At 39.0% G+C, this 144,179-nt stretch overlaps 1 protein-coding gene, 1 non-coding gene and 2 pseudogenes across 4 annotated transcripts; 2 read left to right on the top strand and 2 right to left on the bottom strand.

Moving 5' to 3' along the window:
* Positions 1–1,627: 1,627 nt before the first annotated feature.
* Positions 1,628–1,982, bottom strand: LOC100428249 (cytochrome b-c1 complex subunit 9 pseudogene; annotated as a pseudogene).
* A 2,469-nt stretch (positions 1,983–4,451) lies between these two features.
* Positions 4,452–4,965, top strand: LOC100428171 (importin-7 pseudogene; annotated as a pseudogene).
* A 24,906-nt stretch (positions 4,966–29,871) lies between these two features.
* Positions 29,872–136,365, bottom strand: MAGED1 (MAGE family member D1). Of its 3 annotated transcripts, none has more exons than XM_015127427.2 (13): positions 136,324–136,365; positions 37,904–37,984; positions 36,496–37,203; positions 35,184–35,852; positions 34,990–35,053; positions 34,690–34,769; positions 34,432–34,523; positions 34,125–34,204; positions 33,991–34,033; positions 33,675–33,737; positions 31,931–32,045; positions 30,287–30,672; positions 29,872–30,080 (listed from the first exon to the last, which is right to left on the bottom strand). In XM_015127427.2, exons 2-12 carry the CDS (start codon positions 37,946–37,948, stop codon positions 30,295–30,297), a joined length of 2,337 nt encoding a protein of 778 aa, XP_014982913.1. In that variant the 5' UTR covers positions 37,949–37,984; positions 136,324–136,365; the 3' UTR covers positions 29,872–30,080; positions 30,287–30,294. The 3 variants fall into 3 exon arrangements, with proteins under 3 accessions (XP_014982913.1, XP_077844393.1, XP_014982912.1); XM_077988267.1 differs by lacking the exon at positions 136,324–136,365 and adding an exon at positions 95,468–95,523; XM_015127426.3 differs by lacking the exon at positions 136,324–136,365 and adding an exon at positions 38,503–38,630.
* LOC114675200 (U6 spliceosomal RNA) lies at positions 60,283–60,388 on the top strand. Its single transcript, XR_003726292.1, has one exon. It is a non-coding gene; the product is annotated as a U6 spliceosomal RNA (small nuclear RNA).
* Positions 136,366–144,179: the final 7,814 nt, after the last annotated feature.

Raw genomic sequence — 144,179 nt, 5'->3', positions numbered from 1 at the left:
ATAAATCCTCTTTACCAGGCAATTCCCACAATGTCATCTTCCCCATTCTCTTTTCTGCTACTCAGCTAATATAGGATCAAATCAATAAGTACATAGGCTAATCAGACATATAACTGAGGAAAAAATGTGTCTGCCATTCTCCGAGGAAATCTTCATTTTTATAGTAATATTGATTTCCAATTTAATTTTGTTGTGGCCAGAGAATATACTGTTATCAATCTTCTAATATCCATAAAGTCTGTAGTGATGTACACTCTTTTATTCCTGTTACTAGAGAGTTTTCTCTTTCTTTGTTCCTTGGACATTCTCTCTAGGAATTTATAATTTTTATTAATCTTTTCAAATTATCTCTGATAAAATACATTTTTATATTCATCTCATAAAATATATATGTATTCATCTCTGATAAAATACACATATATATATATATATTTTTTTTTTTTTGGAGATGGACTCTTGCTCTGTCACCCAGGCTGGAGTGCAATGGCACGATCTCAGCTCACTGCAACCTCCTTCTCCCGAGTTCAAGCGATTCTCCTGTCTCAGCCTCCCTAGTAGCTGGGATTACAGGTGTACATCACCATGCCTGGCTAATTTTTGTATTTTTAGTAGAAAGGGGATTTCGCCATCTTGGCCAGGCTAATCTCGAACTCCTGACCTCAGATGATCCACCTGCCTTGGCCTCCCAAAGTGCTGGATGATTAATATCTTATTTAGGAATATGTTATTTCATTTATAAATATTTGCAGGCATTTACGGATATTTCTAGATACTTCATGTTTATTTTTAATTAAATTTTGTTGTGATCAGAGAACATACTCTGTAAGATTTCAAACTTTTGATATTTATGGATACATATTTTATGGCACAGAATATAATTTACCTTGATGAGCATTCCATGTGGCCTTGGAAATAATAGGAATTCTTCAGCAATTAGGAGTAGTGTCCCATAAAATGTCAATTACATTAATTTGGATGACAGTATTATAGAAATATTTTAAATTTTTACTGATTTTTTTTAGTTCTTCCATTAATTACCGAGAAAGGAGAGATAAAAATCATCAATTATGATTTTAGATATGTCTCTTTCTCCCTTCAGATCTGTCTGCATTTGTCTCATAAATTTTGAGGCTCTGTTTTTAGACACATACATATTTAACATTACTATTTATTAATGCACTATCTTTATAAAATTTCTCACCCTATCTCATGTGATATTCTTTTTCTTGGTCTACTTTACCTGATATTTATGTAGCCAAAACAGTATTCTTAGGTTTGTATTTTGCTTTTTCTTCACTTTATTTTCAATCTATTTAAGTTTTTACATGTAAGTGCATCTCTTTTTGTTAACAAATAGTTGGGCCTTGCTTTCTTATCGTATCTAATAATCTCTGCCTTTCTATTGAAGTGTTCAGTTTATTTCTATTTAATGTAATTATAGATGCCATTCAGTCTGTCATTTGCTATTTGTTTTCTTTTTGTCTCATTTGTTTATTATTCCTCTATCCCACATTCCTTACTTATTTGGGGATAAACATTTTTAGTATTTTATTTCAGTACTTCTACTGTCTTTTTTTTTCCAAGGGCAATTCACATCCATTTCTTGATGATGCTGACTAAACATACTTCAAACACGGCAGAAGGTAAAGAGTCTATTTTGTAGGTGAAACCGTTTCTTGCCAACAGCGAAGAGTGGTACATGAAAAGCAACTTGAGCGTCGTCTTCAAGCTGAGGCCCCAGCTCTGGGCAAACAGCTGGCGAGTGGACCTGGTCCTTCTGGCCTGGATGGGGGTCTCCAAGGAACTGCTTTTTCTCATGGTTTTTCTTGATGTGTTTCCATAGCTTCCCCTCGCTGATGTGCTGGTAGATCGCGTCCGCGGCCCTGATGGAAGAACAGGCCCACAGCGATGGTGAGGGCGAAGGTGGAAGTCCTGCGGAACAGCAGGGAGTACAATTTCGCAGTCAACGTCGGCATCGCCATGTTTCTTCCTCTATTATCTTTTTAATAAAAAATTTTGGTATTAATTTTAGGGATTGCTCAAGGGTTACCATATGCATCTTTAACTTATCACAGCCTATTAGCGTTAATATTTACAACTTCACATAAAACATAATACATTTACAATAGTAAAAATTCATTCACGTCTCTCAATTGTGTAGTTGTGGACATATATTTTATTTCTACATTAATTATAGACTCCACCATAGAATTTTTTTGCTTTAAATAGTTTTCTTTTTTATAATTAAGAGAAAATAAAGGATAATATTTTATGCTTACCTACATAGTTAACATTTCTGGTGCTCTTTATTCCTCATTGTAGATCAAAATTTCCATTGAATCTCATTTTCCTTCAACCTAAAGAACTTCATTTAGTATTATTTGTAGTACTATTCTGCTGGTAACAACCTCTCTTAGTCTTCACTTCTCACAAAAGATTTGTATTTCACATTGATTTTTCAAGTACATATATAATATATATGTGATATAAAATGTTGGTGTAACAGTTAATTTTTTCATTTTGCACTTTACATATATTGAAGAAAAGTAAGGCAGCAGTATTGTTTTGGGAGTAATGTAAAAATCCTGTTCTAGCTCTTGATTGCTAAATCTAAATCCTCCTTCCTCCTCTTTCATGTTTTTCTGACTTGGTATTAGGACTAAAAACCTAAGCATTAGTGCTTTCCAGATGCACAGCAATAGGCCACCAAAACCAAGGGCCTCTAGTATCCCTGAGGCAACCCTGACCCCCTGTTGTCATCCAATTAGGAGATAAGAAAGTAGCTTAGATTATCCAGGAGGCACTTGCAGAGAGGGAAAGGGATGGGGAAGGGGGCTCACCCCTCAGCTATTACACACATTGTTCTGCAGAGAACTGGTATCACCTGCCTGGCGACTTGACTTAACATTTCTTTGTACCTCCACACCTTTCACAGAGGGTTGAGGAGCCCTAAGGAAATACAAAAAAATGGAAACACAGTGTCAACCCTGCAGGACCAATAGAAATTCACACTAGAACAGACAGACTAGACCAGGAGTCTTTCAACTTGGGAAGTTCCTTGGTAAAGTTCTCCATGATAGGGGTGTTGAGATGCATCTAGTTTTCCCAATTTGAGAATATTTAGAGGCCACAGATATGCTTCTGAAGAGAGACCTCACACCACACAGAGAAATAAGTGAAAGTGCCATTGCTCAGCCTCCAACCCTACCCAGAGCAGCACTGGTTAGTCAGCACGAGCAGCACTGGTCAGCAGTTCTGGAAAGTCAGCCTTTCCTTCCTGACCCAAGCATAACACCATCATGCCTCATGGATTTCAGAGGGAACGAATATTCAAGGAGCACTGACAATTTAGAACAGGCACACACCAAACTGAAACAGCCGCAAGGAAGGCAGAGAAGAATCACCAAAAATAAGGCACTGCCCAGGACCTTTAAAGAATACATCAGAGACTTAGAAAAGGACAGAGAGGCCGGCCACAGTGGCTCACACTTGTAACCTCAACACTTTGGGAGGCCAAGGCGGGCGGATCACTTGAGGGCAGGAGTTTGAGATCAGCTTGGCCAACATGGTCAAACTCGTCTCTACTAAAAAAAAAAAAAAAAAGAAGAAGAAGAAGAAAAAAAAAAAATAGCAGGGCGTGGTGGCGGGCGCCTGTAATCCCAGCTACCCAAGAGACTGAGGCTGGAGAATCGCTTGAACCCGGAAGGCAGAGGATGCAGTGAGCCGAGATCGCGCCATTGCACTCCAGCCTGGGAAACAAGAGAGAAACTGGGTCTCAAAAAAATAATAAAATAAAATAAAGCCTTTGACGCCGGTTTCCGCTGCGGAGCGCTGCGGGTCCATGTGTGCAGTGAGTAACGCTATTCCTGGCCCAAGCCTGGGTTTGACCGAGTCCGCGGTGCAATGGACCCCAACACACAAGTCTCTGAATTTTGTCTCAACACTGCTCCAGATTACTATGTCGGAACAGCTGGATTTACCTGTGAGACAGGCAGGTGTTATCTATTTGAAACATATGATAACACAGTATTGGCCTGATCGAGAAATAGCACTAGGGTATATATCCCCTTATACTATTCCAGAAGAAGATCACCATTGTGTTTGAGAAAATATTGTAGAAGCCATTATCCATTCTCCTGAGTTCATCAGGGTACAGCTTACTACATGCATTCATCACATCATCAAACACTATTATCCAAGCCGCTGGACTGCCATTTTGGACAAAATTGGCTTTTATCTTCAATCTGATAACAGTGCATGTAGGCTAGGAATTCTTCTTTGCCTTTATCAGCTTGTGAAAAATCATGAGTATAAAAAACCAGAGGAGTGGAGTCCATTGGTATCAGCAATGCAGCATTTTCTATCAGTTCTAAAGGATCATTTTATATAGCTTCTTTCTGACCAGTCTGATCAGTCTGTTCTCAACCAGAAACAAATATTCGAGATCTTCTATGCTCTTGTTCAGTATATTTAGTGGATTTCAAAGAGCACATGCCTGATATGAAGAACATGGGAATGACAGTGAGGATGATGATGAAGCTGAAGATGATGATGAAACCGAGGAACTGGGGAGTGATGAAGATGATATTAATGAAGATGAGCAAGAATATTTGAAGATTCTGGCTAAGCACGCAGGTGAAGATGGAGATGAAGATTGGGAGGAAGGTGATGCTGAAGAGACTGCTCTGGAAGGCTATTCCACAATCATTGATGATGAAGATAACCCTGTTGATGAGTATCAGATATTTAAAGTATCTTTCAAACTATTCAAAATTGTAATCCTGTGTGGTATCAGGCTCTGAGTCACACGGTCTTAATGAAGAACAAGAAAATAGTTACAAGACATAGCAACTCTGGCCGATCAAAGAAATCCAAAATGATTAAGAAGCATGGAGGACACAAATTCAGTGCTCCAGTTGTGCCAAGTTTTTGAATTTTGGAGACCCAGCACCACAGATGAATTGAGCTATCTCTTTATTTCCTGCTGTGTGATTGCAGTGAAGAGCTTGTGTTCCTCCTAGTAGTGGTTCCAGAACTGGTTCATGTTATCTATCCTAAACTAATGATCAATAGACGGGAAAAAAAAAAAAAAAAAAAAAAAAAGCACCAACCACCCCAGGAGATGGGACCAGATCATGCAACCTGGCACTGGAAAAGAAACCAGTGGGATTTGGGGGATGGGGGGATGGGGAGGTACCTTAGGGGGCATATTTTCTTTATTTTTTGAAGAAAGTAAGATCCTGACTCTGAAGCTTCAAAGTGACACTGTGGAAATGTGAAACAAGAGGGGATGTCATGAAGGCAGCTTTTCTTTTTCTGAGGAAAAAATAGGCATGGGCTACAGAACCATTTAAAATGTCTCACTTACGGTATAAAGCTCAAAGGTAGATGTAATGTTTACACCTATGGGTATTTGTCCAATTTCTCTCTCTTCCTCACCATTGGGTATCTATTCTTTATATGTAACTAAGATAAGGTAATCTAATAGCCTTATTCAATCTTCATTATTTTCATTCATCATTGTTCCTGTGTAGATCATTGGACACTTATTGTAGCACTACATAACTGATTATACAAATCTGTAAATGAATTAGCACTTTCATATTAAAACAAGGCTGCTAGCCTATATATAAAATAGCAAAATGTTTTTTGTTTATAAAAAGATGTAATGGGGTGGGGAGGCACAGGTAATTTCAAGTTATTAATTTAAAAATGAACTAGCAATTTTATACCTGGTGACTTTGTGTGACACTCTCCTCTGATAGTGACTTGAATTCGGTATGTAAAAAGGGGTTAGTGGTATTTCATTGCTGCTAAAAATGACGACTCCCTCTGTGTCCTGTTTTTCTTAAAGCTGTCAGTGTACAAGTGGGTATTTGAATACCAGACCTTACTATAAAAATAAGAAAGGTGGTATCTAGAGCATGTAAATTGGATAGAAAGTTCTACTCTTAAAAAGTTGATCTAACAGTATGGCTAAACATCTATATAAGCAGTCTATTAAAAGAACCTAATTCGGCTATTATGTCTTGATTTGATTGCAGTTTTTTCCTAATTAAAACATTTTTTTCCTCACTGGCCTGTTTTTAATCCCATACCTGGAAGAGTACAAAATGCACACTTAAAAAAGCTGATATCTACCACTTACCTACTCCCCCTTCCCCATCTCTTCTACTCCTCTTGTTGATTGTGGTATCTGATCTTGACTAGATAGGCTGATGGCACATGGTTCCCTTCAAAAATCACTATCGATACCACTACAAAAACAAGTCAGCCAAGAGACAGTGTAGAGAGGTTGGCTTGCTTCCCTCTCTTCCTAACTGCATGTTGAAAAATAAGCCTTTATTGATCGTAAACATCTGTCAGATGAGTCATACACTGGGTTATTTTTTATATACATGTATACAGAAAATATTTCAACTGAAAGCAACATCTTAATGGATTCAAAACTATTACAAGCTGTTGTCTAAAACAGATGAGAAAATTTATAACTGTAAAAACAAATGCACATATTGATATTTAAAATGCATAATTAAGAAAACCCATTGGTGTTGTGTTTTTCTTGTATACCAATAATTAAGCCACTACTGTCGACACTCTTTGGTTTTCTATTTTAACACTGAAGAAGTGAAAGTATTTTCTATATTTATGAACTTACTACTAAAATCTTGGCAAGAAAAGAAAAAAATTATCTAAAATGTGTGGGTGAAAACTGTTACTCAAGTGTGTTTCTACTCCCCCCTCACCCCTTGAAAGTTGGACCCCAACTGTATACCCTAGGTTGCTTAAGGGGATTTCACTATTATATAAAGTCAATAAAAATAAAGTAGTTGTATATATGCAACATTGTGTACAGAGGGGAGATAATAAATAGTATTAAAGAAACAGTCTCATCTACCTCTACCTTTTGTTCGCTAATACCTAGTCTTCTTTTTAAATGTTCGGACTTCACTGCTTTTTGAATTCATAATTCCAATTATCACATTTTTGTTAATGGAAAATCATATCTAATAAAGATTTTAGTTAATCCCATGCACAGTATGAAAAAAGAAAAAAGAAAAAGAAAAGGACAGAGAGCTCTGCGTTAATGAAGGTGCTGGGTAAGAGTGGGTGGTGACTCTCGGGAGAACAGGGAGAAAAATGGGCCTGCTAAGGAGGAAACTACCATCAGAGTGAACAGGCAACCTACAGAATGGGAGAAAATTTTTGCAATCTACTCATCTGACAAAGGGCTAATACCCAGAACCTATAAAGAACTCAATCAAATTTACAAGAAAAAAACAACCCCATCAAAATGTGGGCAAAGGATATGAACAGACACTTCTCAAAAGAAGATATTCCTACAGCCAACAGACACATGAAAAAATGCTCATCATCACTGGCCATCAGAGAAATGCAAATCAAAATCACAATGAGATACCATCTCACACCACTTAGAATGGCAATCATTATAAAATCAGGAAACAACAGGTGCTGGAGAGGATGTGGAGAAATAGGAACACTTTTACACTGTTGGTGGGATTGTAAACTAGTTCAACCATTGTGAAAAACAGTGTGGCGATTCCTCAAGGATCTAGAGCTAGAAATACCATTTGACCCAGCCATCCCATTACTGGGGATATACCCAAAGGATTATAAGTCATGCTGCTATAAAGACACATGCACACGTATGTTTATTGTGGCACTATTCACAATAGCAAAGACTTAGAATCAACCCAAATGTCCATCAGTGACAGACTGGATTAAGAAAATGTGGCACATATACACCATGGAATACTATGCAGCCTTAAAAAAGGATGAGTTTGTGTCCTTTGTAGGGACATGGATGCAGCTGGAAACCATCATTCTCAGCAAACTATCGCAGGAACAGAAAACCAAATACCTCATGTTCTCACTCGTAGGTGGGAATTGAACAATGAGATCACTTGGACACAGGAAGGGGAACATCACACACCAGGTCCTATTGTGGGGAGGGGGGAGGGGGGAGGGATAGCATTAGGAGATATACCTAATGTAAATGACGAGTTAATGGGTGCAGCACACCAACATGGCTCATGTACACATATGTAACAAACCTGCACATTGTGCACAGGTACCCTAGAACTTAAAGTCTAATAAAAATAAATAAATAAATAAATAAGAAAAATTAATTAATTAATTAATTAATTAAAAGGAAGTTTCGTCAAAACATAGGAAATCTTAAAGACACATGACACGGAGTTCTATGTTTATCCTATAGCTGATAGTTAAAAGAGTTTTAACAGGGGTATGTTTTTACAAAGCAAATACTACCAGCCCTTTAGGGAATGAACAAGAGTGGTGGATGCCTCTTCTTTCACATAGTGAATAGCATAAACTACTGCATTTGTCATTGCTAAAAAGTTTCTCTTGGGGATATTTTGAATATTTTGTGGTGAGGTATCCATACCCTTTTCTGGGATACTAGGGTGTTATCTAATCCTCTCTCTTAGCAAAATACTCGTGCTGGTATTTTAAATTCATTAGATAAAAATAAACCTACTAAATAGAAGACTTAAATTCAGGAGCCATGAAAATGTTATTCCCCTGACGCAAATTAATATTACCAACTATGACCATTAAACAAGGTAATCTTGGTGCAAAGCTACAAGATAGTGTTACAGGTTTCTCATGTTAATTTTTTTTTGGGGGGGGGACAAAGTTTTGTTCTTGTTGTCCAGGGTGAAGTGCAATGGTGCAACCTTGGTTCACTGCAACCTCTGCCTCCCAGGTTCAAGTAATCCTCCTGCCTCAGCTTCCCAAGTAGCTGGGATTACAGGCACCTGCCATCATGCTCGGCTAATTTTTTGTATTTTTAGTAGAGATTGGGTTTCACCGTGTTGGCCAGGCTGGTCTCAAACTCCTGACCTCAGGTGAGCCACCCTCCTCAGCCTCCCAAAGTGCTGGGATTACGGACATGAGCCACTGCGCCCGGCCTCATGTTAAATTTTTTAATTCCTCATGAGCTGGTATTGTTAATACAAACTGATAAAGTCTTTTAGTCAAGACTTTCAGCATTTAGATAAACTGAAATGGAAAAGTGCCTCCCATGCTGAGACCACTTTACTGCACCAATCTTAGCTTTGTCATTAGGTAATTCCAGTCCCCTTTTGTGAGCATGTATTAGGAATACTTACTTTATTACCATTCTGCTAGGGCTCAACTTGTGGGATGGCACCATGTGATATGAGTATGATCTCACAAATGGATTTGTTTTGAGATGGCAGAGGAATGTAACTCTACCAAAGCCTATGGGAACAGAGAATTGATTTCCCAATGGTGGAGAAACTGTTGTGTAACGGACAGTTGAGGATTGATTGTAGAGACTGTAAAGCAGGCTCTACCTGTCATGTGAAGGTGTAATTGGAAACTGACCACCAAAGAGAAACTTATTCACCCCATTTTGACTATGCTTATATAAATATTTGACATGAGCCTGTGTGAGGTTTGTGTGCAAGAGAAAGTGCATATTGGAAAGTGGTAGCAATGTTGCAGGAGAAAATTTCAAATACATAACTTACTGAGAGTTGAAAGTTACTTCTTGGCCGGGCGCGGTGGCTCACGCCTGTAATCCCAGCACTTTGGGAGGCCGAGGCGGGCGGATCACAAGGTCAGGAGATCGAGACCATGGTGAAACCCCGTCTCTACTAAAAATAGAAAAAAAATTAGCCAGGCGCAGTGGCGGGCGCCTGTAGTCCCAGCTACTCGGGAGGCTGAGGCAGGAGAATGGCGTGAACCCGGGAGGCGGAGCTTGCAGTGAGCCGAGATTGTGCCACTGCACTCCAGCCTGGGCGACAGAGCAAGACTCCGTCTCAAAAAAAAAAAAAAAAAAGAAAGTTACTTCTTGAAAACACAAGAGCGATATGTGCTCTCTCTTTCAAGGAAATCAAATAATATGAGGTACATAGAATAACATTATGTGCAAGCAAAGCTAACAATTAGTTAAATATGTGTGTGCAGTTACTAAAGATGAACTTAATTGTCCAATTCTAACTGTAATTAAGACAGCTGAGAAGTGGCAAAAAACAGCAAGCTCATCTAGGATGTGTTTGTCAGTTCGGACAATTTAATGTCAGAGTTAAATTATTGAGAAGTAAAATGGTATCTAAATGAGGACAACCTGCTTACTGTGAGACTAGATTAAAAACCAGGAACTGACTTCACAGCACCTAAGGATGGTGCATGAAACACAAAAAGAAAAGTAGAGTAAGGAGATCAACAGAGTTCAAGAGGCCTCCCATCAATCTTTTTATTCAAGTTGCCTGTATTGCATCACCATGAATTCTAAGAAGGCAGGGTACAGGTGACATCCTGATATGAACTCAGGAAATGAAAGCAGGTGCCAATAAGGCTAAGTAGCATAGAACACCCTAAAGAATAAATGAGGAAGAAACAAAAAGGAGAACAGGGAGGGAATAATGCTGCAAATGATTGAAACCACTAAGAACTACAGAAAGTTACCCTTGTCTTTTCGTACATGAAGTCCACCAATCATATCTGCAAATACCTAGTGCTGACATCTGGATGGGGACATGGCAACACCTGAGGGCATGTCTATTTGAATGGGCATGTGTGACATTTCAATGTGGATTATGACATTTGGGTCACCATCTGCACCACCTGCACTAGTGCGAGAGACATCCAATTATGTGGCATTACTGGTAAGAATCTGACAGTATGGGATTAGTATTTGTTCAGAGGATACAAAAATACCCTACTCCTATGTTACACTGCTTTATTGCCCCCTCTTAGGTCTTTCCTTGAAAAAGACATGCACACAAGGACCTGAAATATCATTCACTGGGCCAGTTCCCATGACCCCTCAATGCAGGGGTCTCAGTTCAAGTTGAATTGAAGCACAGGTTTAGGCACCAGAATGAAGCAGGGTCTCTTTGCCTATTTTATTCTACAGAAATATTATCATCAGCTGACCCCTAGTAGGCAGGAATGACAGAACCCAAAATCTCCAGTGAGAAGAAAGAGAGGCCAATGTGTCTATGCCCAGCTTTCACAGTCAGCACCAGCTTATCTCATCACTTCAGTATCATAAGAAACAGAAGAGCTTAGATGTGTCTTACATGTATGGGTGTCACTTAGCAATGCACAGTGGTACTTCTTACAGTGCTCCAGAATTTGACTTATCACATTGGTCTTCCTTCCTCTAAGGGAGTAGTGAGGAAGAAGCTTGAGAGAAAGAGGCTTTTCTTGATCTGGAGATGAGTTGTAAGAGAAACCTGCCCCCATCCGAGTGACCTAAATCACTAATGGTTGGGTAGAAACTGATATGATCATAGAAAAAATTAGGTCATGTGTAAAAAAGGATTTTGCTGCTTAAATCTCAAGTGCATCAAGTCTAAAAACTATAAATACTGAGGATTTTCAAGTTTTAATAGCAGTATAAATCAGCCACATTTTTTTCATTGACAATATATAGCTACATTTACAAATATAATTGGAGGAAGGATAATGACTTCACAAATTTATTATATATTCATTGCTTTATAAAAATCAAGCACTACAGGAAAATATAAAGGCAAAAGCAATACATTATAGCAAATTGAAACACCAAGAATTAACCAGTGTTAACACAGGATCAAAAACACATCAAAAGTAATGTTTCTACACTTCACTCTAAGTGGAATCCTAACAAATGTTCATATAACCTATAGGAAGCAGAGAGAGACAGAGTAAGAGAGAGAAACAAAAAACAGAGGGATGAACAGAAAACAAAATGGCATACTCAAGCCTTAAAATAGTGACAATTATTGTAAATATAAATGGTATAAATATACCAATTAAAAAGAGATTGGACCACCAAGAATTGGTAGATGTTTAAGGTGATGGATCTGTGAATTACCCAAACATGTATACATGTATACCCAATGTATACATGTTTCAATACATGTATACATTGTACAATGATAAAATCTGTAGTGTTACCATTATACAATGTATACATGTATTGAAACATCACAGTGTACCCCATAAATATGTATAATTATTATGTGTCAATTATAAACAAAATTTTTAAAATATTTGGTAAAAAAAAGAGACTGGCAGTATGAATTTTCAAAAATTCCAATGTATACTATCTACAAGAAATTTACATCATAGTACTTCCCGTACTATATTGAACAGAAGTGGAGAGAGTGAGAATCTTTACCTGGTACTGGATCTTAGATGAAAAGCTTTTCATTTTTCCCCATTGATTATGATGTTAATTGTGGGTTTTTCATAAACGACCTTTATTTTGCTGAGAAACTTTCCTTTTACACTTAAACTCTTCAGCATTTTTATCAAGGAAGGATGTTGAACTTTATCAAATGCTTTTTCTGTGTAAATTGAGATGATTTTTGTGTGCTTTTTATCTTTCATTCTGTTAATGTATCACATTGATTCATATGCATACTTTAAAACAGGTTTGCATGCCAAGGATAAATTCCACTTGGCCATTTTCTTAGTCTTTTTTGTTGCTTATAACAGAATATCCAAAAGAGGGTACTTTATTTTAAAAAGGAATTTATTCTTACAGTTATGGATGCTGAGAAGTCCAAGGCCAAGGGGCTACGTATGGCAAGAACCCTCTTGCTGCTGGGGACTGTGCAGAGTCCCGAGGTGGTTCAGTGCATTACATGGTGAGGTGGCAGAGCATGCTCGAGTCTCTTTCTCTTCTTGTAAAGCCACCAGTTCCATTCCCATGATAACCCATTAACCCATTAACTCATTAATCCATTATCTATAAATGGATTAATCCATTCATGAAGGCAGAGACCTCATTACCTATTCACCTCTTAAAGGCTCTACTTCTCAATACTGTCACACTGGGGATTGAGTTTCAACATAAGTTTTGGAGGAGATATTCAAATCGTAGCAGTCATGATGTATAATCTTTTTGATGTGTTGTTGAACTTGGGTTTGCTAATATTTTATAGAAAATTTTTGTATAAATGTTTATCAGAGATATTGGTCTGAAGTTTTCTTCTTTTATGGTGTCTTTGTCTGGCTTAGGTATCACGGTGATGCTGGCCTCATAAAATATGTTTGGAAATAGTCCCTCTAGCTCTAGTTTTTGGAAGAGTTGAAGAAGTATTTGTATTAATTCTTCTTTGAATGTTTTGCAGAATTCAGCGATAAAGTCATCTATTCCCGGGCTTTTCTTCGTTGGGAACTTTTAAATTATTACACTACTTCAATCTATTTGTTATTGTTCTGTTCAGACTTTCTGTTTCTTCCTGATTCAACGTTGGTAGGTTGTACTTTTTCAGAAATTTATCCATTTTCTCTAAATTATCCAGTCTGCTGGTGTATTGTTCATAATAGTCCCTTATGACCCCTTTCATTTCTGATTTTATTGATTTTACTCTTCTGTCTTTTCTTCTTAGGTAGTCTAGCTTTTTCTTTTGGAAAAAAAAATCACTCAGTTTTATTGATGTTTTCGTATTGTTTTTCTATTCTCTATTTAATTTACTTCTGTTCTAATCGTTATTACTTACTTCTGCTAAAAAAGAAATAAAAGGTGTCCAAGTAGGAAAGAAGAAAAGTAAAATTATCTCCATTTGCAAATGACATAATCCTATATATAGAAAACCTCAAAGATTCCACACACAAAAAAACTGTTAGAACTAATAAATCAATTCAGGAAACTTGCAGGATACAAACCAATCCCATTTATGGTAGCATTAAAAAACATTAAAGAGTAAATTTAACCAAGGAGATGAAAGACCTGCACATGGAAAACTATAAAACATTGAGGAGAGTAATTGAAGAAGATACAAATAAATGGAATGATAGTCCATTCTCATGAAATGGAAGAATTATTAGGTTGGTGCAAAAGTAATTGTGGGTTTTGCCATTAATTTTGGTTCCAGTAAAAACCACAAATAGTTTTGCACTAACCAGATAATGTTGCTAAAATGCCCATACTACCTAAAGCAATATACAAATTCAATGCACTCTCTATCAAAACTCCAATGGCATTCCTCCCAGCAATAGGAAAAATAATCCTAAAATTTGTATGGAATCACAAAGACACTGAATAGCCAAAGGAATTCCAAGGAAGAAAAATAAAGTTGGAGGGATCATACTTCCTTACTTTAAAATATATTACAAAGCTATAGTAATCAAAGCAGTATGGTACTGTCATAAACAAACACATAGAAAACAGTGGAACAAAATAGAGAGCCCAAAAATAAATCCACACATATATGGTCAACTAATTGTAGATAAAGGCACCAAGAGAACACAATGGGGGAAAAGATAGTCTCTTTAGCAAATGGTGCTGGGAAAACTGGGTTTCCACAAGGAAAAAAAAATGAAATTTGACTGTTATCTTACACCATACACAAAACTCAGCTCAAAATGGGTAAAAAGACCTAAATGACAAAGGCAGCAAAATACACATTGCAGAAAGGATAGGCATTTCAATAATTGGTGTTGGGAAAACTTGATATGTCTATCTGTAAGAACAAAACTAGACCCCTATCTTTCACCATATACACAAACCAACTCAAAATGGATTAAATACTTAAATCTATGACCTAAAACTATAAAACTACTAAAAGAAGACATTGGGGGAACATTTTAGACTATTGGTCTAGTTAAAGATTTTTTTAAGACCTCAAAAGCATAGGCAGCAAAAGTAAAAATAGACAAATAAGATTACATCAATATAAAAACCTTTTGCACAGCAAAGGAAACCATCGACAAAGTGAAGATACAACCTGAATAATGGAAAAAATATTTGGAAACTCTTCATCTGACAAGGGATTAATAACCAGAATATATAGGTGATATGGTTTGGCTGTGTCCCCACCCAAATCTCAACTTGAATTGCATCTCCCAGAATTCCCACGTGTTATGAGAGGGACCCAGGAAGAGGTAATTGAATCATGGGAGCCAGTGCTATTCTCATGATAGTGAATAAGTCTCATGAGATCTGATGGGTTTATCAAAGGTTGTTTCTTCCTCATTTTCTCTTGCTGCCACCATGTAAGAAGTGCCTTTCAACTCCCACCATGATTCTGAGGCTTCCCCAGCCATGTGGAACTGTAAATCCAATTAATCCTCTTTTTGCTCCCAGTTTTGGTTATGTCTTTATCAGTAGCATGAAAACGAACTAAAACAATGGGTAACTCAAACAACTCATAGCAAAATAATAATAATCATCATCATCATCCAATTTTAAAATGGATAAAAGATCTGAATAGACATTTCTCAAAAGAAGACAAACGACCAATGGATATAGAAAAAATACCCAATCACTAGGAAAATGCAAATCAAAACACAATAAAATATCATCTCGCTCCAGCTAAAATGCCTACTATACAAAGACAAAAATAACAAATGCTGGTAAGAATGCAGAGGAAGGTGAATACTGGTACAGTGTTGCTGGGAAGGTAAATTTGTACAGCCACTATAGAAAACAGTTTGGAAGTTCCTCAAAAAACTAAAAATAGAACTTCCATATGACTCAGAAATTCTACTGCAGGGTATATATTCAAGAGAAAGGAAATAAGTATATTTAAGAGATATCTGCACTCCCAGGTTTATCGTGGTACAATTCACAATAACCAAGACATGGAATAAACTTCAGTGTCCATCAACAGATAAATGGATAAAGAAAATGTGGTACATGTATACAATGAAATATTATTTAGCCATAAAAAGTATTAAATTCTATCATTTGCAGCAACATAGATGGAACTGGAGGTCATTACCTCAAGTGAAACAAGCCAGGAACAGAAAGACAAATGCTGCATGTTCTCATTCATTAAGAGTGAATACTGCATGTTCCCATTCCCATTTAATAGGAGCTTAAAAAGTGAATCTCGTGGAAGCAGAGAGTAAAACCGTAATTACCAGAGGCCAGAAAAGGTAGGGGGGCAATGACGTGAAATTGTTTTAGGGGTACAAAAATACAGATAGATAGAAGGAATAAGTTACAGTATTCAATAGTTATTGAATTCTCTACTGTAGAGAAACTGTAGTTAACAATAATTCATTGTATAATTCAAAATAGCTAGAAGAATCGCAATGCTCCCAACATAAAGACAACATAGTGTTTGGTGACAGATATCCCAATTACTCTGATTTAATTATCACACATTGTATACAGGTATCAAAATATCATATGTACACCCAAAATATGTACAACTATTATGTATCAATTTAAAAGGAAATAAAAATACAAAGACATAGTAGGATGGAAGTGAAGGATGGAAAGTGATGTATAATGCAAACATTAATAAAATGAAAGCAGGGGCCAGGTGCAATGGCTCATGCCTGTAATCCCAGATCTTTGGGAGGCCAAGGCGAATGGATCACTTGAGATCAGGAGCTCAAGAGCAGTCTGGCCAACATGGAGAAACCCCGTTTCTACTAAAATTAAAAGAAAAAAAAATTAGCCAGGCATCATGGTAATCCCAGCTACTTGGGAGGCTGAGGCTGGAGAATCGCTTGAACCCAAGAGGTAGAGTTTGCAATGAGCTGAGATCGTGCCACTGCACTCCAGCATGGATGACAGAATAAGACTCCGTCTCAAAACAAAAATGAAAACAGGAGTACTGATATTAATATCAAATAAAGAAGAATTGAGAGCAAAGGAAATTACTGGAGACAGAGAGACACTACATGATGATAAAAGGTCAATCACCGAGATTTACAACGATTTACAAGAAACTACAGTCCTAAATTTGTATGCATCAAACAAAAGAGCCTCAAAATATATGACGGAAAAGCTGATAGAGACGAAAGGAGAAACAGACACATTTAAATTTATACTAGGGGATTTCAACAGTGCACTCCCAGCAACTGATAAAGCTACTAAACAGTGTATCCGCAAGGATATAAAAGAAATGAACAATGCAATCAACCAATATGATATAACTGATACATATATAGAAAGAGCACTCCAATTAACAACAGCAGAAAACACATTTTTTTCAAGCACCAGTGGAACATTCAATAGGATACACTATGGGGAAAACTTCAACAATATTAAAACAATTGACGTCATACGGAGTATGTTCTCTACCCATAAAGAAATGAAATGAGTAATCAATAACAGAAAAACAACAGAAAATCTACAGATGCTTGTGAATTAAACAACATATTTCTACATAATTCATGAATCAAAGAAGTTTCTAAGGAAATTTTAAAAATACATAGAACTATTAGACAGATCAACAAGACAGAAAGTTAACAAGGATATCCAGGAATTGAACTCATCTCTGCACTAAGCGGACCTAATAGACATCTACAGAACTCTCCACCCCAATTCAACAGAGTATACATTCTTCTCAGCACCACATCGCACTTATTCCAAAATTGACCACATAATTGGAAGTAAAGCACTCCTCAGCAAATGTACAGGAACAGAAATTATAACAAACTGTCTCTCAGACCACAGTGCAATTAAACTAGAACTCAGGACTAAGAAACTCAATCAAAACCGCTCAACTACATGGAAACTGAACAACCTGCTCCTGAATGACTACTGGGTACATAACGAAATGAAGGCAGAAATAAAGATGTTCTTTGAAACCAATGAGAACAAAGATACAACATACCAGAATTTCTGGGACACATTAAAAGCAGTGTGTAGAGGGAAATTTATAGCACTAAATGTCCACAAGAGAGAGCTGGAAGGATCTAAAATTGACACTCTAACATCACAATTAAAAGAACTAGAGAAGCAAGAGCAAACACATTCAAAAGCTAGCAGAAGACAAGAAATAACTAAGATCAGAGCAGAACTGAAGGAGATAGAGACACAAAAAACCTCCAAAAAATCAATGAATCCAGGAGTTGGTTTTTTGAAAAGATCAACAAAATTGATAGACCGCTAGCAAGACTAATAAAGAAGAAAAGAGAGAAGAATCAAATAGATGCAATAAAAAATGATAAAGAGGATATCACCACCGACCCCACAGAAATACAAACTACCATCAGAGAATACCACCACCGACCCCACAGAAATACAAACTACCATCAGAGAATACTATAAACTCCTCTACGCAAATAAACTAGAAAACCTACAAGAAATTGATAATTTCCTGGACACTTACACTCTCCCAAGACTAAACCAGGAAGAAGTTGAATCCCTGAATAGACCAATAGCAGGCTCTGAAATTGAGGCAATAATTAATAGCCTACCTACCAAAAAAAGTCCAGGACCAGATGGATTCACAGCTGAATTCTACCAGAGGTACAAGGAGGAGCTAGTACCATTCCTTCTGAAACTATTCCAATCAATAGAAAAAGAGGGAATCCTCCCTAACTCATTTTATGAGGCCAACATCATCCTGATACCAAAGCCTGGCAGAGACACAACCAAAAAAAGAGAATTTTAGACCAATATCCCTGATGAACATTGATGCAAAAATCCTCAATAAAATACTGGCAAACCGAATCCAGCAGCACATCAAAATCTTATCCACCATGATCAAGGGGGCTTCATTCCTGGGATGCAAGGCTGGTTCAACATACACAAATCAATCAACGTAATCCAGCATATAAACAGAACCAAAGACAAAAACCACATGATTATCTCAATAGATGCAGAAAAGGCCTTTGATAAAATTCAACAGCCCTTCAGGCTAAAAACTCTCAATAAATTCGGTATTGATGGAACATATCTCAAAATAATAAGAGTTATTTATGACAAACCCACAGCCAATATCATACTGAATGGGCAAAAACTGGAAAAATTCCCTTTGAAAACTGGCACAAGACAGGGATGCCTTCTCTCACCACTCCTATTCAACATAGTGTTGGAAGTTCTGGCTAGGGCAATCAGGCAAGAGAAAGCAATCAAGGGTATACAGTTAGGAAAAGAAGAAGTCAAATTCTCCCTCTTTGCAGATGACATGATTGTATATTTAGAAAACCGCATCGTCTCAGCCCAAAATCTCCTTAAGCTGATAAGCAACTTCAGCAAAGTCTCAGGATACAAAATTAATGTGCAAAAATCACAAGCATTCTTATACACCAGTAACAGACAAACAGAGAGCCAAATCATGAATGAACTCCCATTCACAATGGCTTCAAAGGCAATAAAATACCTAGGAATCCAACTTACAAGGGATGTAAAGGACCTCTTCAAGGAGAACTACAAACCACTGCTCAGTGAAATAAAAGAGGACACAAACAAATGGAAGAACATACCATGCTCATGGATAGGAAGAATCAATATCGTGAAAATGGCCATACTGCCCAAGGTTATTTATAGATTCAATGCCATCCCCATCAAGCTACCAATGAGTTTCTTCACAGAATTGGAAAAAATTGCTTTAAAGTTCATATGGAACCAAAAAAGAGCCCGCATCTCCAAGACAATCCTAAGTCAAAAGAACAAAGCTGGAGGCATCACGCTACCTGACTTCAAACTCTACTACAAGGCTACAGTAACCAAAACAGCATGGTACTGGTACCAAAACAGAGATATAGACCAATGGAACAGAACAGAGTCCTCAGAAATAATACCACACATCTACAGCCATCTGATCTTTGACAAACCTCAGAAAAACAAGAAAGGGGGAAAGGATTCCCTATTTAATAAATGGTGCTGGGAAAATTGGCTAGCCATAAGTAGAAAGCTGAAACTGGATCCTTTCCTTACTCCTTATACGAAAATTAATTCAAGATGGATTAGAGACTTAAATGTTAGTCCTAATACCATAAAAACCCTAGAAGAAAACCTAGGTAATACCATTCAGGACATAGGCATGGGCAAGGACTTCATGTCTAAAACACCAAAAGTAACGGCAACAAAAGCCAAAATTGACAAATGGGATCTAATTAAACTAAAGAGCTTCTGCACAGCAAAAGAAACTACCATCAGAGTGAACAGGCAACCTACACAATGGGAGAAAATTTTTGCAATCTACTCATCTGACAAAGGGCTAATATCCAGAATCTATAAAGAACTCAAACAAATTTACAAGAAAAAAACAACCCCATCAAAAAGTGGGCAAAGGATGTGAACAGATATTTCTCAAAAGAAGACATTTATACAGCCAACAGACGCATGAAAAAATGCTCATCATCACTGGCCATCAGAGAAATGCAAATCAAAACCACAATGAGATACCATCTCACACCAGTTAGAATGGCAATCATTAAAAAGGTCAGGAAGCAACAGGTGCTGGAGAGGATGTGGAGAAATAGGAACACTTTTACACTGTTGGTGGGACTGTAAACTAGTTCAACCATTATGGAAAACAGTGTGGCGATTCCTCAAGGATCTAGAACTAGAAGTACCACATGACCCAGCCATCCCATTACTGGGTATATACCCAAAGGATTATAAATCATGCTGCTATAAAGACACATGCACAAGTATGTTTATTGCAGCACTATTCACAATAGCAAAGACTTGGAATCAACCCAAATGTCCATCAGTGACAGACTGGATTAAGAAAATGTGGCACATATACACCATGGAATATTACGCAGCCATTAAAAAAGGATGAGTTTGTATTCTTTGTAGGGACATGGATGCAGCTGGAAACCATCATTCTCAGCAAACTATCACAAGAACAGAAAACCAAACACCGCATGTTCTCACTCATAGGTGGGAACTGAACAATGAGATCACTTGGACACAGGAAGGGGATCATCACACACCAGATCCTACTGTGGGGACGGGGGAGGGGGGAGGGATGGCACTGGGTGTTATACCTGATTTAAATGACGAGTTGATGGTGCTGTCGAGTTGATGGGTGCAGCACACCAACATGGCACATGTATACATATGTAACAAACCTGCACGTTGTGCACATGTACCCTAGAACTTAAAGTATAATAATAAAAAAAAAACCATAGAACTGAGTGAGAATTTTAGAAATCGATATGTGTGGAATACTATAAAGCAAAGATGAAATGGAAATTTAGAGTACTACATGCTTACATTAGAAAGAGGGAAGATCTAAAATCAATGATCTAAGTTTCTATTCCAGAAACTAGAAAAAGAAGAGCAAAGTGAACACAAAACATGCAGGAGGAAAGAAATAATAAAGATGAGAATAGAAAACAATAATATTGAAAACAGGAAAATTATACAGAACGTCAATGCAACAAAAGCTGGTTCTTTGAAAATATCAATAAAATTGATCAAACTTCAGTAAAGCTGACAAAAATAAAAACAGAAAATATATAAATGACCAATATCAAGAATGAAATAAGATTGTCACTACCGACTCTGCAAGCATTAAAAGGATAATAGGGAACATGACAAATAACTTAATGCTTATAAAAGCTACAACTTAGAAGAAATGAACCAATTTCTTAAATACTACAAGATACCAAAATTCAATTGAGATGAAATAAGTATATATCTATTAAATAAAATAATGTGTAATTTCAATGCTCCATAAAAAGAAACCTACAGGTCTAGGCGGCTTCACATGAGAATATAACCAAGTATTTAAACAATTAGTATTGATTTCACACAATATAAGATACAGATAATATAAGAATAGAAAATACTTCCAAACTAATTTAATGAACCAAGTATTTTCCTTTAAATTAAGGAATAAGACAAAGATGACCACTACAGCCATGTCTATTCAACATGGTATTAAAGTCCTATCCAGAATACTCAGGAAAAGGAAAAGAAAAAAGTAAAAAGCATCCATACTGCAAATGAAGAAGTAAAATTATCTCTGTTTACAGATGACATGATCTTTCTTACATGCTGAAAACTCTAAAGATTCCACACAGAAAAACTGTTGGCACTAATAAACAAATCCAGGAAACTTGTAGGATACAAAACTTAAAACACACACAAAAAAATTGCATTTTATACAGTAACAATGAACAATTCAAAAAGAAAATTAAGAAAACAATTCCATTTTCAATACAATTAAAAAGAATAAAATACTTAGGAATAAACCTAACCAAGGTAGCAAAGAGACTTATATACCGAAAACCATAATATGTATATTATAATATATTGTATATAATGTATTGTATTATAACATATATATAATATAATATAATACAATATTATAATATATTATATATATATGGTACTGGCATAAACATAGACATATAGACCAATGAAATAGAATAGTGAGTCAAGAAATTAACCTTCATATATGTAGTTAAATGATCTTTGACAAGGGTGCCAAGATTATTCAATGGGGAAATGACAATCTTCGACACATGGTGCTGGGAAAACTGGACATCCATCTGCAAAAAAGTAAAATAGACCTTTTATATGATAAAAATTAACAAAAATAGTTTAAAGATTTAAATGTAAGACCTAAAATTTAAAAACTCCTAGAAGTAAAGATAGGAGAAAATCTTCGTAACACTGGATTTGGCAAATAATTTCTGGTAATGACACCAAAAGCAAAAAATAGACAAATGTGACTACATGAAACAAATATGTTTGTGTATCAAAGGACAAAGTCAACACAGTGAAAAGGCAACATACAGAATGGGAGAAGATATTTGCAAAGTATATACCTAATAAGGGATTAATAAGCAGAATATATATAAAAATTATACTGCTCCACAACAAAAAATTAAATAACTGACTGGGCACAGCGGTTCATGCCTCTTATCTCAGCTCAGCAGAGGCAGGAGGATTACTTGAGGTGAGGAGTTCGAGACCAGTCTGGGCAAAATAGTGAGAACCTGTTTCTAAAAAAAAAAAAAATCAATTAGCCAGGCCTGGTGGCGTTCACCTGTAGTCCCCACTGCTCAGGAGGCTGAGGTGGGAGTATCACTGGAGCCCAGGAGGTTGAGGCTGCAGTGAGCTACGATTGCACTACTGCACTCCAGCCTCTGTGACAGAGCAAGACCCTATTTCTTAAAAGAAAAACACAAGTAACCCAATTATAAAATGGATAAAAGACAGACATTTCCCCAAAGATTATATGCAAATGGCCAGCAAGCATATTGAAAGATGCTAAACATTGCTGATCATCAGACAAATGTAAATCAAAACCACAACTAGATATCACCTCATACCGATTAGGATGGCTGCTATCAAAAGAGAGAAAATAAGTGTCACTGGGAATGCGAAGAAATTGGAACCCTTGTGCACTGCTAGCGGGACTGTAAATGGTGCAACTACTATGGAAAATAGTATGGTTGTTCCTCAAAAACTTAAAAATAGAACTACCATGTGTTTCAGTATTTCCACTTCTGGGTATACATCCAAAAGAATTGAAATCAGGGTCTCAAAGACATGTTTGCACACCCATGTTCATCGCAATACTACTGACAATAGCTAACAGGTGGGAGAATTCAAAATATCTATTGACAGATGAATGGATAAACAAAATGTTTTATTATTCAGATTTGAAAAATAATGGACTTTTATTAGCCACATGCTGCAACATGAGTGAACCTTGAAAACATTATGCTAAGTAAAATAAACAAGTTACAGAAAGACAAATACTGTATAATTCTGTTTATGAGATATATCATGTAATTCTGTTTATATGAGGTATATCGCTTGAGCTTGGGAGGTTGAGGCTGTGATCGTGCCACTATACTCTGCTTGGATGACAGAGCAAAACACTATCTCAAAAACAAAACAAAACATCATGCTGTACTCTGTATATATATACAATTTTTGTCAACTGTACCTCAATAAACCTGAAAAAGAAAGAATGACGGAAATAGAAAGTTATTTTTGCACAATAAACACGGTATTAATTAAACGAGGGAAGAATAATTAATGGATACTAAAACCAGTCGATGAAAAAAAAAATGGCATTATGTATGTGTCTAATGCTCCAGGAGAAAGTGTAACCTGCCCAAGCTTGTCTTTAAGGCTTTTCTTCAATCCGGCCTCAGCCTACACTTGTTATTTTGGTCCCCTCTGGGCCTGCTAGTCCAGTCTGTCTACATCATTCACCTGCCACTCTCCACACCAAATCAAACTTATTAAAATCAGCTCCCACATGTGAGCCTTTTTGCATCTTACTGCTCTATCAGAGACAGGGAAGGTTGATGCCAGGCTCCAGATTCAGAGGCCATCCCAGTCCTTCCCTATCATCCTACTGCACCAGTCTCACCTCCACCAGGATATCCAACCAACCATTCAGGGTACCTACCCCAGGACTCTGCTGGGCACACATTAATTTGAAGATATTTGGGCTTTTAGGTGTCTTATCCTGGAAGTGCAGATATCACTTCTGTACACTGGCCAGAAATAGTCATACAACCCCAACACAACAAGAAAGTTGGCTGGGAAATGTAGGGGAGTGCATGAAAATTCAGTTTTTGCCAAATAGTGTATTTTCTCACCTACTTTCATAGATGAGTAAGCTAAGACTCAGAGAGGCGAAGATACTTGCTCAAAGTCACATCACTGGAGAAACGTAGGATTAGAATCTAGGATTCTCTGATGGTGAAATCCAAGTTCTTTCTACAATACCCTGCTGCCTTTGCCCTTCTAGAGCTCACAGTGTCCAGCCCCTTTGTAATCCATACATATTCCATTACTTAAGATTTTGTTTGCAAGCAATGATGTGCTAGTAAATGGTTAATAACTGGTTCTCTGATTTTAAAAATTCCAAGTTGGTAGTCTGCCATTTTTCACAAAGTTAATAATCCCACCGTGGCCAATTTCACTGAAGGCAAAGGTGGGATGAGCTATATACAATACACTGTCTCAAGCTGGTACAAACTGGCTTCACCACATGATTGGTCACAATCAATAAGAATTTTTTCTTGCCAATGTAAATAAAATGGATTTTGTTAGACAGATGTTAGAGGCTCACAGAACTGGAGGGAGACTGGAGAAAGCAACTTGAGAAATGGATAGGAGCATGAAACACAGACAGGAATGGTCTGATAAGGATGCTACTCTGGGGATAAAAATCACATAAGCCTTTTTTTTTTTTTTTTTTTTCACTCTTGTGTCAATCACTTAAGTTTCAAAGTCCAAGGAGAGGGCATGTGATTGACTAAGAATAGGTTGCATTCCTGTCCCTTGGCAATATTGGAACCAGAGAGAAATAATCTGATTTACTCCTTGTCAATAGGGGGAGGAAAACATCTAGACGTGTCATTCCACAAAGACTACATATTGGTTTTCTATTAATGCATAGCAAACAACCACAGACTGAGTTGCTAAAAAACACCCATTTATTATCTCCAAGTTATTATAGGACAGAAGATGTGGCATGCCTTGGCTAGGTTCTCTGTTCAGGCAAAATGGAAATCAAGATGTCAGCAGGGCTGCCTTTCTTTCTGATGCCTTACATTCTCATTCAGATTATTGGCAGAACTCTTGTACTTGCAGCTATAGTTCTGAGATCCTCATTTCTTTACTGGGTATCAGCTGGAGGCCTCATCAAGCTCATAGAGGCCACCCATATTCTTTGTACGAATGTAGCATCTCCATCTTCAAATCTAGGAATGGAGAATGTCCATCCCTCTCAAACTTCAAATCTCTCTTCCCAAGATGAGTGCAGTACCCTCGAAAGTCTTACTTGAGTAGGTCAGGCCCACATGATTTTAAGGTCAACCGATTTTGGATGTTAATTACATGCACAAAATCCTTTCACAACAGCATCTAGATTAGTGTTTTACTGAATAACTGCCAAAAAGTCTATGTACACCAGAGGGTGGGGATCTTGTGGGCCATCCTAAAATCCTATTTACTACAATTGGAAACTGTATTATCCTAAAAGGAAAATGGGTGCAATCAGGATACCAACAAGACAAATATTCACCACAGTTCATTTGGCTAACATATACATATTTTTTTATGTCATCCCACACTGAAATTTCACAACAGTGAGTGAAGCATTCTGTAGGATCACAGGTGGTGATAAGACAGAAATATTATGTGTAGGGAAGGCAAATCCATACCTAGAATATTCACTTATTGCTGACAAATCATTAAGTCAACAAACCCCTCCATGATGTAATGGGCCCAATGTAATAAATTTACTGCCAGGTACTGGGCTGGTCCTGTTTGGATTGGTACATATCAGAAACTCAGGAGAGTGTTGGAAAGTTGCGCACTCAGCAGTAGGGGTAGTCATATCAGCCTTTGTGAGAGCCTTTTGTTGAGGCCATACATAGCCTCTGTTCACGCCACCATATCACTTTGTATAGGTGCCCATCTAACAAGTGCAGGAATAGCTGAGAAAAGAGTCTTCCTGACCTCCAATGAGTAGGTAATACTGCTCACCTGATTACTAAGAGCTTATTGGTGAGAATTCACATTTAACACTAAGTCTCATGCTTTGGATCAATCCCAAGAAGTCCACATACCACTTCCCTAGACCTCTTTTTCGGATATTTTCCCACATGTCCTTATTCAAAATCCCTGCTAAACTAGGATGAACCATTATCCCTGGATTTGGATCTGCGTGCAACAACTTATGAGACTTTTGGTTTTCTTTCTTTGGAAAGGAGTGAATGCACTTTTGTCTGTATGAAGAATAACTGCATCATGTTACACAGTGACCTTTTCCCAAAGAGTGCAAAGTCAAGAAGTGTGTGTAGTACCATGGAATACTATGCAGCCATAAAAAAGGATGAGTTCATGTCCTTCACAGGGACATGGATGAAGCTGGAAACCATCATTCTCAGCTAACTATCACAGGGACAGAAAACCAAATGTTGCATGTTCTCACTCACAGGTAGGAGTTAAACAACGAGAACACATGGACACAGGGCAGGGAACATCACACATTGGGGCCTGTCGGGGATTGGGGAGCTGGGGGAGTGAGAGCATTAGGAGAAATACCTAATGTAAATGACGAGTTGATGGGTGCAGCAAACCAACATGGCACATGTGTACCTATGTAAGAAACCTGCACATTGTGCACATGTACCCTAGAACTTAAAGTGTAATTTTAAAAAATTCTTATAGAAATTAATTAAAAATAATAATAATTAAAAGGAAGTGAGTATTTGGTGATAAAAAAAAAGAAGTGTGTGTAGTACATGCTAGTCAGATGAACTTCAGTGAATATTTGTAAAAATAAAAATGCTTTTTAAATTTAAACTTTCATTCTGATATAAGTGAAGACTTACCAAAAAAAGTTGCAAAACTAGTTTAAAAAATTCCTGTTTACACTTAACCTAGACTCTTCAATGTTAACATTTTATCACATTTGGGGGGCACACAAGGGGAAAAAACGTGGTAGACAAGGAACAGCAAATAAATTTATCTTGCATGCCACTTTCAGTCAATAGGATGTTGTTCTCTAGACAGTGTGTTTCGAGGGAATCTGAGGCTTCAGCCTCACACAGGGGAAAGACTATAGAGATTGATAGCAATATCTGTGAACATAAGAAAGAAAAAGTAAAAAAATCAATGATATATATCAAATAATAAGGAATATACATACCAAAGAGTGCTGCCCCATACTTTCCTCACCTCCTTACAGTGAGTTTCCTAAGACTCCTAGCTCATGCACATAAATACAACCCCATGAACCCTATATCCCCCAGAGACCCTAACTGCCCAATGTCTTTTGTTTCTCCATCCTTCTCTCTCTCTGTGTATGTGAACACACACACACACTTTCATAAATATTTGGAGACTAAATTACAAAGACACTGTCTTACAGAAAAAAATAATAAAATCAAAATAAGGCCACTAACATTAATATAATATTGCTGTCTAATCTAAATCTAAATACTTTGTTCTGATTTTTCCAATTGTGCAAATTACACAAGAATTTCATGAGCAGGGAAGGGACAGAATCAAACCTATTCTGGGGTGTACACAGAGCAGAATGGCCTACTGAAGCCTGGAGTAAGGTGCAGTCCATAGGGATAAAGCTAAGGGAGCTTCCACAGGCATTAGGCATCCTCTGTCAGTCCCAGACCCCAAAGATGCAGCCCCAAACCCCAAAGATGCACCCTCCTCCTTCTTCAGGTTCCCTAAAACTCCCACGTGACCTTCCACACTCCTGGTGTTGCCACAACCACACTGTCCTCCAGATAAACTTTGCCCGGCACTGATCGCCCAAGGCAGTGGCCCCAGGACTCTTCCACCTCTTCACCACCTAACACGGCTTGGAGGATCCGCAGAGCTACATCAATATTACACAGATGAGACTGCTGTCCTGCGGACCTCAAGAGCTGTGGGCAGCCATAGAGTTCATCTCTCATCTCCATCCCCATTTACAAATGAGCAACTGAAGCTCACAGAACTAAGACTGTTAGGGGCAGAGGTGATAGGATGCCCTGTTGGCTGCCTCTTAGGCCTGGTGTCTTCCCCACACATCACACTGCTGTCTAAATTCCCCAGGCAAGTCATGATCTGTACATAGTATGAAGCTAGGGGTGTGGGTGGTGATTGGGCGGAGGTGATACCTCATGGAAGACCTGTGCCTACCTTGGGGGCTTATGGACAGATGGATTGTTCTTTTCCAAGGCTGCAAGGTGGAGTCCATCCACCTGAATGTGGAGGCTGTAAACACACACCAGGAGAAGGCTGAGGTAGGTGGGGGACTCTGTTGCCCAAGCTGGCTGTGGACACAGCACATGGTGGAAGCACCTTCACAGAAAGGCTGCACCAACCCCACCGAGTCTGGCTGTTTTGCATCAAAAGGTGGAAAAACCACCACCCAGAAATGCAGGAACTACAGCCCAGATCTCATCATGGAGATGCAGGGCTGGCGCAATCCCTGCCAAAAAGGCCTCAGGCTAAGATTTCCCCCAGGCCTATCTGAGGGTCAGGATCCAGGCCTGGCTGAAAGAGGGGAGCCTGGCAATGAGGACAAGAGGCAGGGGAGGCACTGGGGCCCTTCACTGCTGTCTCCTTCCTATTTATCCTGGGCTCTCTCCTCAGAATGTGGACATCACTCAGGAACTTAAGGAAGCAGTGGACACCATCCCTGCCCACTACCAAACCCTTCCCAGGAGGCCAAATTGCCTTTGCTCCTTTTTCTGCCCCAGGAGCTCCTGTCTCTGCCCTTGTTCACATGTCCGGATACCACCAAGCACCTAAGGAAGTTATGGCCTAGGCCTAATTTTGTCCTCAGTGGGAGAGCCTAGCTTCCAGCATGGAACTCAGCAGCTCAAGCCAAGTTCCTGCTCACAGTCACAGTCAAAGGCTGAACATGGAGCTTTGTCTTACTTTGTAATTCTTGTTCTTGAGGTAACAAAGGCTTCTCTTTCTCCCTGCAGGAGAGAAGAGGGCATTGTGAAGCCTCCTTCACTGTCCATATGATCCTGTCTTGATGAGGCAGCCCCGGTCCTGTGCAAGCGGGAAGATTGTGAGAGTCTCCTAGAGGGACAGGCTCCAGGGCAGCATTTCCAGAGATGGGGAGGAATGCCCGTGAGCCCATCCCTTTATGAGCAATGTGACTAGGGGTATATCTTCCTTCTCACAGAGGAGACTCTGGCATCTAACTCATAGTGTTCTCTGCTCCTACTCCTGCTGCCCTCCTGGAGTTATTTCACTTTCCACATGGGTTGTATAACCAACACCCTAGAATCACAGGCCATGGACCCCTTATCTCCAGAATAGTCACCTTCTGTCCCTTTCAACTACCTACTCTGTGGACTTTATCATCACCTGGAGTTCCACCTCCGCTGTGTTCTTAAGTGCAACTGTCTGAGCACCTATACCCTCTCTCACTATGCAATTCTCGCAATGTCACTCCAGGACACCTAGCAGCATATCTGTCACATGAGAATCACTTAAGTGATATTTATTGAATAAACTATACAAGTTCTTGGGTCTCGTGTTCATTGATACTGCCTTTGTATCCCAATCCAGTAGCTGGATCTTCCCATATTTCCACCTGCTGAAAGCTGATCTACCCCCTTCAAACTAGAGCCGAGGTCCTGTCTCTCCCACATAAACATGTTGCTCGCTCCCCAAATATAGGGAAAAAAAGAAGCAGAGAGCACATCTAATTCACTTTGCAATTTCAATGTTTATTTCTGATACCAAAACTTGACAGCACACAAGGGGAAAAAAAGCAGTAGACAAGGAACAGCAAATAAATTTATCTTGCATGCCACTTTCAGTCAACACGATGTGGCTCTCTAGATAGCTGTGTTTAGAAGGAATCTGAGGCTTCAGCCTCACACAGGGGAAAGACTATTGCGATTGATAGCAATATCTGTGAACATAAGAAAAAAAAGTAAAAAAATCAATGATATATGTCAAATAATAAGGAATATACACACCAAAGAGTGCTGCCCCATACTTTCCTCACCTCCCTACAATGAGTTTCCTAAGACTCCTAGCTCATGCACATAAATACAATCCCATGGACCCTATATCCCCCAGAGACCCTAACTGCCCAATCCAAAGTGATGTACCTACCCAACATCTCACTCAACCCAGAAGAAACCAATGGCACCAAAGTTGGCAGCAAAGTTGGCACCGGCTGTACCACCAGGACCAATAATGGGACCAGCAAAGGTCTGAGGAAATCTGGAGCGGGCGTTCTGATGGTATCTGGCCCAGAAGGTAAATGGAATTCTGGACCAGGGATCTCCAAAATCTCCTTCCTCATCCCAGGTCAGCAGCTCAAACTCAATATCATCCCAGCTCCAGGGCCCAGACACAGCCTCATCTCCAATTCCCATGCGGGTTCTTGCTTCAGCCCGGGCTTCGGCCTCAGCTGCAGCAGCATCCAGAGCATCCAAGGCCTCATCTGCAGCCTCCATGAACTGTGCAGTCCAGTCACGAGGGTCTCTTTTCTGAACCTGAGATGAGGAATAGAAAACAAAACAAAATCTATTTACAATAGCCAAGATACGGAATCAACCTACGTGTCCATCAATGGATGAATGGATAAGGAAAATGTGATACACACACACACAGTGGAATACTATTCAGCCTTTAAAAAGAAGGAAATTCTGCCATTTGCAACAACATGGATGATGCTGGATGACATTATGCTAAGTGAAGTAAGTCAGACACAGAAAGACAAATACTGCATGACTTCACTTATACATGGAATCTAAAAAGGTCTAACTCATAGAAACAGAGAGTAGAATGATAGTTTCCAGGGCCTGGGGTCAGGAGGGATGGGGAAATATTGGTTAAAAGGTACAAAATTTCAGTTAGATAGGAAGAGTATGTTCTGGAGATTGACCATATAGCATGATGACTATAGTTAATAATAATATGTTGTTTATTTAAAATTGCTAAAAGAGTACATTTTAAATGTTCTCATCACAAAAAAAAAATGTCAAGTATATGAAGCTACGGAGAGTTAACTAGCTTGATGTAATCATTCCGCAATGTACATGACATGTATTATCAAAACATCATACTGTGCCCCATAAATATATATACTTTTTATTAGTCAATTAAAAATAAATGAATGTGCTGGGTACAGTGGTTCACGCCTGTAATCCCAACACTTCGGGAGGCTGAGGCAGGCAGATCACTTGAGGTCAGGAGATCGAGACCAGCCTGGCTAACATGGCGAAACCCTGTCTCTAATAGAAAAATAAAAATTTAGCCAGGCATGGTGGTGGCACGTGCCTGTAATCCCAGATACTTGGGAGGCTGAGGCACAAGAATCGCTTGAACCCGGGAGGCAGAGGTTTCAGTGAGCCAAAATCGCGCCACTGCACTCTAGCCTGGGCAACACAGCAAAACTCCATCTCAGGAGAAAATAAATAAATAAAACAAAACAAAATACTTAAAAATTACATTGTACACCATAAATATATACAATTTTTGTCAATTATACTTTAGTAAAGTTGGGAAAAAATAAAAATACTTTAAAAACCTAAAAAAAAAAAAACCAAAACAAACTCATAATTGTATTAGCTAATATATTAACATATGTTAGCACCTAATGCATGTTAAGTTTACCTAACAACAACAACAAATACCACCAGCAATGCAGCACCTACCACGTGCCATACCTAGGATCTCATTCCTACCCTGGACCTTTCCCAGCCAGCGATACTTCATCCCTTGACCTATCAATGCTGGTTGGCACATTACCTCTGCAATGAATCTCAGCACTTTCATCTTGCTAGTCTCATGGTAGGAACGGAGGCCCCAGAGGAACTCATACTCTGGGGGGTTGCTGTTGGGCACTCGTCTGTAGTCCAGGTATCTGAAAGAGCAAAACAGTCTTTGTGTCTACCTACCCGGGCAGAATGGTAGTCCAGTAATGAAAAATAATCCTACATTTTTTAACATCAGATTTCAAATAGCAACTCCCCCTCGGGCTCATTCCTGAACACCATCAGGGTATTTACCCCTTAATCATCAAGCCTTGAATTCCTGCACCAGAACACTAAGCACTCACTTAGAGCTGCAGGCGACGCTTGTATAGGGTCACAGAAAGGACAACATTTCATTTCACTCCTTCTGCCTCAGCTCTAGCTCCAGATTTTTGTAATCTTGTCAGTGAGCCACAGAGGTCCATTGAAATGATTACAATGTAGTGCAAAAGTGTCAGCCTGGCCCAGCCTTGGGAATGTCTACTGTGGGGATGGTGGATGGGCTTCACTTGCAAGACAACTACTTAGAAAAGTAGAAAAATTAGAAGAATTCTGGCTGGACATGGTGGCTCACACCTGTAATCCCAGCACTTTGGGAGGCAGAGATGGGTGAATTGCTTGAGGTCAGGAGTTTGAGACCAGCCTGGCCAACATGGTGAAGTCCCATCTCTACTAAAAATACAAAAATAGCCGGGCATGGTGGCAGGCACCTGAAGTCCCAGTTACTCAGGAGGCTGAGGCACAAGAATTGCTTGAACCTAGGAGGTGGAAGTTCAAGCGAGCCAAGATTGCGCCACTGCACTCCAGCATGGGCAATAGAGTGAGACTCAGTCTCGAAAAAAGCAAACAAAAGAATTCGCCGGGTACGGTGGCCCACGCCTTAATCCCAGCACTTTTGGAGGCCGAGGCAGGAGCATCACCTGAGGTCGGGAGTTCGAGACCGGTCTAACATGCAGAAACTCCATCTCTACTAAGAAGACAAAATTAGCTGGGCGTGGTGGTGCATGCCTGTAATCCCAGCTACTCAGGAGGCTGAAGCAGGAGAATCGCTTGAACCCAGGAGGCAGAGGCTGCAGTGAGCCAAGATCATGCCATTGAACTCCAGCCTGGGCAACAAGAGTGAAACTCCATCTCGAAGAAAAGAAGAAAAGAAAAGAAGAGAAGAGAAAAGAGAAGAGAAGAGAAGAGAAGAGAAGAGAAGAGAAGAGAAAAGAAAAGAAAAGAAAAGGAAAGAAAAGAAAAGAAAGAATCTAACCACGAGGAGTATATGCAATAAATACTCCTGAGGACACACGTTTCTGTACGCACAGAAACACATATGCACAGGTACAGTGTAAGAAATGAGCTTGAGAAGGGCTTTCTTTTATTTTTTTTTTGGAGACAGGGTCTCGCTCTGCTGCCCAGGTTGGAGTGCAGTTGGCATGATCACAACTCACTGCAGCCTCAACTTCCTGGGCTCAGATGATTCTCCCCTACCTCAGCCTCCCAAGTAGCTGGGACTACAGGTGCATGTCACCACGCCTGGCTAATTTTTGTATTTTTTGTAGAGATGGGGTTTCGTCATGTTTCCCAGGCTGGTCTTGAATTCCTGGGCTCAAGGGATCTGCCCACCTGAGCCTCCCAAAGTGCTGGGATTACAGGCGTGAGCCATTGTACCTGTCCAGGAAGGGCTTTCTAAAGCTGACCAGCACACAGGCAGAATCATAGGGAGCAGGAAAAGCCCCTTAGGCATCACTTACTTTTGCTTTACAAACTCGTAGGTGAGAAGTTTCCTTAGATCTCCAAGGAGGGGATGTCTCACCCTGAAGGTAAAAAAAGGAAATCCACAATCAGAGGCTATTACTATGCCCAAAGAGCTTTCCAGAACAGAGGTCAGAGATGAGAAAAGAGGCAGAGAGTTCAGAACTGTTCCCCCATCCACCCAGGTTACATCTTTGGGCTCTGAACATCCCCAAACCAAACCCTCCAGACCCCCAGGTTAATGCAATCCTGGGACCATCCACTGTTGCCAAAGGATGGTACAAACGGGTAAGAGATGAGAGAGCCCAATCATACCCAGGACGCAGTCCCATCTTGCGTAGTGCCTCCCAGAGGACAGCTGCAATGGGAGGCAAGGGGAGACAAGGGACGGAAAATAAGCATGGAAATCAGGCTGTGGCCAACCCCCAGCTGCAGGTCCAGTCACTCACCCTCACTGGCACGGTTGCCATTCATGAAGATGACACCCAGAATCACCAAGAGGAGACCGAGCTTGGGTGTGTCTTTGGTCCTAAGGGAATATAGAAAGAATGTATTTTCAGCAGCCATTTGCATGAGAGACCCCAACCAGCTTACCCATCTAGCCTCCCCAGTATTCCTCAGCTAGGGGAGAATTATACCCCAGCTCTGCCCATGACCTGCTATGTGACCCTGAACCCTGGACCCTGATCTATGTGAAACTCCTAGAAAAAAAGCACCACTGAGAAAGGCCATGCTCCACCTTCTTTCCCATCTTACGTTCCCAGTATGCCAGCCAGGGACTCGGGGGTACTGATGAGAATATACAGGTGTTCTTCTTTGTCAATTTCTTTCAGCTGAATCCCAAATTTCTACAGGGACAAGAAAACAGACCATGAAATTACAACATCTAGCATAAGCTACCCATAGGCAGACACTCACCTCCCTGAGACTTGCCCTAAACTCCCAATAGGAACCCCATGAATCTTTGAAATCAACTTTCCCCATTATTCCTGTCCCCCAGGGCTGCCTTCTCACCTTCTCTAGTACAAAGCATGCACGTTCAATGATTTCTGGATAAACATCAGTGTATTCACGGATGATATCTCTCAGCATTTCTGTAAGAGAGAGGAGGGAGCCATCTGAGCCGAGTGGAGGCCACAGAGCAGCAGTCCCTTTGCCAGCCTGTGGGTAGCACAGTCAAGGTCCTCAAGGGTGAAAAGAGCCAACCATGGAAAGGAGGGGACAGAAGGGGAAGGGTCATACAAGCAGAAGAACACCAACAGAGCATGGAGTGAAGGGAAGGGTAGAGCTTGGGGAGGGGACACGGATGCCTACCTGAGCGCTTGATGGGCACCTTTGTGTAGTCCTTAAGCATCAAATACTTGACCAACTTATTTGCCTGGGAGGGAAAAAGGAAATCATTAAACTTATAAGATATTTACAAAAAATCTTGGTTGAATTATAGATGAGAGGGTGACAAAGAAAAGAGCAAGAGAGGGGAAAAGTGACTGGGGAGTTACAGCTCTTACTCTTTCCTGAAGAAGGGCCACATCTCGGGGCTGTGCAGCACCCGGGTTCTGTGAGGCACGCGAATTGGGGGAAGGGCGCAGGTTAGGCGAGGGGCGCAGGTTCTGCCAATCAGGTGGAATTGGCCAATCAGCGGGGATCCAGTCAGGTGGTAGTGGCCAGTCAGTGGGAAGTGGCCAATCGGGTGGCAGTGGCCAGTCGGGTGGTAGCGGCCAGTCAGGAGGACCTTGCCAGTCTGGAGGACCCTGCCAGCCTGGTGGGGTCTGCCATCCAGGTGGGGTCTGCCATCCAGGTGGATTCTGCCAGGCCAGTGGATTCGGCCAGACAACAGGGCCAGGCCAGACAATGGGGTTTGGCCAGATCACTGGGTTCTGCCAGATTACTGGGTTTGGCCAGATCACTGGGTTCTGCCAAGCAACTGGGTTCTGCCAGGCTGGTGGGGTCTGCCTAGCTGGAGGGCTCTGACGTGCTGGTGGGGTCTGCCTGGCTGTCTGGTTTTGCCAGCCTGAGGGGTTCTGCCAAGCCAACGGCGTCTGCCAGAGCACGTTGGGGGGTGCGCCAGGTGGGTTCTGAGTGGTCACTGGAACTGGTGCAGACCTCCAGGTCCCTGCAGCCAGTGGGGCCCGCCTCTGATCCCCACTGCTGTTCTCTTCAACATTCAAGTTATTAATCTGTATCATCAGAGAGAAGAAAAGTTCAGAATCACCAGTGGGTTCTGTGTCCTTACCTTATCTATTCCAGGAATGCCCTCTAAACCCTCACCTGTAGTGACAGCCTGACCCACTAGCCATTGGTCACCCTGAGTCCTGGGTTTGTCTTTCACTGTCTTCCAGGCAGGAGTTTCATCTCCGAACCAGGTCAGGAACAAACCAAAGATGGGGACTGAGGCTTCTCCTCTTCCTATGTCCACCACTGGCTCTGTCTGTACCACCCTGAACAAATCACTCAAGTCACTTCACTTCTCTGCCACTTAATTTCCTTCTCTGTAAAATTGGGACTATGATCCCTACCTGGTAGGAGGTGCCTTTAAGATTTTATGAGACAACCCGTGTGAATGTGCCTAGCTCAAGGCTTAACACACGGTAGTTACTAACACAATGTAAACTGAATTACATACAGGTTGTATATATTATTTGTGCCCATGTATTATCTCCCCATCAGTTTGTGAACACCCGGAGGACAGGAATAAACATTCTCTTCAAATGGCCTATAGCCTAGCTGAATACAGTTACATACATTGTTTTGAACAAACGAACACCCTCAGAGAAGAAAGGAGAGAGCCCCAAAGCAAAGTGAAGCTAGCAGGGATCTCACCTTGCGGGTCCTCTTGCCCCGAATTATTGTCCGGGACTCCAGATTCTGAGCCTGGGAACCATCTGCTGATGTCTGTGCAGTTGCACCGTCAGATTCAGAGATACCTGGGTCGGTCTCTATGTCAGCCTGGGAAGTGGCCATTTTGGCCTGATTTACATTCTGGGTCTGGGTATCAGCTGTTGGGGACTTAGTGGTATCATTCCAAGCCTTGAAGGGGGTCTTAGGCCTGCTGTTGGCCAGGTCATTGGCATTGAGAGACTGAGAGAAATTGTAGGTGGCATTTGGGCCCACTTTAGTAGTGGCATTCTGGGCCTTAAAGGCCATCTCAGACTTGTTAGCAGCTAACTCACCAGTGGTTGCTGCCTGGGAAAAATCATAGGCAGCATTTGGACCCTTTGGGGTGGCATTTTGGGACTTAAGGGCTGCCTTGGGCTGCGTGTTGGGCACGTCCTTGGCATTATGAGCCTGAGAGAAATCATAGACACCATTTGGGCCTTTTGTGGTGGCATTCTGGACTTTAAAGGCTGACTTAGGCCTAGCGGCAGCTGCTGAAACCTGAATGTCAGCCATCTCATTGGCAGTTGGGGGCTGTGAACTCTGGGGACTAGCAGCTGCAGTGGCCTGGTTAGTAGGTGGAGCCTCTGAGATCTGGATGGCCTCCATCAAGGTCTGCATAAGCAAGGCGCTGTCTTCTACAGAGGCCTCAGCCTGCAAACACAGGAGGGGAAAAATTAAATCTCTGGGCCTCTGAGGCAGGAGGTGGGGTGGGAATAGGGAGCCCGGGTGGCAGCGCAACAGGGGAGCTGCAGGCGGGTGGTGGGTGCAAAAACAGGGGGGCTGAGGCAGAGATCTATGGGACCCGCAAGGGGCGATAGGGGGCGGGGCGGGTACTAAACATGTGGCAGGGATGGAGTAGGGCAGGGGCAAAATGAGGGGTGGGGAGGTGTGCAGAGAGTGGGCAGGAACAGGAGCCAGGGACGCTCTGAGAGGCGTGCAGTAGCAGCTCAGGACGGGAGGCGGATCGCGGAGTTGAGAATAAGGGGGGTCGCACAGAGTGGGGAATGCAGAGAGAGGGAGGGTGGAGGCAGGAGGCTGGGGGAGGGGGTGACAGACTGCTCTACAAGCGTCAGGACTCTGGAAAAAAAAAATGGTTCCTTACCCACCCCGCATTCTCTGGGCAGATTGCCCTGACTACTAACAGGGTCTCCCCTCTCTCTGAGCAGGGACTGATGGCTGAAAAGAGACGCCCCTCCCCCCCTTCGATAAACGATGAGAATTCGAAAGGCCCACGGAGTCTAGTCACTAAAGAGGGCCAAACCGGATCCCGGCGTTTGGGAAACCAAAGAGGCCCGCGGGGAGGGGTGACTGTCGGCTGGGGAAATGCTGGGGTGGGGAGTGGAGATCTCACCTGGAAGCCGAGGAGGCCCGCACCACAGTCCATTTTCTGAGCCATGGCTCCTGTCCCTCTGGCAAGAGCGGAGCCTGGGGGCTGTGGGAGAGGGGCAGGGCGTTATACTACAGAGGGCAAATACGAAGGACCGAATTGGGAGGGGGATGACTGTGGTCTGATTGTGCGGGCGGATAAGGTGAATGTGAGGAGGAACGGATCGGAGCAGGAAAAGTGAATGGGCGTCCAGATGCAGGTTCTGAACCCCGAGAAGCTACTGACAGGGAGATGCTTCAAATCGGGGTTTGGGAAGCAGATGAGTTCTAAATTCGCGGAGGAGGGGTGCGGTTGGGTTGGGATTCGCATTTGGGAAGTTGCATGGAGGTTTTGAGTCAGGAGGAATCATCTAACAGTACAGATCGAGGTCAAGGAATCTGAGGATTTCGAACGATGGGAGGGATCGGACAGGGGTTTTGAATCAGGAAGGATCGGGAGGGGCACGTGAATTGGGGCTTGGGGGGTGGAAAGGGATTCAGAATCCAGGGTGAAGGGATCGGGATAAAACAAAAATGGGGGCCCGCACCAGGGGGCAGATGCCCTGTCTGGGGGCTAATTCTCACCTTGCCTCAGGCCCCAACCCCAACCCCCTCGCTGCCTCCCTTCTTCACGACTCAGAGGATCGGGATTGCTGGGCTCGGCTCTCAGCAGCCGCACTCTCTCCTTGTCCAGGAGAAAATGCCAGCGCGGCAGCTTGGGCGACCCCGCCTCTTCGCCTAATATACCACCCACCGCCTCAGGACGTTACGCGCATGCGCAAACACTGAAAAGCCAAAGTCAGTCCCGCCTGCTTTCCCAACAAAAGCTTCGTCCTGGAGACCATGATGCGCATGTGCGCTTGAAGGCGGTCCCGCCCCCTTTGCCAACACACCACCCCACCACCAACCAGGTCGACACTATACAACAGCACCTCCCCTTCCTCTACGCCCCCTCCCCCAACAGATGCGCTGTGCCTCTTGGTCACACCCCTTGCCCCACACACCGGCCCCCTACCTTTTCCGCAATGCGTCTCTATTCCGTCCCTCCCCTACTCAAGGCCCCTCCTGTCAGGTCGGCTTGCATCTCCACCCCCTTGCCCAGCACGCTTAGGTCTCTGTGTGGGGTCTCTAATTGCAACAAGTGTTAGACCTCCGCTGAGGAAACGGAATGGCCTGAGAGGATACACTATTGGAGCTAACAAAGTAGTAGTAGTAAGTCTGTGGCTGCCACGTGACTCCATGATTTCTCCCCCACTCCCTGCCCGCCCCCACAAGCTCCCAGACGCAGAAAGAACGTTAGTTTCTTCCCTGTTCTTTATGCAGCTCCGGTGATGGACTCATTTGTGTGTGTTGGGGGAGGAAAGGAGGGAAGGGCACAGCTTGTACATCACAGCAGGATTTGTGCTGGGGCTTGTCTTCCTGTCACAGCAGCCCTGGGAGGTGAATGTCAGCACCCTCATTTTACAGATCAGGAAGATGAGGCACATATACATTGCATAAACTAGACAAGGCCACAGAGCCAGAAAACAAAATGCAAAATTTGGGTCTGGGTCTTCCTGACTCCAAAACCCACGTTCTGCTCATGCTGCCCTGGGGACTAAGGGTACCCCTCCCTCCTCCATTTGAGCAACAGACCACGGCACCCCATTTGTCCTAAACAAGCAAAGTTTGTGTTCTAGGAGGCCCAAGCTCATGCTCTGCATTCAGGAGGACACAAGCAGAGGCCCCCACCCTCCCCCCTGCCCTATGTGGGTCCATCCAGGTGTGGAAATTGCTCCTTGGGGTCCACTCTGTGCTCAGAACGTCAGGCCTCTTCCTTATCAGGGATACAATCACACTGTCCCTGAGGCCTTCTGGTGCCCACTGGAGCAGCCAGGACAATCAGACCTGTGTGTCTGAGCCATGGCAAGCCCTGGTTCCTTTCAGGGCTGGGGTCTGGGGCAGCTGTGGTCTTACGGAGAGAAACTGGGCTGGGCTTCAGAATTCCAGCGATGGAGTGCCCAGCCTGTCTGTCTCCAGCTGTGTGAGCCCGCTCAGGTCACTCAATTCTCTGAGCCCGGTTTCTCAATGTGCAAAGTGGAATGCACAGCAAGTGGGTCCTACCCAAGAACACACACGCTGCTATGCTTCCAGGATAACTGGAGAAACTCAAAAAGGCAGAAAATTAAATACAGATGTGAGGTGACTCAAATTAAACTGGTACATTTCCAAAATTCAAGACAGATCTTTGTGCAGTTCACATTTGTTCTGGCATCAACTCATGCCAGAAGCCTGCACATGAAAGGAAGCTAATGCTAGGAAGGACTGCAGCATTTGGTCCCCAAGGGCCAACATCAGTTCTGCCTGGCTGGATGACTTTCCTAATCTGTTGCATAGCAACCTCCTCTGTCAGCTGCCTGTTTTTCCTCAGCACTTCCTCTGTAAAGTGTCTGCAGTGAGACGTGATCAGACTCAGGAAAGGAGGTCGGAAACACAATTTTCTATGCTGTTTCCATATCTGTATCTTCAGTTATGACTTGCCCTGTGAATTCTAGATCCATAGTAACTACCTACCTCACTTCTCCAAATGGATATCTCTCAGTATTCTCTAAATTAACAGGTCCCAAATCAATTCCTTCATACACCTCCTCCTTCCCACCAACACAGTGTTTCTCCTCTAGTTATGCTTTTCTCTCCCATTTAGAGTGTAAACCTCTTAGGGAGATAGATTTTTGTTTTATTCATTGTTGTTTCCCCAGCACCTAGAACCATGCCTGGCACATTTTTATATCCTCAATAAATATTTGTTAAATGAATGAATCACTCTCCATCCCATTGCTAAAGCAAGAAACCTGAGAGGCAATTTTTCCTGTGATCAATTCACTTATTTTTCCTCATTATACAAATAATGCATATTAATCACTATACATTCAAACACTGCCTAAATATTTTAGAAATTAAATAAACATCACTCTAAATCTCATCACCTTGGACAATTGCTTAGATTTGGTGCTACCTTTTCATACTTTACACACATATATATTGTTACATAAATGATGTGTTATATATGCCAGACCTTAAACTTCATTCTTTTCCTTACTGCTTCCCACTTTCTTTCAATTCTACCTTCTCCTGTCAAACACTTGTTTTTAACACCATTTGATATCCCTCCATACTCAAAAATGTTTTATTTTTACAAATTTAAGATTACATGAACTTTTATGTGTCTGAATTATCTTATTTGACAACAGTCTACCTCTGATTTGTTCTTTTAAATGACTGCATAATATTTCATGGTAAGAATGTACCACAATGTATTCAACCATTCCCCCATGGATAGAATCCATTTTAGTTTCACGATTTTTGTGGGGAGCATGGCACATACAACAACATTGCAATAAAAATACTTGTACATATATTCTTATACTTTAATAATGAATGTTTGTCTTTATTTCCGTGACACCAGAAGCCCAGGAGTAAGACAGACATATGCTACAAGACTTTATCATTTTTTTTTTTGCCAATCTTATGTGTATTTATTGGTATCTCCTTATGGTTTTAATTTATATTTCTGATAAGCAATGTGGTAGAACACATTTTTATACATAAATGAACATATTAGATTTATTTTATAACATGCTTATGTCTTTTACCTGTTTTTCATCTGGGTTTCATCTGGGTTGTCTGTCTTACTGACTTTTAGGAGTTCTTTATATAGCTTTATAGATCCTTACTGAAAACCCTTGGGGCCAGACGTATTTCGATTTTTAACGTTTTAGTAAGGTCATATATATTCTTGCGTAACAGTTCCAACTGTAAAAGCCACAAAGGCCAGATATTCACTTCTTCACATGCCGTTGGCAGCTAAGAGAATGTGATCTAGGATTTACCAGTGTAGCAAGCTCCTGAAGGCCATCCTCAGATTCAATGATTTGCTAGAAGGACTCGGATAACTCAGAAAAAGTGTTATGGCTATTGTTTATTACAGTGAAAGGATACAGATTCAAATCAGCAAAAGTAAAAAGTGCATAGGGAAAAATTCAGGAGAGACCAGGCACAACTTTCCAGTTGTACTCTCCCAATGGAGTTGTATGACCAGTGCTTAATTCCCCCAACAATGATGCGTTTAATATGTATGACATACTGTCAACCAAGGAAGTTTACCCAAGCCTTGGTGCCCAGAGTTGTTTTTGGGGTTCAGTCAGATAGGCCGGGAGCACCTGTGTGGCTGACCTTATTCAGTCTCTCTAGCCCATGCAGAGGTTAAACTAGTATCTCTCAGCCCAAGGCTCACACCACAAATCACACTGTTAGCATAAACTATCCAGTGTGGGCCAAGGTCACAGTAAACAAAGACACTCTGATCAGGCAAGATACTCCAAGGGCTTACAGATTATCTCCCAAGAGCTGGTCAAGAGCCAAAGCATTCTTTGCAAAAGACCTTTTTTTTGGAAAGCACAGGGTTTAAACATTGCAGACATGCTGAGTCAACCCTTTCACTGCACAGTTATGACTTAGACCTAACACTTTGTCTCAAAGGAGTGATTCAAATATGCAGTGATGGAATTCATCGCCATAGCTGTGGTGGTGGGAGCAGCAGCCACAAGAAAATCCAGTTTCTAGGGGCAGCATTAGCAGCGGGGCTAACATCCAGGGTCCATGTTCAGTAGCAGCAGCAATGGTATCCAACCAGCTAATACATATGGCATGATTTTTTTTTTTTTTTTTTTTTTTAAAGACAGAGTCTCAATCTTTCACTCAGGCTGGAGTGCAATGGCGTGATCTTGGCTCACTGCAACCTCCGCCTCCCAGGTTCAAGTGATTCTCCTGCTAGAGCCTCCCGAGTAGCTGGGATTACAGGCACCTGGATAATTTTTCTATTTTTAGTAGAGATGGGGTTTCACCATGTTGGCCAGGCTGGTGTCGAACTCCTGACCTCAGGTGATCCACCCACCTCGGCCTCCCAAAGTGTTAGGATTATAGGTGTGAGCCACCACACCCGGCCCTATGGCATGATTTTTGAAATATAACTGGTGCCCTACTGCTTTTCGGTAATATTTTATTAATTCTGTTTTTAAAAAACTTTTAAAACTTTTTATTTTGAAATAATTACAGATACACGGGGAATTGCGAGGATAGTACAGTGAGGTTCTATGTACTCTTTATCTGCTTCCCCAATGATTACATCTATGTAACTGCAGTACAAAATCAAAACCAAGACACTGACATTGGTACAATGTGTATATAGTTCTCTATCACCTTATCACATGTGGAAGTCTCTACAAACACCACAGCAATCAAGACACAGAACTATTTCATCACCACAAACATTTCCCTCATACTACCCCATTATAGTCACAACCAACCCTCCTCCACAACCCCCATCCCTAACCATCTCTATAATTTTATCATTTCAAGAAGTCATGAAAATGTAATCATATGATGTGTCACATTTTGAGATTGGCTTTTTTCACACTCAGCATAATGCCTGTGAGATCCATCCCAGTTGTCTTGTGTATCAGAGTTTCTCATTTTACTGTTGAGTACTATTACATGGTATAGAGGTGCTACAACAGTTGGTTTAACCATTCACCCACTGAAAGACATCTGGGTCATTTCCAGTTTGGGGCTACTGTGAATGAAGCTGCTATACACATTTGTGTACAAGTATCTGTGTAGTTCCCATTTCTCTGGGATAAGTACCCAAGAGTGCAATTGTTGGGTCATATAGTAAGTGCATGTTAGTTTTACAAGAAATTACCAAACTTTCCTAGAGTGATCATACCATTTGACATTCCCACCAGCAATGTGTGAAGGATACAGTTTCTCCAAATCCTTGCCAGCATCTGCTGGTGACAGTATATTTTGGCCACAGGTGTTTAGTAATATCTTACTGTGGTTTTAATTTGCATTTCCCTAATGGCTAATGATGTTGAACATCTTTACATGTGCTTATTTGCCATCCATATATCCTCTTTGATTAAATGCCTCTTCATGCCTTTTACCTATTTTTTAATTTAAAAAAGCCTGTGGGTACATAGTAGGTATATATATTCATGGGGTACATGAGATGTTTTGACACAGGAATGCAACGTAAAATAAGCACATCATTGAGAATCCATCCCCTCAAGCATTTATCCTTTGAGTTACAAACAACCCAATTACACTATAAGTTACTTTAAAATGTGCAATTAACTATAGTTATCCTATTGTGCTATCAAGTAGTAGGTCTTATCCATTCTAAGTACTTTTGTACCCACTAACCATCCCCACCTCCTTTCCAGCCCCCCATTACCCTTAATTGCATTGTTTTCTTTCTTTTCTCTTTTACTGTTGAATATTGAAAGTTCGTATATTTTATGTACGAATCTTTTGTCATATATATGGTTTGCAAGTACTTTCTCCCAGTTTGCAGAGACTTTTGCAGGGGAAATTTTGAAGAAATTCAATTTATTGGGTTTTTTTTTTCCTTTTATGGATTGTGGGTTTTATGCCATTTCTAAGAACTCTTCAACAAGCCCTAGTATACCTCACGATTTTCTCCTACAATATCTTCTAAAAGTTTTATGGTTTTAATTTTTACGTTGATGTCTGTCATCCATTTGAGTTTAACTTTTAATTAGGTGTGAGGTTTAGGCTGAAGTTCATTTGGCAGCAGGGAGGGGGCGGGGGGAGCGGGTGTCAGAGCTATGGATATCCAGTCAGGCCAGTGCAGGGTAATTAAAGGGTGATCCTCCTTCCTTTGAATTGTTTTTGCACCTTTGTCGAAAATCAGCTGGCATATTTGTGAGGCAGTTTCTGAGTTCTCTGTTCTAGTCTATTGTTCTGTGTCTGTTCATCTACCAAATCCCACAGTCTTGATTACAATAGTCAGTAGTCTTAAAATTGAATAGAATGATTTCTCCCACTTTATCTTTCTTTCTCAAAATTATTTTATGTATTATTCTGGTTCTTTTGTCTTTCCATATATTTTGGAATAATCTTATTTATATCTAGAAAACATCCTGCGGGGATTTTGATAGGAACTGCACTTAAACTGTGTATCAATTTAGGGAAAATTAATCTTTTCTTACATTGATTCTTACAATCCATGAATGTGACGATATGTGCTTCTCCATTTATTTTGCTCTTCTTTAATTTCTTCACTAACATGTTCTAGTTTTTAGTATAGAAATATTGTATATGTTTTGTTAATTTACACGTATTTCACCTTGTGGGTTTTTTGTTTGTTTGTTTGTTTGTTTTTGAGTCATTGTATTCTTTTCTTTTTCTCTTCTTCTTTGTTTTTCTGGCAGGGCCTTGTTCTGTTGCCGAGGCTGAAGTGCAATGGTGCGATCATGGCTCACTGCAGCCTTCAACTTTTGGGCTCAAGCAATCCTCCCACTTCAGCCTCCCAAGTAGCTGGGACCATAGGTGCGTGACACCATGCCCAGTTAATTATTTGAATTTTTGTAGAGATGTGGTCTCCTTATGTTGCCTAGGCTGGTTTCGAACTCCTGAGCTGAAGTGATTGCTCCTGCCTCAGCCTCCCAAAGTGCTGGGATTACAAGTGTGAGCCACTGTGCCCAGCCCAGTATTCTATTTTTAATTTCCACATGCTCATTGCTAGGATATAGAAATAAAATTGATATTGGTAAGTTGATCTTGTACCCTGTGACCTGCTAAACTCACTTATTAGTTCTAGGACATTTTATTTTTTTGTAGATTTTTGGGAATTTCTACATACACTATCGTGACATCTGGAAATAGTGAGTTTTATTTCTTCCTTTCTGATCTGTATTGCTTTTCTTTCTTTACTGAGCTGGTTAGAATTTCCATTATTATTTTGCTTTTTGTTGTGTTTTGTTTTTTAAGAAGCATGCTTAGATTTACCTTTAATTTTTAATTTTTATGGATACATATTTGTTGTATATATTCATGGGTTACATGTGATATTTTGATACATGTATATGATATATAATGATCTCATCAGGGTATGATCTTGTATAATCTCATCAGGGTAACTGAGATATCCATCACCTCAAACGTTTATCATTTCTTTGTATTGGGAACATTCCAAATCTACTCCCCTAGTTATTTTGAAATGTACGATAAATGATTGTTAACTATAGTTGCTGTATTGTGCTACTGACTACTAGGTGTTATTCCTACTATCTAACTGTATTTTTGTACCCCTTAAAAAACCCCTCTTTAGGCTCCCCACCTCCCACACTTCTCAGTCTCTGGTAATCATCACTCTACTCTCTACTTCCATGAAATCAAATTTTCTTTAGCTCCCACATATAAGTGAGAATACGTATATTTGTCTTTCTGTGTCTAGCTTATTTCACCTAATATAATGTCCTCCAGTTCCATCCATGTTGCTGCAAATGACAGAATCTCCTTATTTTTATGGCTGAATAATATTTCATTGTGCATACATACCATATTTTCTTTATCCATTCATCCACTGATGGACACTTAGGTTGATTCCACATCTTGGCATTGTGAATAGTGCTACAATAAACACGAGAATCCAGCTATCTCTTTGATATACTGATTTTTCTTTCTTTTGGACCTATCTCTCACCATATACAAAAATCAAATCAGAATGGGTTAAAGACTTAAATATAAGACCTGTAACTATTAAAGTACTGGAAGAAAACATTAGGGAAGTGCCCCAGGATTGGTTTAGGCAAATATTTTTTTAGTAAGACTTCAAAAGCACCCCAAACAAAGAAAAAATGATCAAATGGGATCACATCAAGCTAAAAAGCTTCTGCACAGCAGAGGAAATAATCAACAAAGTGAAAAGAAAACCTACAGGATGGGAGAAAATAATTTGCAAACTATTCAACTGACAAGGGATTTAATAACCAGAATATATAAGGAACTCCAATAACCCAATAGAAAAACACAAACAAACATACACACACACCTCCCAAAAATCCAATTTAAAAATGGGCAAATGACCTGAATAGATAATTCTCAAGAGGCATACAAATGAACAAGGGAATATATTTTCAAAATGCTCTCCATCACTAGTCATTAGAGAAATACAAATCAAAACCACAAAGAGATATAATCTCACTCCAGTTAATAATGGCTATTACCAAAAAGACAAAAATAATGGATGTTGGCAAGGATGTGGAGAAAGAGGTACACTCATACATTTTTTATGGGAATGTAAATTAATACAGCCACTTTAGAAACAGTATAGAGAGGTTCCTCAAAAAACTAAAAACAGAACTGTCATATGATCCAGCAACCCAATACTATTTTGATAGCACTGGTGAGTGCAGATATACTTACCTGGTTCCTGATGGCAAGGAGAAATCATTCAGTCTCTCACCATTAAGTCTGATGCTAGGTGAAAGTTTAGCGCATATCCTAAAAAATCAACCTTGAGGAAGTTACTCTCTATTAGTGAATTGCTAACAATTTTTAGGAAAAATGAATTGTTGGATTTTCTAAAATGCTTTTTTCTTTGTCAATTAGTATGATATGACTTTTATTCTTTAGCCTGTTGATACAGTGGATTACACTGCTGGATTTGTGAACGCTGAACCTACATGGAATAAATTCCCCTTGGTCATGGTGTATAACATTTTCTACAACACTGGATTTGATTTACTAACGTTCTGTTGAAGACTTTTACGTCTATGTTCATGAGACATATTAATATGTAAGTTTCTTTCGTGTACTTTGGTTTCGGGATGAGGGTAAGACTGACTTCACAGAATTAATGGAAGTTGTTTCCTCTTATTTTCTGGATGAGATTGTGTAGAAATGTTCATCCTTCTTTGAACAATTGTTAGAATTCTTAATTTCTTTTATAAGAACTTCCTTTGGCCATTATTTTAGGATAGGTAGGCTAGAAACAAATTCTTAGTTTTCTTTCTTCTGGAAATGTCTTGATTTACTCTTCAAGACTAAAGGGTATTTTATTTTCATTGGGTATTTAATTCCAGGTTGATGAGTCTTTTCTTGCAGCACTTGAAATATATTGTGGCCTCTATGATATCTAATGGGAGAGCTTCTGTCTGTCATTGCTTCGGTATTCTCTATAGGTAAGGTGTCATTTTGCTCTGGTGGGATTCAAGATTTTTTGTTCTGTCTTAAGCTTTCAGAAGTTTGAAAATGGTTGCTTTGACTATATCTTCTCGGGGGGTTGCTCAGCTTCTTGAATCACTGAATCTGTGGGATTGTCTCCCCCACCCCCAAATTTGGGACATTTTCAGCCATTGTATCTCTCAACACTTTTTCAGTCCCTCTTCTCTCTCTTCTGTGATTACAATGACACATATTTAAATCTTTTGTAATAGTCCAACAAGTGCCTAAGACTGTTTTTTGTTGTTGTTTTGTTTTTCAGTATATTTTTCTCTGTCATTCAGACTGAATAATTTCTATTGTTCTATCTTCAAGTTCCCTGATTCATTCTTCTGTTATCTTTATTTTGCTGTTGAGTTCATCTACTGAGGTTTGTCTTTTTTAAAGTCCATGTACTAAAATTTTCAGTTTTAAAATTTCCTATTAATTTTTCTTTGTATCTCTGATTTCTTTTAGAGATTTCCAATTTCTTTGCTAAGGCATCCTTTTTTTCACTTGTTCTAAGCATGTTCACAATTGCTCACTGAAACATTTTTAGGATGGCTGTTTAAAAATCTTCGTCAGATGATTCTAATAGCTGTGCCATCTTGATATGTGTTGTCTTTTGTCACTCAGGTTGTGATTATTACAGTTCTCACTATGACAAGTGATTTTCAGTTGAATCCTGGATATTTTGCATATTATGTTATGAAGATCTGGGTCTTATTTAAATCTTCTGTTTTACCACATGTAGGTGGAAGTCCAGGTTCCACACTCAGATTCCACTGATACCTGGGGTTGAGGAGTTTGCTGCCACCATGGGCTAAGTGACAGTTCTAGCTCCACATTAAGCTTTTACCAGTACCACTCTGGGAGAGATTGGGTGCCCAATTACTTCTCTCCAAATGTCCTCCATTGAGACCACTGATAGATAGGTATCATTGTTACTGTTGGGTGGTGATAAAAACCTGACTCTTCATTAGGCTTCCTCTTGATACCACACCATTTGTTAGGGGAGAGGCACCTCATTATCACTCATTAGGGGTGGAAATCTAGGCTCCCCACATGGTCTCTACTGACTGAGGGTAGGTACTAGGATGTTCCCACTCCCCGTTCATCTTACCATTCTGTCAGGGAACTAGAGGTCTTATTACAGGCTGGCAAGGGTGGAAGTCTCTCTAGTTGGCCTTTGCTAGTAGGGGTAGAGCTGTAGTCTCATCTGGTATTTAGCTACAGTAGAGTGGTTATTGTTTAAAAAATTTTGTCAGCCAGGCGTGGTGGCTCACACCTGTAATCCCAGCACTTTGGGAGGCTGAGGCTGTCAGATCACCTGAGGTCACGAGTTCAAGACCAGCCTGGACAACATGGCAAAACCCTGTCTCTACTAAAAATACAAAAATTAGCCGGGCGTGGTGGCGCACACCTGTAATTCCAGCTACTCAGGAGGCTGAGGCAGGAGAATCGCTTGAACCTGGGAGGCGGAGGTTGCAGTGAGCCAAGATCGTGCCACTGCACTCCAGCCTAGATGACAAGAGTAAAAAAAAAAAAAATCCTTACTAGGCTGTCTGTTCTTCAGGTGAAGAAAGAGTGGATTTATATTGAGGCTTTTTTTTTTTTGGTCTGTGCCCTTTGATGTTTCCAGTTTGCCAGTTTCTCTAGCATCTGGTCTAGGATGTACGCAGCAAAAAGAAAACACAGGGAACTTACCTCCATGTTGATTCCTTGGTTCCATGTTCCCTAGAGAATATATCATCTTCGTTTCAACTTTGTGGGTCTTGTTATGTTTTGTTTGTATATTTTTTCCAGAGTTGGATAGGAAAAATACATCTACCCTGTCTACTACTTCTTTCTGGAAGTTCTCAATTCTCGTATTTTTTTTTAATCTATTGTGATTTCTTAATGTACAATCGCATTATAAGAAAAAGAAATAATTTGATCACCTCTTTTACAATATGAATAGCACTTATTTGGTGGTGGTCTCTTATATGAGTTGCTAAAACATCAAGAGCAATATTGAGTAATAATCTAAATAAGTAACATCCCTTTCTTTTTCCTGAAGTGACTTTACCATTTTGCCTATCAGAATAATTATGGCTTTTGATAAGTAGTTTTTTAAAAATCATATTTAATAGCTTCTTTCTCTCCCTATTTTACTTTGGATTATTCATAATGCCTCTCCCTGCCTTATTCCCCAGTGAAATCCATTACCTATTCTTGTTACCATTTTAAGTACATTTTTATTCCATTCTATTATCTTTTTCTCTGTTTTCCACCATCTTGTTAGATGGGAGCATGAAGAGTGGGAGAAATTAGAAAGAAGGTCAAGTAAGAAAGAAAGGGACTGAAGAGGAAGAGAGGGAGGAAGAAAAGAAGAAAGAATATAACAGGAATAAGAAAAGATTAATAAAAATAGCAGCTGGAAGTAAATGGAATTAGGAAGATAAGGAAAAATAAGATAATGGAGAAATAACAGATACTAAGTTGGAGCAGAAAAAGCAAGAGGAGGCCGGGTGCGGTGGTTCATGCCTATAATCCCAGCACTTTGGGAGGCTGAGGCAGGTAGATCACCTGAGGTCAGGAGTTCGAGACCAGCCTGGCCAACATGGTGAAACCCAGTCTCTACTGAAAATACAAAAAATTAGCTGGGCGTGGTGGCAAGTGCCTGTAATCCCAGCTACTCGGGAGGCTGAGGTAGGAAAATCGCGTCTACTCAGGAGGCGGAGGTTACAGTGAGCCAAGATCTCACCATTGCACTCCAGCCTGGGCAACGAGAGTGAAACTCCGTCTCAAAAAAAAAAAAAAAAAAAGAAAAAGAAAAAGAAAAAGAAAAAAGCAAGAGGAAAGAGAAGAGGATGTAAGGTAGAAGAGCATGAGAGGGAGTGGGGAGTATATAGAGGGGTGGTATGGACAGAATGTTTGTGGCCTCACCAAATTCAGATGTTGAAACCTAAATTCTCAGTGTGACTGTACTGGAGATGGGACCTTTGGGAGGTAATTAGGTCATATGGGTAGAGCCCTCATAATGAGATTAATGACCTTATAAGAAGGAAAAGGAGAAAGCTTGCTTCCTCGGTCTGCTCTCCACCTTGTGAGGACACAAGAAGAAGATGGCTATCTGCAAACCAGGAAAAAGAGGGCCCTCAACAGACAGCAGATCTGCCAGCCTCCAGAATGGTGGGAAGTAGATTTCTATTGTTTAAGCCACCCAGTCTATGGTAGTCAGTTATAGCAGCCCAAACTGACTAAGACAAGAGGTTAAGGAGTAGATAAGGAGGGATGAAAAATAAACAAGGAGAGGAGTAAAAAAGAGGAAGGAGGGAGTAGAGGAAATAACCAGGGAGAAAAGAGAAGTATTTGAAATAAGAGGGCCAGGGACAGGAAGAAGAAGAAATGAAGTAGAATCACACTTCACCAATGACAGTGATTTCGTTATGCAGAGAAGTTGTCCTCTCTTCTTCTCAGATTCTCAGTTCCCTTTATGTTGGTACCCACCAACATGCCAGAGGTCATTTCTCACATCTCACTCTGGCCTTGAGGTAAGACCACTGTGGTTTTTTACTATAAGAGACATACACCCCAAGTTTTGAGTAGATAAATTTGTTTGAGATACTCAGTGTTTATCACACACGTTCTGTTGATGATTGTTCTGCAGGTATGGGTATTATCTGACAAACTCTGGTATGCAGGATATGTAAGTTATTCTCTCTGCAACTCAACATAAATTCTATGTCAAGTTTCCATTCCAGTGAGTGGTGGAAACTTAATCTCCAGCAGTATGGAGTCCCCCTCTCACTCTCTGCTTTGGGGTTGTATTTAAGTTCTACGATGTTAAATAGTGTCAAAACATCAGGATGGGGAACATATGTTGGGTGTCATGTATCCATGTTGGCATACATGTCATATTTGTTCACCAATGTCTGTTCAAGCAGGTAGTTGTTGAGTGAGCTTCATTCTTTACTGTAAAGCTGCTTTGGGTCCAACTCTCTCTTTGGGTATCATATATCACTCATATATGTGGAAAACATTCTGCTGTTCCTATGATATGCTGAGGTCTGTTAATCTCTGTGAGGCTGTCTTTGCCTCACATATACTCCCATAATACCCTCAGCTGAGGGAAACCACATGAAGAGGCTACAAATAATTATAGACACCACACAGACAATTCTGTTTTGTAATCTTGTCCTCTCTGGCCTTAGCCAGAAGGTGAGACACAAGAACACATTGCTTAAGGATCTTACAAACCTATCTGGCATTTCTTCCCATCCCTAGAATATGGGGCTTACAGTTCCTCCTTTTTAAGGAACCCACAATATCTACTGACTCTATGCTTCCCCATGCCTTTCTTCCACCACAGAATCAATGTGAGGCTGGAGGCACCAACAACCAGAAAAAAAAAACTGGACAAACTAAAAATCAACCACTTTTTTGGACCTGTCATAGAAATGAAATTTCAGGGCAAATCATCTCCCTAAAATCTTGATGGATAGGCAAATCTGGAGTCACATATGCATAACTGGAACATCAGATGGAGAAGAGAAAGAGAATAGAGCAGAAGAAATATCAAATAATGGCTAAGAATTTTCCAAAATTAATGACAGACACCAAATTACAGATCCAGGAAGCTCAGAGAACACCAAATATCTTACTTATAATAGAACAAGAATAAAAATTACAGCAGCTTTCATCAGAAACCATGCAAGCAATAAGAGTAAAGTGAAATATTTAAAGTGTTAAAAGAAAAATGACTACCACCCTAGATTTCTACATATAGAAAAAGATCTTTCAAAAGTAAAGGAGAAGGAAAAAAAAAGTAAAGGAGAAGTAAAGACATTCTCAGATGAACAAAAATGGAATGAATTGATCACCAATAGTCCTGCTCTGCAAGAAATATTAGAAGATTTTCTTCAGGCAGAAAGAAAATGATATAGGGCAGAACTTGGAAGTACATAAAGAAAGGGAGAGCACTGGAGAAGGAATAAATGAAGCTTTCCTTCAAAGAGGAAATCAAATCTCCAATTACAGAATATTTGAGGATGCTGTAATTAAAGGAAATTTATGTATCTTTCCATTATAAAGACAGCTATATGCAATTAACAAGAGAAATATCTTAAACATAAAGATACAGCAAACATGAAAATAAAAGGATGGAATAAGCTATTACATGCAAATAATAAAAAGATGATGTATTAATATCATAGTACTTTAAAGCAAAATATAATAAAAACAAAATCATAGCATGAGATTATAACACCCCTAAGTAAAGGGTAGAATAACCATATGAAATAATGGGTCCTTCTTGAAGCCTCTACATTGATAATATACACTGAGGCCCAAACATAAAGCTATATGGTGCCTCAGAATAAACACTTCAGAATTCTTAAATCCCTCATCCATGTTTTCTAGACTTGAGTCAACTTGATTTTATCTTCTTTATTTATACATGTATAAGAATTTTAAAACATTTTAAAAGTATACCTAGTAAAGTACTACACATTGTGATAAGTTCTGGAGAAATAATGACAGCAAAAATACATGTATTACCTGCTTTCAAGGATTAATGGATCTGAGTCCAGTCAGATTTCCACAACTTTAAGAAAGTTGGCTGAATTTCTAATGCCAATTTGCATCATAAGAGCAGGCAAAGTGACATCTTAGGATTATATCAAATGCATTCCTATGGCTTCAGTATGTATTTAACAATAATGAATGACATTCGAACTCTGCTGGAACGACCATCCATGATTACTACATTCATAGAGTTCATCGCTGCTAACAAATTGTGATGTTAATAAGATCTGAAGCTTGGCTAAAGGCTCTTCAATGTTCTTCACATGGTTTCTCACCATCGGAGGCTTTCTTGGTGACTTGTAATCTCTTACAGACTTAAATAGGTTACACCTTCCTTCATATTGCACAATTCCCTTCCAGTTAATTCCTCACCCCCATCACCACAGCAACTCACATTCCATTAATAAGCAGAAGGTTATCAGAAGAGACAAGGGAAGGAAGCCTGCAAGTAGAACCCCAATGCACAGTTTGGGAATGTTTGTTTGGTACTGCATCAGATGACCTTACCATGTGAGCTTTTGGTATCTTGTGACATAGAGTCCCTCTTTCATTTGCACTGGAAAATTTCAAGACATATCTGAATGCTCTCAGACACCTGGGATATGATTTAGTGCCATATGTATCCTCAATGTTCAGCATCAATATAAACCTCATAAACCACTTAATTTGGAAATCATGGAACATTAACAACAATTAAAACAGATATGTAGCTGGACTCAGAAAAGTCATGAGTTCAGCTACACAGTATGACATTTCCTAATTTCATTTTATAAAAGAAAAATCACCTGAAAAACGTTGGGAAAATGGTCCAAACCAAGTCTAACATCACAAACACACATGCACAGTTGTAATTAATATACTACATCTGAGACTCTTTTTTGTATATAATGTTTTATCACAATTATCTTAGCATAACATTTTCTATGACATTGAAAAGTCTTTGCAAAATTCTTTATGATAACGTGTAATATCCCATCATATAAACTTACCTACTTGACCAAGTAACAAAAATCTTGTTTCCATTTATTTTTGTTCACTAGATTATCATTGTGGTGATTTTCCCCCAACAAACCTCTGTGCATACCTCCAATTATTTCCCTATGGTATATTATTAGAAATGGAATTACTAGTTCAAAGGGGTATGAACTATTTTAAGGCTGTTATTCAATAATACCAAAATGCTTTCCAGAAAGGTTTTTGTCAACACTAGTAATGCAGAAGAGTTCTCACATACCTTTAATAGTGCTGAACATTTGCTTTAAAAATCTTTGCCCTTTTGATAGACAAAATGATGTTTAATTGATTCAAACTGTATTTATTATTATTATTAATGATGGGAAGATACTCTCAGTGTTTCTTAATCATTTGTATTTTGCTGTGAGAGTTCTTTGTACATCAAGGTTATTAACCTTGTATCTGTCACACTTGTTGCAAATGCTTGGTGCCTTGCCTCTTAGTCTTATTTATGAATTCCTGATCTAGGAAAAAATGCAATCTATGACTTTCTTTTCCACTATCATTTTCTCCTTTTAAAAAAATGCTAGGGATGTCCTTTGCTATTGAAAAGCCAAATAAGTATTCCTTTTACTAGAAAACAATTCAGAAATGTATATTTAGAGCCTAAAATATATCTATACTTTCTTAGTAATTTACCTTTAAAGACTATGCTTTAAATTGGGAGTGATAAAAAATCTGATTTAGATGTTTTTAATGACAGAAGCATGCTTCTATTGTAATATTAAATGAGAAAAGATAATACAAATTTAGCAGGTTATTGAATTGAACTTTCACCCTTTCCTCACAATTTTGGTTAAAGCCATATAGCCTTTAAAAAAAAAAACAATAAAGTAAAGAAAAGAAAAAGTTACCCAGTACCTCCACATTCTAAAGAGAACATCCCAGGAGATCTGAGCACAATCCTACAGGCCTTACATGGGGAGAGCACACTAGTCATGCTACTGGTATTCATTCCATTCCTTTTCAGCCCATATGTACTCAGAAAGCTAGAAAGAATTAGATAAGAATTTACAGTGTTGTGAGTCCTTGGCTTGGGAAAGAGTGTTTTCCTCTCTCTTGAGGAAGGAGAGGGGCATGCAACTCCCTCACCAAAGTCGTGTGAGGAGGAATCCAAAGGAATCACTTACACAGATTGGGGGAGTCTGCATGGGATAAGAACAGAGTGGAGTATCACATTTTTTATATTCAACAGTTTCTCTCCAGGTTGAAATTTCTCATGATTACTCAGGTTTGATTTGTTCCTAAAGGCTTTTTTCCACTGACTGCATTCCTATGGCTTCAGTATATATTTAACAATAATGAATGACATTTGAACTCTAGTTGAAAGACCATCCACAAAGTCAAGTGAATGTGAAAAGAAAAAAAAAGAAAGACCATCCATGAAAACTACATTCATAGAGTTTATCTCTGCTAATGAATTATCTGACGTTAATAAGATCTGAAGCTTGGCCAAAGGCTCTTCAATGCTCTTCACACATTTTCTCACCATCATGGCCTTTTCTTGCTGATTTATAGTCTCTGAAATTAGTCTGAAGCTATGGTCATGTGACCCACACTATGGGTGTGAGTGTGGGCTTGTCCTATGTATGCTTTCATCCTCCCGTAGGATGTCTGAGATTAGAGCACAATTACTCTAACACTTAGTATGTCTTGGAAGCCCCCTGGCTGGGAACCAATCCTGTGAATATCTACCCCAAGCCTTAAACATCTATCCTTTAAAAGAAGGTTAATCTCCTTTTCTAACTTGTCTTTATGCTCAGAAGTTTCTTGTGATTAGAGTAATGAGGAGTTATCCTTGTAATACATGGCCACATTCCTCTGTGACCCAAATTGTTCCTCAGATCCCTGATTTTGAATACATTTCTTATTCTCAGGCTCTTCTCATTTGATAAAAAAAAAATTATAACTGTCACTCATTTGTGATACTTGGCAGTAATGAGAAGGTCAAACAACTGTAAAAGAAAAGAAAATAATTATCTAACAGGTCTCTGCCATATAACTTCCTAAGAGGCAAGCTGGGGACAGGATTTTGCCCTCCAACCTGACAAAAAACACTTAAGAATGGACAGAAAATATGAAATAATGGTCTTTCAAGACACTGAACATTAGGCAATGAAGAACAGTAATCCCTGAGAGATGAGGAAAAAAGAAGTGAGCACTTACTGCTTGAGAGGTTCCAGTTTGTGGAGCAGCAAGGGAGAATGTAGTCAGAATCCAGGGGATTCCCTGAATTCTGGGGTGACAGAGATGAGAGACCAGAAAGACCAAGGTAGCTAGAGTTCACAGAGCAGAGTACCCAAAAAGAGAGAGGTACACAGGGAGAACACTGGAGATCTTTGAAGGATTGCCATTAAGTATTAGGCAGAGTACTGATCAGTGAATTCATAAAAGGAAATTGCCTGAGGCCGGGGAAAGAGTCACCTGAAAGGATTAAAGGGAACAAGTGCCAGAAGCTCGAACAGGTTTGGGGACCATGCTGTTCTCACCAGCTAAAGTGGAAAACTTCCTAATTCATGTGGCATGGGATACTCAGATGGGTCTTGCCTCATCAGTCAGGGATAATTAGCTTTATGCAAAAAAAACTGCTGTGGTCCTGCCTAACAAATCATAAAAGCAAGACTAAAAAAGATCTAACTGTTTCCAAAGAACTGCATTTCAGAACAAAGCACAGGTAGCTTTGTAGGAATATAAAAATATCTAGCACCAAAAGACAAAACTTCAACAAAATTTTACCAAAAGGTAAAATTCCCATTGCCTGGCATCAAATTAAACAAACAAACAAACAAAAAACACAGGCATACGAAGAAGCAGAAAAATAGGATCCATCTTGAGGAGAAAAATCAATCAATCCAAATTTACCCAGAACTTACATATTTAATAGATGTTATAATTAGCAGGTAAGCACATTAAAAGCCATCATAACTATATTCCATGTGTCCAAAAACTTAGAGGAAAGAATGGTCATGTTAAGTAAAAACATGAGATCTATTTATTAAGGCCCAAGTCATACATCTAGATATAAAAACTATATTTGAGAAGAAAAAAATACTAGAAGATATTTATTACTAAATATTAGTGAACTTGAAGACATAATAGAAAAGATTCTAAATGAAATAAAATACATTTTAAAAGATAACAGAGCATAAGTCCCTTTGTTCATGCTGTTTCCTCTTCTGGAAACACTTTTACCCCATCCCACCCACAGATCCTTCAACCAATGAATTCTGAATCTGTCTTCTGGTTTCATCTCCATCATTACTTCCTCCCTGCTTTTACTTCCCTGATTAGGTAAAGACCTCTTTTAACCTATCCACAGAACCATGTACTTCCCCTCCATAGCACTTACCAGAGTGACAACTTCACAAATATTTGTGTCTGCGATTACTGTCTATCTTCCTCACAAGACAGTAGCTTTATGAGGGCAGAGACAATATGTCTATTTTTGCTTACCATGATATCCTCCAGCATCTCAAACTCTGCCAGTCATATCCCATCTGTATCTAGCACCTTTGTGATTTTCATCTATTAATTATACTCTCTCTCCCAAATCTTCAACCTCTCCTTCTCTACTGGTTATATCCTACCAACATCCCCTTTTCCTTACTAGGAAATTGTTTTTTCTTACCATGTTCTCTCAGCTACAGATAGTGGTGGCTATGTGTCACAGTTCTTTCCCATGGGATGTATTTGGCAGTCATTGGATAGGATTTTTGGGAAAGCTCTGTAAAAGGAGACTACTAATTCCACTGACAAGGTATTTTTGCCCTCTCCTCTTCCTCATTCTTTCTACCTGAAACATAAAAATGATGGCCAGAGTTGCAGCAGGCATCCTTCAACCAGAAGGCACCTGGAAGATGACAGCTATACACCAAGGACCATGGAACAAAAAAAATACATAAGGGGACTGAGACACTGATAAAATTCTGAAGGTCCTGGGCTTGTTTCAGGTGAAGAAAAGATATCCCTTAATTATTTTAAGCAACTCATTTTTAGGTCTTTGTTACTCACATCCAAAGGATATTCCAAATACCCATCCTAAAACATGAGATGCCCCTACCCCAACTTCTCTCTCTCTCTCTCTCTCTCTCTCACACACACACACACACACACACACAGTCTGACACACTAACTCATTCACACGACTCTCTCTGACTCATGATTATGACTATGACTTATGAAGTATGATCTCCACATATTGTCCCAGTTCTCCAAACTATCATATTCACACTTTACCCTTCAATCCTGCTGATATGGTTTGGCTCTGTGTCCCCACCCATATCCCATCTCAAATTGTAATGCTCATAATCCCCACATGTCAAGGGAGGGACCAGGTGGGAGGTGATTGGATCATGGAGTCGCTTTCCCTTATGCTGTTCTCCTGATAGTGAGTGAGTTCTCATGAGATCTGATGGTTTTATAAGGCAGTTTTCCCTACTCTTGCTCCCTCTCTCTCACCTGCTGCCATGCAAGACGTGCCTCTTCCCCTTCCACCATGATTGTAAGTTTCCTGAGCCCTCCCAAGCCATGCAGAACTGAGTCAACTAAACCCTCTTTCTTTTTATGTATTTTTATTTTTTGACAATGAAAGAAAGCAAGTTTATTTGAGCAACAGTGTACAGCCAAGTGACTGTTCCATAGACAGAGCAGGGCCACCCCATAGGCAGATTGGTCCAGAGTAGCACTTGTGGATTGCTGGCTACCTATATTTATACCCATTCTTAATTATGTGCTAAATAAGGGGTGGGTTATTCACAAACGGGAGTATGGAAAAAGGGAAGAGAGTTCCCAGAATTATATAAGATAACTTCCAGGTCATTGCCATGGCATTTGTAAAATGTCATGGTACTGGTAGAAGTGTCTTATGCAAGTGCATTATAATTGCTGGTCCTACCCAGCTTTGGCCAGTTTCTTTGCTACATACCATTTAGATAGACAGGGTCCTGACCAGTGCTCAGAAAACAAGACCTGCTGATCACCTACCTCAAAACAAACCAAAACATTAATTGTGAGAATATTCTAGAAAGACAAGTTGTTAAGAAAGAAGATACTGTAAAGACTCAAACAGAAATGTAACATAACATGTAAAGAATGAAATAAGAAAATAGCAAGGAAATATAGCAAAGATGCTAAATCGGTGTAAGTTAAGAGTTAAATGAACCCAGAGAACAAACGATAAAGTCCTTTAGAAAGCACTATGATGGAAAGAATGGGATGTTCCTGGTGGAAGGCCTGGCATAGGTAATGTTTTGTTAGCTTTCCAAAAAGATTAAAAGATTATGCCCAAAATATTCCCTTGAGAAGTGGCAGGTGTAAGAGGACTCTGGAAATCAGTGTAGTAATCCAGCTTCCAAAAAATAATTTTTAAAAAGGAGTCTCTTCTTGAGGAGAAATGGAGATCCAAAACAGATGTTCGAGCACATCAGAGGCCCCTACTGTTCTGCATCTCCAGAGGCAGAATCTTATGCAGTCTGGGCTCCCGTTGTCACCGAGGCCATTAAGCCATCTCTGAGCACCTGCTGGGGGGCCACACACAGCCTGAACCCTCTCCAGGAGTGTGCTGCCAAGCACTGGAGAGATTTAGTTTTGTTTTATTCTTATCATGATCATGTTTTATTAATTTATATCTTTCATTCCTCTATAACAAGAGGTCCATTTGTCATCTGTGAAATACCTTAAGCCAGACCTATACTGTTTTCACATACCATGTAATATTTGATATGATTAAGAAAAGTCGTGCTTGCTTTGACAGCACAAACGCTAAAATTGGAACGGTGCAGAGATTAGCACATGGCCCCTGTACAAAGACGACACACAAATTCATGAAGCATAAAAAAGAAAGAAAAGCAAAGCAGTAAACTGGTGAGTTAACAGTTAACTGGAAAGGTATCACTTTGAAGGCAATCCAGTGTATTACCCTTCTACATATCAACCTTACCACCTGATTCTAAATTTAAATATTTGTGCTGTTTACCAACAGGAAATTACAACTCCATTTACATGTGCCTCTGGGGAAAGAGCATGCAAAGAATGGTCACATCTTTATATATGCAAGGCAAATATCTGGAACAAAACAAAACAATTCTGGAATCCCACATGACATTAATATTTTAGGAATAGAGCACAAGATCCCCAAAGAACACACACACACACACACACACACCCCACATTATAGAAAAAGAAATCACATACACATCAATTTTGAGTAAGATACAGCAATATATCTCAAACTACTTGTGCAAAACCAGTTGTTTTTTTGTTCGTTTTAATTCATTTCAATCAATACTTTCGTGAAATAAGAGTTTGTTTCTAGAAAAACTGATATTACAGTAAATTATAATACGAAATACAAGCCTCGCTCTTTAAATTATTGATTCAGCATAAATAAAATCACTCTAAAATTGCAGTAAAAGTTCCCAAACACTTAGGCTAAGTTCTGTATTTAGTTCATGGTAGACTAGATCACCAACCCACACTTGTCCAAGGACGATATTTTTAATACACTGAGACAAAGCGTCTAAAAATGGATATCTTAGCCCAGCACGGTGGCTCACCCTCCTAGTCTCAGCTAATCAGGAGGCTGAGGCAGGAGGATCCCCCGACCCCAGGAGTTTAGGCTGCAGTGAACTATGATAGCGCCACTGCACCCCAGCCTGGGCACCAGAGAAAGACTCCATCTCTTTTTTTGTTTTGTTTTGTTTTGAGACAGGGTGTTGCTCTGTCACCCAGGCTGGAGTTCAGTGGCGCAATCTTGGCTCATTGCAACCTCCGTCTCCTGGGTTCAAGCGATTCTCCCACCTCAGCCTCCCAAGCACTGGGACCACAGGTGCCCACCACCACACCGGTCTAATTTTTGGTTTTTTTTTGTGTGTGTGTGTGTGTAGAGACAGGGTTTCGCCATGTTGCCCAGGCCGATCTCGAACTCCTGAGCTCAAGCGATCCGCCCGCCTCGGCCTCCCAAACTGCTGGAATCACAGGCATGAGCCACCGCGCCTGGCACATACCCTGTCTCTTAAAAAAAAAATTAAAAATTAAAAAATCATAAAAATGGAGATCTTCCAGGCCAGGAGCAGTGGCTCACGCCTGCAATCCCAGCACCCTAAACCCTCTTTCTTTTTAATAAATTATCCAGTCTCAGATAACTCTTTATAGCAGTGTGAAAATGGATTAATATGCCCACTAACATGTCTCTATCGCTACCATTTCCACACATACTCTGTCCTATCCTGTACTATCATAAATAAAATGTCTTTAGACCAGAACAGATACAGTACCCATGATACCCACTGTCAAATACAACTAACTTAAATCAATCCCCATTATCATACACACCATCCCCATCACTCACATAGTCACACCCCAATTAATCCCTACACTACACCCTTACGCAGTAACTAGCCACACCCACTATCATACACACAGTCCATGTCTCCATTATCAAACTTGTATCATCCTCCAAATCTCCTTCCACACATTCTCATACCACCTCCATTTCATACATACTCACAACCAATAACCACATCAGCTCTGCTCTCACACACATATATTCCCCATTCCTCACTGACACTCAGAAACTCTGTGCATTTTCCCATCATATACTTTATCAACAACCCTATTCAGACCCTCATGATTTCCCCACTCCAATCACATTTTCATCGACTGTGATTACCCGTGCTCACTGTATCCACCTGTCCTCACAGAGACACACTTCTCATTTTCCCCAGCACACACAGACACACAGACATACACTAACCTTCTCACCTCCATCATGTACCCATCTTCCATAATGACATTACACTTGCCCCATTCCATCCTCCCTCTACTTCAACATGTCCCATCCACATTTTCACACAATGATCCCAGTGTCCCATCATCCCGTCCTCTCCCTCCCCATTCTTTCGAACAACCATATGCACACACATGCACAATTCTTGTCTTTCACATACACTGTGACCGTAACTACCACTGTCACATACATTCTGATCTCTTTCTGTCACTGTCACTCACATTGCCTCTGTCTTCATGATCACAATTTCATACCATCCTCACACTGTCCCCATTGACACCATTATCACACATACTTTGGCCACGTACCTCCACTACCTCACTATCACACAATACTCTCCCTATCTCTCCATCAAACATATGACCCACATCACTTAGGATTTTATACCTGTGGTGCCCATTCCCTGCTATCTCATTTTCCTTCTCTCTTTTCTTTCCTCTCCTCTCCTTTCTTCTCCCCCACTCCTATCTTACTGTCTCATACACACACACACACACACACACACACACACACACACACACTTTCCTGATATGTGGATCTTACATCAATCCAGATATAATAGAGAAGTTTCTCACTTGAAGCCTCATTGCAGAGTTCTAGTAGGTGTTAAGTGGAGAAACATATCATGCTCTAAATGTACAATGTTTGGTGTTCCCATTGGTAGAGAGTGGTGAATGGATTCCTTTTGGTACATCTGCCTTTAAGAAGCATTTCTTCATGTTTTGTTATAGCATTTAGATGGGGTTTTAAAATATTCTATTGATATGTCATTAATATGATATTCTGTAGTTGAGCTATTTGTACTACAGTCTTCCTAAAATATCCTAATACCTTTCGTGTCACAGCAAAATTATGATATTTTTGGTCCCGAAGAGATAGACAAGTTCAAGCACATGGCGATACTGAATATATCACTGAGCTGTGTTAGAGGGAACACTTAATCTTTACTTCTCATGTTTCCAAGTGGAAGAACTTCAAACAGACTAACACTTCTGCTTTTCTGTCCACAGAAGGAGGAATGAGTTATATGACTAGTATGTTTGGAAGAAACATCTAAGTATGCTTGTGTGATGGTTAATACTGAGTATCAACTTGATTGAAGGATACAAAGTATTGATCCTGGGTGTGTCTGTGAGGGTGTTGCCAAAAGAGATTAACATTTGAGTCAGTGGGCTGGGGAAGGCAAATATACCCTTCATCTGGTGGGCACAATCTAATCAGCTGCCAGCAAATATAAAGCAGGCAGAAAAACGTCAGAAGGAGAGACAGGCCTAGCCTCCCAGCCTATATCTTTCTCTCATGCTGGATGCTTCCTGCCCTTGAACATTGAACTACACGTTCTTCAGTTTTGGGACTCGGATTGACTCTTCTTGCTCCTCAGCTTGCAGATAGCCTATTGTGAGACCTTATGATCATGTAAGTTAATACTTAATAAGCTCCCCTTTATTTTTATGTGTATATATAGTTCTGTCCCTCTAGAGAACCCTGACTAATACAGCTTGGCTGGGGCTCTTGCTCTCTGCCCTTCGTCTACATGCTTACAGATAACATATAATGCATCAAGTGGCCCACTTTTGGCCCAGAGCCTTGTGGTTTTTTAGCATTGCTTATGGTGGTCTAGGTAATCTGCTTAATTCTGGGCCCAATATTAAGAAGTCCACATTAAAGCCATATTCTCTGAAGTGTTATCAGTAATAAAGATGATGTTTTGAGTTCCATTTACCTGATTTCTACATCTTTCAATTTCAATTGTTTCTGAAGCTAGTCAGGGAAGATGAGTGCTATTTATTAATCCCTCACAACTCCCACACAATGGATCAATGAAATCATATAAATTCTCTTTACTCATGTTATCCATGTTTTACCACAAACAGGTTTCTAGGTGGAGTTTGTTTTTGATTAGCATTACCAGCAAACACTGATACAAATTAACATCAAGTCTAAACAAGGATATTGCATTGCCACTACCCCAGATTCCTCTTTTCCCTGAACTAGGAATTCAAATTCTGAATGGGTAGAGTTACCATGGTACAGTAGGTGAAAATTAATCAGGAGTAGAAAACACTCTTCGATTAAAAACTTTATAATTTAGTCTTATAGAATGCTCTTGTTAAAAACAGATTATGTAGAATTACATCTAACAGTCATTTTTGCTCTTTCTTTTTTCTTTTTGCCAGCTAGCTTTGTATTAGCTTTTGAGCCCTTGCATATAAACTTAAATACTGTGCTTGTCTGCTCTCAGTGAAAGAACAATATTTCAGAGTGCAATTTGTGTCCAAGGCGACTAGGCCTAAATATTGAAATTTTCACAGTTTTATCCGGGGACAATCAGTGTTGTAAAGAAATGGCAACTTTTCGCTGGAAATAAAGCAGTGTGAAGATCAGAATTCACATGTGACCTCTTTTGCATAGTAACACCATTCATATCTGCACATAGTTGATATTCTAGCAGTACTGACTCAAATACATTCCAATCTACATCAAGGCCCACAAAGTGATCACTAATTAATAAAAACAAACATTAAAAAGTTTCAGCAGTCAGAGAGAAAGAAAACAAAGCTATTAGACAAGATATGTAAAAACTGACTAAAAAGTAATAAGAACACCTGAGGAAAATGCAGCACATACACACAAAAACTTTCTAGAGCTCAAAGCTTTAAAAACAAACTCTATATTAGTCCATTCTCACACTGCTATAAAGAAATTCCTGAGACTGCATAATTTACAAAGAAAAGAGGTTTAATTAGTTCATGTCTCCACAGGCTGTACAGGAAGCTTGGCTGGGGAGGCCTCGGGAAACTCACAATCATGGCAGAAGGTGAAGGGGAAGCAGGCACATCTTACATGGCTAGAGCAGGAGGAAGACAGAGAAGGGTGGAGGTGCTACACACTTTTAAATAACCAGATCTCGTGAGAACTCACTATCATGAGAATAGCAAAGGGGAAATCTGCCCTCTTGAACCAATTACCTCCCACCAGGCCTCTCTTCCAACATTAGGGACCACAATTCAACATGAGATTTGGGTGTGGACACCAATCCAAACTGTATCAAATTCCAATTAAACAATAAAATGAAAAATGATGTCAATGATGAGCCCTGAATTACTTGACTAGAAAATCAAGTGCAAGATTTATATCAAGGTACTCAGCAAAAAAATTCATAAAGCAATAGATTCAATGAGATACAAGACAAGATATTTAGAGGATAGTGTCAATGAATCTAAAATGTGAATATGGGAGATGGATGGGGAGTTAAAGGAGAAAAGAAATAGAAGGAAGAGAGGCAATACTTAACTAAATGATAAAAGAAAATTTCTCTAACCTAAAGAAAGGGCTACCTGAATTCCAGACTGAGTGCCTGTTCATCCATCCATTCACTAATTTATGTATTCATACATTAATTTAATCAACTCATCTAATGAGGACTTATTACACAGCCAGCACTATTCCAAGCACTTGGGGTATATCAGTGAACAAAACAGACAAAAATCCCTGTCTTTGTGGAGCTTACATTCTAAGATATACTCAGCACACCCTGATTAAATTCTTGAATTCAAGGAAACAGGAAAAAAATTACAATCTTAAAGAGAAAGAGAAACAAAATTCAGAAATTTTCAATGATAAAAACTCTCAACAAATTAGGTATAAGAGGAATGTACCCAAAAGCAGTAAAGGCTGTATATCACATGCCCATGGCTAACAACATACTCAATGGTGAAAAGTTGTAAGCTTTTCCTCTAAGATTATGAACAACACAAGGATGCCTACTCTCACCATTCCTATTCATCATAGTATTGGAAGCCCTAACCAGAGCAATTAGTCAAGAAAAGGAAATAAAATGCATCCAAATTGGAAAGGAAGAAATGAAATTATATCTGTTTGCAGATGACATGATTGTATATACAGAAAAACCTAAGGACTCCATAAAACAAACTGTTAGAACTAATAACTGAATTAAGTTACATAATATACTATCAGCATAGAAAAATCAATAGCATTTCTATGTAATAACAGTAAATAATCCAAAAGGGATATTAAGAAAATAATCCTATTTATAATAACATCAAAACCAATAAAACACTTAGGAATAAATTTAACCAAGGAGGTAAAAGATCTGTACACTGAAAACTACAAAACAATAATAGAAGAAATTGAAAAAGACACAAATAAATTCAAAAGTTTTCTGTGTTCATGGACTGGAAGAATTAATATTGTCAAAATGTCCATGCTAACTAAAGCAATCTGCAGATTCAATAAAACCCCTATTAATAACTAAAAGCAATCTTGAATAAGAACAAAGTCAGAGGCATCGTACTTCCTGATTTCAAATTATGTTACAAAGCTATAGTAATCAAAACAACATAGTACTGGCATAAAAACAGACACATAGACAAATAAATAAAATAGCCCAGAAACAAATCCATGCGTATACAGTCAATTAATCTTTGACAAAGGTATCAAGAATACATAACAGGGAAAGGATAGTTTCTTCAACAAATGGTGTTGCAAAACTGAATGTCCATTGCAGAAAAAAATGAAATTGGATCCTTATCTTACACACACACACACACACACATCCCTCAACTCAAATTGGAAATTGGATTAGAGATTTAAATGTAAGTTCTAAAACATACAACTTCTAGAAGAAAACATGGGAAAAGGTCCTTTACATTGAACATGACAATGACTTTTTTTGTTATTACACCAAAAAGGCAGGCCACAAAAGCAAACATAAAAAGGTGGGACTACATCAAACTACAAAGTTTCTGCACAGCAAGGGAAACAATCAACAAAATGAAAAGGCAACCCACAGATTAGGAGAAAATATACACAAACCATATATCTGATAAGGGGTTAATACACAAAATATATAAGGAACTCATATAGTTAACTCAGTAGTTCTAAAAAAAACCACACAAATAACCCAATTTAAAAATGGGCAAAGGACCTGAATAGGTATTTTTTTCCAAGGAAGACATACAAATGCCCAACAGGTATATGGAAAGTGTTAAACATTTCTAATCTTCAAGGAAATGCACATTAAAACCACAATGAGATGCCATCTCACACTTTTTATGATAGTTATTATCAAAAAGTCAAATGATAACAAGTGTTGGCAAAGTTGGCAAAAAGTGGCAAAAGTGAACCTTTATACATTGTTGGTGAGAGTGTAAAGTGGTACAGTCACTAGCAGAAACAGTATGGAGGTTCCCCCGCAAAATTAAGAATTGAACTACCATAAGATCCAGCAATTCCACTTCTGGGTGTATATCCAAAGGAGATAAAATCACTATCTTAAAGAAGCATCTGAACTCCCCTGTTCATTGCTGCATTTTTAGCAATAGTTACGATAAGAAAACAATCTAAGTGTCTGCAACAGATGCATGAAGAAATTGTGTGTATACACACACACACACACACACACAATGGAATATTGTTCACCCTTGATAAAGGAAATCCTGCCATTTGCAACAACACAGATGAACCTGGAGGACACTATGCTAAGTGATATAAGCCAAACACAGAAAGACAAATACTGCATGATCTCACTTATATGTTGAATCTTTAAAAAGTTGAACTCATAGAAACAGAGAGTGGATGGGTGGTTACCCAAGGTCAGCCAGTGTGTGGGGGAAATGGAGAGATGGTCAAAGGATACAAACTTGTGGTTGTAAGATGCATAAGTTCTGGAGATCTAATGTACAGCATGGTGAATATAGCTAGTAATAATGTATTACAACTTGAAATTCATTAAGAGAGTAGATCTTAAGTATTCCCACAAAAAAGGTAACTATAAGTTGATGGATATGTTAATTAGCTTGACTGTAGAAATCATTTCCCAATGTATATTTGTATCAAAATATCATGTTGTACACCTTGGATATGTATAATTTTTGTCAACTATAACCCTAATAGAGCTGAAAAGAGAGAAAGTGTCACCTGCAGTAGAAAAATTTAAGTGTCACCTGCAGTAGAAAAATTAAATTAGACAGACAGGACTTTCATCAGTAACACTAAATTTCATGACCTCATTCACTAATTATCCCAGAAATGGCTTTACAGTTCTCAGAGAAGCTAAAGTCAGTTTTTTGACTCAGAATCTGTTTTCCTGGGAGACTACTTAACAGGAGCAACATACCCTTTTCTCATACAACTAGATTTGTGTTTGCTTTTCCATTTTTTCAAAACTAAACAATATGTTAAAAACATATAAACAAGTGATAAAAATATACGAAAACCAAAGAAACTGTTAATACAAAAATCAGGGTAGTATTTTCTCTAAGTGGAGGTGGACAGGAAGGTGTGATTGGAAAGGGCACTAAAGTACTGCTAATGTTCTATTTCTTGTCCTGGTCGATGGGTCTGGAGGCATTATTTCATTTTTATTATTTTAAATGTAAATATTAATTAATTCAACAAATAAATGTCTATCATGTATCAGGCACTATTCTAGGCACTGGAAAAACAGAAATAAATAAAATAGATAAAAATGTGTCCTTATGGAGCTCACAAAGTAGCCAAGAAATAATAAAACTTTCCAGAGTCCAAGTACAAAAACATACAAGCTGAAAGAGTCTACCTACCAGGTATCTAGGACAACGGATATACAAATATCCACACATCATCATGAAATTTTAGAATATCAGGGATAAAGTGGAAATCCCAAAAGCTTTCAGGATTGAAAACAGCCCAGACTGGATCAAGAGAGAAGGCTCTACAAAGGGGACTTCTAGAAATAAATATTCTGAATATTCTGATGTTTTTTAGCAGTTACACAAAAATAGACATGATAGGGCTAACAGAAAAAATAAGGATTGGATATTTTGGGAGGCCAAGGCAAGCGGATCACTTGAGGTCAGGAGTTCAAAACTAGCCTGGCCAACATGGTGAAACCCCGTCTCTAATAAAAATACAAAAAAATTAGCCAGGTACAGTAGGTGCCTGTAATCCCAGCTACCTGGGAGGCTGAGGCAGGAGAATTGCTTGAACCCGGAAGGCAGAGGTTGCAGTGAGCCAAGACTGCACTATTGCACTATAGCCTGGGCAACAGGGCAAGACTCTGCCTCAAATATAAATATATAAAAATACACAGATAAAAGGGAATTATAACTCTAGAAATGATACAAATGTGTTCAAAACAGAAACGTAGACACAATTCACTACCTGTCTCTTTAGTGAACAATGTTTGCACAATCACAATAGTATAAACATCATCATTAACCAAAAAGTATGTTATAACTATACTAAAAGAACAGAGAAGGGAATTGATGGAGAAAAAAGTGAGAGTTAAATCTTCATCTACCATAATGGGAAGTCAACAGCTAATATCTGAAATAAGTAACTCATGAAATAATGGTATTTAGATAAAAACCAAAAGAAGTAGATTTCAAAGTTGGCTAATTTGCATTCTAGCCTTCAAGTGTTCAAGTCTGGTGGTGAAAAAAAGTGAAGCTAATACTGGTATTTTTTGTTCTTTTTTAAGCCACACATAGGTCTGGCTATAATATATAGTATATTTACTATAATTTAAAAATTCAAACTAAAATGTCTTTTAATTATAAAGGGAGCTAAGGGATATGATGAGAGCTGAGACGTACTAAAATTAATGAGGCCAACAGAATAGATCAAAAGATGGTGGCGCATATAAATGTGGAAACTGAAGCCCTGACCCACTGTTTGCTTTTTATTCTTTTGCAACATGGGAGTGGGGTCCAAATTGCTCTTCAGTTGTAGAAATAATCAAAGAGGAGCTTTACATTTGAGAAATGACCATGAGAGGAGCTGGCAGCTCCATTCTCCCAGGTAGAGTGGGAATGGAATTATGAGTCAGAGACCTGGAAGGAGAAATTTATTCTGGGACACGCTCAGCCTGCCACAAGAGGGCAGAACAAGAATGCAGTATCTCCTCTGGTCCCCCTCCTACCCTTCTTCTGCTGATTCTAAGCTTTGTCCTCCCTTAAAATGCCTAGGTTTCTGAAATGCCTTGGGTTTTGTTTTTTTGTTTGATTTTTTCTCACTCCACACCACCCTCTCCCGGGGCAATCTCACTGATACTTCAATTAAAACCACCACTTCTATACTTGATGACTACCAAATTTCTATCTGATTTCTATCTGTAACCCTACTTGCTTCACAGCAGCAGAATGAATTCTGGACTACCTACTGAATAATTCCTCTTGCACACTGCAAAGGTCATTCTTTCCCCACAAACCTGCTCCTTATTCTGAGTTCTCCATGAATGGTTTTTACATATTGTTAACCATCCAAGGCAGAAAGAAAACTGGGCATCATCCTTGATTCCTTCTTCTCCATCAGTCCCCCATATCTAGTCAGTGACCAAGTTCCAAATTTCTTGCATTCCCATTTCATTCTTGTATTCTCGTTTTATTTCCACTGCCTTAACCCAGATTTCAGTATCTGTTTTATAAATAGCTTTCTAACTGGTCTCCCTGCACCCAGTTCTCTTTTCCAATCTATCCATCACACTCCTTTTTTTCTTTTCTTTTTGAGACGGAGTCTCACTCTGTTGCTCAGGAAGGAGTGTAGTGGCATGATCTCAGCTCACTGCAACCTCCCCCTCCCAGGTTCAAGCGATTCTCCTGCCTCAGCCTCCCAAGTAGCTGGGACTACAGAAGCACACCACCATGCCTAGCTAATTTTTGTATTTGTAGTAGAGACAGGGTTTCACAGTGTTGGCCAGGATGGTCTCGAACTCCTGACCTCAAATGATCTGCCCACCTCGGCCTCAAAGTGCTGTGATTACAGACGTGAGCCAATGCACCCGGCTATCCATCACACTCCTACCCACAGGATCTTTCCTTCTTTCTTTCTTTTTTGAGACAGAATCTCACTCTGTTGCCCAGGTTGGAGTGCAGTGGCATGATCTCAGCTCACTGCAACCTCTGCCTCCCAGGCAGTTCTTTGTTCATGGCTCCTTTCTCCAAATTCAAACCCAGCAGCATAGCATCTTCTTTCCTCTCTGACCTCTCCTTTAGTCCTCACATTCTCCCTCTGTAAGTCTGGCCCTCTTGCCTGTCTCTTATAAGGATCCTTGTGATTACATTGGGCCCACCCTAACAATCCAGTATTATCCCTGCATCTCAAAATCCTTAATTTGATCACATCTGCAGAAGTCCCTTTTACCATTTCAGGTAACATATATTCACAGGTTCTGGAGATTAAAGTGCAGACAAGTTTTGGGGGGCCATTATTCAGCCTACCAACTGCAGGTTGTGCAAATTGTGGACCTTGTGATTCTGCAGAACAGCATTCACATTAGGACCATCAAAGACATCTGTGTTTATTATGACAATTTTCTAGCAAATGGTAAGAAAGTCTTTTGAGGAAGAGGTATTATTTTACAATTCACACAAAGGTACCGTATGAGCCAGCAGAAGCCCCATAATCTAAAGTGATTAATACTATCACAACACAAGTGTAACACATTCATTCCCCAACTGGGATGGGAGAGATCTATTATAGAGTGTTAAGATCCTTGCAGAACCAACAATAATATATTTCAATAACGTATTTATTAGGTATGTACTACATGCCAGGTGCCATACGAGACACTTTATACTCTTTATCTAGAATCCCTACAACTTGGTACAGTATTACATCCTGACCTAAAAAAAAAATGAGCAAGGTGAGACTCAAAGAGATTTATTAATATAACTAAAGTCACACAGCTAGAAGGCGGTTAAGCTGGCAAATAAACCCAGTTATACCTGGAGGTAGATCCTGAATACTTTCTGCTATAGCACACTGCCTCCTTGAAGTGAGAAGGTAGAAAATCAATGTCTTAATATTTCTTATATCTTGAGTTTCTGAAAGTCACACTTATTTTTGACTCAGTTCTAGAGTACTGCATATTCCTGAAGCAATTTCAAATTCAAGTTCCTCTGAATACTGGATGATACACAAGCAACTTATAGCTAAACACATCTGGGGAGAAAATCATGCCACATACCCTAGCTTCTCCACTTCCTTATAGGCTGAATTCTACTTTATTTTGGTTTATTTGATTGTAATTCCTAGAATGACCTGGCTGTGTTCCTGAAGCTCTCACCACATCTGTCCTCTCCATTCCTACTCAATCATTTTAAGAACTGGATAACTCTACCTTGTTACCGATGGTGAAGCTATCCTGGCCAATCCCAGAGCCTGTGCTTTCCATCCCACTCCACGTTGTCTACACCACAAAAAGTGGTTAGGGCGAGCATATGAGAATAGAATTTTGTTATTAATGAAATCTTTCAAGATTGGAAGTAATTCCTATTCAAAGGGATAATATAAATATGATAAAGTCTTTATAGTCCTTACTGAATTTCAATGTAGAGTCTCTAATTCCAAAACTGACTGAAGGCTCCCAATACTCACTGAAGAGTGAATCCTGATTTCTGAAGGAATTTCTTAATGATGAATAAAGACTAACACATCCTTGAAGATTTACATATTGCCACTATAAACCCAGAACAATTAAACTCTCTAGGACTCAAATCCTGGTTCTTCCAGTGACAAGTATGTGATCTTGGGGAAATTTTTCCACCTTGTTTCTTTGGTTTCTTCATGTGTGTGTAAACAACAATGAAGGTTTCTACATTGTATGATTATTGTAAAAAAAAAATGATTAAACAAACTATGTAAAGTTCTTGTAGTGCTTGGCACACTGGTAGGCGTGTAATTATGTGGTAACTATTTTAATTAACTTTTACAAAGAATCTTTTTTCATTTTTACCAAGACCTGATTTTCTCATAAAGACTTTCCCACACACATTACATTAATAAGATTCCTGCCACTCTGTATTTTCTGATGCTGAGTAAGATTAAACTTCAGATTGAAGGCCTTTCCACATTCACTGAATTTAAGCGAACTCACTATGAACTTGCTGATATCAAATAAGGCTGATATCCTGCTGAAAGCATACCCATAATTTTTTACATACGTAGAAGGTGATGCCTTTATGAATCCTCTGATGATGAATAAGACTTAACCTCCAATTGAAGGCTTATTCATTACAGGTACAGAGCGTCTCTCCACTATGAATCTGCAGATGATGAACAAGGATTGATTTCTGTTTGGAGATTTTTGTACATTCATTGTAAAAGATTCTCTTTGATGACAAATAAAATTTGAGCTCTAGATTAAAAACATTTCCATATTCGTTACACTGAAAGGATCTCTTTCCATCTCCGCTATAAATTTTCTAATGTTTTTGAAGGTCTGATATCTCCAGATGCCCTTTCCCACATTAATCATTGCATAAGGTTACTTTCCACTGTGAATTCTCTCATGTTTAGTAAAGTCTGAGCTGGATCTGAAAGTCTTTCCACATGCATTATGAGCATAGGGTTGCTCTCCACTATGAATTCTCTCATGTTAAAAAAAAGTCTGAGTTTGTCCTGAAGCCTTTCCCACAGTCAGTACACTCAAAGGTTTCTGTCCAGTATAAACTTTTGCATGATTCAAAAAGCTTCATCACCCACTGCAATTTGTCCAGCATTGGGAAAGTTTTTCTACTCTATGAAATTTCTGGTGTTGAAAGAGAATCATGTACTGCCTAAAGACCTTTCCACATTCTTATGGCCATAACAAATCAATGAATTCTCAGGTGTGAGCCCTCAGATGGCAAGTAAGACTGGCATCATGATTAAAAATTTCTTTATATTCACTACATTCACAGCATTCATAGGGTTTCTCTTTACCATGAGTACTCTGAGGTACCTCCCTTGAACACTGACAAAGGGCTTTTTGACATTAATCACATACATAAGACGTTTCCCCATCAGAACCTCCCCACTGTCTCACAAATTCTAAAACCTTTGCAAGAGTTATGGTCATGTGAATCATATCTCTGTGCTTTTTTTCCTAGAAGATTCCTATATGTAATACACATCTAGCTTGCTTTTCCTCAGTTAATTCACTCACAGCCTCTCTCTTCAGTAGGATTATTCTTATAAGTGGCAGTACTGTGCCTGTGACAAATTTCCCTGCATAAGGAATATGTTCAACTCTTCCCTGCCAAGCTTTCCTGCAGCCATTCCTTTACCTAGATGTCATCACATGCCAAGTCTTCTCCATAGAAGAGACTCAGACCAATAGTCCTTGGATTCTGGATCCATAACATTCTTTGGAATTTGACTTTTTCTGAAATTTCCCTCTCTGGAGTAGAACTCACTCTAAATCATAATCTTATCATCTAAAACGATAGACTCACACACATAAATGGGCAAAGAACATGAGTAACAGTTCACAAAAAAGGAAATGCAAACGGATAATAAATACATGAAATATTCCATTTTGTTAACCATCAATTAATGTAAATTGAAACAACCATGAGAGTTTATTTTTCCTTTCTCATTCCCACCAGCAGCTTATATGAATGCCTGACTGACTATTCTCCTTCCTGGTAGGAATGTAAATTAGTACAACTTTCTGGAAAACAATTTTGCAGTATGTAATTAAAAACCAGAGAACGGTCATACCTTTTGACCCAATAATCACTCTTCAAGCAATCTATCCCAAGAAAATAGTCAGATATGCAAACATCCGGAAGCATTTATATTAGTGAAAAAAATGAAAACACCCAAAATGTCCAAGAATATGAAATTGATTAAATAAATTGTGGTATATTTTAATGATGGGATATTATGTAGTCATCAGAACTAATGTCAAAGAATTGTTATTGGCAAGTGGGAATTCTTAAAAGATAACTTTTAGAGAAGAAAGCAGGTGTTATGGGCTAAATTGTGTCCCCTCAAAATTCATACGGTGAAGTCCCAACCCCCAGTACCTCAGAACATGACTGCATTGGAGACGAGATCTTTAAAAAGGTAGTTAAATTAAAAATGACATCATTAGCATCTAGTTAGGTAGTTAAATTAAAATGGCATCATTAGAGCTCTAATCCAACATGCCTGGTGTCTTTATAAGAAGAGATAAGCCTGGTGCGGTGGCTCACGCCTGTAATCCCAACACTTTGGGAGGCTGAGGTGGGCAGATCATTTGAAGTCAGGAGTTCGAGACCAGACTGGCCAACATAGTGAAAACCCATCTCTACTAAAAATACAAAAATTAGCTGGGCATGGTGGTGGGCGCCTGTAATCCCAGCTACTCAGGAGACTGAGACAAGAGAATTGCAAAAATAAAAAGAAGAGGAGATAAAGACAGAGACACACAGAGAAGGAAAACCATGTGAGGACACAGGAAGGAGAAGATGGCCATCTACACACCAAGGAGCGAGGCCTGAGAAGAAACCAACCCTGCCAGCACCTTGATCTCAGACGTCTAGCCTCCAGAATTGTGAAAAAATAAATTTCTGTTGTTTAAGCCACCCAGACTGTGGTATACAGTCCTAGCAAATGATACAAAATTGTATATACTGAAAAGAAATATATCAATTACTGAATAATATTTATCTCTAGTTAATAAAACAGTGGGTCACTTTTATTTCCTTCGTGATAAAGTTTTGTTGTTCTCTAAAATCTTCAAATTGAGCATGTCTCTACTTTTATAATGTAAAATATGTAAAAAGAAGGAAGATATCCATAAGCAAACAGCTTAGAAAATAATCCACAGAAAAACATAACTTCTACTTGATGAAAAGAAGCTGACAAAATAAGACAGAGAATCAGTTGAGAAATTAAGGCCTGCTGAGACTCACTTTGTCTCACTTTGGGGTGGCCTCCCAAATCAGGGAGAGAGGGACATGGAGAAACAAAGTAATATGAAGATGACTGGTTTATCTGGAGGGCAATGCAGAGGCAATGAAAGAGATTAAATTGAGTAGGGAAATGGGAAGATTATCTGAACAAAGGAGGTATTGACTGTGTAGAACTAGGAGAGGAAAGCAAGGATTGGGAAGAATGTAGTTGGTAAGAGATCTTCAGGAGACTGAAAAAGGTGATGCAACAGAGGAGACAGGAGAAACTGGGCATACACACAAAGGAAAAACGAACTCTCTCCTGCTTGGTCTTAGGGCACCCACCAGATGAAAAGTTTGAGGGGCACAACAATAATAACTACCACAATCATTTAGTAAGCATGCACCAAACACAAACACTTCACTGAAATACATTATTGGTATTTCACATGGAAACCTTGAAAGTTTGCTATTATTATTCCAAGTTTGTAGATGAAGAAACTGATGGTCAAGGGAGGGAAACTGACTTGCCCAACATTTTAGAGTTAATATGTAGGTGAACTGATATTCAGCTGAAGTGGGTCTGACTCCAAAGCTCCTGTATTTGTCACCATGACAAGGTGCCTTGTGGGCATTCACCAATCTAAAATCTTCAACTATCCCACCGCTATACAACTAAACTGTAAGTTCTCTAACCCCTACTTGTATCATTCTCCCTCCTCCTTTCTCCTAAAAGGATTGCTTCCTGGGTCCCTTTGTCCTTAGCTCTTTCCAAATTCAGCAGGGAATTCACCTAGGTCTTTTGAGGAAAATACTGTAGTTGAAAAGGAAATGAAACTTTATGGTTACAGTTGGATACTGAATGTCCCTGAATTCAGTTCTGAAAGGTACAGGGTGGGTGGCAGAAAGGGATACTTATTTATCAAGATGTCTTAGAAACAGGATAAGGACCTTGTGAAAAAAGCATAGAACTATGTGTGCTTCCAAGAGACAGGGAGATGGTCTTGACCTTGAGAGATAAAACTCAACGAAGAAAATCACGAGTCATTTACTTGCTTCCTAAAAGAAAGAAGTCCCAGAACGAAGGAACAAAAACTGACACAGTGTAGGTTTCAGGGTTGGACAGAGCTAGGTTCAAAGCTCAACATTACCACTTACTTGCTATGTGACCTTGAGCAAGTATTTGCACTTTTCTGAGCATCACATGTGTCCTCTATAAAACAGAAGAAACAAAACCCAAAAGATAATGAAGTTCTGAGCCTAAATCTAATCTTAAAGAAAAATGTAGCAAGGAGTTACAACAAATGTTTCTAGTTCTGATGCTTGCCTGCCACATTATTTGGACCAATCCTCAGGTTGAAAACAAATTTTAAAAATCTTGATGAAAGAAAAGTAGTAACACCGACTTAAAAACAATAAAATGGCAGTATGGAAACACTAGGGCAACATTCCTGGGAAATGAGGAACCTCGAGAAGTAAATAGAGCAGCGAAGCAATTTCTGCCCCAAGGGCATTTGTATATCCCAAAAATTTCAACTTTCATTTTGCCTGCTTTGAAAGGCAAAAGTGATAAGAAATTAAAACCCAGACCTACACTACATGGGAAAACTAAGAGGAGACACTCCCAACAATAAGCTGGGACCTCAAAGGGCTACCCCCTGGGTGAATGGGAAGCAGGCCAGTTTTGCAGCTCAGATTTGGATCACATGACTTGCCCTGGGAACCTTGAGCCTTGAATTAGATAAAGAAGCAAATCAGCAGGATCAGCTGACAACAGAAATGTTCACAAAAAGACTTTAAACAATAGGATTATCAAACACAAACTATAAGACAACTGTTTACTAAGCATAAAGAGATAAATAATAAACTTGAAGATCTTACCAAGCAACAGGAAACCATAACAAATGGCAGACCATAATTGAACCTAATCAAACATTTAGAAAAAAAAATACAGTGCTCAAAATTAAAAACTCAAAGGATAGCTTTAATCAGCAGATTAAGTAGAGAATTTCAATTTAAAGACAGGTAAGACAAAATTATCTGAGCTCAGCAGGAAGATACAAAAGGGTGGAAAGTACAGAAAAGAAGGTAAGAGACTCAAACTGCTCTCATTCATCAAGCAGTAGTCGGGGCTTGTAAGTGGTCACATTAAATCTTCACAACTACTTTACAAGGCACAAAATAAAGAATTTCATTGGTAATAAAATCCTTTCAGCTTTTTCTCCATTTCTGCCAGCATAACTAGGCCCCAGACACGCTTTTTATTTAAAACTAGCTAAGAAATTCCAGAGCCTAGCTTTACAAATGCAGATCTTCAGAATTAAAAAAAGGAAACTCAGAAACATATGAAGGCTCTGCGCCCGCTCCCCTGCTGCCGTGGAGGAGTGGAAACCATTTTGCTGCACAATAATTTCAAATAATCTGAATTTTAAAAGGTGTTAAATTGAGAACTTTTTTTTTTTTGAGACGGAGTCTCGCTCTGTCGCCGGGGCTGGAGTGCAGCGACCGGATTTCAGCTCACTGCAAGCTCCGCCTCCCGGGTTGACGCCATTCTCCTGCCTCAGCCTCCCTAGTAGCTGGGAATACAGGCGCCCGCCACCTCGCCCGGCTAGTTTTTTGTATTTTTTTTAGTAGAGACAGGGTTTCACCGTGTTAGCCAGGATAGTCTCGATCTCCTGACCTCGTGATCCGCCCGTCTCGGCCGCCCCAAGTGCTGGGATTACAGGCTTGAAACAAAATTGAGAACTTTAACAAGAATGTAAATCTTGTTCCCCTTTGCAATATGGTGATTTGAGAATATTTGTAACTGTTACCAACTAGTTCTATTCTCTGTTAATACAAATCTTTCCTTTGAAGTATTGTCTAAATAAAGCCATTTTATAAGACTCCTACAACTTTATAAATTAATGCCTGTTTCAGTGAAAATAACCTACAAAAGAAATGTGTAATTCTAATTAGGTATTTTACTTGGTAATTTATTAACCTGGTGTGGTAGGCAGAATAATGGTCCTCCCAAAATGTTCAAATCCCAATCCTTGTTAAGATGTTACCTTACTGGCCGGGCGCGGTGACTCAAGCCTGTAATCCCAGCACTTTGGGAGGCCGAGACGGGCGGATCACGAGGTCAGGAGATCGAGACCATCCTGGGTAACACAGTGAAACCCCGTCTCTACTAAAAATACAAAAACTTAGCCGGGCGAGGTGGCGGGCGCCTGTAGTCCCAGCTACTCGGGAGGCTGAGACAGGAGAATGGCGTGAACCCGGGAGGCGGAGCTTGCAGTGAGCTGAGATCCGGCCACTGCACTCCAGCCTGGGTGACAGAGCGAGACTCCGTCTCAAAAAAAAAAAAAAAAAAAAAAAAAAAAAAAAAAAAAAAGATGTTACCTTACATGGCAAATGGGCTTTGCAGATGTGACTGAGTTAAGATTCTGAGATGAAGAGATTATCCTGGATTATCCTGGTGAACCCAGTGTAATTACTGGGATCCTTATAAGGAGGCAGGAGGATCAGAGTCAGAGGAGAGATGGCAACAGGAGCAGGTCAGAGTCAGAGAGCTGAAGACGCTTTGCTGTTAGATCTGAAGATGGAGAAAGGGAGCAGGAGCCAGGGAAGGTAGGTGGCCTTTAGAAACTGGAAAAAGCAAGAAGACAGATTCTTTTCTAGGGGTCCCTAGGGGAAGGGTAGCCCTGCCAACACCTTGATTTTAGGACCACTAACCTCCAGAATTGTAACATTAAAAGTGTGTGGTTTAAACTACTATGTTTGTCATAATTTACTACAGCAGTAATAGGAAACTAATACATCTGGTGGTAAAGTTGTAGTTGCCATCTCTATACAGCAGTACCCCCTTACCTGTGGTTACACTTTCTGCAGTTTCAGTTACCTGCAGTAAACTACAGTCCAAAAATATTAAATGGAAAATTCCAGAAATAAACAATTCATACATTTTACATTGCACACTGTCCTGAATAGCATGATGAAATCTCTGACTGTACCACCTGGGTCATGAAACCTCCCTTTGTCTAGCGTATCTTGTGCTATAGATGCTCCCCGTCTATGAGTCATCTAGTAGCTGGCTGGGTTATCATCTCTCATCATCACAAGAAGAAGATGAGTATGGTGCAATAAGATATTTTGAGAGAAAAGAGAGAAAGAGACCACATTCACTTAACTGTTATTACAGTCTATTGTTATAAACTTTCTATTTCATTATTAGTTATTGTTGTTAACTGTGCCTAATTTACAGGTACATTATGTATAGGAAAAAAACAGTGTGTGTATAGGGTTCAGTACTGTCAACAGTTTCAGGCATCAACTGAAGGTCTCAGAATGTATCCCTGAAGGATAAGCGGGGACTACTTGTACTTGGAAACAGATTGGTACTATGATTTATTCCAGCAAATTAGAAATAATCATCTACTGGCACTTCCTTCTTTACTCACAGGCCTGGATAAGCAAATGCAAGCCTGTGATTCTGCTGGATTTACTCTATAATAATTACTTTGAGACGCTGTATTTCTTTTAAATTACCAATGTCATGACTTCTATTTCACCAGTGAGAAAACAGAAACTCTGAGAAGTTAAGTGCTAAGGTCCATCCACAAACAGCTAGGATTCAAATCCCTGTCATTCAGTTATCAAACCCAGTACTTTTCCACTGCATCTTGCTGCCTCTCAAACTGCTTGGGGTGTGACAAAGAGAAGGCAGAGTAACTGAACATATTCCTTAATACAAAGGATTCCATGTTTACAAGATTCCTTACTTTCCTTTGCTTTAGTGCTAGGTCACGGTAAACAGAATTTTGCTTTCTCTTTTTTTTGTTTGTTTTTGAGATGGAGTGTCACTCTTGTCGCCCAAGCTAGAGTGCAATGGCACCATCTCAGCTCACTGCAACCTCCACCTCCCCAGTTCAAGCAACTCTCCTACCTCAGCCTCCCGAGTAGCTGGGATTACAGGCACCTGCCACCATGCCTGGCTAATTTTTTGTATTTTTAGTAGGGACTGGGTTTCACCATGTTGGCCAGGCTGGTCTCAAACTCCTGACCTCAGGTGATGTGCGTGCCTCGGCCTCCCAAAAAGGTGGTATTAAAGGTGTGAACCACTGCGCCCAGCCAACATTTTGTTTTCTTAGTTTGACTTCCCATGTACCTCAGTACTGAAACTGACATGCCCTGGATACAAGGCCTGAGTGTACTGATCGGTGAAAATAATACATTAGTATAGATGTGTGTGTTTTTCTCTCTGTACCTGTATCTACATTAGTCTCAGTAAATTAATTTGTATTTGTTTACCACCAAGTCTTTTTTCAACATTTCACAAATGCTCAGAATCAAATCCTGGACTGTGGTCAACTAACTGAAATCACCACTCTATAGGCCTTTTTGTTAAGTTCTGTTGGAATTTCCAAATAGTGTTTATTTCCTTTTTTTGATAAGTTCAAAAGCATTGACACATCCAACACAGCTCACTAGAGCATGAGCCCCCTTAGGTGCTTAATTAAAATTGTTTCTGACCAGGCGCAGTGCCTCACTTCTGTAACCCCAGCACATTGGGAGATCAAGGTGGGCGGATCACTTGAGGCCAGGAGTTTGAGACCAGCCTGGCCAACATGGCAAAACCCCATCTCTACTAAAAATACAAAAAATTAACCAGACGTGGTGTTGCGCGCCTGCAGTCCCAGCTAGGCAGGGAAATTGCTTGAACCTGGGAGGCAGAGAGGTTGCAGTGAGCCAAGATTGCGCCACTGCACTACAGCCTGGGCGACAGAAAAAGACTCTGTCTCAAAAAAAAAAAAAGAAAAGAAAAGAAATTGTTTCAGAATAGAAAACCTATTTTATTTTACATAGAAAGACATCAAATTCTGGAGGTATAAGGAGTAAAAGGGAAAAAAAGTTATTCACAAATTACATAAATAAACCAAAAACACTTTGTGACATTTCATTTAGCTCTATAGTTATGGTTCATGTACTTTCAAGTATGTTTTATATAATATTTATATAAAACCCTAGCAAAAGATATAAACAAATAATTGGACATAGAGAGAGAGGTCAGCAAGGTGGATGGATTTAACAACAATACACCAGAATCAAGCATTTCTATACACCTGACACAACCAATAACAAAATGTAATTTAAAAATATTCATGAGAGCAATAGGCACACAAAAATATATCCAGCAAACTATGAATTAGATACTTATAAAAAAACTTATAAAACTTTTCTCAAAATAATTAAAAATACCTATATAAAGGGAGAGATGAACCACCTTCATTTTTGTAAAGATGCCAGTTCTGTTTCTAATCTATAAATAAAATGCAGCTCTAATCAAATCTCAATGTTTCTTACAGACCTTAAGATTTAAAGTAAACCGACCTTAAACTCATATGAAAAGAACATATTTTTGAGGGAGAGGAATGAGAAAGAGGCCTTTCCCTACCAAATATTAAGATGCATTATAAAGCTACAGAAATAGACAAATGAACCAATGGAACAGAATAGAAGGCCTAGAAGCAGACACACATGTATATAGGAAACTGGTATATGACTGAGATAACATTATAAATCTGTGGAGAAAGAACAGAATAATTAACAGTCCTGGAACCACTCATTAATCATTCAGAAAGAAATTAAGTAAGATCCTTACATCCCTACATTCTTCTAATAGAATTTCTTTTCTACCAAAAGAAATTCCAAGTGGACCACAGAGCTAAATTGTGAAAAGGAAACTATAAAAGTTTTACATGAGAATTTATAGTGGAATGTCTTTATGACATCAAGGTAAAGAAGAATTCCTTAAACGAGATGAAAAAAAAAAAAACAGAAAAGATCTTAATCCCACTGGAAGCAAGGAAAAAAAAAGAGAAAAAAAAAAGAAATAAAAACAGAAAAAGTACAACATGAAGGAAAAGGAAGATAAATGTGACTATTAAAATACATGCCTCCTGTGCAGGAAAGGGTTAACTCAAAAAACCCCAAACCCTGCAAATTCTCAGGAAAGTTCTATCTCCAGGAGTGGCTGGCCCTTGCCCAATTCTTGGGAGATGAGTTCTCAGCCACTGGCATATTCTGCCTGACATTGTTTTCATATGCCTGAGGCCTTGGGCCATACCGTACCATTATGATCAGATAGTTTGTGCAAATGCTGTGATTCGTGGTAAGTGCCTGTTTTTGTGCTTGATGGGTGAGGGGGAGGCTGTAGTCTGAGTAACTAAGGTTAGTCATGCAAGTGCTGCATTCTTGCATGACTGATTCCCAATTTTAAAAGCCCGGGACACCAAGGTTCAGGTATGCTTCCCTGGCTGACAACACTTTACATGCACCGTCACATAATAAATTGTAACTGTGAGTATAACAGCTTTTGTAAGTTCTGTGAATCCTTCTAGCAAATCATCAAGCCTGAGGGTGGTCTTGCTTAAAATACACAATAAGCAGATTGAAAAGACAGGCCGCACACTAGAGGATATTATAAACTGTAAAATCAACATAAATATCCATTGTATATAAATATGTAACAACAAGTCTTGCAGGTATATTAAAAAGACCCAACACAACAATAGGAAGAGGATGTAAAGTGGCAAATCATAGAATAGGAAAAAAGAATGGCCAGTCAATATATGAAAAGATGTCAAATCCCCCTAGTTTATCTGAGACATTAAAGTTAGATACCATTTCACACCCATAATACTGACAAAAATTTAAAAGTCCAACAATAAAAAGTGCTGAAAATATAGGGAGACAAATTGAAATAAAGGGTCACAGCCACAATTTTTCAACATCTAGCTAACTGAAGACGTACATAACTTACTATACAATAATTCCTCTTCTAGATACCTATTCTAGAGAAAATCTTGCACACGTACACAGGAAATTTGTACAAGAATGCTCATTTCAGCATTGTAATATTAAAAAAACTGGCAACAAGTAAATGTCCATATTTGGTATATGACATATTAAGAATGGAAAGATAAACACCACAAAATGTAATACTGATAAATGCAGGAGAAAGAGATAAGGGGGAGGGTCACTCAGAGAATCTCCGACTAGTTTAACCACTAGGAGAATGGGGTGGAGCCATGGGAAGTTCACGCTTTGCAGTGGGGAGGAGCCTGGCCTCTTCATCTTCAGTTCCTGTGCGGTGGCCTGGCATTCAGTCTGTGAGATGGGAGCCTGCTGTTGGCAGGAGCCCCTTGCTGATTTTTTTTTTCCTTTTCACCCAATACATTCCATTCCCCTCACCCTTCAATGTATCCATGTTCCTAATCCTGGTCTTGTGACAAGAACCGAGTTCTAGTGGAACTAAGGAGCAAAATTCTGCAACAATATTATATAGCAGTTAAAAATGAACTCAATAAATCTAAAGACATGTTGATGAATAAGTAAAGAGTTAAATAATAGGTACGGTATAATAGCATTTATACAATATTTTAGAATGTAGAAAACAATACTGTATGTATTTTAGGGGCATATGTCCAAAAAAGTGACCCAAAAGGATACATACCAATCTCAGAATAATGGTTACTTTTACAGACGAAACAAGGGAAATCGGATGAGAGTGAGCTGAAGTTGTATTTGTACACTTTATTTCTTTTTAACAAGATATTGAAATGAAGTGTGGTAAAATGTTAACTTTATTTTAATCTGGATAGTGAATCCCTGACTGTTATTTTCTGATTCTTTTCTACAGGTTTGATGTATTTGATAATTAACATTTTAAACAGATACATATTTGTTTAAGAAGTTGTAATCATTCTGTTGCCGCTATAACAAATTATGACAAACGTAGTTGCTTAAAACAATACAAATGTAATTTCTTATAGTTGTGAAGGTCACTGATACGGTTTGCATCTCTGTTCCCACCCAAATCTCATGTTCAATTATAATCCCCAATGTTGGAGGTGGAGCCTGATGGGAGGTGGTTGGGTCATAGAGTGGAGTTCTCATGAATGGTTTAGCACCATCTACTTGGTGCTGTTCTTGTGATAATGAGTGCATGAGTTATCACAAGATCTGATTGTTTTAAAAGTGTATAGTACCTTCCCCCTCTCTCCCTTCCACCTGCTCCAGCCATGTAAGGCATGCCTTCTGCCATGATTGTAAGTTTTCTGAGGCCTCCCCAGAAGCAGAAGCTGCTATGTTTCCTGTACAGCCTGCAGAACTGTGAGCCAATTAAACCTCTTTTCTTTGTAAATTTCCCAGTCTCAGGCATTTCTCTATACCAGTGCGAGAACAAACTAATATAGTCAGAAATGCAAAATCTGTTTCACTAGGCTAAAATTAAGGTGTCAACATGGATCATTACTTCTGGAGGCTTTTGGGGAAAATCCAGTTCCCTGCAGTTTCTAGCTTCTACAGTCTACCTACATTCATTGGCTCATGGCTCAATCTTCCATCTTCAAAGCAGGCACTGCAGCATCTTCTCTCTGATCTCTGCTTCCAACCTTGTACCTTCCCTTTCTGACTCCAAATCTCCTGCCTCCCTTATAAGGAACTTTGTGACTACATTGGGTAATACAGGATAATCTCCCCACCTTAATATCTATCCTTAATCATATCTGCAAAGTCTCTTTTCATCGTATAAGGTCATATATTCACAAGTTTCAGGGATTAGAATGTGGACATCTTTGCGGGCCATTATTCAGCATACGACAGTCCACTCTCTGGCTCCCAAAGATTCACATCAGGCCGGGCACGGTGGCTCGTGCCTGTAATCCCAGCACTTTGGGAGGCCGAGGTGTGTGGAACACTTGAGCTCAGGAATTCAAGACCAGCCTGGGCAACATGACAAAAACCCATCTCTACAAAAAGTACAAAAATTACCTGGGCGTGGTGGTATGCACCTGTAGTCCCAGCTACTTGGGAGGCTGAGATGGGAGGATCACCTGAACTTGGGAGATAGAGGCTGCAGTGAGCCATGATCATGCCACTGCACTCCAGCCTGGGTGACAGAGTGAGACCCTGTCTCCAAAACAAAACAAAACAAAACATTCACATCGGATCCACACAGAAAATACATTCATTTCATACCAAGATCTGAAAAGTCTCAACCCATTACAGGATCAAGTCCAAAATCTCATGTAAGTCTCATCAGCTCAAAAGTCTCAAATCTCATCATATAGGTCATCTCATTTAGGTATATGGGTGAGGCTCTAGATATAAAGGATCCTGGGGCAAAATTCATCTCCATCTGTGGACCTGTTAAACTGCAAAACTAATTATCTGTTCCCAAAATACAAAGGTGAAACAGGCATAGTTTGATAGTCCAGGCATTCGCATCCAAAAAGGGAGAAAAACGAAAGGGAAAAAAGAGCTACCAGTCCCAAGCAATTTTAAAATCTAACCAGTCATACTCCATTAGACTTGAAGGCCTGAGAATATCCTCTGTGGCTCAAGGGTCTACCCTCTGGACCCAGGCTCATTCCACCTTCGGAGTCATTCTTTTTCATAAAAGGTAGCATGTATTTACAGCTAAATTTTTTGTTCGTTTGCTTTGTTTTGTTGTTTGTTTGTTTTTGAGACAGAGTCTCACTTTGTCGTCAGGCTGGAGTGCAGTGGCGAGATCTTGGCTCACTGCAACCTCCGCCTCCTGGGTTCAAGCAATTCTCCTGCATTCAAGCGATTCTCCTGCCTCAGCCTCCTGAGTAGCTGGGAGTACAGGCATGCGCCACCATGCCCAGCTAATTTTTGTATTTTTAGTAGAACAGTGTTTCATCATGTTGGCCAGGATGGTCTCGATCTCTCGACCTCGTGATCCGCCCGCCTCAACCGCCCAAAGTGCTGGGATTACAGGCATGTGCCACCGCGACCAGCCTACTGCTAAATATTTTTATCAGCCTGTCTTCTGCCTGTAGAATTTTAGAAGTCCAACAGCCTTCTTTCATTCCATTCTCTCTCTGTCCCTTTCAGTTCAAGCTGGTAGTGTTTCTGCTGCTATAACCTTCTAAAATGCCTTGTGGGTCTCCTGTGTATGTCTCAGTATTCACTCCATGAGACAAGGACTTCCTCCAGAGATCTATCCTGGATAATCCCATCTCTATTCCTGGCTTAGAGGATTTATGAGATGCATGCCTAATCTCTTCACAAAGCCCTCTGTGTGATTGAGTACTCTGACCCTTTTGATCCTTCCAAGGCAGTAGCAAAAGGCTGTCCAGTCACACCTTTGTGTGTGACTGAGATCAGAGAGAAAGGAAGATGCTGCAGAGATCAGAGAGAAGAGAAGATACCACACTGCCTGCTTTGGTTTTCTCTCCATAGTGAATGAATTTCTCTCCATAGTGAGTGAATTTCTCTCCAAGCTTTCCTGACCGTGAATCTCCAAATTTTAACATCATTTGCAGTCTGGATAGGCTGAGAATTTCCCAAACTATCAAGTCCTAATTCATCTTTGCTTAATAGTTCTTCCTTCAATTTCTCTCATTCTTGTCACATTTTAACAAGCATCGAGAAGAAATTAGCCATACTTTTAACACTTTGCTTGGAAATCTCAGCTAAATATCCAAGCTTATTGCCTACAATGTCTGTTTACTACAAAACTGTAAGCCACATTCAGCTAAGCTTTCTGCCACTATATAGTAAGGATCTTCTTTTCTTCAGTTCTGGGGATTAGAATGTGAACATCTTTAGGGGGCCATTATTCAACTTACCACAGAAACAATTTGGGAACCTGGAAAGGGGCAGAGGGAGAAGTCACATGCTGGCTCACATCTAAGAGAGGAACAATAAAATGTTCCTCATTTCCTTCTGTGCTGTCACCAGCAAAACCTTTAAAGTCTACATATCTGCCTTCACATGAAGCTTTTTTAATATCCATATTTTTAACAAGCTGATACAGATTTTCTTTAGGATAATATAGGTTTTCTCTGATATGTGCCTCACTTCCTTCTGGGCCCTCACTATTAGAATGTTTAAGATCTATGTTTCTACTAACAATTCAAAGAATTCAAAGAAATCTAGGCTTTTTCTATCACACGTCTCAAAATTCTCCATCCTCAATCATTCTCAAAATTCTTCCATGTATTCTCAAAATTTTTCCATTCTCAACCATTACCCAATTCCAAAGCCACTTCCACATTTTTAGGTACTTGGTGCAGCAGCACTCTACTTCCACGTACCAAAATCTGTATTGGTTTCTTACTGCTGCTATAAAAAAATTACCACAAACTTAGTAGCTAAAACAATATGAATTTATTATCTTATAATTCTGGAGGTAAAAAGTCTAAAAATTTACTTCCCTGGTTTAAAATTAAGGTGTTAGTGAGGTTCGTTTATTCTGGAGGCTCTAGGTGAGATGCTATTTACTGGTCCTTTCCATTTTCTAAAGACTGTTTACATGCCTGGGATCACAGTCGCTTCCTCCATCTTCAAAGTCAGCAGGATAGCGTCTTCTCTCCTCTCTGACCACTTGTCAGTCTCACATCTTCTTTTTATAACTCTAATTCCTGTCTCCATCTTATAAGGACCCTTGTATCACATTGGGCCCATCCTAATAATCCAGGATAATCCCCTCATTTCAAAGTCTTAATCATATCTGCAAGTCTCTTGTAACATGTAAATTAACATACTAACAAATTCTGGGGTTCAAAATGTGAACATCTTTAGGGGACTATTATCGAGCTTACCACAGAAAAAATTTGGGAACCTGGAAAGGGGCAGAATGAGAAGTCACATCCTGGTTTGTGCCTAAGAGAGGAGAAGCAACAGTTAATGGGTTCAACTGACAACAAACATTGGCAACAAAGCCTTCTCCAAGAAAATAAAGCCCTCAAAAGGAGACTTATAAAAACTCTTCATAAGGCCAGAAGTTATTACTTCAAGCATGTTTAATAATGTGGCATCTAGCTGGGTGTAGTGGCTTACGCCTATAATCCCAGCACTCTGGGAGGCTGAGGCGGGTGGATCACTTGAGCTCAGGAGTTAGAGACCAGCCTGGGCAACATGGTGAAACCCCATTCCTACCAAACATACAAAAAAAAAAAAAAAATTGGCCAACCATGGTGGTGCGCACTTGTGGTCCCAGCTACTCAGGGACTTGAGGTGGGAGGATCGCTTGAGCCTGGGAGGCGGAGGATGCAGTGAGCCAAGACCACTCCACTGCACTCCAGCCTGGGTGTCAGAGTGAGACTCCATCTTATAAATAATTAGTTAATAAAGTGGCATCTAATATTGTTGGCACGTTAAAAGAACCTCAAATCATACTCAAAATATAAATTCCACTAAGAATAAAGAGAAGTGATATATTTAAAGTGTCTACAACTGTGTGACCTTCTGATAGCCTGACCTCATCTCATAGGAACACCATTAACATTTTGGGGCCTCTGCTCATTGTCTTCTCTCCCTTGGCCCACCTAACTCAGCAGTACTCAAGATTATATCATTTTACATAAAGAAGATACACAATTGGAACTTAAAGCTATAGCAAGTATACTACACATAGAAGGTGAGAAAGAAGACATGAGAAAGTGGAGCAAACCAAAGCATTCAAACAACAAGGTCCCCAAATCACAATGTTGAAAATAAAGCTTTTCCTACTATTAAAAACTGACTATCTCACCAACAAACCGGAAACTCTTCTATTAATATAGCACACAGTACAGTATTAAACTAAATAAACAAAGACTCTTCAAATATATTACAAAACTAACAGGCTTGTAAGTTTTTATTTGCTCCTCCATGAATGAGGTAGAGAAGAAAACACCAGAAGTATCTGCACTGTTTGAGAATACATCTAAGTTCATTACAACATTATTACTAGGGTAACAAATCATCAATCAAGACAACCAATGAGAACTATAGGTTTTCTTCTGAAGCTTTTTTCAGAGGACATGGCAACAGTTTCTAAAGTCTTTGGAATCTTGAGCAGTGGTTCTTAAGCTTTTTGTTTTCCAGAGCCTTTTATACTCAAAAAAAATTTTTGAGGGACCCAAAAGGCTTTGGTTTATGTGGGTTCTATCTATCCATATTTAGTGTATTAGAAATTTAAATATTTATTCACTTATTTTAAATAACAACAAAACCTATTACATGTTAATATAAATAACTTGTGAAGAATAATTGTGTTTTCCAAGATAAAACAAATAGTGGGAAGAGTGGCACTGATTTACAATTCTGTAAATCTCTTTAATGTCTGACTTAATAGCTGACAACTGAATTCTCATATCTGATTCCTCACCCAATCTGTTATATCTCACATCATACAGTCTCTTTTTTAAATCCACTGTATCACTGCAAGATAATGAAATTTAGAAAGCAAATATATTAGCATGACTGAAAATAGTTTCAATCTTGAAAAGGCCTTGAAAGGGTCACATGGACACCCAGGGCTCCCTGGACCACATTTTGAGAACCACTGTCTTACAGAACTCCATTTGTTGACATGAAAAATTTGAAGGACAGATTTCTATTAACCAAGAAGGCTACAGGTTGGTAACAGTTCTGTATATTCACACAAATCTCCATGTAGCAAAAGAAAACCAGATAAAAATATTTGCAGACATATTGATTTTTATATCAAATAAGATTCTTTGAATTGGTTTTATAATACAAGATGACATGTATCCCTTTGCAGCTATAGGCATGAAGACTCATTTTGTCAATTATGAGCCTTGAATTTTTAAGGCTAAGTTCTAGAATTTTATTAAGATTATAGAAAAAAATGCAAGTTTAAAGAACATATTTTTTTCTGGCAGAAATGGAGGAAGCCTGAATTTTATGTAATAATAGAGAAAGCAGCATACACATTTTCTTATAAAACAGTTTTCTCTTAGAACAAAAGAGCAGGTATGGAACAGGAAGGGAAGGATTTGTCATGGATCTGAAGCTGCTCATGCAGTTGACTACTCAAAGGTTTCTGCCTGGATCCATTTCTGTACACATAGGACAGGAGAATATTGCTTTTTAGTACACAGAGGACACATCTTCCTGGATACAGGGAATTCTGCTAATGTGGACACACTAGTAACTTTAAATATGTGGAGAATAAAAAGAAAAGGAGAAGCAGTGAGACTTGATAGATTGAGATAAATTTAAGTATTGAGAGTATCAATATTTGGGATAAATGTTCGAATAGCAGTGAATCTGATTGGAATAAAATTAAGAAACACTCTACTCTCCAAGAGAGCTCTGGCAGAGGAATGGCCATATGAAATCTTCACATAAACAATCTCCAAAGTGGAAGAGATTTGATTTTTTTAAGTTTTAAAATATCCACATTAGGTTCTTAAGCCACCTATACTCCATAGAAATAGATCTCTCCCTGAGTGTTGCTCTGTGATACTATTTGTCTTTTAAAATGTATATCTAGTGTATTGTTGTGCAGACTTTTGCTGAAACATGCTAAACACTATTCCATAGTCAGAAAAAAAAAATTTGAAAGTGGTTTTACTCTGAAGTGATTTCTCCAAGTGTCTGCAAGCCAATTTCCTCCACTTTGTCAGCTTTATCGTCTGTGTCAGTTTTGTATCCTGACCATGAGGTCAGTGTATGCCACTGAAAAACATCACCCAGATCTTAGGAAGAAATTCCTATTTTCATAGACGTGATTTTTAGTTTACATTCTTCTCATCAGTCCTAAGTCTGCTTCAGCTCTTTATTAGTAAAGCAGAAAGTTATGTTCATAAATTATTTTTAAAAAGCAGCTACTAATAAATTAAGAGATTCATTATTGTGCAGGATCTGGATTTTATGAAAAAATTTTTAAAAACAAAACAAGAGATGTATTAATTTGCCCAAATATTCCCTGGTACCTGAGTTAGTTAAATCAGAAATACTTTATTCCTATAATCTGCCAATAGGAAAGAAGAGAAATTTTTGTGATGGAATCACTGCATTCTTGGTATAGATGCCTAAAGATTCTAATGCAGCATCTACATTTCTTTAAATATCAGCTTCACAAATGGCTATTGAATGGCTTGGGCCTGTTTCTTAAACTTCTCCAGAAAAAAAGTTAATTACCGACACTAAGAGTAAATGGGGTTTCCTAGGCAACAGTTTGTATTTTATTGATTCTTAACTATACAGAACCTTTGCATCTTTCTGGAACAAATATATGGAGTTAATTAGAGTCATTAGGCCGGGGTATTACAGCACTGAGACAGCAGAAAGTAGTAAACAGCCAATCCCTGGCCTGCAGCCAACAAAACTCACGGGATAGCAGGAATCACGTAACTTTAATCTAGTAAATTAAATTCCTCAAAACCAACCTGCTAAGAGGGCTACAATTTTAATCCCATCTTTTCCTATAGTGAAATATCTACTGTTTGTAACTTTTGTTGATAATGGTTACTTAGCTAGCATAAATAATTGAAATGTGAACACTAAGTGCTAGAAATGTCTTTGTGGTCATTTAAATGAACCGACTGACAATTGCATTTAATACTCTCATATTAGTTACGAGCAGAGAAGTACAGTGCAGAAGAAGCCTGGGCTCTAAGTGCCAGGTTTCTTAGACTCGAATCTCAGCCTCACCATATATTATGTGCAACCTTAGGAAATGTATTTAACCTCATTGTCTCTCATATGTAAAGTGGGGATAATAACAGTACCTACCTCTTATGTTTGTTTTGGGCCTCTCATGCATTAATACAGGTAAGTACTTTGAAAGATGGCATACGATAAATGTTGCTTGACAGTTTTTAAGCACTAAACTGTTACTCAATATCTTAAGGGCTTACAGGAAATTCTTGTCAAACAGCACTTGTAAACTGATGTGAAAGAAGAGCACAAAGTCTTCATTGTAAAAAACAAATAATGACATTAGAAATGTGTTCCCCCTTTAATAATGGGAGTCAGGAATCACTGCTATCATCCCTTTCATTCATTATACTGAAGACCCTATCCAGAGGTGCGGGAGGAAGTAGGAGGAAGGAGGAAAAGGAGAAGGCAGAAGAGAGTAAGGATTAGAAATGAATAAAGGAAACTATTAATATTTAGAGTTGATAAGATTCCCTACATAAAAAACTTATGAGAATCTTAACCCTTTCTAAACTCTCAGCTGAACTTGTACTTCTGGGCAAGATGGAATGACAGAGACCATTTACCCAACTAGTTGAAAAATTAAAAAGTAAATTGTTTTCAGAACAATAGATATCAGGTAGTGAGGGCCAATAATCCTTGAGAAATGGTAAAGAAACAAGGTGACCCTATAAATGCCCCAGCATACTTCCCTGAGAGAATTTTCAGATTATGCCACAGGCAAGGGTAATAACTGAGACAGAACCTGGCAGATCCCCTGAGGTAAGAAGACAACACTCAGAGTCCAGTGAGAAGGCAGCTAAAATCTGCAGGTAATAGTTAGCAGAATGGGGAAACAGTGCAGAAAAAGAACTCCTGAGATTTGTAAAGGGTCCATTGAGTATTCAACAGAGTATACATTAGTGTATATAGAGGAAACTACCCAAGGCAGGGGAGAGAACCATTTGAAATCACTAGAAAGAACACTTTTCATCACTTACACTGGGACAGGAACAGCACCTGTTACCAACAGCCAGCAAGGAATAATTTTCCATAGACTGAGCACCACCCTGGTTCCACCTAATCAATCTTAAAAGCAAGACATAAAAGGATCAAACTGTTTCCATGTAGTTTCATCATATTCCAGAATAAAGCTCAAGAAATTTTTAGTTATATAAAAATATCTAGCATCCAACAAGGTAAAATCCACAAGGCTTGAATGTAAACAAACATCACCAGCAATGCAAAGAAGCTTGAAATTATTTTTTTAAAAAAATCAATAAATTGAAACCAACCAACAATTGATGCAGATGTTAGAGTTACCAGACACGGACATTTAAAAAGTTATGACATAATCTATTCATTTACAAAGTTAAGTAGAGGCATGGAAAACTATAACAAAGACGCCCAAATTAAAATTTTAGAGATGTAAATAATAATATCTGAGCTTAAAAATACGCCAAATTGGATAAATGACATATTAAACTATGGAAAAGGAAAGATTAAAGAATTTGAAAACAATGGAAATAAGAATCATCCAAAATGAAACCGACAGAAAAGAATTTTTTTGAAGTATGAAGAATATCAGTGGACTGTTGAACAATGGCAAGCAACTTAATACACAGGTAATTAAAGTCCCCAAAGAAGATGAGAGGAGTATTAATACTTTTCACCCGGCAGATCCCCTGAGGTAAGGAGATGATTCTCGGGAGAGGAAGGCAGCTAAAATTCTTAGCCACTGTTTCTTCATATGTTACTATTAATTGTGGGTTTTGCCATTATTTTAGTGATAATTTTAACCCCCAAATCAAAAAATATCAACATATTTGGTGCAAAAGAAACATGAAGGAAACTACAAGGCTCATCACAATCAATCTGATTAAGAGATTTTTTTAAAAACTCTGGAAACAATGCAGGAAAAACAAAAAGACACATTAATAACAAAGAAACAAATAAACTAAATTAGTACAATCCCCAACTTATGATGGTTCAACTTATGCTCTTTCAACTTTACAATGGCGCAAAAGCGATATACATTCCATAAAAAATAAACTTTGAGCACCAATACAGCCATTCTGCTTTTCACTTTCAGCACAGTATTCAATAAGTTATATGAGCTATTCAACATTTTATTATAAAAGAAGCTCCGTGTTAGATGATTTTGCCCAACTGTAGGCTGATATTAAGTGTTCTGAGCATGTTTAAGGTAGGCTAAGCTAAGCTACAATGTTTGCTAGGATAAGTGTATTAAATGCATTTTCAACTTACAGTATTTTCAACTTAAACAGGTTTATCGGGATTTAATCCCATTGTAAATCAAGGAGCATCTGTATAACCTTCCCACAAGGAAATTTTAAAGAGTCAGATGACTTCGCTAGCAAATTCTACCAACATTTTAAAAAGAAATAATACCAGTACTACACAAACTTTTCCAGAAAATTAAAGAATAGCAAATACTTCCTAACTCATTCTATGAGGCCAGTATGGTCCTGATACAAAAACCAGACAAAGACATTACAAGAAAAGAAGTAACTTATACAACAAAAAATAAATAGATCAAAGTCCTAAATGGGAAAAATCAACTTTAAAGGTTTTAGAACATTTAGAAGAGCATTTTTATAACCTCCAAATCAGAGAAATATTTCTTAAAGATACAAAGATCAATCATAAATAAAAAGACTGGTAGATTTGATCAAAATTTATATCAAAATTCATCACCTCTGTACTACAAAAGAAACCGTTAAGGTAAAAAGACTAACTACGGACTGAGAGCAGATATTTGCAACACTAACAAGGAATCCATATCCAGAATATAAATGTAACTTCTACAAATCAATAAGAAAAAACAAAAAGTATCCATAGAACCATTGTTTTCAACTATAAAAAAAAAGGAAACAACCTAATATCCATTAACAAAAGAACACTGAAATAATTTTTTGAATACTCCACAAAGACGGGATGGACACCAGTTCAAAATTTGGTTTGAATGTCAACACCAATGATACCAAACAAACACACACCAACATTCATAAAAAAGCTGATTACTCACATAATGAGGTTTTCTGCAGAGAGCAGGGGTGGCTCTCAGACACATCCAAACATGGCTTTATAAAGCAAGGAGAGAACACTGGCTTGGGTTTTTATGGTGGTTGGGGGTGGGGCTGGGGTGAGGATTCTCACCTGTGGTTTGAACTTTACACTGGTGGTAAAGAACACTGCATCATGGCTTTCTTATCTTGCTCAGATGTGGGACAGAGGGAGAACAGGGAGAGATAAGACTTCAAAGCTGTCAGCAGTCAAACATTAAAAATGGAGTGAGACTTTTAATTATGATTTTATACGAGATTATAAATAGATGCATGAGTTTTATATTCATTAATGAGCCTGACAAATACCATGATGAACAATAAAAAAGCAGGTTTGTAGAAGAATGCATACATTTCTGCCATATAAATAATGTTCAAAAAAGCAAAATAATTTCATATATTTCAAGTGATATTTATATAAGTAGGAAAATCAAAAGAAATGCAAAGGAATGATAAATACTGAATTGAAGATAATGGCAACATGTAGAGAAAAAGGAGTAGGATGTGATTGGGGGTTCATAGAGGGGACTTCAATTGCATTGCGATTTTCTAAATGTATTGAGTTAGGCAATAAATGCAAAAGTGTTCATTGTTTTATTATTATTTACACTTTTCTGCATGTTTTAATATTTTGTAATTTTATAAAGTGGAAGTCAGCTTTTAATACATATAGTGCCCCTAGTTAAATATCTTTAAATATCCTGACTATGGTAAAGTCTCAAATCAAATAAATCTTAAATTACTTGGTGTTCTCCAGCTTCTGACAACCACAGAGAAAAAGTAGACACTTTACTAATATGAATAACACTAATAAATGAAATTTAATAAAACAAGTTTTCTCCTATATAGATTAAGAATCTTCAAACATAATTTAGTTACAAGTATTTAATTATTCAGATAAAAGTTACAAAATGGTTAGCATAAAAAGTAATGACAGATGAAACCCTGTAGTACTTAATGTAAAAAAACTGATTCAGCAACAGCACACTTACTGAGATTTTTTAAGAAATTAAAGGTACCTCACATTCGAGGAATATAGAAAAAAATTAAATGTATGTGTGTGGGGTGGGAGAGATTGGTTGACTGACTTATGGTATCAGAGAACAATTCCACTATTTTATTCCTGTAGAAAAAAAAAAAAAAAAAAACGACAAAAAACTAGCCGGGCGATGCGGCGGGCGCCTGTAGTCCCAGCTACTCGGGAGGCTGAGGCAGGAGAATGGTGTGAACCCGGGAGGCGGAGCTTGCAGTGAGCTGAGATCCGGCCACTGCACTCCAGCCTGGGCGACAGAGTGAGACTCCGTTTCAAAAAGAAAAAAAGAAAAAAAGAAAAACGAAATAAAGTAATTTCTACCACTTTTTACCTCCTGAAATCTAACCACAATATAACACCTTAGTTTAATAAACATCTCAAAGGATTCACATATGGGATTTGTCAACTCAAACTTTTATTCTTCTTCTACTTTCTTACTAACTTTCACGAATTAAATGTAGCCCCAAACTACCATTTATAAGAAAATTACATTCCAAAACAGTTTTCCATTTAAAAAAAGAAAATGTCGTAAATGGTAATTAGGTACTTACGTTGGACTACATAAGATTGTTTGACCTATGTTGGTGCTGAAATTTTCCAATACTGTTATAAAGACCACTAATAAAACAATGTGCTTTTATGAGAAATTAACAAAAGAGGGCTAACACTGAGACGCTAAGAACCTATCTTCCAGTGCTATATCCCTAGTAGTACTGCTGATTCTCCTACCCATCTCCCTGATATCCCATTTGGCTCCCAGTATGAGTAGAACTTCCTAGTAATTCCTGAAGAGTGAAGGCTTGCAGAAGTAGGGCTGCAGAGGTTTTAGCAGGTGAGGAAAAGAAAAGATAAGAAGACACGTTAAGGCTCGTGAGTAGCAGGGTCAAGACCAAGTTACCAATCTTTCTTGTCTACCTTTTCCCTTTTCTTTCCCCTCCATGGAGCCTGGATGAGAAAAGAGAAGTAGAGTCAAAAAGACAAATATCACATGCTCCCACTCATATGTGGAAGCTAAAAAAAAAAAAAAAAAAAAACTGAACTCACGGAGAGAGTAGAATGATGGTTACCAGAGGCTAAGAGTAGCAGAGAGGGAGAGATAAAATGGGAGTGGTTAATGGGTACAAAAATACAGTTAGACAGAACGAATAAGATCTAGTATTCAATAGCACAATAGGGTGACTATAGTTAACAATAATTTATAGCATATTTAAAAATAACTAAAGGAGATTGAGCACAGTGGCTCACGCCTGTAATCTCAGGACTTTGGGAGGCCAAGGTGGGTGGATCCCTTGAGCGTAGGAGTTCAAGACCAGCTTGGGCAACATGGTGAAATCCCATCCCTACTAAAAATACAAAAATTAGCCAGGTGTGGTGGTGTGCGCCTATAGTCCCAGCTACTCAGGAGGCTGAGGTGGAAGAATCACCTGAGCCCGAAAGGTGGAGCTGCAGTGAACCGAGATGACACCACTGCACTCCAGCCTGGGTGACAGAGTGAGATCTTCTTTCCAAAAAATAATAATAATAAAATAAAAATAAAATAACCAACAGAGTGGAATTGGAATGTTCCTAACACAAATGATAAACGCTTAAGGTGATGGAAACACCAATTATCCTAACTTCATCATTACATATTATATGCTTGTATCAAAACATCCCATGTATGCCGTAAATATACACAACTATTATATAGCCATAATAATTAAAAATAAAAATAATTTCTTTAAAAAGGAAAGAAGTGCAGAGTGCCTGTTTACCTTGTAAAGTGGGAGAAGATGAAAAGGAAGTTACCCATAGAGCCCAGTGAGGATGTCCATTTATCTATTGGATACTCTGTATTTGGAAAATTTAAAGATTCACAGTACATTGCTTCCAATGCCCAAACAACATTGGGAACTTACTAAATTCTGAAATTTCCTTCATCATTAAAATTATTTTATTTATTTATTTTTAATTTAATTTAATTTAATTTTTGAGGCAGGAACTCACTCTGTTGCCCAGGCTGGAGTCCAGTGGTGAGATCACAGCTCACTGCAGCCTTGACTTCCTAGGATCAAGCGATCCTTCCATCTCAGCCTCCTGACTAGCTGGGACCACAGGTGCACACCACCATGCCTGGCTAATTCTTTTATTTTTTTTGTAGAGATGGGTTCTCCCTGTGTTGCCCAAGCTGGTGTTGAACTCCTGGGCTCAGGTAATCCACCCACCTTGGCCTCCCAAAGTGCTGGGATTATAGGCTTAAACCACTGCCCCCAGCCTAAAATTATTTTTAAATACATTTATTGCCAATATTTTTTTCAAGAGCTATGTCAGAAAACACTGTACTTGCATGTCAGTGTAACTTTGTTAGGAATATTTTGTTACTTTTCCAAGTCAAGATTGGGAATAACAGTTGTTTGATATGTAGTTATCAAATATAAAACACAAAGGAGGCCGGGCGCAGTGACTCACACCTGTAATCCCAGCACTTTGGGAGGCCGAGGTGGGCGGATCTTGAGGTCAAGAGATCGAAGACCATCCTGGCCAACATGGTGAAACCTCGTCTCTACTAAAAATACAAAAATTAGCTGGGCGCGGTGGCACGCGCCTCTAGTCCCAGCTACTCGGGAAGCTAAGGCAGGAGAATCGCTTGAACCAGGGAGGCGGAGGTTGTAGTGAGCCGAGATCCTGCCACTGCACTCTAGCCTGGTAACAGAGTGAGACTCTGTCTCAAAAAATAAATAAATAAATAAAACACAAAGGAGACAGCATACGAAATATTATTACAAATAGCTGTATCACGGCCAACAGACACATGAAAAAATGCTCACCATCACTCACCATCAGAGAAATGCAAATCAAAACCACAATGAGATACCATCTCACACCAGTTAGAATGGCAATCGTTAAAAAATCAGGAAACAACAGGTGCTGGAGAGGATGTGGAGAAATAGGAACACCTTTACACTGTTGGTGGGACTGTAAAGTAGTTCAACCATTGTGGAAGACAAGACACTGTGGCAATTCCTCAAGGATCTAGAACTAGAAATACCATATGACCCAGCCATCCCATTACTGGGGATATACCCAAAGGATTATAAATCATGCTGCTATAAAGACACATGCACACGTATGTTTATTGCGGCACTATTCACAATAGCAAAGACTTAGAATCAACCCAAATGTCCATCCGTGACAGACTGGATTAAGAAAATGTGGCACATATACACCATGGAATACTATGCAGCCTAAAAAAGGATGAGTTCGTGTCCTTTGTAGGGACATGGATGCAGCTGGAAACCATCACTCTCAGCAAACTATCGCAAGAACAGAAAACCAAACACCGCATGTTCTCACTCATAGGTGAGAACTGAACAATGAGATCACTTGGACACAGGAAGGGGAACATCACACACCGGGGCCTATTGTGGGGAGGGGGAAGGCTGGAGGGATAGCATTAGGCGATATACCTAATGTAAACGACAAGTTAATGGGTACAGCACACCAACATGGCACATGTATACATATGTAACAAACCTGCACGTTGTGCACATGTACCCTAGAACTTAAAGTATAATAATAAAAAAATTTAAAAAAAAACATATAGCTGTATCAGTTAAGAAATACATTTTTTGCCTTAGGTGACAGATACGTGATAGATCAGTTGGGAAAAATGGCTTTGCTTCACCCCTCACAAGCTGGGTACTGGTACTATAATCAGAGTATAAATAGGTCAAGATGATGTCACCACTTTGGGCCCTTACCTCTTTAGTCATCTCTCCTCACACCTGTACTTTGAACCACTCCGTCTCCCCAGGCTCCTTCCCACCAGTAGTTAAATCTATTTGAATTTTTACCACCTTGAAAGTAATTTTTCCTCCAAATTTCTGCATCTTTCTCCAGGCACTACCTTTTTTTTTTTTTTCCTCCTCTTTCCTTATCTCCTATAAACTTTAATTGGTATTGGTGTTATTTTGGAAATATCTCAAAAATATAGAATATCCACCCAGAATTAACAATTGCTAACATTTTTTAAAATGTAGTCACATTTGCTTCATCTATTTTATGAAACAAACTAATCATTCTAGATAAGGATGAAGTACTCTGTAAAGCCACCCCTAGTCATTATCCTTTCCCCTCCCCAGAGGCAACCAAATTTGATATGGTGTGCATCATTTCAATTCCTTCTTTATACATACATTTTCAAACATATCTGTATCTATAAGCAATATATTGTATTTGTGTATGTTTTAAATTTAAATAAATGGTATCATATTATGTGATTGTTCTGTAACTCACTTTTCTCCATCAGCCTTATGTTTTTAAGATCACACTGACACATACTGATGTGATTTCTTCATTTTCACTGCCATATTAAATTGCACTGTATGAATAGATGATGAGTTATTGATCATTCCCCTATTAATTTGGAACAGTTGGGGAATTTAGTTTATTTCCAGTTTTTCACAATATCAAGTAATACTGCAATGTTGTCTTACATGTCTCCTAGAATTGGAAATGTTGCGACAGAGGGAAGTGCCCATCTACAATTTTACTAGATCCTTCACAATTAATTTCATTCGAATGTGACTGTATTTCTTTCCACCCACATCAGCCATATATGAAGACTACTGTTTCCCTACAACCATGCCAATACCAGGTATTGTCAAACAATAAAATTTTTATCTGATATGTTAAAAGTGACATTTCATTATTTTGATTTTCAGTCCCTTGATTATTAGTGCAGTTGACCACATTTTAATGTATTTATTGGACTTCTGTATTTCCTTTTTTATAAATTACCTCTTCATAACTTTGCCCATTTTTCGGGTTGGATGGCTTATCATTTAATTGATTTATAGACTTTCTTTATACATTCTGTTTCAACAACCCTTCCCTTCCCTGAGATAATAAAAATAGTCCCCTAATTTTTTTTATTAAAAAAATTAAAGTTTTGCTTTTCACAATTGGGTGTATAATCTATAAAAAATTAATGTTTTGTTTTTGGTGTTGGTATTTTATTTTATTTTTTTCTATATGGATAATCAATTGTCCCATCACCATTTATTGAATGATACATTCTGCTCTATTAATTTATGTTGACACCTCTTTCACTTACTAATTTCACATATATATACATATACGCGTGCGCGCGTGCGCGCACACACACACACACACACACACACACCGGTCTATTTCCGTATTCTCTATTCTTTTCCATTTGTCAATTCCCGTATCTAGTCCATATCTACCCTGAGCTCCTTGACACATTTGACACTATTTGAATACTTATTTTTCCTTGAAACATATTCTTCCCTTTGTTTCAGTTATTCTTTTGCTCTCTTCGATTTTTCTCTGACTTTTCTTTCTGTCTTTAGGTCTCTCTTCCTCTGCTTAACACCTAACTGTCTGTATCCCCAAAAGTTCATCCTCAACTCTCCTTCCTTCTCTTTCTACATATTCTCTTTGGACCTGTGCTGCCTAATGCAATAGCCACAAACCACATTGGGTTACTGATTACGTGAAATGCGATAGTTCAAAGTGAGATGTGATACAAGTAGAAAAATCCATATGATATTTAGAAGAGTATTGTTTTAATGTAGAACAGCTCTTAAGTATTTTTATACAGATTACATGTTAAAATGTTATTTTTGATGTTTGGGTTAAATAAAATACTTTATTAAAATTAATTTCACCTGTTTCTTTTTACTGTTTTGGTAACACATCCACAAGAAAAATTTAAAAATACATACATAAGCACCTCTAATTGTAGCTCCAAATTGTAAAGAACTGGGAAGATGTCCCTCCTGCCCTTACAAAAGCTAGACAAAATGAAAATCAATAACTTTTAAAAACTCATCAGAGAACTCAGGCCACAAGGGAAATCACCACTTGAACATTTGGAGAGACAGGAAGATCTAGCACTTATGATTTGTTTACATGGTAGAGAAACTGCTGGATACCATAAGCTGACATGTCCTGCAAGAAATGTCAAAAGAAGTTCTCCAGGCACAAAATAAAAATAACATGTTAGAAACCTGAATCTTCATAAAGAAAGAAAGTCAGAGAAAAACAAATATAGGTAATATAAAACTTTTTATTTTTCTTATTCTTAATCAATCTAGGAGGTAACTGTGTATAAAGTAAAAACACTACAATGTATGAAATGACTGTAGCATGTAAGTAAGTGAAAGGGGTGACAGCAATGTCAAAAAGAAAGCAAGGCAGAAACGGGGAATAACTCTTATAAGGTACCCACACTATACAGGAAGCAATACAATAGTATTTGAAAGACTTAGATTAAAAATGTGTATTGTAAAAACTAGGGTAACTACTAAAAAGTTAAGAAAAAGAAATATAAATGATATGCAAAGAGAGGAGATAAAATGCTCAATTAAGGTCATATAAACACAATTCCAATCAAAATTTTAGCAAGCATTTTGTAGACATGAAAAGGCAAATGACCTAACAGCTATCACAACTCTGAAAAAGAAAAACCAAGTTAGAGGACTCATATTATCTGATTTCAAGACATGACATAAGTCTATAGTAATCAAGGTGCCATAGTATTAGCAAAAGAAATGACACATAGATCAACAGAACAGAACACAGAGCCCATAAATAGATCCGCACAAATACAATCACAGATTTTTTTTAATACTGCAAAACCATTTATTATTGCCAGAGGATTGGGGCAAGGTGTGGGAGAGAGAAGCATTTTTTTTTCAGTTGACTTTTTAAAAATTGACTTTATTTTTTAAATAAGCTTTAGGTTCACATAAAAACTGAGTACAAGGTAGAGATTCTTCACATACTCTCTGCTCCCGTATACACACAACCATCCCCACTATGAAAATCTCCCACCAGAAGGGTATGTATATTTGTTATAATTGATGAACCTATATTGACATATCATTCTCACCTAAAGTTCATAGTTTACACTGGGGTTTACTCTCAGTGTTGTACATTCTATAGGTTTTCACAAATGTATAAACACATGTATCCACCATTATAGTACCATACAGAGTAGTTTCACTGCCCTAAAAATCCCATGTGCTCCGTCTGTTCATCCCTTCTCAAACCCCAAACCCTGGAAGCTACTGATCTTTTTACCATCTCCATAGTTTTGCCTTTTCCAGAACGTCAAATACTTGGAATCATATAGTATGTAGCTTTTTCTTTCCCTCCCTCCCTTCCTTCCTTCCTTCCTTCCTTCCTTCCTTCCTTCTTTCCTTCCTTCCCTCCTTCCCTCCTTCCCTCCCTCCCTTCTTTCTTACTTGCTTGCTTGCTTTCTGGGACTCGCTCTGTTGTCCAGGCTGGGGTGCTGTGCAATCTCAGCTCACTGCAACCTCTGCCTCCCAGGCTAAAACCATCCTCCCACCTCAGCCTCCGAGTAGCTGAGACATGCAGCCTTTTCAGATTGGCTTATTTTAAAACTCAGTAATATGCACGTATGATTCCACCATATCTTTTCATGGCTCGAAAAGGTTTTTCATAGCCCTTTTTTGGCACTAAACTCCATTGTCTGGACGCACTACAATTTATCCATTCACCTACTAAAGGACATCTTGATTGTTTCTAAATTTTGGCAATTATGAATAAAGCTACTATAAACATTTATGTGCAGAGTTTTGTGTAGACGTAACTTTTCAACCCATTTGAGTAAATACCAAGGAACGCAATTGCTGGATCATATGGTAAGAGTACATTTAGCTTTGTAAGAAACTGTCAAACTGTTTTCCAAAGTGGCTATACCATTTTGTATTCCCACCAAGAAAGAATGAGAGAGAGCTCCTGTTGCTTCATCTTTCCACCAGTTTTTGATGTTGTTAGTGTTTTGGATTTGGAACATTCTAATAAATGTGTAGTGGTATCTTTTTTAACTTACAATTTGCTAATAACATATGTTGTTGAGCATCTTTGCACATGCTTATATATCATCTGTATATTTTCTTTGGTGAGGTGTCTTTGTTCAGGACTTTTGCCTATTTTTTGATCAGGTTATTTCATTTTAGTCAACTGATTTTTTTTACATAGGCATAAAGGTAATTCAATGGAAAAGGACAATCTTCGCCAAAAACAAAAAAAAATGGTGCTGAAACAACTGGAATCCATGTGCAAAATAAAATTATGACACAAACCTCACACTTCACATGAAAATTAATTCAAAATGGATCACAAATCTAAATGTAAAACAGAAAATTATAAAACTTCTAGAAGAAAACAGAAAACTTGCATGACCTTAGGCTTCAGCAATGAGGTTTTATATAAAACACCAAAAGTATGGGAATTCTGGAATGGCTATGTGAGGAGCTCAGTGAAATCTCCTCCCCAAAGAGACATCTAATAAAACTGGTCAAAACAAGCAAAGTCAATCACCTAAATTCTCTGGGAACTGATCAACAGCAACAAAATCTACAGAACTAAGTAAGAACAAGGAGAGTCGGCGGCATTTCAGTCAGGGGCTGCTCATTTCTCCCTACATTTCTATGCTGTCAAAGAACTACATTAGCTGGCTCAGCTGTTTAGCAGTGGCATCAACTCCCAAAGCTTCAGTTCTAAAGAACTGTCATTATTTGTCCTGTCCGTTGGTTCCCCGGAAGACACTACTTAAAAGGTTTATGTTTGATTCAGTGCAAAACCCATACTAAAAGCCCCTCCACAAATGCTAACACTTGCAGCAAACAATAGACTAAATAAAAAGAATGAAAGGAAAAGCTGAGGAATAAGCTATCAATAGGGGATTTGAAGAGTTCTGATATTTTCTAGGGAATATAGAAGGCCATCTGCATGTATAGGGCTTTGTGCATGCTCAGGAAACACCTAAGAAGGCCATAAACTCTCACTTCTAACTGACTTTTAGGCTCTCTGCAATCAGGAAGTGAAGGCTAATGTACGGTTGTAAACTGCCTGGCTAAGTGTTGCATGCCCCAAGATGTATACAGATCCCTTTATTAAAGACTATGCAATTTACTGGTCCCAGGCATTTAAGGAAATCTTTATCCAATGATGGCTAAGCTACTGAGTAGATACTTTAGTGGTTACACACACAATAAACTAATACACTTTGTTCTTTGCTTCTTCAGCCCTTCTCCTCTATGAAGTCAATCTCTTCTGCTCTCAGCTCATTTGAACAAGTATTCTATTTTGTGGAATAGTGTTGCCTGATTCTAGAATCACAAATACGGCCAAGTGAGATCTTTAAACTAAATTTGTTGTAATTTTGTCTTTTGACATATTGTTGCCCTTTAGAGCTCTCTCGGACCCAGAGACTCCCCACTGTGCTGCTGAGTAGCCATCACCTAAACATGTAAGTCAAGTCCCCTCTACAGTCTCCCTCTCTGGAAATTCCATGGCCTCTTCCCCTTCAGAGTAGCAACTCCAAAGCCAGGGCCTCTGGACAAGCTCCTACTGTGAAAGACTTCCCCAACATGCAAGCCTGTCAACACATCTCCCAATAAAACTTGTGTGTGATATTGCCACCTCACAGTCATATGTCTTTCTTCAACAAGCCCCTAAATCCCTCAAGCCCCCTAGAAATATAAAGTAACTGATATGAAAAATTCATTAGAGGGGCTCAAGAGCAGATTTACACTGATAGAAAAAAATAATCAGCAAGGTTGAAGATAGTCCAATTCCGATTATCCAGTCTGAGGAACAGAAATTTTACACACATACACACATAGGTTTCTGAGACTGTGTGTGTGTATATATACATATACATATATATATACATACACATGTATATATACACACACAGACACAGGGAGACAGAATATAAACACACCCTCAGAAACTTGTAAGAAACCATCTAGCAACCAAAATACATATAATGGGAATCAGAGAAGAAAACAGAAAAGAGGAAGAAGATATTTGAACAAATTACAGCTGAAAGTATCACAAATTTGATGAAAAAAATGTTTACATACACATTCTAAAAAGCAAACAAACACTAAGTAGGAAAAATGAGAAGTATATACACACAGGCACATCATAATAAATATATTGAAAGCCAAAACAAGGAGAAAATCCCAAAGAGCAACAAGAGAAAAACAACTCTCACAAACAAGAAAACAGAAGTTTAACAGTTGACGTCTCCTCAGAAGCCATGGCCAAAAAGCAGTGGGAAGACATACTCAAGTTACAGAAAGAAAAAAAACTGCGATAAACAATTCTGTATCTAATAAAGGAAGTAAAACTATCCTTCAAAAGTGAAGGAGCAAATGGGACATTATCAGATAAACAAAACTGAAAGAGATATCAAGTAGCTGGCAGCTGCCCTATGAGCAATACTAAAAGAAGTCCTTCAGTCTGAAAGGAAAGGACACTAGAAAGTAACATGAAATCATAAGATGAAATAAAGTTTAATGGTAAAAGTAACTACATAGGTAAATATTAAAAACAGTATAAATATAGTTGTTGCTTTTTAAAAATTTGCAATTCCTGTGTTTTCCAGTCTGACTTAAAACATGACTACCACAATAATTATAAATCTATGTTGATGGACACACAGTGCAAAAAGATATAATTTGTAACACTAACAACATAAAGGTTATAGTGCTATTAAGGAAGCAAAGCTTTTGTATTCTATCGACAGTAATAAGTTCATATAAATCTGAACTAGATTCTCATCAATTAAGATGTTAATGGTAATCTCCATAGAATGAACTAAAAAAAAAAACACCAAAATATATAGCAAAAGAAACGACAGGGAATTGAAATGGCACAGTGGAAAATATTGACTTAAAACAAATGAAAGCAGTAATGTAAAAACAGAAAAACAAAAGAACATAAGACATAGGGAAGACAGATAACAAAATACACATGTAAATTCTACCTGAAGAGTAACTGCACTAAATGTGAATGGATTGAACTCTCCAATAAAGACAGAGACTAGTTAAATTGACCAAAAAAAAAGGTATGGCCCAACTACACATTATCTTCAAGAGAATGATTTTAGATTCAAAGGCACAAATAAGTTTAAAGTAAAAGAATGGAAAAAGAGATACCATATAAACAGTACCCAAAAAACAGTAGGAGTGGTTATACTAATAGCAGACAAAATATACTTTAAAACAAATATTGGTAAAACAGACAAAGAATAACATTTTGCAATCTTTAAGCTGCCAATCCATCACAAAAATATCACTATGATAAACTTACATTCATCTACCAACAGATTCCAAAAACTGACAGAACTGAACAGAGAAACGAACAATTCAATAACATATTCTGGCTGCCTCAATATCCCACTTTCAATAATAGATTAAAAACAATCAGATAGGAGATCAACAAGGAAAAAGAAGACTGCACCTAATAGACACTAGAGTAACACTTAACCCAGTAACAGATGAACACACATTCTTCTCAAGTGCATATGAAATATTCTCATGGAAGATAGACCATATGTTAGATCATAAAACAAGTCTCCATAAAACGGACTGAAACAATAAAAAGTATCTTCACCAACCACAATAGAATTAAATTAGAAATCAGTAACAGGAAGATATTTTGTAAAGTAATTCAAAAGTAGAAATTAAACAGCGCATCTCTAAAAAAGTCAAAGGTCAAATAAGAAACTACACAGGAAATGAGAGAGTTCTTTGAGATTAATGAAAACTTAAACACAACCTACCAAAACATATGACATGCAGTGAAAGCAGTATTCTTTATTGATGAAAATTTATAGTTGTAATAACTATATTACAATATCTCTTATGAATATAAACACAATAATCCTCAACAAAATACTAGCAAACCAAATTCAGACACGTATAAAAAACTCCACACCATGACTGAGATCTATTCTAGAAATAAAAAGTTGGATAAATATATGAAAAACAAGAAAGATCTAAAACAATGACCTAGCTTTTCATCTTAATTAACTATAAAAAGAAAACTAAACCCAAAGCAAACAGAAGGAAGGAAGGAAATAATACAAAGACTAAGGAGTAAATAAATGACATAGAGAATCAAAAAATAATAGAGAGCCATCAATGAAAATAAAAATTGGTACTTCCAAAAGATCAACAAAATTGACAAACCCTTAACCAGAATGACCAAGAAAAAGGACAGAAGACTCAAATTACTAGAATAAGAAATGAAAGAGGGAATATTACTTCCAATCTTATAAAAAAATGCTATAAATAAGTGTATGACAAAAAATCAGATTAACTTAAATAAAACAAACTCCTAGAAAAACAAAAACTACTGAATCTGACTTGGGAAGACATAGATAAGATAAAGAGACCTATAACAAGTGAAGAGATTGTATTAGTAATCAAAACACTACCCACAAATAAAAGCCAAGGCCAAGACAGCTTCGCTGCTAAATGCTACACAAACTCCTTGAAAGGAGGGAAGACAAGGGAACACTTCCTAACTTATTCTGTGAGGCCAGTATTATTCTGATAGCAAAACCAGACAGAGGCATTACAAGAAAAGAAACCTGCAGACCAATATCCCTTATGAATATAAACACAATAATCCTCAACAAAATACTAGCAAACCAAATTCAGACACATATAAAAAGAACTCCACACCATGACTGAGATCTATTCCAGAAATAAAAAGCTGGATAAATACATGAAAAGCAGTGTAATACACTATATTAACAGCATAAAAGGTGAAAACCACATGACCATCTCGATGGATATAGAAAGAGGCTTTGAATAAGCCCAACAACTTTTCATTTAAAAACTCTTAAACTAGGAACAGAAGGAAATTTCTTCAACCCAATAATGGCATCTATGAAAAATTCACAGAAACACCATACTTAATAATTAAAGATCAGGCCCTGGCACAGTGGCTCACGCCTGTAATCCCAGCACTTTGGGAGGCTGAGGTGGGCGGGTTGCTTGAGTCCAGGTGTTCGAGACCAGCCTAGGCAATATGGCGAAACCCAGTCTCTACAAAAAATACAAAAACTATCCAGCAAGGTGTCATGTGCCTGTAGTCTCAGTTACTTGGGGGGCTGAGGCAGGAGGATCACTTGAACCCAGGAGGTCCAGGCTGCAGTTAGCAGAGATTGTGCCACTGTACTCCAGCCTGGGTGACAGAGGGAGACCTTGTCTCTAATAATAATAATAATATCAATAAATAATTAATGATCAAAAGCTTTCCCCCTAAAATCAGGAGAAAGACAAGGATGTCTACTCTCTCCACTTCAACAATGTACTGAAGATTCTAACAAGGGCACTTTTAAAAGAAAACATGATGAAAGGCACTGAAGTTATAAAGGAAGCAGTACAACTATCTCTATTTGTGGATGGCATGACCTTGAATGTAAAAATTTTAAGGAATCCACTAAAAACTACTAGAACTTATAAATGAGTTCAGCACAGTTGCAGGTTATAAGATCATAAACAAAAATCAACTGTAGTTCTACCTTGCAATGAACAATACAAAAATAAAATTAAGAAAACAAGTTTAAGTGAAATAAGCCAGGCACAAAAAGACAAATAGCACATGATCTCATTCATTTGTGGAATCTTAAAAAAGCTGATCTCATACAAGTACAGATTAGAATAGTGGTTACCAGAGGCTGAGGAGGGTAGAGGGAAAAGAGTGGGGTGGAAGAGAGGCAGAAAGACTAGTTAAAGGGTACAAAATCACAGTTAAATAGGAGAAATAAGTTCTGTTGTTCTATTGAACAGTAGAATGACTATAATTAACAATATTGTGTTATACATTTCAAAATAACTAGATGAAGGATTCTGAGTGTTCTTACCACAAGGAAATGATAAATGTTTGAGGTGATTAATATGCTAAATACCCTGATTTGATCACTGCACAATGTATATGTCTATTGAAACATCACACTGTACCCCATAAATAAATAGAATTATTGTGTGTCAATTAAACATAAAACTTAAAAAAGAAAACAAGTCCATTTACAGTAGCATAAAAAAAAATTCAACACTTAGGAATAAATTTAGCCAAGAAGGTGAAAGGTGAATAAATTTAGCCAAGGAGATGAAAGACTTGTCAACAATATTGTGTATGGGGACCTTAATGTGTGGGACCACAACCTGTACACTGAAAACTACAAAACATTGCTGAAAGAAATTTAAGACCTTTAAAAATGGGAAAACACTTGGTTTCATTGATTGTAAGATTTAATATTGTTAAGATGGCAATACTCTCCAAACTGATCTATAGATTCAGTGAAATTCCTATTAAAATTCTAAATACCTTCTGTGCAGAAACAGACAAGCTGACCCTAAAATTAATACTAAAACGGAAGTAACTCAAAATGGTCAAAACAATTTTGAAAATGTGGAACAAAGTTGGAGGAGTCGTATTTCCCAATATCAAAACTTACTACAAGGCTTCAGTTACTAAGATTCTATGGTACTAGAATAATTGTAGACATACAGACTGATGAACAGAATTGAGAGTGTAGATATAAACCCTTATATTTATGGTCAATTGATTTTTGACAAGAGTGCCAAGCATAGTCTCTTAAACAATGGTGCCAGGACTACTGGATATCTACATACAAATGAAATTGGACCCCTATCTCACACTACATACAAAAATAAACTCAGGCGGGGCGCGGTGGCTCACGCCTGTAATCCCAGCACTCTGGGAGGCCGAAGCGGGCGGATCACAAGGTCAGGAGATCGAGACCATCCTGGCTAACAGGGTGAAACCCCGTCTCTACTAAAAATACAAAAAAAAAAGCCAGGCGTGGTGGCGGGAGCCTGTAGTCCCAGCTACTCGGCAGGCTGAGGCAGGAGAATGGCGTGAACCCGGGAGGCGGAGCTTGCAGTGAGCCGAGATCGCGCCACCGCACTCCAGTCTGGGCGACACAGCGAGACTCCGTCTCAAAAAAAATAAAAATAAAAATAAAAAATAAACTCAAAAGAGATCAAAGACTTACATGTAGAAGCTAAAATTATAAAACTCACAGAAGAAAGCATAGGTGCAAATCATTGTGAACTTGATTAGGTAACAATTTTTAAATAAGACACAAAAGCACAAGCTATAAAAGAAAAACTAGATAGCTTGGACTTCATTAAAATGAAAAACTTTTGTACTCAAAAGACACCATCAATAAAGTGAAAAGACAACCCATAAAATGGAAGACAACAGGTCGGGCGCAGTGGCTCAAGCCTGTAATCCCAGCACTTTGGAAGGCCGAGATGGGCGGATCACGAGGTCAGGAGATCGACACCATCCTAGCTAACACGGTGAAACCCCGTCTCTACTAAAAAACACAAAAAACTAGCTGGGCAAGGTGGCGGGCGCCTGTAGTCCCAGCTACTCGGGAGGCTGAGGCAGGAGAATGGCGTAAACCTGGGAGGCGGAGCTTGCAGTGAGCTGAGATCGCGCCACTGCACCCCAGCCTGGGCCACAGAGCCAGACTCCATCTCAAAAAAAAAAAAAATGGAAGACAACAATTGAAAATCATGTATCTGTTAGGGACCTAATACCCACAATACATTAAAAGACATATAACTAAACAATTAAAAATATAAATAATGTAATTTAAAAAGAAGAAGGGACTTGAATAGATATTTCTCTAAAGAAGATATACAAATGGCCAATAAGGACATGGAAATACGTTCGACATCATTAGTCATTAGGGAAATGCAAAGAAGAACTTCGATCAGGTACTACTTGACACTGTGAAGAGGAAGAAGGGACCCCCATCCCAAACTTAGGTTAGATGTTGAGACTGGTTACACACACCAAGAGGGTACAAGAAAGTTTAATACTTACCTAAATGAAGATTTTCTGGTAGAGAAGGTCAGGCTTCCCAAGCAGGTGAGAAACGGCTTGACAGAACAAGGAAAGGAGACAAGCTTGGGTTTTCATTGTGGTTAGGGCCCAGTGTAAGGCTTCCTACACACATGAAGGAGCTTCCATAGTTTGAATCTTTTCCTGATCCCCAAGGAGGGAGCAACCAGAGCTTCTTACCAGTTTGCCCCGATGTGGGGCAGAGGGGAAGAAGGTGAAGCTTAAAAAAATGTCAGCGAACTTCAAAAAATAGACTCAGAATCTTACAATTCACCCCTGATGCTTGTCTAATGACTGAACTGTGCCATGTTCATTTAATTAAATATACATCTGTTTAATGAAGTCAGTATGGTGCTAAGTCCTACAGAATGAAGTCTGTAAGCAAAGTAAATGTTTTGTTGAATTCCTTCCTTAAGCCCAGCACTGTATATTCTAAGAAACAAAATGGGTGCCTTCGTCACTATCAATGATGCCTCAAATTCTGAAGGAAAATAAGGAGTCTCTTGGTGAGACCTTATGTTTGACCTTTACTATGTGAAAATAAATGTGTTACCTTCATTTACATTTTGGGTATCTGTGAGGTTAGAGATTCTCAGAGTTCTTTCCCCAAATGGGGCAACTCTTAAGCAGTGGCTCAAGAGTCTGTAAAAATGTGCAGATGGGGCCAACTGTTGGCTAGGGCATACAGTGCTAAGGTGAATGCCTGAAGTTTGGCCAACTGTACTGAATAAACCCTGTGTTCCTGTCCTTATCAGAAGCATCTTGGTTAAAGGATGAAAAGCATAAGCTCTCCAGCAAACTCCATTGTATACAATGCTTGTGGTGTCATCCATAAATTGTACAAACCATTGTTTTTCACACCATTTGATCTCAAGGGGCTCTGCAGGTAGCCCCAGGGTCTGGGAGGGGGTGACGGGTCCCCCAAAACCATGGTATTTAGCAAGGAACTAAAGACGGGAGGCTACCCCTTCCTCCAAGTGGTATATGACAGAAGACCCAGGTTTTTCTCCATCTTGTGGCAAAGAGGCCTCAGTAGCCATGCCCAGCTTGCAGTGCCACGGCTTCCATGACCCAAGGCACAATAGGCAGCTGGATATCGAGGGTCACAGGCTGAGGGATTGTGATAGTCTCTATTTCTAAGACAGCCCACTATGCAGCTAGCAATTGTACACTCTAATGGTGTACAGAACAAGTCCAAGGATGAGTTTCTTGCATCAGAAACCCTTGGCAACTTATGGGAATGATGGATGATCCAGAGAATCTAGGAGAAATGAGGAAGTTGCTAAAACCTCTATGGTGAAGCGCATCTGGGGTCTCTAATGATATTGTCGTTAGTGACTTAATTGGCGTTAGTGTCATATTGCAATTTTGACAGGTTCTAGAGTCTTTTGTTGGAGGGGATCCCCATTCAAGATGAACTGATACGTAAGAAATAGCGTAAATGGGCTTCAATAAAATTTATAAAACAGGAATGTTTTGTCTCCAGAACACAAATGAGCCTAAAAGAAGTTGTGGGAACTGACAGGGCCAATAGCTGCTTTTCTGACAGTGTCAGAGACAAAATGGTCTTCAGTTTAGCAAATAATGTGTAGGTATTGAAAAGTGGTAGGACCTTGCACTACGTGTGGCACAATGGCCATCCCATTTTATGAGCAATTTTGTGAGTATCTGCATTTCCGGAATGAGTGTGTCAAATGAATCTCCTCAGGGAAGGACGTCATCAATGTAATGTCACACCTGTACACCTAGAAAAAGCTCGGTACAGTTAAGATCTTGCCAGCAAAGATAGTGTACAATGGCAAAGCTGTGGAGGTATCCCATGAGTAGTCAGGTAAATGTTTATTGTGTCCCTTCAGAGATGAACGCAAACTGAGACTGAAAGGCTGTTGAAACAGGCAGTGAACAGAACATATTAGCCAAATCTATAATAGCAAAATATTTACCAGTCACAGACTGGATGGAATCAGTAATGTCAACAATATTGGCTATGGGGACCTTAATGTGCGGGGCCACAACATTAGCATTATGGTAATCCATTGGGTTCTATTCATTTGAAGTTTAAGAACAGGCCAAATTGGGTTGTTAATGGAGAAGACACGGGGATAATCACCCTTTTACCAAATAGGCTTTGTATCATGGGTTTCCGTATTTATAGACTTATTCTAATTTATAGTGGGCTGTATTAACCTATTTGAACTGGAGTATAGTCCTAGGGATCTCACGTTGTCAAATGGATTCACATGTGCCAAATACTTAATGTTATCATTAAATTTTATCTCTAACTTAAATTTTATCATTGGATCAGAGTGCTCATACCCACTATGGGATATTTTAAGGCAATGAATGGTACAAATGTGAGGAATTCAGGCAAGGCAATATTTCTGATAGTTAATGTGAGGTATACTTGCTTATCTCTTTCCTGTTCAGGAACTCCCCTTAGATTACAGGAGGCACCTTGATAAAATATACTGGGATCCTGACATACAACCAAGTTAAGCCCCAGTATTAATTAAGGTCATGAAGTTTTGCCACCCACTGCATTTCAACACCAATCGGCACCCTTTTATCTTTTTGCTCTTTTAGTAAAATTTTTCCATAAATTCTGGATTCTAATTGCGTCAAATTGTGGATCTCCGTTTCTGTTTCCTCATCCTCTCATAGCTGTTTTTTTTTCTTTCTTTCTTTTACAATCATGTGTCACTTAGCAATGGAGATACATTCTGAGAAATGCCATGTGTCATTAGCTGATTTCATCACCGTTGTGTGAACATCACAGAATATACTTACACAAACCTAGATGGTATACGCTACTACACACCTGTGTTATATGGTATGGACTATTGCTCCTAGACTACACACCAGTACAGCATGTTACTGTACTGAATACTATAGACAATTTTAACACAATTTGTGTATCTGTGTATTTCTGTATCTGTGTATCTAAACCTACCTAAACATAGAAAAGGTACAGTAAAAATATGGTATAGAATACAAAAATACGGCCAGGCGCGGTGGCTCACGCTTGTAATCCCAGCACTTTGGGAGGCCCAGGCGGGCAGATCACTTGAGGGCAAGTGTTCGAGACCAGCCTGGCCAACATGGCGAAACCTCACTCTATTAAAAATACAAAAATTAGCCGGGCATGGTAGCAGGCATCTGTAATCCCAGCTACTCGGGAGGGTGAGGCAGGAGAAATCACTTGAACCCAGGAGGAGGAGGTTGCAGTGAGCAAAGATCGCACCATTGCATTCCAGCCTGGGCAACAAGAGTGAAACTCCATCTCAAAAAAAAAAAGATGAAATACAGTACACTTGTTATTAGGCACTTACCATGAATAAAGCTTGCAGGACTGGAAGTTGTTCTGGGTGGGTCAGTGAATGAGTGGTGAGTGAATGTGAAGGCTTAGGACATTACTGTACACTAATGTACACTTTAGTACACTTAGGCTACACTAAAATCATTTTTTAAACATTTCTTTCAATAATAAATTAAACTTAGCTTACTACAACTTTTTACTTTATAAACTTTTTAAAATTTTGTAAAGCTTTTTGACTCTTTTGTAGTAAAGCTTAGTTTTTAAAATACAAACACAGGGCCGGGCACAGTGGCTCACATCTGTAATCCCAGCACTTTGGGAGGCCAAGATGCGTGGATCACCTGAGGTCAGGAATTCGAGACCAGCCTGACCAACATGGAGAAACCCCATCACTACTAAAAGTACAAAATTAGCCAAGCGTGGTGGCGCACGCCTGTAATCCCAGAACTCCGGAGGCTGAGGCAGGAGAATCGCTTGAACCCGGGAGGTGGAGGTTGCAGTGAGCCGAGATTGCACCATTTCACTCCAACTTGGGCAACAAAAGCGAAACTCCATCTAAAAAAATAAAATAAAATAAAAAACTGTACAGCTATACAGAAATATTTTCTTTCTTTATATTATTATTCTATAAGCTTGTTTTAAAACTTTTCTTTTCATTAAACTTTTTTCTTAAAAACTAAGATACATACAAATTAGCCTAGCCCTATACAGAGTCAGGATCGCCAATATCACTGTCTTCCACCTCCACATCTTGTCCCACCAGAAGTTCTTCAGGGGCAATAACACACATGGACCCGTCATCTCCATAACAATGCCTTCTTCTGGAATACCTCCTGAAGGACCTGCCTGTGGCTCTTTTACAGTTAACTTTTTTTTTTAATAAGTAGAAAGACTACATTCTAAAATACCGATAAAAATTATGGTATAGTAAATACATAAACATGGTTGTTTTTCATCTTTTTTTTGAGACAGGGTCTCGCTCTGTCACCCAGGCTGGGGTGCGGTGGCACAATCTTGGCTCACTGCAAGCTCTGCCCCCCAGATGCAAGCGATTCTCATGCCTCAGCCTCCAGAGTACCTGGGACTATAGCCGTGTGTCACCACACCCAGCTAATTTTTTTTTTTTTTTTTTTTAAGAGAGAAGTTTTAACTCTGTTGGCCAGACTGGTCTCAAACTCCTGACCTCAAGTGATCTGCTCACCTTGGCCTCTCAAAGTGCTGGGATTACAGGTGTGAGCCACCACGCCTAGCTGTTTTTTTATCATTATCAAGTGTTATGTACCATATATAATGGTACTTGTTCTAGTTTTACACAACTGGTACTACAGGCTTCTTTACAGCAACATCACCATAAATACGTGAGTAATGCGTTGCACTATAATGTTACAACAGCTATGATATCACTAGGTGATAGGAATTTTTCGGCTCCGTTATAGTCTTATGAGACCACCATCCTCATATGTGATCTGTTATTGACCAAAACATCATAATGCTGTAGATGACTGTACTTCCTTTTTTTGTTGCTGTTGTTACTGGATATATTTCTGGGGGGTCCCTACCCTGCTCATATTTATAAATATCTTCCTGCAGAAAGTCTCAAATCAGCACTGTCATTGTAAGGGGCCTCCCCAAAGGCAACGGTGGTCACGTAAGACTAAAGGACTAGGAGCTTTATGGGTTTGAATTACCCCTTTCTCCGTGCTACAGGGGTGCCACTGATGTTTTTCCCTATAATCCTGAAAATCAGGATCTTTGTTGCAACAGAAGCACAGGTGGTGGTGGCGGCAGTGGCAGCGGCGGCGGCGGCGGCAGCTGCAGCAACAGCAATAACAACGGAGGTATTTAAGGGTCCTAGTGAGTCATTTGTGCTTAGGAGTCCAGACCCCAGCAAGCCACATAATAGCTGTTTCTTTTCTCTTTTCTCTCTCTTTTTTTCACTTCCTGATGACTGCTCTCAAGAGCGACCACCCAATGGGCAGTCAGCTGTCAGGGTCAGAGCCTAACTGAGACACAAAACCAACTAGTCATAGACAAGGTTGTCCTCCTGAGCCTAGCGTCAGTCACAGCTTTACGTTAAGACACACAAATAGGTCTAGGCTGAATCAGACACATGATCCAGGGCTACTTTAAGGATCCCATACTGTTCCTAAATGTCAATTAAATTATCTAAACTTCCAAGTTAGCTAAATCTATAAGGAGTCAACAATACAACACAGCACAGCACAACTGAAAAACCTAGCTAGCCTTGCAGGCTCAATGTTTATGCTTGCCATCAGAACCAGTTAGTGAGCCAAAGTAATCAAGGAAAGATATTCCCATGCCCCCATGATGGCTGTCATTATCTGAGCACCAAGCTCACTGTGCCACCAATTGTTCTTGCCATGCTGCAGAAGAAGGAGGGACCCCACCCTAATTTTGATTCCAATATTCAGATTGATAACACCTCACACACAAAGAGGGTATGAAAATGTTTACTACTTACTTACATAAATGATGCATTTCTGGGGACAGCAAGGCAAGTCTCCTAAGCAGGTTAGAAAAAGCAAGGAAAGGAAACTAACTTGAGTTTTTACTGTGGTTAAAGGATGAGGCAGGAGTGAGGGTTCTTTCATTCAGGAAGACACTTAATGATTTGAATCTCTTGCTAGCTCCAAAGGAGGAAGCACTCATACTTTCTAATCAACTTGCCCAGTTGTGGAGCAGAAAATGAAGAGGGAGAGGTAAGGCTTAAAAGATGTCAGCAGTTGGCAGAACGTGGTGGCTCACACCTGTAATCCCAGCACTTTGGGAGGCAGAGGCAGGTGGATCACCTGAGGTCGGGAGTTCAAGACCAGCCTGACCAACATGGAGAAACCCCGTCTCTACTAAAAATACAAAATTTGCCAGGCGTGGTGGCACATGCCTGTAATCCCAGCTACTCAGGAGGCTAAGGCAGGCGAATCGCTTGAACCCGGGAGGTGGAGGCTGTGGTGAGCCGAGATGGCACCATTGCACTCCAGCCTGGGCAACAAGAGCAAAAGTCCGTCTCAAAAAAAAAAAAAAAAAAGATGTCAGCAGTTAAATATTTTAAAAATTAAGTGAGATTCTTTATTATATATACTCACTGAGAAGGTTGTAATTAAAAAGAGGAAAAGAGCAAGTGTTAGCAAGGATGTGGAGAAACTGGAACCCTTATACATTCCTGGTGGGAATTTAAGTGGTAGAGCCATTTTGGAAAACAGTTTGGCAGTTCTTCAAAGAGTTAAATATAGAGTTACTATCAATTTCACTCCTAGGCATATACCCCAGAGAAATGAGAACGTATGTTTCCACAAAAATGTATACCAAAATTCATAGCAGCATTATTCATAATAGCCAAAAAGTAGAAACAACTCATCTGTCCATCTACAATCTGATGAATGAATACATAAAAGGTGGTATAGTCATACAATGGAATATCTTTCAGCCATAAAAAGGAATGGAAATACTGAGACATGCTACAATACGGATAAACTTTGAAAACACCATGCTAAGTGGAAGAAGCAAGACACAAAAGGCCACGTATTGCAAGGCTCTAATTATATGAAATGTTCAGAATAGGGAAATTCAGAGAGACAGAGAGTATATTAGTGGTTGCCATGGGCTGGGAGAATGGGGACTGGGGGTGACTACTAATGGGTATGGGATTTCCTTTAGGGGTGATGAAAATGTTCAGGAATTAGATAGTGGTGATGGATGCACAACCTTGTAAATATACTTTTAAAATCACTCAATTTTATACCTTAAAATGTCCATTTTTATTTTTTGTGCATTATATATTAATTAAAAAGTAGAATTACTAACAGAAAAGAAGAAAGCATGGCAGAATAAAAAAATATTACCAGATAGGCCAGGTGCAGTGGCTCACACCTGTAATCCCAGCACTTTGGGAGGCTGAGGTGGGCAGATCATTTGAGGTCAGGAGTTCGAGACCAGCCTGGCCAACATGGTGAAATCCCATCTCTACTAAAAATACAAAAATTAGTCGGGCATGGTGGTGGGTGTCTGTAATCCCAGCTACTCGGGAGGCTGAGGCATGAGAATTGGTTGAACCTGGGAAGCAGAGATTGCAGTGAGCTGAGATTGCGCCACTGCATTCCAGCCTGGGCAACAGAGCGAGACTCGGTCTCAAAAAAAACAAAAACAAAAAAAAAAACATATTACCAGGTAAACAAAAATGGGAGGAATTTGTTGTTACCAGACCCGCCTTGCAAGAAATACTAAAAGAAGTTATTTAGACTGAAAAGAAATGAGTCCAGAATGTGCTATGAATCCACACAAAAAACAAGTAGCAATGGTAAGGGCAACTATGAAGATAAATATAATAACAGAATAACAAATATTTCTCCTCTTAACATGTTTAAAAGTCAATGGCATAAAACAATATCTATAAAATTATTCGTTGGGCATAAACATATAGAAATTTAATACAACACAAAAGAGTGTTAAAATGTAATGAGCTGTTAACCCATGTAGCAACACGAGTGAATCTTTTTTTTTTTTTCTTTTGAGACAGAGTCTTGCTCTGTCGCCCAGGCTGGAGTGCAGTGGCACCATCTCGGCTCACTGCAAGCTCCGCCTCCCAGGTTCACGCCATTCACCTGCCTCAGCCTCCCAAATAGCTGGGACTACAGGTGCCCGGCACCACGCCCGGCTAATTTGTTTTTGTATTTTTTAGTAGAGACGGGATTTCACCGTGTTAGCCAAGATGGTCTCGATCTCCTGACCTCGTGATCCGCCCGCCTTGGCCTCCCAAAGTGCTGGGATCACAGGCATGAGCCACCACACCCGGCCACCAGTGAATCTTAAATGTATATTTTAAGTAAAAAAGATAGTCTGAAAAGAAGACATACTGCATGATTCCATTTATGTAACATTGCTCAAAAACAAAATCATACAGCAAAAGGATCACTAGTTGCCAAAGATTTCATGAGGGAAGTAGGGTTGTCCAGATGAAGTACAGAGTATACTTTTTAGGTTGGTGAAATTATTCTGTATGACACTGTAGTGGTACGTGATGTTATCCGTTTGTCAAAACCCACAGAACCTTACAGCACAAGGAGTGAACCTTAATATATGTAAATTTTTCAAACATCAAATAGCAGGGCATGGGATAATGGGCTGGAATGCATATGGTGACAAAAATTTTAACTGAATTACAGATGTATGATAGAACCTCCCTAAAGATGGTAGAAAGGAAAGATGCCACACTAGGTAACTTTGGAAATGAGTAGAGACTGTAAGAATAAAGACAAAAGAAACTACACAAGTGCTACACTATAGTTGGTAATGTTGTTTTTCATGGAGTATTAATTAATAATTCTGAAACTGCTATACATGCATACTGGGATTGAACAAATAAGTAAATGGATGGTGAGTGGTGGGAGTAAGGTTTCTCACTGGAATGAGGGGTTACAGATAAGAAAGTGGGGAAGGCTAGAATAAACTATGTTCATGGTACTGGATTAGAATCAGAGTCTCAGCTTAAGATAAAGATGGAATATACATATACATTTATAAATATATGTGTATACATGATTAGTACACATATTTCCTAACTCTGTCTGCTGAGAGGCCTAGAAGCACTGGCACACTGATAGCAATGAGTACACCCAACACCTGAATCTTTGTGTGTAACACCATACTCTAATAAAAGAAATCAGGGCTCTTGGAGAAATGGCTAATTCTAGGGCTGGGCATGGAATATACAATAGGAGCGTGGTGTATCTTGTGTTCCAGAAAATAAGGAAGTACTCAAAAAACAAAACGATGGGGGTACGTCAAGAGACACAAGAGTGAATCTAAAATTGCCGCAATAACCAAAGCTGGAGCAATTTTTTTTTCTTTCTTTGAGACAGAGTCTTGCTCTGTAGCCCAGGCTGGAGTGCAGTGGTGTGATCTTGGCTCATTGACGCCTTCGCCTCCTGGGTTCAAGCAATTCTCCTGCCTCAGACACCTGGGTAGCTGGGATTACAGGCATGAGCCACCACACCCGGCTACTTTTTGTATTTTTAGTAGAGACGGGGTTTTGCCATGTTGGCCAGGCTAGTCTCAAACTCCTGACCTCAAGTGATCCACCTGCCTTGGCCTCCCAAAATGTTGGGACTACAGGCATGAGCCACCGTGACCTGCCCAAAGCTGGAACAATTTGAGCAACAAAATAAATAATGTAGTACTGGACTATAACCCAAAGTACAAAATAAATATTCATGGGTCAATATTGATATGGATAAATGACTGGATATGTAAATGGAGGACAGAAGTCAAATCCCATGTAGAGAAAAATTCCAAACAATTTATCTAGCTACTGCCCTCCTCCCCCAAAAGGAGATGCATCATACCCATCCCTTAAGTTTGGACTGCACATAGTGGCTCCCCTGCAAAGAGTACAGAATGGGAAGGTGAAAAAAAAGTGATTTTACAGTGGAATCACCTGGCAAACACTACCACAGCCCAGTGCTCAAGATTCATCTCATCATGGATAAGTCATGTTCACAGGATGTCCTCAGTGTTATGTAATAAGAATAGTACTTTATATCTGTGCCCTTTAAAAAACAAAACAAAAACCCATATGCTAGTCTAATCATGATAAAAATATCAGACAAACTCAAACTGAGGGACATTCTACAATCTGACCAATACTCCTCAGAACTGTGAAGGTCATCAAAAACAAGGAAAGCCTGAGAACTTGGCATAACCAAGGGTATCCTAGGGAAATATGATGACTAAATGTAAATATACTGTAATATCCTGGAAATTTTTTTATTTTCTTTTCAATTTTTTTATATTGTATTTAGTTTTATCTACATCTCTTTTTATTCATTTAATTTGAAACTATCTTTAAGCAACTGCTAAACTAGACAAATTATTTAATAAACACACATTTTTATGCCTTTCTTTCCTCACCAAAAACATATCTTGCTTTTCTTTTTCTATTTTTTTTTTTTTTTTTTTTTTTTTTTTGGTGGGGGATAGGGTCTTGCTCTTGCCCAGGCTGGAGGGCAGTGTCACAATTACGGCTCACTGCAGCCTTGACCTCCTAGGCTCAAGCGATTCTCACAACTCAGCCTTCTGAGTAGCTGAGACCACAGGTGTGTGCCACCATACCCAGCTAATTCTTTTTCTTTTTTGTAGAGACAGGGTCTCTCTATGTTGCACAAGCTGGGCTCAAACTCCTGGCTCAAGTAATCCTTTTGCCTTGGCCTCCCAAAGTGCTGGGATTACAGGTATGAGCCACTGCTCCCGGCCTCAAATTTTTGTTCATTAACAAATCTAAATACATTTAGCTTTTCTACACCATTTAAAAATAAGGTGCCAAAGTATATCAACTTATAAATATATGCTTAATAATTAATGTTTAGTATTTTATCTTAAATGACTCGGGCATTTTATGATTACTTAATTAAATATTAACATGACTTTAAGATTTTAAATTACTGAAAAAGAATTTTGAAACTTTGACACAGGTACCCTCCCTCATGTCTTCTCCAGTCATCCTGAGTCTTAAGTAGCCATGTGGCACCCAGGATGGCTAAGGAGGGCAGGGCCCCAAATTTTTTAAATAAGGAAATCTGAATAAAGTATGGACTTTTGTTGATAACAACATATAAATATTGGTTCATTAGTTGTGACAAATGTACATTAGTAATTTAATATGTCAATAACAGCAGAAACTGAATATGGAGTATAGAGGAACTATCTGCACTATCTTAATAATATTATTGTAAATCTAAAATAAAGTTTATTTTAAAAATTACGTATGTGGGCTGGGCGCGGTAGCTCACGCCTGTAATCCCAGCATTTTGGGAGGCCGAGGCGGTTGGATCACGAGGTCCGGAGTTCAAGACCAGACTGGCCAAGATGGTGAAACCCCATATCTACTAAAAATACAAAAATTAGCCAGGCATGGTGGCGGGTGCCTGTAATCGCAGCTACTCAGGAGGATGAGGCAGAGAATTGCCTGAACCTGGGAAGCGGAGGTTGCAGTGAGCCAGATCATGCTATTGCACTCCAGCCTGGGCGACAGAGGGAGACTCCGTCTCAAAAAAAAAAAAAAAAGAAAGAAAGAAAATTACGTATATGGCTTACATTATATTTCTGTAGGACCATACTGCTCTAAGCAATCTCATTCACCCCTGTAGTTTCAACTATCTTTTCTATGTCACTAAATAGCTAGTGTTTATCTTCACCCCAGATCCCTCTCTTAAACTCCAAACAATATGTCTAACTGCCAATCAGACACATCTGTGTGGTTATCCCACAAACACATGAAAGTGGGTATGACCTCCCTGTCCCTTCTTCAATGGCACCATATCTTCTGAGTAACCCAAGCCAGAAACAAAAATAGCAACATCCTAAATTCCTCCTTTGCTTCCATATGTAGCCATCTACATCTTCCTCATTCAATCAAATTAATATTATTTTTGTCTGTCTTTTCTTTATACCCAATACCTTGAAGTATAGCATCTTTCCATTGGAATCAATTTTCAAAGATGCAGTGCCTGTTTTTCTAAACAAAACCTTATCCAAGGGCACGTTGAATAAGCTATATAACAGAGTAATTCTTGTTGAGGCACAAGCAGAGAACCCAGAAATCTGACCACTTTGTTTCCCTTGTTTCTGGAAAGGCTGGAGGAGCAAAACTTGGAAAATCACAGCTCTATGCCTAACTCAAAATTATCTTTATTATATCACCCTTGATTTCTCTGGAATACTAATTATTTATCTATGAAGCAGAAACAGTATTACCTAATTTATGTGCTTGTGTTAGAACCAGAGACAGTATTCTCAAAGCATGTAATATGGTGTTAAACACGGCCTATAGTAAAAATAAAACTGGGGGCCAATTTGTAGTAACAGCAAACCACAGCACTTTCAAACATATAGAATACATTACCTTGCTCAATGGGAACGGAACTTTCAGTTCTAATTCAGTGACCTTTCTAGAATGATAACCAGATCATGACATTCCCCCATTTAACCCTCTCTCCATTGAGTTCCAGCCTATTAGCATAAAAAAGACCCTCCATGACCTTACCCACTGCCTACCTCTCTTACCACTCTTCACCTTCTTCTTCTATTAACTCATACCATCTTTCGATATCTTGCACAGATGCTATCTCCACCCAGAAGACTTCCCACTACCTGCACACTGCAGTTAGATCACACTCCTTTGTGCTTCCACAATATAATGCTATTTATCTGTATAACTGTTGTTTACATGTTCCTCCTTCACACTAAACTGAGAGGTCTTTGAGGGCAGGTCTTTGTCTGACTCATCTAAATATCCAGTATCTTGTTTGGGGCACAGCTGATGTCAATCAAAATAATCACTAAGGCAACTGCAGCCCTAAATCTCCTTAGTTTCCTAAAGATCTCAGAGTCAGTCTATATATTCAGGCCTCAACTAGAAGATAACAGCCATCTGAAGCCTGGAAATCCTAAATGGAAAGGAAGCGGGGATTTGGGGTGGGAACCCAAAACTCTCCAAGAGTTAAGTATGTTCTGTATCTTCCCCCTAGGAAGGTAGGCAAAAGGCAAGAAAAGGGCTGCTATTGTTTGGATACAGTTGTCTTCACCAAAACTCATGCTGAAACTTAATCCCAATGTGACAGTGTTGGAGGTGGGGCCTAGTGGGAAGTGTTTGGGTCATGGTGGCGGATCCCTCATGAATGGCTTGGTGCCATTCCCACAAAAGTGAATGAGTTCTTGCACAATTAGTTTCTGTGAGAGTGGGTTGTTATAAGACCAGGGTGTCCCTCAGGTTTTGTCCCTTTGCCTAAGTCCATGTCCCCCTTTGACCTTCCCCATGTTATGATGCAGCACAAAAGCCCTCACCAGAAGCTGAGCAGATGCCAACACCATGTCCCTAGAACCCAGCCTGCATAACCATGAGCTAAATAAACATCTTTTTTGAAATAAACCACCCAGCCTCAGGTATTCTGTTATGATAACACTAAGCACACTAAGGGACATCTCTTTGACAAGAAAGAGGGATTTGGCTAAAAAGGATGTGATTTTTTTTTTTTTTTTTCTGGAAAGGTGGTGCAAAGAATTGTGATCTGAACATAATTTCACATGCCTGGCCCCATACTAGAAGAAAACAAATTTAAAGGATGGGGATTTGGAAAATGGTCATGTTTCAAAATGATGGCCAGGATACTGACTGCTACAAAATTCAGGATACTGACTGCTGAAACTCATTAATTGAACAGTCCTGCAAAGTGATAAGATGGAAGTCATTTTAAATTATACCTTTACTTAAAAGAATAGAGTTACCTGTGCAAGAGTAGGATTGGCATAGGTTACGAAGACATGTAAACCTGAGTTTTAATCTCAGTTCAGCCTCTAACAGACTGTTGTATGTGTCACTTCATCTTGCAGTCAGTTGCCACCCCGCACAGGGTTGTTGGCACGATTCAAGATAACTTATGAAAATTCCTTGATACAGGGAACACAATGCATCTTCAATATCCAAGTACATGCTTATATTTGTTCATGTCACAACATATACAATCATTTCATGGCATACTGGGTAAAATGGAAGAGGTTGCTCTTCTATGAGGGCTAACTAAAGTGATACATATTATAGCATAAATTTAACCATTTATAAAACTATTCCTTTCTATTTGCCCCTTTTCCTTAGCTTTACTAGACTACAGAGTAACCTCTAAATTGCCCATTACTTTAGGTACTTTCAAGCTCAAGGCTAAATGGCATACCCAGTCAGCTACTTTACATGGTCTAAATGACCAATGGCCACTTGCTCTCTGGTCCCACTTACAGCTTTTTTTGGTCAAAATTCAGTTCTTAACGTGGTCTCTTCTAGGAAGCCTTCTCTGAGCCCTTAAGATAGGTTAGAGGACCTTCCTCTATGTCTCTACTGCCAGCACCACACCTTGGTCTCTCCTCTAGCATAGCAGTGCTGTTGCAATGTCTATGTCTACCGCACTCAGTTGAAAACATGTTTAAGTCAATTACGTGCTCTCATTATCCAGTTAGTCATCAGTATGTTTTTAATTAATTGACTAATTAATTACCTGTCTTTTCTAAGACTTATCAATCCATCCTAAGGCTTGCAATCTATCTTCCCCCCACTGCTCTCCCATCACATCTGACATTCTCAGACAGTGTATGTTTTCCTTTCTCACCTTCTCTGACTCCCTGCTTGTTCACTCACACTTCTTGCCTTTCAGGACTCTGGGAACATATTATTCTCATAATAAAGAAAACAAATAGAGAGAATGAAAAGTAGTAATCTACTCCAACTTCCCCTTTAATCTACTGTTTCACTGCTCTCCTTGCCACCTGGAATCTTTTCTTTGTGACCTCTAGAATCCCCCTTCTTAAAAAATAAGCTTCCCCACATTCTTCAATGATTTATAGAATACCGCCTCACCTCCTGGCCACATATGAGTTGTGGTTCCCTCCTAAGCCTAGTGATTCTCCCACACTCATGGTCCCAAAATTCCCAACTGGTAAACCATAGCACTCCAGTAAATCATAAACCTGTGTTTAACATACTATTCATGCAATATCTGCCAGATGGATAGCCTCAGGTGCAACATGCTGTAAAATGTAACAGGTATAGTATAATGTCCAATTTGTAATAAAGAGAGATGACATGTTTTCTGGAACAACTTTGCCTTGTGAGTATGTAAGGGGCTGTAATTATGGTCTTAAATAGGTTGACACAAATAGCAGCCAAAGGGTGAAGGGAGATGAAGAGCCACAATAAATATGCCACTATTTTTAATGTCATATCTTGAAAATTCAGATTCTTAACACATATAAAGCAAAATTATAGTAAAAAATAAAGAAGCAGTGAACTAAAACATGAAATAGGCATCTCCTAACTGTAACTATGCTTTAATATTAATGAAATAACTAAAAAATATGGTCAAGTCCAAAAAGTACATTAAATACTAATTTTAATTAGAATTTGGATTGTTTCATTATTAGATTTAAAATAAAAATCAACAACACATACATACAACATTTGACATCTTCATGTCTGCGGTAAACAGACTATTTTGTCAATCTTCTGAAAACTGAAAAACTTACACAATTATGTTCCCATCATAATCAACTACATATATGCCTTTCCTTGACTATATCAAGATCCCCCCTACCTCTTCCAGTTTGCTGACTGAACACTCTTCATTACTCTTCTACCTTCATACCTTATTTACTCATCCAGTATCAAGCATTATCTCCCCTTTCCAAAGCATTTTGGGATGTCTTCTCTGTGCTCCTACAGCCTGTCACCCCATTTGCCTATGCCCAGAGTATGCTCAATGTCTGAAGAGTATGAACACAGTATTGTTCACTGCTCTTTAGACACTGCCTATTTGCTCATATCCACGCTAGAATGAGTCTTCTTCAAGGACAGGAGACCAGTCAAGTTTAACCTCATATTCCCTGTGCCCAGCATAAGACCAGATACATGATAGTAAGCATTCTATAAATTTTTGCTGGATGAATGACTACATAAACAAATGAAAGCCATGTTTAGCGAATTTTCAATAAAATGCTGCAAGAGTCATTCAAATGCATTCACAATACCTGGGAAAAGAGCACAACAAAAGATCAGGTAGCATGACTTTTAAAATAATAATCCCTTGAGTATTCCCATCTTAGTTTCTAAATACCAAGGTTCACTGAAAAATTACATGGTTCCTTGTAAAATTGCTAATTCCAAGGGTGGGGCAGGGAGTGTACATGATAAGCCTAAAATAGCTTACGCCAAAAAGCAAGGACGCCAACAAGGACTAATGAGATAATGTGAAAAAAACATAGAAGTTAAACAGAAGGGGTTCCTAATTTATAAGATGACACTGTTTAAGTATTAAAAAAATGACCACAATGGGGTGGATACACTTGAACTACGTAAAAATCCATGAATTCCTAATGATATTAAAGAAAACAGTGGTGGTTGCTAAGAAACCAACTCATTACTACGAACACTGATAAATGAAAAAAGCAGCAGCGGCAGCAGCACCTATCTTGATTATTACGAAATATACTTCAGGACAAAAAATAGCTGATAAGGAAAAAGTATTCTTTATAAAGTAATTCCAGTTAATAATGCAGAAAGATTGAAAGAATTAAATATCACCATTTTTCAACCTCTACAGAAATAATGAATCTAAGCAATTATCATCAATGGCTGCTAAAACCAATAGAAGAAAGGTTGGTAGGAAAAGCTACAATGGAGAGATCAGCCTGACAATACCCTGAAATGACAAATCAATCCCAGCATCAATTAAAAAATTAGACATGATAAAATACAATAGAAAGTAAACAGCACTGCCTAAAATGAGTCTTTCTCTTAAAAAATAATCAAAATTGAATCTAATCAAGCCCCTAGCTCTAAATGCCAGTAAACAGGAAACACGAAGATGAGAAAACAAAATAAATGCCACCTCAAGGAAGCAATCACCTAAATCCAGATAATGAGACAGTCTATAGAACTAATGATGTAGTTTCTTGAATTAATCAACGATCTTTTAAAAAGGACACCAAGGGGCCGGGCGCGGTGGCTCACACCTGTAATCCCAGCACTCTGGGAGGCCGAGGCAGGCGGATCACAAGGTCGGGAGATCGAGACCATCCTGGCTAACACGGTGAAACCCCGTCTCTACCAAAAATACAAAAAATTAGCCGGGAGTGGTGGCAGGCACCTGTAATCCCAGCTACTCAGGAGCCTGAGGCAGGAGAATGGCATGAATCCTGGAGGCGGAGCTTGCAGTGAGCAGAGATCGCGCCACTGCACTCTAGCCTGGGCGACAGAGCTAGACTCCGTCTCAAAAAAAACAATAATAAAATAAAAAGGGGACTATGCAAGGGCTAAGACTTAAGAGAAAAACATCCATTGGCAATAAACGGTCCTTGTTTGGATACTGACTTAACAAAGCTACTGTATAACTATAACTTTAAGGCAATTACCAGAAACAGTGGCTCATGCCTGTAATCCCAGCACTTTGGAAGTCTGAAGCGGAAAGACTCCTCAAGGCCAGGAGCTCGAGACCAGCATGGGCAACATATTCGAGAGCCCATCTCTCTATAAAAAAGAAAAAATTTAGGGGCCAGGGGCGGTGACTCACGCCTGTAATCCCAGCACTTTGGGAGGCCAAGACGGGCAGATCAAAAGGTCAGAAGTTTGAGACCAGCCTGACCAACATGGTGAAACCCTGTCTCTACTAAAAATAACAAAAAAAATGAAATGGGCGTTGTGGCACACGCCTGTAATCCCAGCTACTCTGGAGGCTGAAGCAGGAGAATCGCTTGAACCCGGGAGGCGCAGGTTGCAGTGAGCCAAGATCGCGCCACTGCACTCCAACCTGGGTGACCGAGCAAGACTCTGTCTCAAAAAAAAAAAAAAAAAAAAGGCCGGGCGCGGTGGCTCAAGCCTGTAATCCCAGCACTTTGGGAGGCCGAGACGGGCAGATCACGAGGTCAGGAGATCGAGACCATCCTGGCTAACACGGCGAAACCCCGTCTCTACTGAAAAAATACAAAAAACTAGCCGGGCGAGGTGGTCACAGCTACTCGGGAGGCTGAGGCAAGAGAATGGCGTAAACCCGGGAGGCGGAGCTTGCAGTGAGCTGAGATCCGGCCACTGCACTCCAGCCCGGGAGACAGAGCGAGACTCCGTCTCAAAAAAAAAAAAAAAAAAATACGCTGGGCGTGGTGGCTCAGGCCTGTAATCCCAGTACTTTGGGAGGATCAGGTGGGCAGACCACTTGAGTCCGGAGTTTGAGACCAGCCTGACTAACATGGAGAAACTCCGTCTCTACAAAAAATACAAAATTAGCCAGGCATGGTGGTGCACGCCTGTAATCCCAGCTACTTGGGAGGCTGAGGCAGGAGTATCACTTGAACCCGGGAGGCAGAGGTTGCAGTGAGCCAAGATCACGCCATTGCACTCCAGCCTGAGTGACAGAGCAAGACTCCATCTCAAAAAAAAAGAAAAAAGGAATTACTGTTTATCTTACTAAGTATAATAATGACGCAGTGGTTACTTAATGCACCTATGAATTAGGGATACATACTGAGTTATTTACCTGTGTAATGACATATCTGGGATGTGGAAAAAAATGGGTGAGAATAGATAAAACAAAACTTGCCAGTTTTGGCAAAATGTTGTTAATTATTGAAGCTGGGGAATGGATACATGCATGTTTACTTTACCATTTTTTTTTCTAAGGCAGGGTCTCACTCTGTCGCCCAGGCTGGAGTGCACTGGTGCAATCACAGCTCTCTTCAGCCTCAAACTCTCTGGCTCAAGTGATCCTCCCACCTCAGCCTCCCAAGTAGCTGGGACTACAGGCACGTGCCACCATGTCCAGCTAAATTTTAAATTTTTTGTGGAGATGAGGTCTCACTTTGTTGCCCAGGCTGGTCTAAAACTCCTGGGCTCAAGTGGTCCTCCCACCTCGGCCTCCCAAAGTGCTGGGATTACAGGGGTAAGTCACCGTGCACAGCCTATTTTACTATTTTCTACTTTGAATATATTTGAAAATGTATGTAACAAAAGAGAAAAGACCCAGAAGCCAATGTGAATGTGAATGGGCTCCCACTTGCCATGATTGGACAGTTGGAAAAACAGAAGAAATAATGACTGCAATGGATTGAAAAGTACTAAATATATAAATATTCACAAGTTCAACAAAGGAGAGAATATAGTACCAATAAAATCCCCAAAAACTTAACAATACATTAATCTAGGTTGGATGATAGTTTTAAATACCAGCTTACAAGTTTGAAAAGATTAGGTATTCGTTAATATTAGGGAATCATTAATTTTCCTTAGTGAGATAATGGTGATTAATTACTACAAAGTAATGCTAATATTAGGAGATGAACACTGAGATATTTAAGGGTGATGTGTCATGATATCTGCTCCCTAAACTGATCTGTTAGATGGTATCTCAATCAAAATGCCAAGAAGAATGTTTGTGGAAATTGACTAGCTCTAAAACGTATTTGGAAAAAGACCAGGAATAACTAAGGCATTATTGAAGAAAAAGAACAAAAGTGTTAAGACTCACATAACCATACATAAGGTATGTTGTAAAGTTACATTAATTAAGACAGTGGTATTCATACAAGGATAGACAAACCCAACTGAACAGAATTCAGAACTAAATCAAATTATTGATTTATATATTTGAGTTAATGAATATGATGGCACTACAAAAGGGAAAGAATGATCTTTTCAACAAGTGGTTTGGGGTTGAATGAATGTCCACTTCAACAACAAAAAAAATGGGCCTTTACACATACCCATACTCACAATATACACAAAAATCAATTGCAGATTATAAATATAAATATGAAAGGTTAAACAATAACACAGCCTAGGAAAATACCTTCATTACCTTGGGAAATATAAAGATTTCCTAATCAGTACAAAGGAGCACTAACCATAAATGAAAAAAAAATAATGAAGGGAATGATATTAGAATTCAGATATTCAGTTCATCAAGACACCATGAAGAGACTGAAGATACAAGCCACTGAGATTTGTAATACATATATCTGACAAAGCATTTACATCCTTAATATAGAAAGAGCTCCTATAAATCAATTAAAAAAAGTTAGCCCAGGAGAAAAAGTAGTCAAAAATTTGAACAGGCACTTCATAAAAATTATCCAAAAGACTAACAAACTTATGGAAAGGTCCATCATCAGAGAAATGTGAAATAAAACCACAGTGAGATACCATTCATAACCATTAGAATAGCTATCAAAACAAAGACAAGTGTTGGCCATATTCTAGAGCAACTTCCACTCTGAAAAATTTCTGGCCGGGTGCAGTGGCTCAGGCCTGTAATCCCAGCACTTTGGGAGGCGGAGGCTGGAGAATCACGAGGTCAGGAGTTCGAGACCAGCCTGGTCAACATGGTGAAACCCCATCTCTACAAAAAAAAAAAAATTAGCTGGGCACAGTGTCAGTCACCTGTAATCCCAGCTACTCGGGAGGCTGAGGCAGGAGAATCACTTGAACCCGGGAGGCGGAGGTTGCAGTGAGCTGAGATCACGCCACTGCACTCCAGCCTGGGTGACAGAGCAAGACTTTGTCTCAAAAAAAAAAAAAAAAAAATTCTGTTTGGAGTGTTCTCGTACAATCACCTTGGAAAGCTGGCTGGCAGTATTTACTAAAATTAATCATATACATAACCTGTGATGCAGCTATTCTACTCTTAGGTATATGTCCCACAGAAATGTGTGAATATGTCACCAAAAGACATGTACTAGAGTGTTCACAATACTATTTGCAAGCTGAAAATGGAAACGACAAAAATGTCATCTACAATAAAAGGGTAACTACACTGTGGTACATTCATACAATGGAATAGCAATGAAAATAGAGTAATTACTACTACACTCAATGACATGGATGAATCTCAGAAACAAATCCTCAAGCCAAAAAATTAACACAAGCTGTGTTACTTTTTAAAGTTTAAAAACAGACAAAATTATTATTACACAGTGACAGAGGCCAGGATTGTGATTAATTTGGAATAGTAACAAATAGGGAATACATTTAGGGTCTTTCAAAATTTCCCGATCTTGATGCTGGTTACACAGCTGAGTTCACTTTGTGAAAATGCTTTGAGCTGGCCGGGTGCGGTGGCTCATGCCTGTAATCCCAGCACTTTGGGAGGCCAAGACGGGTGGACCACGAGGTCAGGAGTTCAAGACCAGCTTGGCCAACATGGTGAAACCCCATCTCTACTAAAAGTAAAAAAACCAGCCAGGCGTGGTGGCACGCGCCTGTAATCCCAGCTACTCAGGAGCCTGAGGCAGGAGAATCGTTGGAACCCAGGAGGTGGAGGTTGCAGTGAGCCAAGATTTCACCACTGTACTCCAGCCTGGGCGACAGAGCAAGACGCCGTCAAAAAAATAAATAAGTAAATAAAATGCTTTGAGCTATACACTTATGATAATGTGCACTTTTCTGCATGTATTTACATTTACTTAAAATAATGTCTGCAAGTGTCAAATGGTTCAGCCAAAATAGATCAAGAAATAGATGGATGGATGGATAAATCGATGGACGGATGGATGGATGGATGGATGGATGGATGGATGGATGGATGGAGAAAGAGAATGAGTAATAGAGAGAGTGAGATAATATGGCAAAGGTTAACAGTTGTTGAATCTAGGTCCAGAATATAAAAGTTTTCATTGTACTCTTCTTTCAACTTCTGCTTAATTTTTTATTTAAAAATATTCTGGTAAAAAGAGGCATTATCCATGCCTCTCAGAGCTTAATATCATATCAAGCACCTGATATGATCTAAGTTGTAAAAGAAGCACAAAAAATATAACTTCTATACCAAGATTGTTTTATAAAATAATAAAATATCCTGTATATTTTCTATTTCTCATTAAGAAACAGAGACAGAGAGAACCAGACCAGGACTGAGTGTCTGAAAAACCTTAACTCCATAAACTGTACCACAGTTTAGCAAGTTACTACATACCTCCTAGTCTTGGTTTTATCATCAGTAAAATGACAATGATAATACTGACCTTAGAGAATGGTTTTGAACATTAGGGAGAAAACCATATTTAAAAGTTTTATCTGTTATAAACAAGTACTGAGTTCATTTCACTTTACCATACCAAATATTTATGGACAACATATTATGAACACATAGTGATAAGAGCAGCGAAAGAGATAATCATATATGCCATGGGTTAGCACACAATGCACCAGCAATCAACAAACTGACGATGAGGTGGGTATGGAGACAGTGATATGTCTTACTAGAGAGGCTGACAAGTCGCCTAAATGGTAGCAAGAAGCTAGCCAGAAAGAAGAGAATATGAGAAATTTATGTGAATGGATCAAGTTATCTGAGTATGCAGAGCATTGAATTAATACTATGCAGAAAAGTGACCACTAGGGGAATGGGAAAGTGGGGGCGGGTTAGGAAACAGAGTGAACAAATGCAGAGACTATGACATAAATTTTGTTTTCCCATTAATATCTGCATATTGTGTGCCCTCACTTCCTTCAGGTCCCTGCTCAAATATCACCTTACCAGTGAAGCCTTCCTGCCCATCCTATCTAAAATAACAGAGCCTCTCCACATTACAACCTATTATATATTTATCTTTTTTTGTTTTTTTTTTTAAATTTCTTCATATCTTTTTGTTTTGTTCATTTAACACCAGTGCCACTTGCCAATATATATTGATTATATATTAAGTTATTGTCTGTCCCCCAGCTAAAGTTTAAAAGACTTTGTTTTTGTTATCCACTGTTGTATCCTTAGTGCTGAGAACACTGTCTGGCAAATAAAACTTATTGAATAAAAAATTATTGAATGAATGGATGGATGCACAGTGGGCTGAAACAAGTATGATAACATTTAAATGCTGTCTAATAATGATTTAAATAGAGTATAAAGAGACATCAGCAATACTCTTTGGAAAAGTTCCTAAGTGTTTTGGTGTCACAAAAGCTCTGCCTCATTGTTTATTCTTAAATAAAAACTGTACATGGCCTAGAAAAGATAATCACCCCTTATTTTGGCAAGCATAACACACAGGAAGGAGTCAACTGCTTGTTCAAAGAGAACTTTGGTTAAATTCCTCGTTAGATCCTGATAGAGCCTGGAAAACACTGATTCTCACCATCAATTTAATGATCATTTGGTAAAGGCAATAATAAGTTGTGATTATTATTTAATAACTAATGTTCTCACAAGATAAATTTGACATGGTCACAAATGTAAAAGTACATTTCACATTGCAATAAATAGATTATGTAATACTTGCAAAGCTCTGAGACAAAGTCTTTGTCTGAAAAATGTCAGCTTGCTGTTTAATGTTGCTATCAGAGACCAGAAAAGAAACTGCATAATAAACTCAACTCATATAAAGTAATAAATTTGTGATTCCTCCACTAAGAGAAGTTTTACAGGGGATAGGAAAGCTTACGCTGAAGCTGACACCAGGTTATAGGTATAATCCACTATGTCTGCCCCCCAGAATTTGAGGATTCAATTCTATAGCAACAGAAAAAAATAAATGCAATATGTAGAAGACTGAAATCTGTGCAATAGTATCTAAATGATGTGTAATTTTGTTGAGTTAAAAAAATAAAAAAACATAATTTGGACAAGTACCTATGTCTCTTAGGGCTCTAAGGTTTCTGCTTCTTTGCTTATACTTTAAAAGAACCAAAAAAAAAAAAAAAAAAAAAAAAGCCTTGACCTTGAAGTCACACCTACTCTTGCAAAGTACGTAATTTATTGGTCTCTGCGGGAGGGGAACAGGAAAGACCAAAGGCCAGCAGGGGGAGTGAAGCAGTGTAGGAAAGGGCTTGCAAAGAGTCGCAGGTTAAAAGGATGGGGGGCAGAAGGCGGAGGTGAGAGGTAGGAGGTAGAAGTGACCTGTGGTAGAGGGAATGACCCTGGCTCAGATCAGAGAAGAGGATCCGGGATAAAGAGGAGAGGTGAAGCATGACCGGGAGTCAAGCGGATAAAAGGACCACAAGAGTCAGGAGGTGGGGCAGGAGCGGGCTCCCCATCTCCTGAGGAGAAGGGAGGAGACGGTGAGATCAGAACCACAGGCGCCAGAAGCATCCATCATACAACGTTCGCGGGGATGAATTCTCCTTTCCACCCCACGTTGAGGCACAAAAGGAGGTTTCCCTGGAGTGTATGGGGATTTATTTGTGAGAATTACCAAGTCCCCTTCTTTACACTCACCTTGACGAAGAAGGCAGCGACGATGGCGTGACCGGAAGTGCTGTCCTCTTTTGTTTGGCGGAAGCTTTAGCTTCTGCAGCCGCCACCCCCTCCTTCACTTCAGGCAACTTCCTGTGCCTCTCTAGCAAGCTCTGCAATGCTCTATCTCATTGACTCCCTCAATAGATGAACACATACATTGTGATGTAAACTGGCTGGGAGAGAGAATCACTAACTTTTTACAAATCCTAATTCTAGTCGTGCCAGGAACTGCAGTATCTCTGCCAAATCCTTCATGTACAATTCGCCACCTCTCCTTGTTGATTCGCCTTAGGAATATCTCCGTTCATCTTAATCCCTTAACTCAGGCCTCATTTTCTCTGTCTTGGACGTCTACAGTTACATATTTTCCAAACTGATTTACTGTTTTCTGGCACACCACTTTTAAAAAGTTCATTTGTATTAGCGGTGTACTTCAATTTCAAGCTTTTTTTAAAACATCTTAAATCTAAATCATTTTTGCTTTGAAATCGTATCCAGAGTTACATACCATATTCCAATGTCCAAAGAATAGAGGTGGACTTATTTAGAAAGCACTCTTGCATTATTTTACATACTCCCCAAGAAAAAGAAGAAAATGAAAACTGAAAAAAATGTTTCAATAATAAAAATCCGTACTCTGGTTAAATACCTTCAGAACAAGTTTAGAATTGAATTATTTATTGCCACTACCTCCAGAAAGTTCTCCTGGCCCCCAAATCTGCACCACAATTCTCACCACAGGGGACGATCTCTTGTGGCTATTTTTAGTCATTCCACAAGTATATACTGAACACCTACCATGTCCCAAATACTATGCTACACCCAGAGACATTATACTAGGATCCCACAGCCTAGAGCTAAAGATGGCATTTAAACACTTAAGAGCCTGGCATAAAATATGTGTTTATCAATGCTTGTTAAATGAATAAATGACCAAAATGTGGTCAGAGCAAAGAAGGAAACTAGCAGTAAGGTCCTTAGTTTTGCTGGTATTTTTACAATTTATTTCAACAATTTGACTCACGTTTCCCACTAAGCACTGCTTTACCTGCATCCCACCAATCTTTATATTTTGTATTTTGATATTTTTGTGTATTGATTCTAATTTAGTTCAAAATGATCTCTAATTCACCTTTGTAGTTCCTTTTTTTTTTTTAGACGGGATTTCACTCTGTTATCCAGGCTGGAGTGCAGTGGCATGATAATAGTTCACTATAACCTCAAACTCCTAAGCTCAAGTGATCCTCCTGCCTCAGTCTTTTGAGTAGCTGGACTACAGAAGCACACCACCATGTCCAGCTAATCTTTTTTTATTTTTTGTAGAGATGAGGTCTTGCTTTGTTACCTAGGCTGGTCTTGAACTCTTGGGCTCAAGCAATTCTCCTGCCTCAGCTTCTCAAAGTGCTGGGATTACCGGCATGAGCCACTGTCTCCAGCCTGTACTTCCTCTTTGACCCATGGGTTCTTTAGAAACGCATGTTTAATTTCCAAGTATTTGGAGATTTTCCCGTTATTTTCCACTATTGTTTTTTAAATTCCATTATGATCAGCAAACTTACAGTATATGATTTCCGTTCTTTTACATTTGTTAAATTTTGTCTTATGACTGAAGATATGGTCAATTTGGTGAATGTTCCATGTACACTTGAAAAGAATGTGAAAATGCATTCTCATGTTGTTGAGTGAAATGCTCTATAAATATCAGCTAGGGATAATTGATAATATTCAGTTATTCTGTATCCTTGGTTATCTGCTATGTAAAATATTATCTTAATTATTGAGAGAGGAGTGTTGATATCCCTAATTATATTTGTGAATTTGTCTTGTGAATTACTCTTTCAGCCTCTGAGTTTTTGCTTTATATATGAGGGGTCTTCAAACTGTTGGTGGAAATACATATTATTAAAAAAGCTATGCCTGGATTTCAAAAATTTTGTGCACCAAAATAAACGCTCACTAATTCGTTGTAACATGTCTGAACAGGATCTAGCTTGAAGTGTTAAGAAGGATAGGACATCAGTTTGAACAGAGCCCCTGTGAGAGCAACATGAATTCTGCTACGATTGAAACAAAAACATCATATTTATGGTGAAGCTGAGTGGATGCATGGTGAAATCATTGATGTTTTATGAAAGGTTTACAGAGACAATGCCCAAAGAAATCAGCAATTTATATATATTTTTTGTAGTTTTAGTAGAGATGGCGTTTCACCATATTGGCCAGGCTGTTCTCAAACCCCAAGCCTCAAGTGATCTTCCTGACTTGGCCTCCCAAAGTGCTGGGATTACAGGTGCAGTGAGCCAAGATTGTGCCACTGCACTCCAGCCTGAGCAACAGAGAAAGACTCTCAACAACAACAACAACAACAAAAGAAAGAAAAAAAAAAGAAATCAACAGTTTACAAATGGATAACCTGTTTTAAGAAGGGATGAAGCCGGCCGGGCGCGGTGGCTCAAGCCTGTAATCCCAGCACTTTGGGAGGCCGAGGCGGGCGGATCACGAGGTCAGGAGATCAAGACCATCCTGGCTGACACGGTGAAACCCCGTCTCTACTAAAAAATACAAAAAACTAGCCGGGCGAGGTGGCGGGCGCCTGTAGTCCCAGCTACTGGGGAGGCTGAGGCAGGAGAATTGCGTGAACCCGGGAGGCGGAGCCTGCAGTGAGCTGAGATCCGGCCACTGCACTCCAGCCTGGGCGGCAGAGCGAGACTCCGTCTCAAAAAAAAAAAAGAAGGGATGAAGCCCTGGTGTGGTGGCTCACATCTATAATCCCAGCACTTTGATAGGCCAAGGAGGGAAGATTGCTTGAGTCTAGAAGTTTGAGACTAGCCTAGGCAACATAGCGAGACGCCACCGCTACAAAAAAATTTTAAAACTAGCCAGGTGTGTTGGTGTGCACCTCTAAGCCCAGCTGCACAGGAGGCTGAGGCGGGAGGATCACTTGAGCCAGGGAGGTCAAGGCTGCAGTGAGCCATAATCGCAAAAACTGCACTCCACCCTGTTCAGTGCCAGGGTGTCAGGTGACAGAGTGAGACCCTGTCTCAAAAAAAGAAGAGATGAGACAATGTTGAAAATGAAGCTCACAGCAGCAGACTATCCGCATCAATTTGTGAGGAAGAGATTCAACTTGTTAGTGCCCTAATTGAAGAGAACTGATGATTAACAGCAGAAACAATAGCCAATACCATACACATCTCAACTGGTTCCGTTTACTTAATTCTGACTGAAAAATGAAGTTGAGCAAGCTATCCACTCAATGGGTGCCAAAACCGTTGTGCCCAGATCAGCAGCAGATAAAGAGGAGAGCTTTCAATGGAAATTTTAAACAAGTGGGATCAAGATTCTGAAGTGTTTCTTTGAAGAATTATAACAGGAAATGAAACGTGGCTTTACCGGTAAGATCCTGAAGACAAAGCACAATCACAGCAATGGCTACAAAGAGGTGGCAGTGGTCTAGTCAAAGCACAATCACAGCAATGGCTACAAAGAGGTGGCAGTGGTCTAGTCAAAGGAAAAGTAGACTGGTCAAGAGCAAAGGTCAAGGAAACAGTTTTTTGGTATGCTTGAGGCATTTTGCTTGTTCACTTTCTGGAGGGCTAAAGAAAAATAACATCTGTTTGTTATGAGAGTGTTCTGAGGAAGTTAGCCAAAGCTTAAGCAGAAAAACACCCAGAAAAGCTTCAAGTGAACAGTGCTCCTGTTCAGTCCTCCAATCAAACAAAAGCAATTTTGAGAGAGTTTTGATGGGAAATCATTAGGCATCCACCATGTAGTCCTGATTGGGCTCTTTCAGTCTTCTTTTTGTTTCTTAATCTTAAAAAATCTTAAAAAGGTGCTTGTTTTTCTTTGATTAATAATGTAAAAAAAAAAAAAAAAAGAAAAAAACCTGTGTTAACATGGTTAAATTTCCAGGCCCTTCAGTTCTTTAGATATGGACTAGACGGCTGGAATCATTGCTTACAAAAGTGTTTTGAACTTGATGGAGCTAATGTTGAGAAATAAAGTTTATAGTTTTTATTTTTATCTTTTAATTATATTTTCCCACAAACTTTTTGAAGTCTCCTCGTATTTTGAAACTCTTTTGTTAGTGTATACACATGTAGGAAGGTTATGTCTTCTTGGTGAATGGAACCTTTTCATTACTATATAATGCCCTTCTTTATTCCTGGGAATTACCTTTGCTCTGGAGTATAATTTGTCTGATATTAATATAACCACTCCAGCTTCCTTTTCTTTTTTTTTTTTTTTTTTCTGAAGACAGGGTCTTACTTTGTTGCCCAGACTGGTGTGCAGTGTTGCAATCACAGTTCACTGCAGCCTCAAACTCCCAGGCTCAAGTAATCCTCCGGCCTCAGCTTCCTGAGTAGCTGGGACCACAGATGTGCCCCAGGATGCCCAGCTAATTTGTGTATTTTTTGTAGAGACAGGGTTTTAGCATGTTGCCCAGGCTGGTCTCAAACTCCTGGGCTCAAGTCATTGACCCTCCTCAGCCTCCTAAAGTGCTGGGATTGCAGACATGAGCCACTGCACCTGGCCCTCTTATCTTTCTTTTGATTAGTGCTTTCATGGTATACCTTTCCATCTTTTTACTTTTAGGCTACAGATGTGAATTTCTTGTGAGTATATTTAGAAAGCCTTTTTCTCCTCCAAGATTATGAACAGCTCTCCTGTTACTTCTAACGAATCAATGTTTGAATTTAAATATTTGATCCATTAGGAATTTATTCTAGGTGAGGTATGAGGGAAAATCCCATTTTATATTTTTTTCTTCCAGGTGGTTTACTTTCTTTTTCCAAAAACATATTTTGACTGAATCTATTTTTTCCCTACAGATATGAGCAGCTAATGCAAATAACCTAAATTTATTTGTTCTGCAGCTTTTTGTTTTGCCTTCTCTTCTACTGATTTCACTCTACTTAATTTGAAGATATCCATTAATCTCAGCTTTTGTATGAATAAAAACACAGACTTCCAGAAAGGAAGTATCAGGTGTTCTACAGACCATCTGCACAGGGAAACAACCATAACGCCTAAAAATTATTTTTAAAACAACCATATAAAGGCTCAGAAAATTTCTCTAAAGGCATAGAACAAATGAAGAAATATTTTTTCAAAAAAATATAAATGTCAGTAAGAACAGTGAAAGTCTGTGGCACTTGAGCCATGACCTACTCAATCCCTCCCCCATCAAAATCATCATGATTAAAGCTATCATTTGGGTGGGTATGGCCAAGAAAATATAGCCTCTTCTTCCCCAATCTCCTGGTTAAGGACTATTATTTCTCCCTGGGGTGAGCAGGCCACCAATATTAGTATTTTTCATCCCCTCCAGCTTTATGTTGCAGAGTCTAAATTCAAAGTGAGTGCAGCTGAGAGGCCCAGGGCGCCCTTCCTCTACATAGCCACCATTTATAGGGCGGAAACTCTATGTCAGGTATGGCAAGCCAAAAATACTGGGGTTTTAATATCCCTCATTCAAGTTTGCTCATAGAGTGCAGGTTCCACAGTGGCAGAGACAAGCCAAGAAGACCAGAGGGTGCTGCCTCTACCCAGTGCTCAACTCATAAAGTAGGGCTTTCACTCTGAGAGAAGCAGTCCACTGTTTCCACTCCAAGCCCCAGAGCAGTGGTGCAGTGATTTTGCCCAGGAGGGAGACTGGCCATAAGAAGAGAGCTTCAAAGCTCTCCTCAATAAAACTGAATTTATTTGGAAGAGAGTGTGGTAAGTTCAAGCACAAGCACAATCTCAAAAACAATGAAGTTTTTAGTGGTAAGCATTGAGAACAATCTGGTAGATCCATGAGAGAAGCAAAATGAACCACAAGCCAGCTAGTTTTCCAGGGAGGATCAGAGAAAGAGACAGCTAACAAGAGTCCTAGAGTCAGAAGGAACTTCAGTTTGGCTTCAAAAACTATTCCTGCAAAGGGGTCAAATTTAATGGATCAGACTGTTGAGTAATTTATGCCCAAGGGTGTTATCCAAAACAATAGAGCAAATCAGCCAGCAATTAGTGGAGCCTAATAGCAGGGAATGATACTAACAGAGGCAGACAGCGTAACAGATCATGAAAAAAAAACAATATGCTATACAAAAAAATGATGAGACATGCAAACAAACAGAAGTGTCTGACCCATGCACAGGAATTAGAAGGAGGCAACAGAAATTGCCAGTGAGATGGCCTAGATGTCAGATTTAACAGAAAAAAATGTTTAATCAGCCATTATGCATACATACAAAGAACCATGGGAAACCACGCTTAAAGAAGGAAAGGAGGTATGTTGACAAATAGAGAATATTAGTATATAGAAATTATAAAACAAAAAAATTAAAATTTTGGAGTTGAAAAGTGTAAGTGAAAAATCCATGTGAGGAGCTCAATAACAGACCTGAGTGGGCAGAAGAAAGAATCAACAAACTTGAAGATAAATCAATTAAGATTCACCAGTCCGAGGCACAGAGAGAAGAAGAAATGAAGAAAAATGAACAGAGTCCCAGAGAAAGGCAGGACACCATTAAGCCCACAAATATACACATAACAGATGTGCAATAAGGACAGAGGAGAGAAAAGGGAGCAGGAAAAAAGTATTCAAAGAAATAATGACTGATAAAATTACAAAATGTGATTTTAAAAATTAATCTATATATCCAATACGTTCAGTAAACTTCAAGTGTGATAAACGCAAGAACCATACACAGAAAAACGCTGAAAGCCAGAGACAGAGACAGTATTGAAAGGAAGAAGAGAAAAACAATTCATCACCTGTAAGGGAGCCCCACTAATATTACTAACTGACTTCTCTTTAAAAATAATGGAGGCCACAAGATAGTGGGATGACGTATTCAAAGTGCTGAAAGAAAAAAATGTCAGCATAGAATCTTACATTCAGCAAAACTATCTTTTAAATGAAGACAGCTGTGCATGGTGGTTCATGACTTTAATCCTAACATTTTGGGAGGCCAAGGCAGGAGGACCGCTTAAGCCCAGGAGTTTGAGACCAGCCTGGTCAACATAGAGAGACCCCATGTCTATGAAGAACTTAAAAATTAGCCAGTGGGTAATTTAGTAGCACATGCCTGTGGTCCCAGTTACTCAGGATGCTGAGACAGGAGGATTGTTTGAGCCTGGGAGGTGAAGGCTGCAGTGAGCTGTGATTGCACCACTGCACTACGGCCTGGGTGACAGAGTGAGACCCTGCCTCAAAAAAATAATGATTAAAAATAAAAAACTTACATGAAGGCAAAATAAATACATTCACAGATTTAAAAATTGTAAACACTGCTAGTAGATAAATCTAACAATAAATGTAATAAAGAAACTTCTTCAGTCTAAAAGCACAGAGCACACAGAATCCACACACACACAAAGTAAATACTGGTAAAGGAAACTATAAAATAATAAAAATGGCTATGTAAATCTATATTTTTTCTCTGTTCTTCTCTTAATTCATTTAACTACAATTATATAAAAATGCATACAATTTTATTGTTGGGACTATAACATTCATAAATACAATATAATTTCCAATAACATCACATGGAAGGTGGGCGGGAGCAAAGCTTATTGGAGTAAAGAAATAGCAATTCAAATTCACATTAACAAATAGGAATCAGAAATGGTAAATTAAAAGGTTAATGTGGCAAACACCATAAATACATAGTTGCTCACCTTTCATCTCTTAGCTTCTTTACAAGGCCCGAGAGTATGTACAGTAATAATCATAATAAAGTATTATTGGGTTTGTAACATATATGGATGTGATATGTATGCAAATAATACTACAAAAATCAGGAAGGGGGAACAGAGCTATATAGGAGTAACAATTCTATCAGAAATTC

This window comes from Macaca mulatta, chromosome X (assembly GCF_049350105.2).
Source record: "Macaca mulatta isolate MMU2019108-1 chromosome X, T2T-MMU8v2.0, whole genome shotgun sequence".
In the NCBI taxonomy this organism is placed as follows: domain Eukaryota; kingdom Metazoa; phylum Chordata; class Mammalia; order Primates; family Cercopithecidae; genus Macaca; species Macaca mulatta.
This window is presented reverse-complemented; position numbering and strand designations above follow the sequence as displayed.

Coding starts and splice junctions, on each gene's coding strand:
- MAGED1 (XM_077988267.1), bottom strand. CDS start 95,512: ATGTGTCTGAGAGCCACCCCTGCTCTCTGCAGAAAACCTCATTAT. Junction 37,985..95,467: donor TCTGCAGAAAACCTCATTAT/GTGAGTAATCAG, acceptor CCTCTCCCACAG/CCCCCAGGCTCCGCTCTTGC. Junction 37,204..37,903: donor CGGGCCTCCTCGGCTTCCAG/GTGAGATCTCCA, acceptor CTGTGTTTGCAG/GCTGAGGCCTCTGTAGAAGA.